The sequence below is a fragment of the Oncorhynchus keta genome, chromosome 15, assembly GCF_023373465.1.
Source record: "Oncorhynchus keta strain PuntledgeMale-10-30-2019 chromosome 15, Oket_V2, whole genome shotgun sequence".
NCBI lineage: Eukaryota > Metazoa > Chordata > Actinopteri > Salmoniformes > Salmonidae > Oncorhynchus > Oncorhynchus keta.
Genome location: NC_068435.1, coordinates 34,693,159 through 34,837,337, shown reverse-complemented (window position 1 = coordinate 34,837,337; position 144,179 = coordinate 34,693,159). Strand labels below are relative to the sequence as shown.

Here is a 144,179-nt window from a genome sequence, read left to right as displayed (position 1 = left end):
AGCGACAGGATAAAAGAGCAGGCCGGGCCAGGCCTGAAAGGGAGGTTCCAAGCAAACACTTCTGCTCCCTGTACTGAGATGTTCCCACTGAATAACACACACTTGTGTGTGGAGGATGCACCGATGTCATGCCGCAAAGGTCGGCAAGAGTCTCAACAACAAGAGGTGTCAATCAGTAACGTGGTTATATGGGCTGCGTTAATACTTAGTAACATGCGCCCAGATCCGGTGCCAGGATAAAGTGACTGAGGGGGCAGTTGAAATCAACAAGGGGGAGCAAAGTTTTGCATTTGACTTATATTCAATTCTGCTTGTATAATCACACTATACCACAACAAACATAAAGTTCAAATGCTGAGATTGCGAGATCATTGAGTGCTTTTGAAATCTGTAGCCTATCTCTGCCGCTCTGTATCAGCACAATGGACAGCGCCCTACAGCTAGGCCGTTTTGGTAAAGAATATAGGCTACAACACAGGTGTCAAACTCGTTCTACGGAGGGCCGAATGTCTGTGGCTTTTCGCTCCTCCCTTGTACTTGATTGATGGATTAAGGTCACTAATTGGTAAGGAACTCTGCACACCTGGTTGTCTAGGGCTTAAATGAAAGAAAAAACTCAAACCTGCAGACACTAGGCCTTCCATGGAATGAGTTTGACACGCCTGGGCTACAAGATAGACAGGGCAATTCACCGGTTACAAACAGCCTATGTGAATGCAGCCATGCACACAGCTGTCTCACCAAGATAATGCAAACTAAATGCTGAACATAATACCTTAGTTATTCATGCATGCAAACAAAAATACTGAGTAGCAGTTTGGCTTAGAATACCGACAACTGTGAATGTAAATGAATGCGAACGGAACACAACAGTGGTACCAGGTCGTAGACCTAGTAAACTAAATATTAGATTGATAAAGGCATGACACAATCTATATTCAGGCTAGTGACATTAACAGCAAACAAACACAGTAAACAAAAGGCAAATAGAGATCCAAATAACCAACACATAGCCTGTTACAGTGAGATGCAGCCATACACAGCTGTCTTGCCAAACTTGCAGGCCAAAACAGGCCCGCTTCAAACATTGAAAAATCATGCTGCTCACTCATGAGTTCAGCAACACATTGTGATACGGCACAATATCCAGGTCCTGTTGGCCTACTGTACTGTCCACCACGTATTGCCGAAAAGGTGTATATGCATAGCGTTGCTGTTGTCTTGGAGCTGGTGGTGTTGTGTCAGTGCTGCCACTGGCACTGCACTGTGCCCAAATGTCTTCGAACTCGCTGTCGCCTCTCAACTTCTCGACGCACTCCAACGCACTGGGGCCCACTTTGACTCCAGTGCAAAGCTCTGTTGCTTTGGCCTGGAGTAATTTGTTTGGAGCATCGAGAAGACTGAATATTCTGTGCCCCATGCTGGCTGTAAACTCTAGTTTTGCGCATACCGGTCACTCAATCATTTTACCGTTTTTGCTGTTAGAATATAGGGACATGAAACGAAACCTGAGGGGGCTAAAGTTTGAACTGAGGGGGCGAAGCGACCTTTAGCCCCCTTGGGGCCCGGGCCTGCATGTGCCCCTGGCCCAAGCACCTACAGACCATTTTAACATTTTAACGGTACTCAGCTCCGATGAGCTCCTACCCAAGTCAAGCACTGTGCACCATCTTGTTTCAGTTTTTACCACACTCCACTGGCCTCTAAACATGTGGCTGAGGAGTTAGATGTTACAAAAGACAAGAAAATGTGTCCTTGAGAAATACAATTTTGGGAGTTCTACTAGTGCTTACCTCTACAGGATCGGTGGGTCCCCCGCGGGACAGTTGAGCTAATGTAGGCTAATGCGATTAACATGAGTTTGTAAGTAACAAGAATATTTCCCAGGACATGGACATATCTGATATTGGCAAAAAGCTTAAATTCGTGTTAATCTAACTGTACAGTCCAATTTACATTAGGTATAACAGTGAAATAATACCATGTTATTATTTGAGGAGAGTGCACAGTTATGAACTTGAAAAGTAATTAATAAACCAATTAGGCACATTTGGGCAGTCTTGATACAAAATGTTGAACAGAAATTCAATGGTTCATTGGATTAGTCTAAAATTTTGCGCGCACACTGCTGCCATCAATTGGCCAAAATCGAAATTGCGCCTGGGCTGGAATAATACATAATGGACTTTCTCTTGCATTTCAAAGATGCTGGAAAAAAAAAAAAAAAAAAGAATGTTTTTTTCTTTGTATTATATTTTACCAGATCATTCATTCATTTCACATTTCCACAAACGTCAAAGTGTTTCCATTCAAATGGTATCAGGAATATGCATATCCTTGCTTCAGGTCCTGAGCTACAGGCAGTTAGATTTGGGTATGTTATTATAGGCGAAAATTTAAAAAAGTTAAATTGAGTGAGTATTCACAAAGCTCGAGTAGTGCTTTACGATATTGTCATATAACGCCTGTATAAAGTTGTGTCTGTGTCAGCCAGACATGCCAGTAGCCTTCCAGGGTTAGAGGCACAGGAGTGTGGGCTATCCATCTCCCCCCCAGCCCCACTCCCACAGACGGCCTTGTGGCTCCACACAGAAAGAGCCTCCATCCTTGACAGACACCTTCGCTAGATCCTGGAGCAGCATGGAACTGGAGCTGCTTTCCCTTATCTTACTACACCCTCACACAGAAACAAACACTTGCACATTCGCATGCACGCACACACACACATACACACACACATCCCAGCTTGCTTTGCTTGATAAATACAGCCTGCAGAATCCAAACTCAGGTCAGGGTAACCTCATGGTGACCCACACAGGCTCCATCTCCTGTTGTGACCTCCCTCACCCCCATTACCCCCTCGCCCCCTGCCAAGCCTGGCCAACGCTCTCAGCCAATCTCCACCCCCCATCTCCAACTAGGAGCCAGCCCCCAGCCATACACAGGACACATTAAGGGAGATAAATTACAACATTTCTATTTGTCTACTTCAAATCTGGTTCTGTTTCATTTTTAAATGCTGTTCACTAAGGTTATTATAGTTTTGTGTTTTTTAGGTTGGTATTAGCTTTAAGATTTCTCTTTTAAATTCAGTTTAGTTTCAGTTCTTTTTCAGATCTATTTCGTTTTTATATTATTAAGTTTCAGTTTTAGTGTTAGGGAAAGAAAGTATGTGTGGGAGGCTAGGAGCCATGTATGTGTTGTACAGTTTTTGGGGATATCACTTCTTGCCACTGGAGGCAGTAGTGCATAAGGTGATAGGTCAAGTCATAGGTTAGGTTAGGTTAGGTTAGGTTTACAGGTAGACTCAGCAAGATGAGGTACATAGATTCACCAAGTAAACAGTAGTAGTGGATACATTTCTGCAACAACCAGGAGCGTTGAAGCTCGAGGCTCAACTTCACCATTGTTTTGGTCCGGTAGCTACCACATTGTAGAAGTGTGAAGTGCACCCATGCACATACTCTATGTGACCGTGTGAGAGCAACGTCTTGCATCATGTTCGTCTAAATGGGCACGCTCATCTGTTCAGACATTGCTGACGCCTGCCAGATCTTACAACACCTGGATAGGTATTTTGCACATCTGCTTACCACATCATGGTCGCATTCCCTTGCTCAGATGCTGCATGCATCAACCAAAGGTTGCATGCCACGTCATCGATTGTGCAGTCGGACAACAGACTGCTACAGTGCCTTCAGGAAGTATTCCCACTCCTTGACTTTGTCAACATTTTGTTGTGTTAAATGGATTAAATATAGTTTTTATCCACTGGCCTACACACAATACACCATAATGTCAAAGTGGAATGATGTTTTTCGAAATGTTTACAAATGAATTACAAATGAAAAGCTGAAATGTCTTGAGTCAACAAGTATTCAACCCCTTTGTTCCATGGACTCATATTATGTGAAATAAATTGTGTTTAACATGATTTTTGAAGGACTACCTCATATTTGTACCCCACACATACAATTATCTGTAAGGTTGCTCAGTCGAGCAGTGAATTTCAAACACAGATTTAATCAAAAAGACTAGAGATTTTTCAATGACTCGCAAAGAAGGGCACCTATTGGTAGATGGGTAGAAATGAAAAAGGAGACACTGAATTTCCCTTTGAGCATGGTGAAGTTATTAATTACAGTTTGGATGGTGTATCAATACCCTCAGTCACTACAAAGATACAGGAGTCCTTCGTAACTCAGTTGCCAGAAAGGAAGGACCCCACTCGCAGATTTCACAATCAGGCCAATGGTGACTTTAAAACAGTTAAAGAGTGTAATGGCTGTGATAGAAGAAAACTGAGGTACAACATTGTACTTACTCCACAAGACTAACCTGTCACGCCTGCTCCTGCTTTCCCTCTCTGGTGCTCGAGGGCTACCCTTCATTACTCACACCTGTCACCATCATTACACTTAGCTGGCCAATATTGGACTCACCTGGACTCCATTACTTTGTTGATTGCCCTTCTATATCTGTCTGTTCCTCAGTTGGTTCCCCGTGTCAGCATTATTGCCGTTATGTCGTTTTGTTCCCCCTGTCCAGATGCTGTTCTTGTTTTGATGTCATTTTCCAGTTAATGTTTACTCCTGTACTTGCTTCTGGTCTCTAGCGTCGATCCTTACAGAATACTGACACCACTAAAGGAAGCATCATGGAGTTTTTGGTTTTGATGATGAAACCTGGGGTGCCTCAGCTTGCTCGTCGGGCTTCCACGCATTAGCTGGCTCGAGAAGTCTTCTTGCCTCTGATGTCTCGGCAGGTGCACAACCCCACGTCATGCTTCAGCCACCCCATCAGGCTCCCAAGCCTCAACCGTCTTGCCAGGCCCCCACGCCTCTGCTGGCTCGTCCGGCTTCTACGCCTCAGCCAGATTGTCCAGCACCCATGCCTCGGCCGGCACGTCAGGCTCACCCACGTGGGACGCGGGGTGGCGCCACTGGTGGTGGTGGGGGGGGCTACTGTCACGCCTGCTCTGCTCCCACTCTCCCTCTCTGGTACCCGAGGGCATTACGCACACCTCAAATCAAATCAAATCAAATTTTATTTGTCACATACACATGGTTAGCAGATGTTAATGCGAGTGTAGCGAAATGCTTGTGCTTCTAGTTCCGACAATGCAGTGATAACCAACAAGTAATCTAACTAACAATTCCAAAACTACTGTCTTATACACAGTGTAAGGGGATAAAGAATATGTACATAAGGATATATGAATGAGTGATGGTACAGAGCAGCAGTAGTACAGAGCAGCATAGATGGTATCGAGTACAGTATATACATATGAGATGAGTATGTAGACAAAGTAAACAAAGTGGCATAGTTAAAGTGGCTAGTGATACATGTATTACATAAGGATGCAGTCGATGATGTAGAGTACAGTATATACGTATGCATATGAGATGAATAATGTAGGGTAAGTAACATTATATAAGGTAGCATTGTTTAAAGTGGCTAGTGATATATTTACATCATTTCCCATCAATTCCCATTATTAAAGTGGCTGGAGTTGGGTCAGTGTCAATGACAGTGTGTTGGCAGCAGCCACTCAATGTTAGTGGTGGCTGTTTAACAGTCTGATGGCCTTGAGATAGAAGCTGTTTTTCAGTCTCTCGGTCCCAGCTTTGATGCACCTGTACTGACCTCGCCTAACGGATGATAGCGGGGTGAACAGGCAGTGGTTTGGGTGGTTGATGTCCTTGATGATCTTTATGGCCTTCCTGTAACATCGGGTGGTGTAGGTGTCCTGGAGGGCAGGTAGTTTGCCCCCGGTGATGCGTTGTGCAGACCTCACTACCCTCTGGAGAGCCTTACGGTTGAGGGCGGAGCAGTTGACGTACCAGGCGGTGATACAGTCCGCCAGGATGCTCTCGATTGTGCATCTGTAGAAGTTTGTGAGTGCTTTTGGTGACAAGCCGAATTTCTTCAGCCTCCTGAGGTTGAAGAGGCGCTGCTGCGCCTTCTTCACGACGCTGTCAGTGTGAGTGGACCAATTCAGTTTGTCTGTGATGTGTATGCCGAGGAACTTAAAACTTGCTACCCTCTCCACTACTGTTCCATCGATGTGGATAGGGGGGTGTTCCCTCTGCTGTTTCCTGAAGTGCACAATCATCTCCTTAGTTTTGTTGACGTTGAGTGTGAGGTTATTTTCCTGACACCACACTCCGAGGGCCCTCACCTCCTCCCTGTAGGCCACCTGTCACAATCATTACGCGCAGCTGCGAAATATTGGACTCACCTGGACTCCATTACTTTGTTGATTGCCCTTCTATATCTGTCTGTTCCTCAGTTGGTTCCCCGTGTCAGCATTATTGTCATTATGTCGATTTGTTCCCCCTGTCCAGACGCTGTTCTTGTTTTGACGTCTGTTTTCCAGTGAATGTTTACTTCCTGTACTTGCTTCTCATCTCCAGCTTTGATCCTTACATAAGCTAATTGACAGAGTGAAAAGAAGGAAGCTTGTAGGGAATAAAAATATTCCAAAACATGCATCCTGTTTTCAACAAGGCACTAAAGTAATACTGCAAAGAAATGTGCCAAAGCAATTCACTTTTTGTCCTGAATACAAAGTTTTATGTTTGAGGCAAATCCAACATCAATCAATCAAATGTATTTATAAAACCCTTTTTATATCAGCCGATGTCACAAAGTGCTATACAGGGACCCAGCCTAAAACCCCAAACAGTCAGCAATGCAGATGTAGAAGCACGGTGGCTAGGAAAAACTCCCAAGAAAGGCCAAAACCTAGGAATTAACCTAGAGAGGAACCAGGCTCTGAGGGTTGGCTAGTCCTCTTCTGGTTGTGCCGGTTGGAGATTATAACAGTACTTGGCCAAGATGTTCAAATGTTCATAGATGAACAGCAGGGTCAAATAATAATAATCACAGTGGTTGTAGAGGGTGCAACAGGTCAGAACCTCAGGAGTAAAAGTCAGTTGGCTTTTCATAGCCGAGCATTCATTGTTAGAGACAGCAGGTGTGGTAGAGAGAGAGAGTTGAAAACTGCAGGTCCGGGACAAGGCAGCACGCCTGGTGAACAGGTCAGGGTTCCACAGCCGCAGGCAGAACAGTTGAAACCGGAGCAGCAGCACCTCCGGGCAGACTGGGGACAGCAAGGAGTCATCAAACTATTGCAGCATAAATACTGGAGGCTGAGCCTGGAAGGGTCGGGAGACACTGTGGCCCTATCTGACGATACCCCCGGACAGGGCCAACCAGGCAGGATATAACCCCATCCACTTTGCCAAAGCATAGCCCCCACACCACTAGAGGGATGTCTTAATATCACCAACTTACTACCCCGAGGCAAGGCTGAGTATAGCCCATGAAGATCTCCCCCGTAGCACAAATCCAGGTGTGGAAAGCTCATAGAGACTTACCCCAAAAAGACTCACAGCTGTAATCGCTGCCAAAGGTGATTCTAAAATGTATTGACTCAGGGGGTTGAATATTTATCTAATCAAGGTATTTGTGTTTTATTTTCCATATATTATTTTCAAATGTTAGAATTTTTCTTCCACTTTGACATTAGAGTATTTTGTGTAGATCGTTGACACAAAAAAAGACAATTAAATCCATTTTAAACCCACTTTGTAACAACAAAATGTGGAAAAAGTCAAGGGGTGTGAATACTTTCTCAATGCACTGTATAAGAACACAAGGGGTTTCTGTTTGATTTAGTTATGGAGTCAAAGATAATAGTTTCAGTATAGTTTTAGTCTTTCAGACGGGTTTGTTGATTACTTCATTTCAATTGACTAAATATTATTTTCATTATTATTTTGTTTTAGTTTCAGTTTTCGTCTATTATAATAACCTTGCTGTTCACACACTCTGCCCTCCTCACTGATTGAATTGATACATTTCCTCCAAGTTTTCTGAAGCCAGAAAGAATAGATTTAGATGTCAAAGCAATATTGAAGTAATGTGAATGTCTTCATGCAGCCAGCCAGGCAGATGGAGATGTGTGCTCAGTGCAAACAGACCCTTGTACCGAGGAGGGTAAAGCCAAAGCACTCAGCACAGCAAAAACCTGTGCTAATGTCTGTTTCTCCTGCTAAATTGTTTTTTGATAAGGGAATATCTAGAGATAAGTGTTTTCACTGTCCCGTCTGCAATGCGGAAGCCATCTTGATAAATACTCTGTAATCTGTAATCCACTACCGCCTGTTTAGGAATCTGACAGACTTGATTTTTGTCAAATAAAAGAACAGGCTGTTATTTATGACATTATAAGAGCTCGTAGTATGAAGCGTACATTACCTTTCACTATATTAGCAGAGTAACTGTCATCTATACTTTATAGTCAGCATTGGGTTAAGGTTGGATTTGTTCGCTTTCTAGTTGCTTGAGGTTGTGTCGGTGAGCCATTGGGAATAATTAAAAAAGATATAATTTTTTTACATAGTGTTGAAACAGTTAACGCAGCACAGCGTGACCGAAAGAAGCGCTGGACCTAAGGTGAGACTGTACAGTGACTAACACAACACCATGGAGAACCTTCTCAAGGAGAACGTTCTCAAGGATGGATCTGTAGTACAAGGCCTTGTAGTACCAGACACACACACACACACACACACACACACACACACACACACACACACACACACACACACACACACACACACACACACACACACACAGAGAGAGAGAGAGACGTCATTAGAGGACCACCTGGCAAAGAGCTGGAAGCCCAGTCTACAGAATGTAAAACACAGACAGTGTATTAAAAAATACTTTATTTAACTAGGCAAGTCAGCTAAGAACCCATCTTTATTTACCATGACGGCCTACCAAAAGGCAAAAGGCCCCCTGCGGGGACGGGGGCTGGGATTAAAAATAAAATAAATATATAGGACAAAACACACATCGTGACAAGAGAGACACCACAACACTACATAAAGAGAGACCTAAGACGACAACAACATGGTAGTAACACAACATAACAGCAGCACAACACATTAGATGCACAAAACATGGCACAAACATTATTGGGCACAGACAACAGCACAAAGGGAAAAAAGGTAGATACAACAATACATCACGCGAAGCAGCCACAACGAACAGTAAGAGTGTCCATGAGTCTTTGAATGAAGAGATGGAGATAAAACTGTCCAGTTTGAGTGTTTTTTGCAGCTCATTCCAGTCGCTAGCTGCAGCGAACTGAAAAGAGGAGCGGCCCAGGGATGTCTGTGCTTTGGGGACCTTTAACAGAATGTGACTGTCAGAATGGGTGTTGTATGTGGTGGATGAGGGCTGCAGTAGGTATCTCAAATAGGGGGGAGTGAGGCCTAAGAGGATTTTATAAATAAGCATCAACCAGTGGGTCTTGCGACGGGTATACAGAGATGACCAGTTTACGGGGGAATATAGAGTGCAGTGATGTGTCGTATAAGGAGCATTGGTGGCAAATCTGATGGCCGAATGGTAAAAAACATCTAGTCGCTTGAGAGCACCCTTACCTGCCGATCTATAAATTACATCTCCGTAATCTAGCATGGGTTGGATGGTCATCTGAATCAGGGTTAGTTTGGCAGCTGGGGTGAAAGAGGAGCGATTACGATAGAGGAAACCAAGTCTAGATTTAACTTTAGCCTGCAGCTTTGATATGTGCTGAGAGAAGGACAGTGTACCATCTAGCCATACTCCCAAGTACTTGTATGAGGTGACTACCTCAAGCTCTAAACCCCCAGAGTTAGTAATCACACCGGTGAGGAGAGGAGCATTCTTCTTACCAAACCACATTACCTTTGTTTTGGAGGTGTTCAGAACAAGGTTAAGGGCAGAGAAAGCTTGTTGGACACTAAGAAAACTTTGTTTTAGAGCGTTTAACACAAAATCTGGGAAGGGGCCAGCTGAGTTTAAGACTGAATCCTTTGCATATAAATGGTTGAGAGCACTTCCTACTGCCTGAGCTATGTTGATGATGTAAATTGAGAAGAGCTTGGGCAGTGGCTGAGACAGCAGATGTTCTGACTTCATACACTGCACTTTTTGAGAGAGGTAGTTAGCAAACCAGGCCAAAGACCCCTCAATGACACCAATACTCCTTAGCCGGCCCACAAGAATGGAATGGTCTACCGTAGCAAAAGCTTTGGCCAAGTCAATAAAAATAGCAGCACAACATTGCTTAGAATGAAGACAATGGTGACATCATTTGGGACCTTTAAGGTTGCAGTGACACAGATTGCATACCTGAGAGAATACTACAGACATCAAGAAAGGCAGTCTGTTGATTATCGACTATTTCAACACTTTTGATTAACAGGGCAAAATAGAAATTGGCCTATAACAGTTAATCAGCTTGATTTCCCCATTTAAATAAAATACGCACTGTGGCTGCCTTCCAAGCAATGGGAATCTCCCAGGGTGGAGAGACAGGTCAAAAAGGTCAGAGATAGGCCTGGCGATGATAGGGGCTTTGTGTACAGCAAACTGTCTGCCATAGTGACCTCCAGCAGAGAGAGAGCTGCCTGTCTGTCTGTCTGTCTGTCTGTGGTCACCCCCCATACAGGATTCAATAAAGGGCAGAGGCCCCCTCCACCAGTCAGCTAGTCAGCCATCCAGTTAAGTGGATATTCTCTCTCTCTCTCTATATATATATATATATATATGAAAAATAGAAATACAGTTTGACAGACTATGACTAGTATCTTGGGTTAGCTACAATCTGAGAAGCCAGTTCAGTTACCGAGAGAAAGGGGAGAAAGTAAGAGCCACCTAGCTTTATTTTGGGGGGCCATTCCCCCCAAATATCCAGTTAACTATATGGCACCAAGTGTGAGAAATTCCACCAATGGAAATGTGTAGAGTTCACCTGTGCTGCTGTCCAAACCAGGTGCAGTATTCTCAGGCTAAGGGGTAAGCCAGCCTTCAGCACTGGAAAATAGAGTTGTGGTTGCTACGTTTCACACAGAAATGAGAAGACGCTAAGATTCGCTGCCACTAAAGTCGAAATATTAAAACAATTGTTGACAACCTGATTCATATTTATTCATTTGAATTAACACAACAATCCTATTATCACCAGGTTCCTTTTGATGTTCTCTTTTCTCTGCGATAATGACATCTAAGCTTGGGACAAACTGCATAAAAACCACTATAGTTATCTCTTTAGGTGTCCTTTTAAGTTATTCAGAACTGGAAAAGGATAAGTGGATCAGTGGAATAAGCAGTGCTACAGTTCAGTTAAGGGTGGAACAAAACAACGGTTCCTCTCTCAGGCAGCAAGGCAGCAGGTGCTCCGATCTCTCCCCTCCACCACACTGTAACCTTGAAGGGAGTAGACAGGAATGCTGCCTGCCAGCCACACTATCTATCTGAGAGGAGAAATACTGACTGCAAAGGCTATTTTCTGTGGATGTGTGAGAGAGCAAGTGTGTGTGTGAGAGAGAGAGGACGAGAGGGGTAAAAAAGAGAGAGAGGGTGAGAGGGATAAAATCAATATTCCAGAGTCCATCAGAGGAACCAGTTTTTTTTTGTGTGGTCGGAAGGTGTATGTAAAACCACACTATGACCCCTGGAAAAATAAAGTTAATGTCTAACTTCTTTATCTCTCTTTTACAGCCAAGGGTTGTACCCCGAATCAATACACAATGCACAAATATCCCAGAGCTCAGTGTTCTGGACAGAGCGAGAGAGAGAGAGAGAGAGAGAGAGAGAGCGAGAGAGAGCGAGAGAGAGAGAGAGAGAGAGAGAGAGAGAGAGAGAGAGAGAGAGAGAGAGAGAGAGTGAGAGCGAGAGAGAGAGCTGAGTGACGAAGAGGGCCTGAGATTTCCCCAGCCTTAGACCACCTGGGAAAAAAGCTATTTTAGAGCAGGCCTGGTTCCTGCTGAACTGATAAAGGGTAAATGTAAACTGAGGTCAGAAAGTTGAACTCGCATTCAAAAAGAGGCTCTGAAAGACAGAAACCTCTGAAAGACAAAGCATTCAGTAGCTCCGGGTCGTGATTCCAGCATGTGAAGGCTGCGTTTGAGTGGTATAATGTTTCCAGCCGAAAGATTATTCATTGAGATAGACTTATTCATTGTGAAAATTAATGCTAAAGGAAGGAACAATGGATTTAAGTTTGTTGAAATATTCAAAGTCCACAGAGCTTTACTCTATAGACAAAAATGAAATACTGTAAGAGCGTCTATTTGGTTATTAATGATAGCCACTCCCATAGCAGACTGTACAGGCTCCCTGATACCCTGGAAGTGAATGCAGGGACCCAGTACAGACCAGTGCCAGGATGGTTAAAGGGGAACTGCCTCCTAGAACCAACTTCTCTGGTTATAAACAGCCTATGTGGCATTGATATGAGTCAAAAACATTCATTATCGTGTCAATATTTTCTACAAAGTGTACATAGGATAATTTTAGTCATAAAGTCAGTCTCGCCCAAAACGAGATTTGGAAGTGAGCTCGTCACGACGGGTATGGATAGGCTGTGTATGGATTCCTTACATGCTCCCTTATGATGTCCAGTTGCCCAGAGACACAATGTGTGGTCTACCGCCAGCTGCCATGTGTTGTGGACGTATTGTCAAGTCTACAACGCATGCACACTAGCTTGGCATAGGATGGAAAATAGGCTTCCATTTTCTGTCTTCCCGTAAACACGCGCTGTAACATAGAGAAGTGGCCGTGTGGGAACACTAACCCTAATCCTATAATCCTTCCAAAACCATACCGCAAGCCATGTGTGTTAATGTTCAGACAAAACTTCACAAAACTCCCCTGTACAGAAGACGCCTTCGTTCAATGGACTCTCATGTGTGACGTAATGAACTGAGAGTCGTGATCAAGTGCTAGTGTGTGGTGAGTTGTGATACTGTGATGTACCTAGCTAAATACATAGCCTGTCCCTAATGTGTAATGTGATGTAATGTTATAGAGAGGGATATTTGCACAGCTAACATTGCACCTGACAATAAAGTTTGATCGGGTGTAACTGTAGCTTGCTATCGATAATTAAACTCAAACTGGCTAGCCAAGAAGATCCCTGTGCTAGCTGATGTTAGAAAGCTAGCCAATTCATTTAAACTCTGACAAAGATTTTGATAACTAACCCGGATTTGCAAGATAGGTAGCGAAGTTACTTTTATGAGAACGATTATGTTGCTTGGGTAAGCACTTGCTCTCAATAACTGGTGGCCTTATGCTTTTGCAGTAATGGAATTGGGAGTCCTGCTCAAGGGCTAGGTTAGTTAGGGCTAGCTAGCTAGCATTCGGGGGCTTTGTCTGCTACTAGTGCTAAAACAACATGCCTGTTCTCATAAAGTCTATTGTGTATGTTCTAGTGCAAAAATAAATGAAGGATGGTACTTGTCTAGCCTGAGTACATTTAATAAGGGGTCCTTATTACAGTGTAATGACATGTATAATGACATTGTAACAAGTATTGTAGTTAACTGTAAGAACTCATAGTTACAGTGTAATGACAACATGTACAGTGCATTCAGAAAGTATTCAGACCCCTTCACCTTTTCCTCATTGTGTTATTCTAAAGTTGATGAAATATTTTTTTCCCTCATCAATCTACACACAATACCCCATAATGACAGACTGAAAACAGGTTTTTAGACATTTTTGCACATTCATAAAAAGAAACGGAACTACCTTATTTACATAAATATTCAGACCCTTTGCTATGAGTCTCAAAATTGAGCTCAGGTGCGTCCTGTTTCCATTGGTCATCCTTGAGATGTTTCTTGATTGGAGACCACCTATGATAAATTCAATTGATTGGACATGATTTGGAAAGGCAAACACCTGTTTTATATAAGGTCCCACAGTTGACCGTGCATGTCAGAGCAAAAACCGAGCCTAGTAAAAATTCCCTGTCTTAAGTCAGTTAGGATCACCACTTTATTTTAAGAATGTGAAATGTCAGAATAATAGTAGAGAGAATAATTGTTTCAGCTTTTGTTTCTTTCATCACATTCCCAGTGGGGCAGAAGTTTACATACACTAAATTAGTATTTGGTAGCATTGCCTTTAAATTGTTTAAATTAGGTCAAACGTTTCAGGTTGCCTTCCGCAAGCTTCCCACAATACGTTGGGTGAATTTTGGCCCATTCCTCCAGACAGAGCTGGTGTAAATGAGTCAGGTTTGTAAGCCTCCTTGCTCACACCGGCTTTTTCAGTTCTGCCCACAAACTTTCTATAGGATTGAGGTCAGGGCTTTGTGATGGCCACTCTAATACCTTGACTTTGTTGTCTTTAAGCCATTTTGCCACAACTTTGGCAGTTTGCTTGGGGTCATTGTCCATATGGAAGACCCATTTGCGACCAAGTTGACTGATGTCTTGAGATGTTGCTTCAATATATTCACATAATTTTCCATCCTCATGATTCAATCTATTTTGTGAAGTGCATCAGCCATTCCTGCTGCAAAGCACCCCCACAACATGATGCTGCCATCCCCACAACATGATGCTGCCATCCCCACAACATGATGCTGCCATCCCCACAACATAATGCTGCCACCCCCGTGCTTCACGGTTGGGATGGTGTTCTTCGGCTTGCAAGCCTCCCTCTTTTTCCTCCAAACATAACAATGGTCATTATGGCCAAACAGTTATATTTTTGTTTCATCAGACCAGAGGACATTTCTCCAAAAAGTATGATATTTGTCCCCATATGCAGTTGCAAATCGTAGTCAGACTTTTTTATGGCGGTTTTGGAGCAGTGGCATCTTCCTTGCTGAGCGGCTTTTCAGCTTATGTCGATATAGGATATATAGATATAGATACTTTTGTCCTGTTTCCTCCAGCATCTTCACAAGGTCCTGCTGTTGTTCTGGGATTGATTTTCACTTTTCGCACCAAAGTACGTTCATCTCTAGGAGACAGAACGCATCTCCTTCCTGAGCGGTATGACAGCTGCGTGGTCCCATGGTGTTTATACGTACTATTGTTTAATAGTTGAACGTGGTACTTTCAGGTGTTTGGAAATGGCTCGCAAGGATGAACCAGATTTGTGGAGGTCTACAATTTATTTTCTGAGATCTTGGCTGATTTCTTTTGACTTCCTCATGATGTCAAGCAAAGAGGCACTGAGTTTGAAGGTAGGCCTTGAAATACATCCACAGGTACACCTCCAATTGACTCAAATGATGTCAATTAGCCTTTCAGAAGCTTCTAAAGCCATGACATCATTTTCTGCCAACCTATAACAAACAATTGGTGGAGTGGTTGAAAAACAAGATTTAATGACTCCAACCTAAGTGTATGTAAACTTCCGACTTGATCACGCTCTCCGTAGCCGACGTGAGTAAGACCTTTAAACAGGTCAAGATTCACAAGGCTGCGGGGCCAGACAGATTACCAGGACGTGTGCTCCGGGCATGTGCTGACCAACTGGCAGGTGTCTTCACTGACATTTTCAACATGTCCCTGATTGAGTCTGTAATACCAACATTTTTCAAGCAGACCACCATAGTCCCTGTGCCCAAGAACACGAAGGCAAACTGCCTAAATACTACAGACCCGTTGCACTCATGTCCGTAGCCATAAAGTGCTTTGAAAGGTTGGTAATGGCTCACATCAACACCATTTTCCCAGAAACCCTAGAACCACTCAATTTGCATAACGCCAAAACAGATCCACAGATGATGCAATCGCCATTGCACTCCACACTGCCCTTTCCCACCTGTACTAAAGGAACCCCAATGTGAGAATGCTATTCATTGACTACAGCTCAGCGTTCAACACCATAGTACTTTCAAAGCTCATCACTAAGCTAAGGATCCTGTGACTAAACACCTCCCTCTGCAACTGGATCCTGGACTTCCTGACGGGCCTCCCCCAGGTGGTGAGGGAAGATAGCAACACATCTGCCATGCTGATCATCAACACTGGAACCCCCCAGGGGTGTGTGCTCAGTCCCCTCCTGTACTCCTTGTTCACACACGACTGCATGGCCAGCCATGACTCCAACACCATCATTAAGTTTGCAGATGACACAACAGTGGTAGGTCTGATCACAGACAACAACAAGACAGCCTATAGGGAGGAGGTCAGAGACCTGGCCGAGTGGTGCCAGAACCTATCCCTCAACGTAACCAAGAATAAGGAGATTAGTGTGGACTACAGGAAAAGGAGGACTGAGCACGCCCCCATTCTCATCGATGGGGCTGTAGTGAAGCAGGTTGAGAGCTTCAAGTTCCTTGGTATCCACATCAACAACAAACTAGAATGGTCAAAACACAGTCGTGAAGAGGGCACAACAAAGCCTATTCCCCCTCAGGAAACTAAAACGATTTGGCATGGGTCCTGAGATCCACTAAAGGTTCTACAGCTGCAACATCGAGAGCATCCAGTCAAAACTGTTCGCTGCTCTGGCCCCCCAATGGTGGAACAAACTCCCTCACGACGCCAGGACAGCGGAGTCAATCACCACCTTCCGGAGACACCTGAAACCCCACCTCTTTAAGGAATACCTAGGATAGGATAAAGTAATCCTTCTCACCCCCCTTAAAAGATTTAGATGCACTATTGTAAAGTGGCTGTTCCACTGGATGTCATAAGGTGTATGCACCAATTTGTAAGTCGCTCTGGATAAGAGCGTCTGCTAAATGACTTAAATGTAAATGTAATCCTGACCGGTTGCATCACTGCCTGGTACGGCAATTACTCGGCCTCTGACTGCAAGGCACTACAGAGGGTAGTGCGTACGGCCCAGTACATCACTGTGGCAAAGCTGCCTGCCATCCAGGACCTCTACACCAGGCAGTATCAGAGGAAGGTCCTAAAAATTGTCAAAGACCACAGCCACCCCCAGTCGTAGACTGTTCTCTCTACTACCACATGTCAAGTGGTACCGGAGTGCCAAGTCTAGGACAAAAAGGCTTCTCAACAGTTTTTACCCCCAAGCCATAAGACTCCTGAACAGGTAATCAAATGGCTACACGGACTATTTGCACTGTGTTCCCCCCCAACCCGTCTTTTATGCTGCTGCTACTCTCTGTTTATCATATATGCATAGTCACTTTAACTATACATTCATGTACATAGTACCTCAGTTGGGCCGACCAACCAGTGCTCCCGCACATTGGCTAACCGGGCTATCTGAATTGTGTCCCGCCACCCACCACCCACCACCCGCCAACCCCTCTTTTATGCTATTGCTACTCTCTGTTCATCATATATGCATAGTCACTTTAACCATATCTACATGTACATACTACCTCAATCAGCCTGACTAACCGTTATCTGTATGTAGCCTCGCTACTTTTATAGCCTCGCTATTGTATATTCCCTCGATACATGTTGTATTCGGCGCATGTAACAAATAAACTTTGATTTGATTTGACTTCAACTGTATCTACACTAAGCTGACCAAGTTTGTGCAATGTCCACATGTAGCCTACACCTGTAGGGATATTAGTTATGGGATTTGTCCCCCTGGAAAGAGCTAACAGCGAACATATGGAGAGACGAGGCAAAACTGCTGGCTGTGAAGCACCAATAGACCGCCACCTGTGCTAATTGGCTATCTAGGTTTTAGTGTTGGGGCGCTCAAACTCAACTCTGGACCTCATAGCCAGTTCCGCTGCATTTGTTCATTGTTCTCATCTAATCAGGGAATGATTTAGACCTGGGACACCAGGTGTGTGCAATGAATTACCAGATAGAACATGGACGGGATGAGTCATGTGTGAGTTGGCGTCAGGTCAGTCGGTGTTGAGCGACGGGGAAAAGGCTACAGAAGCAAGCAAGAACCACAGGAACTTCTGTTATGGGTGTGGGGAAGCACTGCCTCTACCTAAGCTGGAGGACACATCTTTATGTTTCGACTGTGTGGAATGAAAGAGGAAAAAGAAAGCAATTGAAGTTGAAGATTCCCGGTGTGTGTGACGCCCACCGTTTGGTGCGACGCAGACCTGGTGGTGAGCGTGGTGAAACAGAAGAGTCGCTGTCAGTCCTTTTGAGGTTTGAGCCTGAGTCTTTAACCGAAAAAATCATTAAATAAATCAAATGTATGTATAAAGCCCTTTTTACATCAGCAGATGTCCCAATGTGCTTATACAGAAACCCAGCCTACAGCCCCAGCCATCAAGCAATGCAGATGTAGAAGCATGGTGGCTAGGAAAACCTCCCTAAAAAGGCAGGAACCTAGGCAGAAACCTAGAGAGGAACCAGGCTCTGAGGGGTGGCCAGTCCTCTTCTGGCTGTGCCAGGTGGAGAGGAACCAGGCTCTGAGGGGTGGCCAGTCCTCTTCTGGCTGTGCCAGGTGGAGAGGAACCAGGCTCTGAGGGGTGGCCAGTCCTCTTCTGGCTGTGCCAAGTAGAGAGAAACCAGGCTCTGAGGGGTGGCCAGTCCTCTTCTGGCTGTGCCAGGTAGAGAGAAACCAGGCTCTGAGGGTGGCCAGTCCTCTTCTGGCTGTGCTGAGTAGAGAGAAACCAGGCTCTGAGAGAAAGAGAGAAACCAGGCCAGGGGTGGCCAGTCCTCTTCTGGCTGTGCCAGGTAGAGAGAAACCAGGCTCTGAGGGGTGGCCAGTCCTCTTCTGGCTGTGCTGAGTAGAGAGGAACCAAGCTCTGAGGGGTGGCCAGTTCTCTTCTGCAAGTGCTGGGTGGAGATTAAAAGAGTGCATGTCCATTAAGACCAAATCGTTCTTCAAGATGTTCAAATGTTCATAGATGACCAGCAGGGTCAAATAATAATCACAGTGGTTGTAAAGGGTGCAACACGTCACCACCTTAGCATTCAGAGGTCGAGACAGCAGGTGTGGGAGAGAGAGAGGGAGGGGGAGAGGGAGAGGGAGAGAGATGGTCGAAAACAGCATCTCCGGGACAAGGTAGCACGTCCGGTGGACAGGTCAGGGTTCTATAGTCGCAGACAGAACAGTTTAAACTGGAGCAGCAGCATGACCAGGTGGACTGGGGACGGGGACAGCAAGGAGTCATCAGGCCTGGTCCAAGGGATGAGGCATGGTCCAAGGGATCAGATCCTCTGGGAGGGGGGAGAGAGAGAAAGAGAGAGAGATATGTGAGAATTAGAGGGAGCATACTTAAGTTCACACAGGACACCAGATAAGAAGAAGGAGAATTTCACCAGATAGGGCAGACTGCCCCTAGCCCCCAGGCACATAGACTATTGCAGCATAGATAATGGAGGAGGAGACAGGATGTTAGGATATGTGCAGGAGGGCATGGGACAGAGGACTGTCTAGTGTTGGTCAGTACAGAAGGTGTCGGTATGCTGAGGCAGTGAAGAAAGTAGAGAACGATGGGTCTATGGTGAAGGATCCTGAGAGGATCCTTGTGAGTAGTAGGTCTGTGCCAGAACAGAGGGAGAGGCCAACAATGCTTCAGTAAGGTTGGATTCTTAGTGTTCATAGCTATGGTTATCAATTGTACAGCAGGGATGGAACCTAAGTCCCAGAAAATAGATGTGGTGGCAGTGGCAGAGAAGTACTTGGGGGTATGAGATTTAACTTCAGAAGAGTTACAGGGTGTGTCGAGTGGTGGTGTCCTGTCCCGTTGGCCTGGGATAGTATCAGGTAGGGTTAAATAGTGGAATAGGTGGTGGGTTTTTAATGAATGTAGGGTTAGTTGGCATGGTAGTTTTTCCTTTTCAGTATCAAAGTATAAAGGATATATACCCCAGTTGTTGGCGGTAATGAAACATATATTGGATGCCAACCACCGTTAAACCTCACCAAAGAAGAAGATCTGCTGGCTGTAGCAAGTTATAGAATATTGTGTTGACAGCGGAGCTGACTGAAGATCGGGGATTCAACTTGCAGTTGTTGATATTGTTTCCATGATCACGTCTTTACGTGATGTGATAAAACTTCAAGTTGCACGCTACTTTCATATCAAGGTGTTGTAGTACGAGTGTCTCATGAAACATATTCCAGACACTCTACTTTTTGCTATCTTGCCATAACTGTGATTTGATCGAGAAATATCAGCTAGCTAGATAGGCTAGCCAGCTGTAGCTATCCCCAAGCTATGCTAGCTAGCTACTGTCAGGTTGGCTAAGCACAAGGTCAGCACAGGCTTTAGCCTACACATAGTCTGAATAGATGGTGAGTCAGTCAGGTGGGGAGAAGTCCTCAACTTCCTCAACTTCAAAACTGCTCTTCATGGCAAAGCTAGCTTAGCTTACCTCTTACCTCTGTCAAACAAAACATGCAAGAATTAACTATCGCCATTGAATTCTACCATGCATCTATACCGTGCATTATAGGGAAATACTGCATGCTCTAGAATGTCCTTCAAGCCAATCAAAATCGAGTATTCTGCAATGCCATGGTATAATTAAGGAATAAGGCCTGAGGGGTGTGGTATATGTCCAATATACCACGGCTAAGGGCTGTTCTTATGCACGACGCAACGCAGAGTATACCAATCAGAATTTATTTTTTCTTCCCCATAAAAGGGCTTTATTACAGACAGAAAAAGAGAGAAATTATCATTCAATTATTTGGCAACAGCTCTGATGGACATTCCTCCAGTCAGGCTGCCAATTGCACGCTCCCTCATCTGTGACATTCTGTTAGAGTAGCCTTTTATTGTCCCCAGCACAAGGTGCACCTGTGTTATGATCATGCTGTTTAATCAGCTTCTTGACATGCCACACCTGTCAGGTGGATGTATTATCTTGGCAAATGAGAATATTCTCACTAACAGGGATGTCAACAAACTTGGGAACAACATTTGAGAGAACATTTCTGGGATCTTTGGCTTGGAAAGGTTTTATCGCCAAGTCACAGAAATCTGTTGTATTGTGCATTAAAGTCCAAAAGCAAAGGGAAAAGGTGAGAGGAGGAGACCCGCTGTCACGACTTCCGCCGACGTCACCGGCCTTCTAGCCATCGCCGATCCACTTTTCATTTTCCATTTGTTTTGTCTTACACACTTGGTTTCAATTCCCCAATTACTTGTTCATTATTTAAGTCTGTTTGTGAGTAATTGTTTGTATGTAGTACGGTCCGGTAATGTGGGTTCTCCTTTTGTATTGCATTTGTATATTTTGAGTAAGGTACGTTTATTTACTCATATCTGCTGTCCTGCGCCTGACTCCTTTACACTAGCTTCACACAGACCTCATTACACCCGCGTAGATGTGAAACAGAATTATACAACAAGCAAATGATCATGTTGTTTGTATGTGGCTGCTATTAAAGTGAACTGTCTTTGTAATGATAAGGAATGTATTCATTCCGCCGATTCTGTTGAAAACGCTTCTTAAATATAAGCAAACGGAACAAAACCGGGATAAATATACCTGAATTTGTCCAATGGAAACTCTTGTTTGCAACTGTTGGACTAATGACTACTTGAACTCTGTAAAGCATTTATTTGGGCTGCAATCTGATGTGCAGTTAATTGCCGATTTCTGAGGATGGTAACTCTAATGAACTTATCCTCTGCAGCAGAGGTAACTCTGGGCCTTCCTTTCCAGTGGCGGTTCTCATGAGAGCCAGTTTCATCATAGCGCTTGAGGGTTTTTGCAACTGCACTTGAAGAAAATGTCAACGTTTTTAAAATGTTCCGTATTGACTGACTTTCATGTCTTAAAGTAATGATGGACTGTCGTTTCCCTTTGCTTATTTGAGCTGTTCTTGCCAAAATATGGACTTGGTCTTTCACCAAAAGGGCTATCTTCTGTACACCAACCCTATCTTGTCACAACACAACCAATTGGCTAAAATGGATTAAGGAAATCAATTCCACAAATGAACTTTTAACAAGGCACACCTTGGGGCGGCAGGGTAGCCTTGTGGTTAGACCGTTGGACTAGTAACCGGAAGGTTGCAAGTTCAAATCCCCGAGCTGACAAGGTACAAATCTGTCGTTCTGCCCCTGAACAGGCAGTTAACCCACTGTTCCAATACCGTCATTGAAAATAATAATTTGTTCTTAACTGACTTGCCTAGTTAAATAAAGGTAAAATAAAATATAAAAAATCAAACCTGTTAATTGAAAGGCATTCCAGGTGACTACCTCATGAAGCTGGTTGAGAGAATGCCAAGAGTGTGTAAATCTGTCATCAAGGCAATGGGTGGCTATATTGAAAAATCTCAAATCTAAAATATATTTTGATTTGTTTAACACTTTTTGGTTACTACATGAATCCATGTGTTATTTCATAGTTTTGATGCCTTCGCTATTATTCTACAATGTAGAAAATAGTTTTAAAAATTAAGAACAACCCTGGAATGAGTAAGTGTGTCCAAACTTTTGACTGGCACTGGATATTTTTCAATATTAAAAAGTAAAAAAAAACATGTTTAAGAAAGTGTTTCGCTTTGGTTTTGTACCTGGAACGGTTCTCTATCTGTGTCATATCCTGGTGACCCCTTGTCTCTAACTATGTCATAAGGTGAATGCACCAATTTGTAAGTCGCTCTGGATAAGAGCGTCTGCTAAATGACTTAAATGTAAATGTAAATGTGTTCTCTGCTCTGTTACTACTCTTTCATGACATTACTGAATCAGTGAAAGGACAACATTTCTGTCCTACACACACTTCTTTAAATATTAGTTACTACATTCCATTTCCTAACAGATGATCATTCCTATAATGGCTACATTACATATATTTGTTACAGCTGAAACGTGGTGTTACAGGATTTACAGCCTCTCTGTTTTCTCAGAAGTCTGTCTATTCAATTCTCTCTGTATCAAAAGCACTTGAGTTTGGTTTACTGCCCAGCCAAAGGTTGCACTTACATAGCTTTATATAATTATTAAGTAAGCAATTATGTTAACCCACTGTTTTAAAGATAATACAATGATAAGGTTCTGCCAGTCACACTGTGGTGTAGTTTGTTCTATAACGCTGTTCTCCCTCCCTATAAGAAAATAAATCGCTTCTCTACAGAGGCCATAATGTCCTCTCCTCTTTCAGGTTGAGTGTTTGTTTAAATTTCTGAAATTTACCTGAGAGAGGCACTGTAAGAAACCTTAGTCAGCAACACTTTGTCATGACCCCGCTTAGCTAGTGGCATTTTATCAAAGCTCATAAACCTTGAATGACTATATATTGATAAAGACTGTTTAAAGTGTCATCTGAACGATAACATTTGTACTGTAAATGTGGCCCTACAGGCTCTAACCCTTGGCTTGCAGAACTCCAATCAGGTTGTGGTGGTGATAAGCATGGTGCCTATTGGGCCACAGCCCTACACACATTAATATAGTGACACAACCTTTGTGGGGACATCAAATCAAATCAAATTTGATTTGTCACATGCACCGAATACAACAGGTGTAGTAGACCTTACCGTGAAATGCTTACTTACAAGCCCTTAACCAACAAGGCAGTTCAAGAAATAGAGTTAAGAAAATATTAAATAAATAAACTAAGGTAAAAAAGAAAGAAAAGAAAGTTACACAAAATAACAATAATGAGGCTATATACAGGGGGTACCGGTACCGAGTCAATGTGTGGGGGCACAGGTTAGTTGAGGTAATATTTACATGTAGGTAGGGTTAAAGTGACTATTGCCCCATAGCACTCACCTCTGTCTTCATGAAGTACTTTGAGGGGACTAGTCAAAGATCGTATCACCTCTACCTTACCTGACACTCTAGACCCACTTCAATTTGCTTACCGCCCCAATAGATCCACATACGACGCAATCGCGTCACTCTGCTTTATCCCATCTGGACAAGAGCAATACCTATGTAAGAATGCTGTTAATGACTATAGCTCAGCATTCAACACCACAGTACCCTCCAAGCTCATCATTACACTCAAGGCCATGAGTCAGAACCTTGCCCTGTGCAACTGGGTCCTGGACTTCCTGACAGGCCGCCCTCAGGTGGTGAAGGTAGGAAACATCACCTCCACTCCACTGATCCTCATCACGGGGGCCCCACAAGGGTGCGTGCTCAGCCCTCTCCTGTACTCCCTGTTCACCCATGACTGCGTGGCCAAGCACGCCTCCAACTCAATCATCAAGTTTGCAGACAGCACAACAGTAGTGGGATTGATTAACAACGATGACGAGACAGCCTACAGGAAGGAGGTGAGGGCTCTGGGCGTGTAGTGCCTGGAAAAACAACCTCTCACTCATTGTCAACAAAACAAAATAGATGATCGTGGACTTCAGGAAACAGAGGGTGCACCCCTCTATCTACATCAACGGAACCCCAGTGGAGAAGGTGGAAAGCTTCAAGTTTCTTGGCGTACACATCACAGACAAACTGAAATGGTCCATCCACACAGACAGTGTGGTGAAGAAGGCGCAACAGAGCCTCTTCAACCTCAGGAGGCTAAAGATTTTTGGCTTGTCATCTAAAACCCTCACAAACTTTTACAGATGCACAATTGAAAGCATCCTGTTGGGCTGTATCACAGCCTGGGACGGCAACTGCACCGCCCGCAACCGCAAGGCTCTCCAGAGGGTGGTGCGGTCTGCCCAATGCATTACCGGGGGCAAACTACTAGACCTCCAGGACACCTACAGCACCCAATGTCACAGGAAGGCCAAAAAGATCATCAAGAACATCAACCACCCGAGCCACTGCCTGTTCACCCTGCTTTTATCCAGAAGGCGAGGTCAGTACAGGTGCATCAAAGCTGGGACCAAGAGACTGAAAAACAGCTTCCATCTCAAGGCCATCAGACTGTTAAAAAGCCATCACTTGCACATTAGAGGCTGCTGCCTATAGGCATAGACTAGAAATCACTGGCCACTTCTTCAGGCTAGTGTCCTTTTTTCTGAATTTTCTGCCTGACTGACGTGCCCAAAGTAAACTGCCTGTACTCAGGCCCAGAAGCCAGGATATGCATATAATTGGTACCATTGGAAAGAAAACACTTTGAAGTTTGTAGAAATGTTAAAATAATGTATGAGACTATAACACAATAGATAAGGTAGGAGAAAATCCAAAGAAAAACCAACCGGAATCTTTTTTTTTGGGAGCCCATGCTCTTCCAATGGAACACACCTGCTAATTTTGCTTTCCTATTGAACAAACTTCTTTCCGTATTAAATATTTTAGTTTAATGACATTTTAGGGTATCTGAGGCTTGATTTGAAACGTATTTTGACTTGTTTTAACAAAGTTTAGCATTAGCTTTTTGGATTCCTTTCTCTGCATGTTGAACGAGTGGATTACTCAAATCGATGGCGCCGACTAAACAGACTTTTTGGGAAATAAAGAAGGATTTTATCTAACAAAACGACCATGCATGTTGTAGCTGGGACCCTTTGGATTGCAAATCAGAGGAAGATTTTCAAAACATAAGTGAAAATTTAATCGCTATTTGATGAAGCCTGTACTAATTGAAAAATATTTTGATGCCGGGTGCCGTTCTCAAACAATCTCATGGCATGCTTTCGCTGTAAAGCCTATTGTAAATCAGACAATGCAGTGAGATGAATAAGACTTCAGGTACATACAAGTGTCTTATATTGGTTAAGTCACGTGTATGTGATTTGATTTGACTGAACAGCATTCTCACATAGGTGTTTCTATCCAGGTAGGAAAGGGCAGTGTGGAGTGCAATTGAGACTGCGTCACCTGTGGATCTGTGGAGTGCAATTGAGACTGCGTCATCTGTGGATCTGACGGGGCGTTATGCGAATTAGGGTCTCAGGTTTCCGGGATGATGGTGTTGATGTGAGCCATGACCAACTTTTCAAAGCACTTCATGGCTACCGACGTGAGTGCTACAGGGTGGTAGTAATTTAGGCAGATTACCTTCGCTTATGTTGGTCTGCTTGAAACATGTAGTTATAACAGACTCGGTCAGGGAGAGGTTGAAAATGTCAGTGAAGACACTTACCAGTTGGTCTGCACATGCTCTGAGTACGTGTCCTGGTAATCTATCTGGCCTCGCGGCCTTGTAAATGTTAACCTGTTTAAAGGTCTTGCTCACATCGGCTACGGAGAACGCGATCACACAGTCGTCCGGTCATCGGCATTTAGCTCATCTGGTAGGCTCGCGTCACGCTTTGCCTGTTTGATGGTTCGTCTGAGGGCATAGCGAGATTTCTCATAAGCGTCCGGATTAGTTTCCTGCTCCTTGAAAGCGGCAGCACGTGGATTCTGGTTGGGATATGCACGTACGGCCATTGTGGAGACAACATTGTTGATGCACTTATTGATGAAGCCAGTGACTGTGGTGGTATACTCCTCAATGCCATTGGATGAATCCCAGAACATATTCCAGTCTGTGCAAGCAAAACAGTCCTGTAGCTTAGCATCCGATTCATCTAAACGCTTCACAGTATTTATTGAGTGAGTCACTGGTACTTCCTGCTTTAGTTTGTGCTTGTAAGCAGGAATCAGGAGGATAAAATTATGGTCAGATTTACCAAATGGAGGGCGAGGGTGCGCTTTGTATGCGTCTCTGTGTGTGGAGTAAATGTGGTCTAGAGTTTTTTTCCCCCTCTGGTTGCACATGTGACATGCTGGTAGAAATAAGGTAAAACAGATTTTAGTTTGCCTGCATTAAAGTCCCCGGCCACTAGGAGCGCTGCTTCTGGATGAGCATTTTCTTATTTGCTTATGGCATTATACAGCTCGTTGAGTGCGGCATTAGTGCCAGCATCGGTTTGTGGCGGTAAATAGACAGCTACAAAAAAAATAGATAAACTCTCTCGGTAAATAGTGTGGTCTACAGCTTATTATGAGGTACTCTACCTCAGGTGAGCAATACCTTGAGACTTACTTAATATTAGACATTGCGCACCAGCTGTTATTGACAAATAGACACACACCACCACCCTTCACCACCCTGTTCTGTCCTGCCGATGCATGGAAAATCCAGCAAACTGTATATTATCCGTGTCGTCGTTCAGCCACGATTCTGTGAAATATAAGATATTACAGTTTTTAATGTCCCATTGGTTGGATAGTCTCGAACGGAGATCATCCAGTTTATTCTCCAGTGATTGCACATTGGCCAATTGAACGGATAAGAGGCGGGTTACCCACTTGCTGACGACTTCTCAAAAGGCACCCCGATCTCCGCCCCCAGTATTTCCGTCTTTTCTTCACGCAAATTACGTGGACCTCGGCCTGGTCTCGGAGAAAATAGTATATCCATTACATCGGACTCATTAATGAAAATCTTTGTCCAGTTCGAGGTGAGTAATTGCTGTTCTGATGTCCATAAGCTCTTTTTGGTCATAAGAGACAGTAACAGCAACATTATTAACAATATAAGTTACAAAAATGCAAAAAACAACACACAAAATAGCACAGTTGGTAAGGAGCCATTCATAAAGCTACACCAATTTGAAAAAGAAAAGTGAGAAAGGTAACCCTTTATTTTAAAGCCTGATATTTCCCAGGTAGTTACTTATAAATTGCTTGTTAAAATGGTAACTATCTAATAAGTGCATAGTAATTACACTTTGGTTTCTTTGAGATTCATTGACACAAACATCACTACGGTATGTACCATTTGGTATCAATTATATTGACACCTTCTCTGAAAGATAATAACGAGCATTTTTTGAGGGTACGATGATCGTCCAATGTCCTCCGTCAATGGTGGACTTACCATTAGGCAGAAGAGACAATTGCCTCAGGCCTCACATCATAAAGGGAGCTCGTGAGCTGGGCATAAGAAAATTAAAGCCCCCCCATGCTCCGCTGGAGGCATAATAAATAAATAATAAAAAATCACCATCAAAATATGACTATTTAAGCTAGAGATATCAGTTTCTTTACATGGGCTGCATCTCAATCCACTACATCCTCCAATGTCGGCCTTCCGCATCTGCGGTGGAATGGGTCGACACTAGTTACCACAGCCGCAAAGTTATAATTATGGCTAAACCCGGCCTATTTCTAAAATGTATCTTCTTAAAATCTGATTTTAAACCTAACCTTAACCACACTGCTAACCCTACCCTTAAATTAAGACCAAAAAAAGCTAATTTCTGTTTTGTAATTGATAATAATGTGGGTTAGAGATGTCTTCTTGATTGTTGCTAGTCACCTGAAAAAGATGAGAAACATGTGATAAGAGTTTGAGTTAGGAGCACGGCAATTGGTTTGGCGCCGAAACATTTTGTTGAATATACAGTAGCTCTTTCTGGTCATACATGTAGTAATCAAAAGTTACAAGTACAATATGATGTTGCTTGCTAATTGAAATGTCAAGGTGAATCTTCAGAAATGTAAATGAAAACATTGTTTTCCGTTGTGATTGAAGAGGTTTTGTTAATTTCCAGAGCATTGAAGGGCAAATGGGGCACGTTCAAGCGCATAGTTAATTAATGGTACGGGTGAAGGGTCTATCAGAGTCGGCTACGAAACGTGTACACATAACCACAGCAGTGTTCTAGAACAGTGGTTCCCAACATTTTTATAGTCCTGTACCCCTTCAAACATTCAACCTCCAGCTGCGTACCCCCTCTAGCACCAGGGTCAGCTGTACCCCCTCTAGCACCAGGGCCAGCGCACTCTCAAATGTTGTTTTTTGCCATCATTGTAAGAAAATGATGGCACCCCGGAGTTGCCTCTTCACTGTTGACGTTGAGACTGGTGTTTTGCGGGAACTATTTAACCTGTTGTGACGAGCAATCCCGTATCCGGGAGCGTAATTATAGCCTCAAGCTCATTACCATAACGCAACGTTAACTATTAATGAACATCGCAAATGAAATGAAATAAATATATTGGCTCACAAGCTTAGCCTTTTGTTAACAACACTATCATCTCAGATTTTCAAAAAATGCTTTTCAACCATAGCTACACAAGCATTTGTGTACGAGTATTGATAGCTAGCATAGCATTAAGCCTAGCATTCAGCAGGTAACATTTTCACAAAAACAAGAAAAGCATTCAAATAAAATAATTTACCTTTGAAGAACTTCGGATGTTTTCAATGAGGAGACTCTCAGTTAGATAACAAATGTTCAGTTTTTCCAAAAATATTACTTGTGTAGGAGAAATCGCTCCGTTTTGTTCATCACGTTTGGCTAAGAAAACCCCCCGAAAATTCAGCAAACTTTTTTCCAAATTAACTCCATAATATCGACAGAAACATGACAAACATTGTTTAGAATCAATCCTCAAGGTGTTTTTCACATAAATATTCGATGATAAATCACTCGTTGCAGTTTGGTTTCTCCTCTGTTCAAAATGGAAAAATGCACGCACCTGGAGATTACGCAATAGTTTCGACAGAGGACACTGAGCGGACACATTTACATTACATTTAAGTCATTTAGCAGACGCTCTTATCCAGAGCGACTTACAAATTGGTGCATACACCTTATGACATCCAGTGGAACAGCCACTTACAATAGTGCATCTAAATCTTTTAGGGGGGGTGAGAAGGATTACTTACCCTATCCTAGGTATTCCTTGAAGAGGTGGGGTTTCAGGTGTCTCCGGAAGGTGGTGATTGACTCCGCTGTCCTGGCGTCGTGAGGGAGTTTGTTCCACCATTGGGGGGCCAGAGCAGCGAACAGTTTTGACTGGGCTGAGCGGGAACTGGTAAATGTAGTCTCTTATGGTCAATTTTCCAATGATATGCCTACAAATACGTCACAATGCTGCAAACACCTTGGGGAAACGACAGAAAGTGTAGGCTCATTCCTTGCGCATTCACAGCCATATAAGGAGACATTGGAACACAGCGCCTCCAAAATCTGGCTCACTTCCTGTATGAAATTTCATCTTGGTTTCGCCTGTAGCATTAGTTCTGTGGCACTCACAGACAATATCTTTGCAGTTTTGGAAACGTCAGAGTGTTTTCTTTCCAAAGCTGTCAATTAAATGCATAGTCGAGCATCTTTTCGTGACAAAATATCTTGTTTAAAACGGGAACGTTTTTCATCCAAAAGTGAACTACTGCCCCCAGAGGTTCAAGAGGTTAATGAAGATGCCAGTTGAGGACTTGTGAGGCGTCTGTTTCTCAAACTAGACACTCTACCTCTTTCTATTCTGGTTAGTGACAGTTTGCGCTGTTCGGTGATGGGAGAAGTACACAGCGTTGTATGAGATCTTCAGTTTCTTGGCAATTTCTCGCATGGAATAGCCTTCATTTCTCAAAACAAGAATAGACTAACGAGTTTCAGAAGAAAGTTAATTGTTCCTGGCCATTTTGAACCTGTAATCGAACCCACAAATGCTGATACTCCAGATACTCAACTAGTCTAAAGAAGGCCAGTTGTATTGCTTCTTTAATCAGAACAACATTTTTCAGCTGTGCTAACATAATTGCAAAAGGGTTTTCTAATGATCAATTAGCCTTTTAAAATGATACACTTGGATTAGCCACCATAACCTGTCATTGGAACACTGGAGTGATAATGGGCCTCTGTACGCCTCTGTAGATATTCCATAATCTGGCTTTTCCAGCTAAAATAGTCAGTTACAACATTAACATTCTTCCGATGGCATTGAGGAGTACACCACATCAGTCACTGGCTTTATCAATAAGTGCATCGAGGACACCCCCCCCCAGTGACTGTATGTACATACCCCAACCAGAAGCCATGGATTACAGGCAACATTTCCACTGAGCTAAAGGGTAGAGCTGCCGCTTTCAAGGTGCGGGACTCTAACCCGGAAGCTTACAAGAAATCCTGCTATGCCCTGCGACGAACCATCAAATAGGCAAAGCGTAAATACAGGGCTAAGATTAAATCACACTACACCGGCTCCGACGCTCGTCTTATGTGGCAGGGCTTGCAAACTATTACAGACTACAAAGGGAAGCACAGCTGCGAGCTGCCCAGTGACTCGAGCTGACCAGACGAGTTAAATCACTTCTACGCTCGTTTCGAGGTAAGCAACACTGAGGCATGCATGAGAGCATCAGCAGTTCCGGACGACTGTGTGATCACGCTCTCCGTAGCCGACGTGAATAGGACCTTTAAACAGGTCAACATACACAAGGCTGCGGGGCCAGACGGATTACCAGGATGTGTGCTCCGGGCATGTACTGACCAACTGGCAGGTGTCTTCACTGACATTTTCAACATGTCCCTGATTGAGTCTGTAATACCAACATGTTTCAAGCAGACCACCATAGTCTCTGTGCCCAAGAACACAAAGGCAACCTGCTTAAATGACTACAGACCCGTGGCACTCACATCCGTAAACATGAAGTGCTTTGAAAGGTTGGTAATGGCTCACATCAACACCATTTTTCCAGAAATCCTAGAACCACTCCAATTTCCATAACGCCCAAACAGATCCACAGATGATGCAATCGCCATTGCACTCCACACTGCCCTATCCCACCTGGACAAAAGGAACCCCTATGTGAGAATACTATTCATTGACTACAGCTCAGCGTTCAAGATCATAGTACCCTCAAAGCTCATCACTAAGCTAAGGATCCTGTGACTAAACACCTCCCTCTGCAACTGGATCCTGGACTTCCTGACGGGCCGCCCCCAGGTGGTGAGGGTAGGTAGCAACACATATGCCACGCTGATCCTCAAAACTGGAGCTCCACAGGGTGCGTGCTCAGTCCCCTCCTGTACTCCCTGTTCACCCACCACCCATTCTCATCGACGGGGCTGTAGTGGATCAGGTTGAGAGCTTCAAGTTCCTCTCTGTCCATATCAACAACAAACTAGAATGGTCCAAACAAGACAGACCAAGACCGTTGTGAAGAGGGCACGACAAAGCCTATTCCCCCTCAGGAAACTAAAAAGATTTGGCATGGGTCCTGAGATCCTCAAAAGATTCTACAGCTACATCGAGAGCATCACTGCCTGGTACGGAAATTGCTCTGCCTCTGACCGCAAGGCACTACAGAGGGTAGTGTGTACGGCCCAGTACATCACTGGGGCTAAGCTGCCTGCCATCCAGGACCTCTACACCAGGCGGTGTCAGAGGAAGGCCCTAAAAATAGTCAAAGACCCCAGCCACCCCAGTCATAGACTGTTCTCTCTACTACCGCATGGCAAGTGGTACCGGAATGCCAAGTCTAGGACAAAGAGGCTTCAGTACAGATACCAAAATGAGCAGCGACTACATACGGATCGTTAGTGGAATTCCCACGAGAGAGTAACAGTTAATGTGATTGGATGTTAATTATTTCACTAGGCTACCTGTATTTGACATTGCGTCGTTATTTTGCTGAACACACTTTTTGGCAGTGAAACGAGGCTACCCAGGCGAGAAAAAAACCTCACCCAAAAATATAAATGGACGGTTTGAAAATGTGAAGAACAAAACATTTAAACCATAAAAAAAAAAAAGTGAATCACATTTTTATTTGGCGTACCCCCAACGGCATTGCGCATACCCCTGGGGTGGTGGTCCACAGATGGTGGTCTCAGAGCCATGTACCTACGTCCCAATGGGATTCTGGAGTATCGCGTCTTAACGTCTATGGAATATGCTTCATGCGATAGTAGTTTATCACAGGGGTTTATGTCCCAGGTTGTATTTACACTTAAAAGCATGTGTGGCACCTCTATGGATATGTGTGCTTACAGTAATGAAATGTATGTTTATGATATGGAAATGTACAAATTGAAATTCATGCATGGTGAAAGGTTATTGGTCATTGAATGATACAGTATGGCATGATGGTTAGGCCTATTGCTATTTAAACTGTGGCATTTATTTGTTTGGGAGAGAGGACAAGGAACAGGTCCGCATGCTGCCAGGTTACAGGTTATAGTTGAAGCCCGGGTTTTGTTTGAAAATCTCTATTTGGTTCAGTGTTTCCTTTTGTTGCAACAATTCATTTGTTATTTTGTTTTTGTAAATACTTGTAGAGTTCTCCAGACATCTACACATTTGCCAATAAAAGCTTAACTCTAGGCAGATAGGCAGAGAAAAACGATCTTCATTGTCAGCCTCCTCAATTTTCAAATCCTACCACTGGGTCAACCTTCACAGAGGGTTACTGGGATGTCATTATTAAATATCAAACTTGTTAAAAAGATTCTGATAGGACAATTTTCACACTCCCACCATATGACAACAACACAGGCTACCTGCCATCGATGAGAAAGCACAAATGAATATGATGTCATTCAATGATATCAGTCCCCACAACAGATAAGAGCTTAATAATACTGTAGTAGGATATCTACTGTACAACAGACATTGCAGTATTCCATACTGTGGTGCATTTAATTGCTCTGCACATGCAACCGTAGGTGTAGGCTATCTTAGTGTAACTTGAGTGTTCAAACAACGAATTGGGTAACATGTGAGCATCACATCAAGTCATGAGTTGTTTACTCATTTGTTCCCCCCACCATGTTACATATGTGGTAAGTTTCTCACATAAGAGGGCCAGGACACTTTGCCCTGATCAATAGCAATAAAGCAATCCATTTGTCAGTCTGGGGCTGTATGTATGGAGGTGGGGTTGGTGAGGAGGAAAATAATATAGCTCATTTACAACTACTGTGGCGGTGGGGAGGGCGGTGGTTTCAGGCTGAACTCCATGAGCAAACACACACACACACGAGCGTGCACGCAAACACGAGCGCGCACACACACACAGCCCCCACCCTCTACCCCCAGTATAAGGCCCCCTCTGGTCCAAGAAGTGCATGTCAGAGTGCACTTTGCCCAGGCCAACCATAAAGCCTGACCATAAATATAGCTCTGGTTCTGAACTGGGTGACATGTGAGAGGACCTTCAGACGAAGAGCAATCAATGCCTCCAACACAGCACTCAGACCTAAGACAGGCACATATACGGCCAATTGCCAAACAGTTATGAAAATACATGACTCTTATCTGGAACTGGGATGACATGTCAACATCCCAAATAAAGAGGAAGGAATCAACTCCTTCCAACATGGCAGATTTGAATCGAAACTAACAAATACATTATTCTGAACATATCTAGGGGAAATGCTATTTTCAAAGAGGGTGGCAAATTGATTTCTCTTCAGAATGTTCTGGCAGGACTACATGCATGTAGCCTCTCTTGAGTTATGTTCAATAGGCCAGTAAACTGACTGGGAATTGGATATATTGCCACCTTGTGGTATGCTCTACAACCTGCACTTCAACTATATTGTTCCTCATCCTTCTTTAGTTTAGAAAAATATAATTCAACGTTTTGAAGTGATGGCATACTGAAACCTTAAGTAGAATGTGTTCCTGCATCAAACATTATTTTAGCCAGGTATGCCTTCGTCGTGGAGCTTACACAATGACAAAAAATAGAAAGTTCAACTCAACATCTCCATTTTGTAATTTTTTTATTGAATATCAGAAACATACAATTATACTTGCAGTGAAGTCGCTCAACAACTACACCACACCAGTCAACCAACAGATTCCCATTCAGAGTGACACAGAGAAGCGTCCAGGGTCAATGCCCTGCATAAGGGCATATTGACAGATCTCCCAACAGGCCAAAAAGTGTGAGCCCGAACCCGCCAAGATCCCTCCACAGTTCCCCAATAGCTGTCCCTCAACCATTCGAGACCCCTCCCAAGAATAAAACATACAATTAATTCCATTCCCCACCCCCAAGAATCCCCCAATGCGCCAACAACCAAGAAAATGAACTAAAAATATATATTTTTTTAAAAGACAAGAAACAGCAAACACTGCAAAAACAACAACAAAAAAAGGACATCAAGGACAAATAAAATCTTAACAGAAACTATTCAGACCACCTTGACTTTTTCCACATTTTGTTATGTTACATCCTTATTCTAAAATTGATTAAATTGTCCCTCCCTCCCATGAATCTACACACAAAACCCCATAATGACAAAGCAAAACAGGTTTATAAAAATGTAATAATCGCAAGTATTCAGACCCTTTACTCAGTACTTTGTTGAAGCACCTTTGGCAGCGATTTCAGCCTCGAGTCTTCTTGGGTATGACACTACAAGCTTGGCTAGTCTCCCAGTCCCTACCGCTGAAAAACATTCCCCACAGTATGATGCTGCCACCACCATGCTTCACCGTAGGGATGGTGCCATGTTTCCTCCAGGCGTCACACTTGGCATTCAGGCCAAAGAGTTCAATCTTGGTTTCATAAGACCAGATATGTTGTTTCTCATGGTCTGAGAGTTCTTTAAGTGCCTTTTGACAAACTCCAAGCTCGCTGTCATGTGCCTTTTACTGAGGAGTTGCTTCTGTCTGGCCACTCTACCATAAAGGCCTGATTGGTGGAGTGCTGCAGAGATGGTTGTCCTTCAGGAAGGTTCAACTCCCATCTCCACAGAGGACCTCTGTCGGAGCGTCAGTGACCATTGGGTTCTTGGTCACCTCCCTGACCAAGGCCTTTCTCCCTCGATTGCTCAGTTAGTCCAGGCAGCCAGCTCCATGAAGAGTCTTGGTGGTTCCAAACTTCTTCCATGTAAGAATGATGGAGGCCACTGTGTTCTTGGGGACCTTCAATGCTGCAGACCCTTTTTTGTACCCTTCCCCAGATCTGTGCCTCGACACAATCCTACCACAGAGCTCTACAGACATTCCTTCAACCTCATGGCTTGGTTTTTGCTCTGGCATGCACAGTCAACTGTGGGATCTTATATAGACAGGTATGCACCTTTCCAAATAATTTTATTTACCACAGGTGGACTCCAATCAAGTTGTAGAAACATCAAGCATGATCAATGGAAACAGGATGCACCACTCAATTTCAAGATTATAGCAAAGTGTCTGAATACTTACGGAAATAAGGTATTCCTGTTCATTTGTAATACATTTAGAACATCTTCAAAAAAACTTTTCGCTTTGTCATTATGGGGTAGTGTGTTGATTGATGAGGGACATTTAAAATAAAATATATATTTTAGAATAACACAATGTGGAAAAGTTGATACTTTCCAAATGCACTGTAAATATAGACCATCGGAGGGAAAAGGTACCACTTACCATCTGTGTGCTGGGTGAAAAAAAGACCACTGTGAGGTTAAGGGGAGACAGTTGGGTGAACAGCTGGATGAATTATCCCTTTAAAACATAGCTTTGCTGTTTCTGTTGTGTTGCACAGTATGTTATGTGGCCGGCCCTAGAGGGTCTGGTCCTTGTCCTGAGCAGTGGGTGTGTGATCAGCAGCAGATAGGCAAGGCAGGGAGTCTGCTGGGGGGATCCAATCATGGCTCAGACCCAGCCAGGCCCAGTCGTCCATTCAATCATCCATCACCCTGACTGACTGACTGCAGCACTGCCACCCCGTCAGGGTGCTGGAGACAGCACTATCTTCCCTGGCCTGAGGATTGGGGAGAATAGCTGTGCTGCATGAGGGGAGGGCTGTTTGCTGACTGGGTCATGAGGGGTCGGGGGTCGTTATTCCCCCACCAGGCAGTCAGTTTGTCAGTTAACCCCTGCTGGGTGTGAGTGACAGGAGCCCATTAGTCCTGCCCGTGTAAGAGAGGGATGGAAATGACAGTCACACCAGGACACTGACTGTCTTTGACCCCCCTCCCCCCAGCAGTGGATTTAGGTACAGGCGACATGGGCAAGCCAGTGCAGCAAGGGACACCCGCACAATTATTCTTTTTTTAAATATTCCAAATGGTGACTTTTGCACGATGGGTTTTCTATCGCTCATTTACACGTCACGTTAATGATATCATGTCACCGTGTAAGACTGTGGGTCAATTAACCTGGTCGGAGCGGGCACCCTGATTCCAGTTTGTGAGCTAGGCAGGCTACTGCCTGGGAAGGTCTCCCACTCAGAAGTACGAGATGGGGAGGGAGGTGGGGGTAGGTTGACCTCAGACCTCCCCACTGGAAGCCAGAGGTAGGGGGAGCGGGGGAATCTATCAAATAGCGCACCTCTTACTTTGTACAGTACTAATGCAATTAGTTGTGCAATTTAGTTTGTGTGTTTCTTGTTTGAAGTGCAATAGTGTAATAATCAGGCTCTCTTCTTTATACGTGTGTTATTCCATTTGTGTATTTGAGTGATATAGGATTTGTGAAATGTAGTTGTTTTTTTGTTAGAAATAGTGTACCCCAATGTGTTTCAGTAAGTATTTTTCTTTTTGTATACATTTTTATATGGTTTTAAATGTTTTGATTATTATTTATTTATTTGTGTAAAATTAGTTCGTGCAGAATGGTGATTTATTTGGGGGGGGGATCACCCAGGGAGCCATACAAGCTAGAACCACCACTGCCCCCCCAGGACTGTGCTGTGATCAGTGAGGGAGATCATAGAACCATTCCTAGTGTCTGCTGATTTACCTTAGCTTGCAGCCCTTCAATTTTGTTTAGTCAATTATTGTTTTGTATATTGATGATTTGTCAAAAACAAAGACAGTGAGACACCAGCCTACACAGCAGGGGAAAGGCAACCTGGTAATTAATTGTCGATCAAACATTTATAAATAAACAAGTTGACACTGTCATCCTTCAGTCAATTTACGTTCACAAGAAACAAATAAAAAAAGTACCTGTGGTTAGGATATCCCAAGGTTCATTTTGAACTTTATTTCAGCTATATGTTTGTTTTTTAAAGCACTTTTAAGCAATACAGTGACCAGCTTTCATGATACATGTTGTACTGCATACATCAAACATTCATGCCAAAAGCCAAAAAAAAATGGAGAGAGAATACTACCGAAACCTTTTTAAAATCTGAACAGATATAAGTATGGAAAATAAGGTACAAAATAGGACTTTATAACAACTGCATCAAGACAATACTACGATAAAGCAATATGAGTGCTTCAAGCTTTTAAAATGTTAACGTGATCAGTGAAAGGAATAAAAACATTATTTCCTATTAAAAAAAAGAGCTTGTTTGCACTGGTAAACCCATTCTCGAGGGAGCTGGTCACCTTATACAGAAGTGATCTGCTTTTCCCTCCAGAGAGGGATGTGCTGTATTAGTGTCAACATTGCCAGGGGAACCATGTTCTCCATTAGCCAAAAAAAAAAAAGAAACACTGGTAGAAGGACACTTGATGAAGCTGACAAAAATATATCCCTTTCCTTATCAATCTTACTATTGACTCTGAACAGGTTAGACTTGCAGAGACAAAACAAGATATAAAATAATACTTTGATAATTTTTGTTGTTGCTGGAAGTCTATCAAAATAAAAGACCAATTTCAACATTGATATTGAAGCAGGATGTGTGGGAGAGGCTACATATAAATCCTATTTATGGGCAGCAATACAAAATAATTTACTCTATATTATCGTTTTGGCTTTCCATTAGATTGTACACTACCTCAATACATTATTATATATATATTTTTAAAGAAAATACATTTAAATAAAATACAAGGTAAAGAGCACCTCATCCCCAAACAACTTCTTTAACAGGTACATCATTTTTGGAAGCAATGGCACAGGAATAATCAATGGTTATTAGCGGTGCTTATAAGAATCATAGGATGGATGAATATCAGACAGACAATACCACCTATAGTCTCGGGAAACAGCTCCACAGCAACTTGTGACATACGTGTTGACATACATGCTCAATAATGTGCGAATTCATCCATCCAGCGAGTACATGACGGACACTATTCACTTAGAGAAGGAGGCTGAATGAGACGTGTCTTGACTTGCACCTCCACTGGGCGTACAGTATTTAACCGCTGCAGCCCAAAGGTGACGCAATGCTAAACATGTGCTGTCTGCCTGCAATTCTCCACAGAAAGAGAGCGCGCGAGAGGAGAGGTTGGTAAACAAGGTACAGCTGATGAGGTGTTGCCTGGCGATTGGACGGCCGCCGTATCACTACGTTACCAGAGTTACGGTGGCGGTGGACCTCCAAAAGAACAGCACTTTTGCTTTTACGTTCAATCAGACGTTTTTTCTTCTACCTAGAGAGCATGCCAACTAGTGCAAACCGGTCCTGTTGATTGTTATTAAACACGCCGTAGAGGAGCATGTCACAACAATAACCCAACCTCAAATATGCACGTGTAGCAGGAGACCGGCTGAACTTTTTAAAAACGGACATTGCATTTGTACAAACATGCCATCATACTGTAATTATCATTGATTAACGTTGAGTAAACTCCAAAAGAACGGAATATCCCAGTCAGTAGCTTCCATTATGAATACGCTTGCATAAGAAACACAATTCCAATAGAACCAATGATGAATGGGCTTTAGATTTAGCATCAGAGGCAGTCTTCCAGGCTATTTCGCAAGGCCAAGAGTCCAACATGACAGGGCTGCGTGCCAAGGACCCCACCACAGATATCATTATAAGAGGACGAGTTTCTCTCCCGAGAGAGAGAGAGAGAGAGAGAGAATTTTTGTAGAATCAATGATAAATGGGCTTTAGATTTGGCTTGAGGCAGTCCTTCAACAGAAGAAGAGTTGACGTGTCTTCCGGGCCTGTACATTTCCCAAGGCCAAGAGTCCAACACAACAGGGCTGCGTGCCAAGGACCCCACCACAGATATCATAACAGAAATGGTAAGAGAGAGAGATAGAAAGGAAGGTGAAAGGGCATTCTGAGGAGCAAAGCACTTTTTCCTGACACAGGGGGATCAAGACACTAGTCTGCTGCAGGCTTTTAACTGAGATACAACACCAAGGTTCTCTGAAGACAATGTCAGCTTTTTTTTTTGTAACAAGGTTTCCATTTTTAAAAAGAAGCCACAATTGTATGTTTTGTTTTTCTGGTTGTAAGACGTCCTACGCTGGGCAGGGCTAGCAGACACAGAGGGGAGAGCAGTGAAGTTCAGAAAGATGAGAGAGCAGCAGCTGGTGTGGTTGGTTGTTGATGGGGGGGGGGCGGTATGGGTGGTATAGTAGGCCGAGACTGAAGCCTGGGACTCTAGTAGAGGAGGATGCGTCTCTCGATGGCCTTGCGGCAGATGGGGCACTCGCTCATGCGGTCGCCACACAGCTGGCAGGTGCCGTGGCCACACATGAAGATCATGTTCTTCAGCCGGTCCAGGCACACTGGACACATGGTCTGGAGAGATACGCACAGTAACACTTAGTACTCATCCCAGTTCTGATATAAACATACTGTATTTGGAAAATGGTTGCTGTAAGACATGGCTACAGATGCCAAGAGAGTCTAAAGCCATGTCTAAGGGCAAGGAAAAGGTGTTTAATATCCCCACGCTACTGTGCCATCAGAAAGTATTCACAACCCTTGACTTACACATTTTGTTGTGTTACAGCCTGAATTCAACATGTCTCACACATCGACACACAGTACCCAATAACGACAAAGTGAAAACATGTTTAGACATTTTTGCAAATTCAGTGAAACAAAACAGAAATCTAATTTACACAAGTATTCACACCTGAGTCAATACATGTTAGAATCACCTTTGGCAGCAATTACAGCTGTGAGTATTTCTGGGTAAGTCCAAGAGCTTTGCGCACCTGGATTGCACAATATTTGCATTATTTTTTATTTTTTATTCTTCAAGCTCTGTCAAGATTGCCATAGATTTTCAAACCGATTTAAGTCAAAACCGTAACTAGGCCACGCAGACCTTGGCAAGCAACTCCAGTGTATTAGGTTAGTGTCATGCTGAAAGGTGAATGTGTCCCAGTGTCTGTTGGAAAGCAGACTGAACCAGGTTTTCCTCTGGGATTTGTTGGATTTGCACCAAACGCTTGTAAACTCACCTTTTTCAGGACCCTTCCTTTCAAAGATAATTCATAATAATCCAAATAACTTCACAGATCTTCATTGTAAATGGTTTAAACATGGTTTTCAATTAATCTTAAACAATTAATGAACATGCACCTATAGAACGGTCATTAAGACACTAACAGCTTAGACGGTACGGAATTAAGGTCACAGCTATGAAAACTTAGGACACTAAAGAGACCTTTCGTCTGACTCTGAAAAATCACCAAAAGAAAGATGCCCAGGGTCTCTGCTCATCTGCGTGAACGTGCCTTTGGCATCCTGCAAGGAGGCATGAGGACTGCAGGTGTGGCCAGGGCAATAAATTGCAACGTCCGTACTGTGAGACGCCTAAGACAGCGCCTACAGGGAAACAGGATGGACAGCTGATCGTCCTCACAGTGGCAGACCACGTGTAACAACACCTGCACAGGATCGGTATATCTGATCATCACACCTGCGGGACAGGTACAGGATGGCAACAACAACTGCCAGAGTTACAACAGGAACGCACAATCCCTCCATCAGTGCTCAGACTGTCCGCAATAGGCTGAGAGAGGCTGGACAGAGGGCTTGTAGGCTTGTTGTAAGGCAGGTCCTCACCAGACATCACCGGCAACAACGTCACCTATGGGCACAAGCCCACTGTCGCTGGACCAGACAGGACTGGCAAAAAGTGCTCTTCACTGACGAGTTGCAGTTTTGTCTCAGCAGGGATGATGGTCGGATTCGCATTTATTTTCGAAGGAATGAGCGTAACACCGAGGCCTGTACTCTGGAGCGGGATCGACTTGGAGGTGGAGGGTCAGTCATGGTCTGGGCAGTGTATCACAGCATCATCAGACTGAGCTTGTTGTCATTGCAGGCAATCTCAACGCTGTGCGTTACAGGGAAGACATCCTCCTACCTCATGTGGTACCCTTCCTGCCAGTTCATCCTGACATGACCCTCCAGCATGACAATGCAACCAGCCATACTGCTCGTGATTTCCTGCAAGAGAGGAATGTCAGTGTTCTGCCATGGCCAGCGAAGAGCCCGGATCTCAATCCCATTGAGCACATCTGGGGCCTGTTGGATCGGAGGGCTAGGGTTATTCCCCCCTGAAATGTCCGGGAACTTGCAGGTGCCTTGGTGGAAGAGTGGTAACATCTCACAGCAAGAACTGGCAAATATGGTGCAGCCCATGAGGTGGAGATGCACTGCAGTACTTAATGCAGCTGGTGGCCACATCAGATACTGACTGTTACTTTTGATTTTGACAACCCCCCTTTGTTCAGGGACACATTATTCAATTTCTGTTAGTCATATGTTTGTGGAACTTGTTCAGTTTATGTCTCAGTTGTTGAATCTTGTCATGTTCATACAAATACTTGCACATGTTAAGTTTGCTGAAAATAAATGCAGTTGACAGTGAGATGACGTTTTTTTTTGCTGAGTTTATTTACGAAATGAAGTTGTATTTTTGCAGTTTTACTTTAGTGCCTTACTGCAAACAGGATGCATGTTTTGGATTATTTCATTTTGTACAGGCATCCATCTTTTCACTCTGTCATTTAGGTTCGTACTGTGGAGTAACTACAATGTTGATCCATTCTCAGTTCTCTCCTGACACAGCCATTAAACTGTTTTAAAGTCACTATTGGCCTCATGTTGAAATGCCTGAGCGGTTTCCTTCCTCTCTGGCAACTGAGTTAGGAAGGATGCCTGTATCTTTGTAGGGACTGGTGCATTAATACACAATCTAAAGAGTAATTAATAACATCACCACGCTCAAAGGGATATTCAATGTATTTTTATTTGTTAAAAGTACCGTCTACCAATAGGTGCCTTTCTTTGCGAGGCATTGGAAAACCTCCCTGGTATTTGGGCTTGAATCTTTGTTTGAAATTCATTGCTCAACTGAGGGACCTTACAGATCATTTTGTGTGTGGGGTGCAGAGATGAGGTAGTCATTAAACAAATTATGTTAAACACTATTATTGCACACAGAGTGAGTCCATGCAACCTAATATGTGACTTGTAAAGCACATTTTTACTCCTGCACTTATTTAGGCTTGCCATAACAAAGAGGTTGAATACTTAAGACTCAAGACATTTCAGCATTTCATTTGTAATAAAAAAAATCCTAAAAAAACACGCTTTCCCTTTGACATTATGGGGCATTGTGTGTAGGCCAGTGACACAAAATCACAATCGAATCCATAGTAAATTCAGACTGTTACAACAGAACGTGGAATAAGTTCAAGGGTGTGGATACGTTCTGAAGGCATTGTAAGTGAATGGTTATTGGATGTGCCGAGCATACACAAAGTGTACTGTTCAACATTTGTTTATTACAATTAAACCATATCTGAACCAAGTACAGTGGGGCAAAAAAGTATTTAGTCAGCCACCATTTGTGGGTACACTTCAACTATGACAGACATAATTAGGGAAAAAAATCCAGAAAAGGAAAATAAGTATTTGGTCACCTACAAACAAGCAAGATTTCTGGCTCTCACAGACCTGTAACTTCTTCTTTAAGAGGCTACTCTGTCCTCCACTCGTTACCTGTATTAATGGCACCCGTTTGAACTTGTTATCAGTATAAAAGACACCTATACACAACCTCAAACAGTCACACTCCAAACTCCACTATGGCCAAGACCAAAGAGAACCAGGCTGGGAAGACAATCTGCAATAGGTAAGCAGCTTGGTTTGAAGAAATCAACTTTGGGAGCAATTATTAGGAAATGGAAGACATATAAGACCACTGATAATCTCCCTCAATCTGGGGCTCCACGCAAGATCTCACCCCGTGGGGTCAAAATGATCACAAGAATGGTGAGCAAAAATCCCAGAACCACACGGGGGGACCTAGTGAATGACCTGCAGAGAGCTGGGACCAAAGTAACAAAGCCTACCATCAGTAACACACTACACCGCCAGGGACTCAAATCCTGCAGTGCCAGACGTGTTTCCCTGCTTAAGCCAGTACATGTCCAGGCCCGTCTGAAGTTTGCTAGAGAGCATTTGGATGATCCAGAAGAAGATTGGGAGAATGTCATATTGTCAGATGAAACCAAAATAGAACTTATTGGTAAAAACTCAACTCATCATGTTTGGAGGACAAAGAATGCTGAGTTGCATCCAAAGCACACCATACCATCTGTGAAGCATGGGGGAGGAAACATCATGCTTTGGGGCTGTTTTTCTGCAAAGGAACCAGGACGACTGATCCGTGTAAAGGAAAGAATGAATGGAGCCATGTATCGTGAGATTTTGAGTGAAAACCTTCCATCAGCAAGGGCATTGAAGATGAAACGTGGCTGGGTCTTTCAGCATGACAATGATCCCAAACACACCGCCCGGGCAACGAAGGAGTGGCTTCGTAAGAAGCATTTCAAGGTCCTGGAGTGGCCTAGCCAGTCTCCAGATCTCAACCCCATAGAAAATCTTTGGAGGGAGTTGAAAGTCCATGTTGCCCAGCAACAGCCCCAAAACATCCCTGCTCTAGAGGAGATCTGCATGGAGGAATGGGCCAAAATACCAGCAACAGTGTGTGAAAACCTTGTGAAGACTTACAGAAAACGTTTGACCTCTGTCATTGCCAACAAAGGGTATATAACAAAGTATTGAGATAAACTTTTGTTATTGACCAAATACTTATTTTCCACCATCATTTGCAAATAAATACATTAAAAATCCTACAATGTGATTTTCTGATTTTTCCCCCCTCATTTTGTCTGTCATAGTTGAAGTGTACCTATGATGAAAATTACAGGCCTCTCATCTTTTTAAGTGGGAGAACTTGCACAATTGGTGGCTGACCAAATACTTTTTTGCCCCACTGTATATAAACTCAAATGATGCATGGCGTTTAACGAGGTCTTTAGTACATACCACCATGTCGTCTTTCGTACATACCATCAGTCTTTCGTACATACCACCATGTTGTCTTTCGTACATACCACCATGTTGTCTTTCGTACATACCACCATGTCGTCTTTCGTACATACCACCACGCTTACCTGCTCCTTGATGTCCTGCAGTTGCTGCTGCAGCTTCTGAACGTCAGCGTTGACATTGGTGTTGTCTTTGTCTCTCTGCATGGCCGGGATGTTACCGCTGGCTGTAGGAGGGAAACAAGGATAGAACGCACACAAAGTTGAGAAAGTAACCAACAACCAACATATGCAGGCTCTCAAACTAGTGGCCCCCGGAGCCGTTTCAATGCAGCCTAGAGAGACCGCAAGCGGGAGAGATTGAGAGAGAGAAGGGGAGATGCCTTTCATTCTGTTGGTGGCAATGTCAACGCAAACCTCCCTTATATTGACATGCTGCTCTAAAGGCCAAACGAATCAAGCAATCATACAGCCCTGTCTATGTGGGCCAGTTATACACTTGAATCCAGGCCTTTTTTAACAAGCAGGGATTTCAGAGTTCGACACATGCACTTCCCCAGACAGTGTTCGCCCGAAAGTGGTCCGAGGCCACGTGCTTGAGGGCACAACCTGTCTGAATGGTGGAAATCAGTGTAATTGTGGGTGTGTGTGATTCTGTGTGTGATGTGGAGCGGCGAGTGAAGGACCGCTGCAAAGGAAAAGGGGGTTTAGGCAGCAGGGCCTAGGCCAGGCACGGCAGACAGCAGAGGGGAGTTTTGAACCAGGGCAGAGGATGAAATACTTACACCAACTTAGCGCCAGATTGTTGGGCTGGAGCAGATCCTGCTGCGACCCCCCTGCCATTAGAGCTGAGTTAGAGCTACCTGCTGAGAATAACCAGTCACAGTGTTATAGCAGGAGCCCCAGATTACAACTCCACAAGACAAGGCCTGAGGAGGAGCAGTCTACTCTCTATTAAAAGGCCTCGAGAGAGACAGAGAGAGAGAGAGAGAGAGAGAGAGAGAGAGAGAGAGAGAGAGAGAGGGAGAGGGAGAGAGGGCAAGGAAAATGAGGTTATTAAATCAGAAATAGATGTTAGGTGGGAGGTGGGGGGGTGGAGTCTTCTCTAGATCGAGTAAGGCAGCTGGCTGCAACCGCTTCCTCCCAAGTCGAAAAACAAAAACACACTAAATAGTGTTATTAGGACCAGGAACAAAAGCTGTCTGTGTTAGCAGTACCCAGCAGGTAACCTGACAACTCTTTAGTGCTCCCCATTAAACACTAACTAACACTACGGCTAGGAGAGTCCCGTCTAGGTTGGCATCCCTCTTCGAATGTCAAGGGACATACGGGAATGTGCATGTGCGCATCCGTGTGTGATAGACGATGTACTGTGTATTTGAAGAGATCGGTGTGTGTGTGTGTGTGTGTGTGTGTGTGAGTATGTGTGTGTTTGTGCGGTATGTGAGTTTGTGGCAACACACAGAAAGATCTTTCGACAAGCGAATCTTCGGCAAATCAATAGAAAAATCAGTGAACTTACAACAGTTTCCCCTTTAACTCAACATAAAATAATAAGGACAACAAAATAAAGGGAACTGCGTGTGAGGTGCAGTCATAAAAGAGGGACAATAATGTGATCGAAGACCGTGGGCAACTTAAAGACAACACTAGGGGATGGTGAACGTAACCCAAAATACACACATTAAAAGAAATGACCAACATTGTACCGTCACTGCTTAGCTAACAGATTGATTTGGATGGAGAAATGGACTGATGGACTGATATTGGAAGCAGTTTGACAAATATACTTCTAGGGGCCATTTAAGGGAGAATTAATAGCCAGTTATGGAGGCCAATTTCTGTTAATCACATGAGTGCATGCTGCTAAAATGTTATAAAACTGACGTGACTGAATTACATGTTATGGTTAAACACATTCCATAAAAATTGGTCAGCCAGTTCTCGTCTGATTAAGTTGACGATCATAGATGACGCATTAAATGACCTCAACTAGGGAGGTGGTGTCCTAGTCTGAGAAAATAACACGCTCGACTAAAAACACAAAACAATGACAACGCTTGAATAATGAGTGAGCAAGACGGCTGTGAATCAGAAAACCAAAGCTAACAGCAACAGAACATGTTCATCGTGGGGGGTGGGTGGGGGGGGGACAAAGGGAAGGTGAGTCGTGACAAGAAAGGAAGGAGGATAAAAAGGGAATTAAAAGGGAACGTGTGGAAGATTCACTCACTAAGGTCCTCATCATCCTCATCATCATCATCATCATCATCAGCTGCATCATCCTCCATACCTTTCCCTCCACAACACAGGACGAAGGGCGTGCGGCGTTCTACAACAGCCCGGCATTGTACGCACTTCTTCATGAGGCTGGCACAGTCTGCAGCGAGGGAGGGAACAAACACGGACAGAGTCACAGGTCAGTAAGGCCCGCTGGAACAGGCGCCAGGGCCCCATTCCACAGGGCACACCGGACGCAACCTAGGCTGGTTCACTTAATGTACTTACTCTCACAAGCGCACATGTGACCGCAGGGCTCGAAGAGCACGGCAGCCTTCTTGTCGGAACACACGACGCACTCCTCAATCTATACGGAGACAACAACAAAAAACAACATCCGATGTCAATGAAAGGAAGGAGAAGAAAAGGTCGTACCTCTGATTGGAGGATGTTTTTACCTCCCCCCCACCCCCACCCAAACAGATTGAAAACAGCTATCAATTGATTGTCTCATTAGAAACTTATTCAGCTTGATACTTACCGAAGCGCAACAACGGTTAGCGTAAATCATTCAGGTACATCAATGGGAGACTAAAGATCCTAAGTCAGAACACCTCCCTAAAATGCTCCAATACAGACATGATCACTTTATTGAGGCTGGGTGGGTGTGCAACAGTACCTTGGTTCTGGACTGGACCTGGTCCTTGCAGATGAGACACTTCTTGACGCGGGGGGAGCAGAGAGAGCAGGTGGCGATGTGTCCGCACGGTCCGAACAGGGTGTCTCTCTTCATGTCAGAACACACCATACACTCCTCCAGGGTCTCACCGTTACTGTTCAGAGATGGGCTGCGAGAGCCCACCTGGCCACTGGAGGGGAGACACGGGGAGAGAAGAGGGCGTTGGTGAGAAAGAGGAGACCGGACACAACGGAAGGTAGGGGAGACAACTACTTGAAGCGCAACAACAGCGTTATAGTGTGGGTTATAAGGTCTGGGCTGGGAGCTGGGTAAAGGAGCTGGGGTTTCTTACCTGGTCTTCTCCTTGTGGCACTTGGCCAAGGCCTTACAGAGGCTGGGGTCGGGGCAGAGGTCCAGAGGGGATTGGCCCTTCTTGTTGCGGATGGTCAGGTCTGCTCCGTTAGCCGCCAGGAAGCAGGCGATGGACGCTGCACTCTTCTTCTCTGCTCCCTGGGTGCCCAGGCCCATGATCAGCTGTGGAGGACCAACACACAGGAGTCAGTAACGCGGCCTTTTTCTGTCTCCCTTATTCTGTCACCCATTCTCGGTCTTTGTCCCATTCCACCCCCCCTCCCAGCTTCACCAGACAGAGGAGAGGAGAGCAGAGCAGACAATGTCTAATTAGAATGTGTGAACTAGCGTGTAGGGCTGTACAGGTCGAGGCTGGGTCACTCTCCCATAGCATCACTTTACAAGATGGCAGTTGAATTAGCCACCCAAATGGCTCCATCAGTACAGATGTTAGCCACTGGTTAGAAAAAGTCAGACATGTTGAGGACAAATGGCTTGGGAGACGGGGGCTTTGAAAAGGCCCAGCCAGCCGAGTGAGGAGCTGTCTCGGCATAGTAATCAGTCGAAACGGTGCTTGAAATCACAATGAAGCATGCCCCCTTATGTATATCTCTCAATGGGACTTTCTTGTTTAACCCATCTAGATAGTCAATTGATGCGCCAGCGAGTCAAAATCCCCGTCAAAATCAGTCAGTATAAGCTAGATATCTGTTTTTTTGTTGTTGCTTTGGATGTGTCTCAATCCACCACATCCGCCAGTGTTGCACTTCTGCACCTGCGGTGAAAGGCGGCAGAGCTAGAGCGCGGTCTGTTAGACCATGAGACATCCTGAAAACGGTTTGGCCTAAAACCTATAATGACCACTCTATGGAAAGGGGAGACTCCCCACGAACGCGATGGTGTTCTCCGTTTGGCTCTACGACCCCACAAGTGTCACGGGATTCATCTCAAGGTAACCGGTACCGGTTTAAAAGAAACGAATTAAGGTATGAAGGTAGTTTACCCAAAAAAGGCATTAAATATGTATTAAATAAATATATTTCATCAGTTTTTTTAATATCTCCAAGATTTAGGGCAGACACTTCAAAACCGTGTTTCTTATGATTCCTTTTTGGACTGTCCTTTTTGCCATTTATGAATGTATTGCTCAAAGAGCGGCCTAAAATCCCAAATCAAACAGCTAAATGATCCATTGTTTGACCATCTTAAAACAACTCCATATGTTAGCTTAGCACCCCCCCTCCCCTCCCTCAACGTCTTAGACTAAATAATTCAGTAAATAAATAATCCCGTACTGTGTTTTTGGATGGTTCCCAGGGCTCCACCTTGCTGACGTCCTGCATGTCCTGCAGCTGGCGGAGCTGGGACAGCGTGTGGTGACGCAGCGCTTCGTGGAGAGGAGTGTCCCCATCCTTGTCCTGCACGTCCAGCTTGGCTTCCGCTCGCACCAGCAGCTGGAGAGAGACACAGAGCGTTCCAAATGAACATGGTGCTAATTTACAATGAGCATTTATTTATATAACAGTTCAGTACCAATTTTTCAAAGCGATCATCATCCAAATGGTTATAGCACCATATCGTAGCAAGACGTCCAGAACATGACTATGGTCGTGCTGTACCAGTCTGAGGCTGCACTTCCCAACCACTCCACAAGATGGCGATGTAACAGCTTTACCCAGACAGGAGCCCCATTACTCCCCTCTCACGTTCCCTCCCAGAAAGCTTTCTCCTTTCTTTGGCACTACGTCAGCTTGGACCGAGCGGGCTAATTCTACTGCAGGAGATCCTCCATTTTAAATGAAACGTGGGTAACTGTCTTTGATGTTCTCAACAGCCTTTAGTGCACCGTCAGGGGGACAGATGGCGAGATAACTACAGATAGCATCTTCAATTAGTGGTAGGAGAGAGGGAGTGAGAGGAGAGGAGCGAGGGAGTGAGAAGAGGAGCGAGGGAGTAAGGAAAGTAGAAAAGAGGGAGGGAGTGAGGAGAGACTGACCCTGACTATCTGTGTGTGCTGTCTCTCCACAGCCAGGTGCAGGGCCGTCTGTTGGTTGACATTCTGGATGTCCAGGCTGGCACTGCCCTGAGAGGAGGAAACAGAGTGTACACACAGAGAGATATGGGGGAGAGCAATCGTTCAAATAGTCCTGTATAAACTCCCCAGTATAACATGCTGGTTCTGCAGTGTACCTCTTAATGTACACTACTGTACATTGGTGCATGACTGCATGGTTTAAGCTAGGGCTGAGCAATATAGCAAATTCATTCAAATTCATACACATTTATATAAAAGGAATTGGCGACTAGTTCTCATTCTGAGAAACAAGCGTCTTCTTATCCAGGTAGGCGACTTGATTTCAACATCTAAAAAAGTGGACAGGCTAGCATGTTGTTCAAACAGACGGAGATGGACAGAAGGGTGTGTTCAGAACAGTTCAACTCTTCTACCTTGTTAGCAAGCAAATACATCTAAGTTGGCTAGACTTTACATATAAAGATTAGCTGGTTACTCACTAGCACGTGGGCTTGTGCTTCAGGGATTGTTTGAGACGTTTTCTATAATGCCTGCTACAAGAACTTGGTTATTCTTAGTGGGGATGTGCATTGTACATGGTTCTGGTTCAATTTGTAACCAAAAGGGCATTTTCATAGCCAGATCAGTAACTATTTCGATAAAATAAAAATGATAAATCGTATGGTTGTGGAAGGCTTATATTTGGCCTAGGTATAATTTTACAAGCCCAAAATTCATTTGGCTATTCCAGACTGTTTGAAATGCAGTGGTGTGTTATTGTGTGTCCTACCTGGTGAACCAGCAGCTCGGCCACCTCCACGTGGTTGTTGAGTGCGGCCAGATGCAGGGCGGTGTAACCATCGTCCTTCTTCTCGTCTACGATCCAGGGCCGCGGCAGCTTGGACAGCAACACACGCATGGCACTGCAACGAGAGAGAGGAGAGAGGAGAGAGAGTGAAACAGAGAGGGAGGGAGAGAGAGGGATGAGCAGGAAGATGACAGTTTGGTGCATGACAACAGAATCCTAGGAAGGAAGGAAGGTCATGGGGGCGCAATCAATGATCAGTGCTGAATGACTCGGGATGAGTCCCAAATGGTGCACTGCCTTTGACTAGATTCCAGCTGGATTTTTTGGGGGGAAATATGATAACATTCCTCAACATATCTATAGATTCGATTCCATATCTCAAAGTCCAATATGTCTATTGAAAGGCATCACTCCACTGAGGACCAACACACACTACAGAGAAAGGTGCCGAAACACATAGTAGTGCACCCCCCCAAAAAAACACACAAGTTAGATTTTTTTCAACAGTACATTCATTCTTACATGGAAACTACTAGAATGCTAAGGATGGGCATGGCTAGTGGCACAACCACAGCTTCTATATAGGCTAACCTTTGTGGAGTAGTGTACGAGTGCCTGACGGAATTTGAGAAACCCACGTCCTCAAGTCAAACCCAGTTGAAAGAAGAGAGAAAGTCTTTCCCTGGTGAAGCAGCACAAAAGCCCCCGTTGATTGAGAGGCAAACTGGTCATTACACCACAGTTAGCTGCTTTCAGTCAGCTCTCCTTATGGGACGGGGGACGGGGGGTCTATTGTTTCAACAGGGTTGTTTAAGAGGGTGCGTTGCGAGGCAGCAGCGAGTGGCTATGCTCCTGTTTGAAGGTCATTTGGAGGTTACATGCCTTATAGAGAGATGGCTGCTGCACGGGGAAACGACATGACGAGAAGGCAGGTAGTAGTGTGTCCAGACTGGAATAAGGCCTATTGACAATCTGCAGAGCACTTGGAAAAGAGAGCCAACTATGCAATGACGCCACACCAAAACAGAGAGGGGATAGAACATTGGACTGGAGAGAGCAACATTACAATGGAAAACTGGCCTATATGGGCAGACCCTATTTAAACGTGGGAGAGAGGCGGAGCGGTAGGAGGACAGAGACAGGCATGCGACAAACCCCACTGCTGAGCAGACTGGGTCTTCCATCAAACCTCCTCAGCTAGCCAACACACACATCCAAGTATCTCTCTATCCATCTCTCCATCCCCTCTTGCAGGGGCCCAGCCCAGCGTAAGCAGCCTGGGCTAGAAGTGACCAGCCCACAGACCAGTCAAGTGGCTCTCATCCCAACACACACTGCATGCAGTGAGGCAATATTGTAACCTCCCTAATACAGTCAACCAGGCCAATAGTCAAAGACTAAACCTGGCTATATATACTGACTTTGTTGGGGGACTTCTCACCTCGGCCCGCCCTAGCCGTGGAACGGCGTAGGTTGCATCTTTGAACTGCGACAAAAACAAAAAAAAACTGCCAAGTTCAAAAGGGTTTTGCCTTGCCAGGACTTTACAGCCGTGTCATGTACTAGAGAACCAGTAGTGGAAGGAAGAGGGAGCGCAGTAGTTGCTAGGTAGATATTAGGTCCTTATACACATGTAGTAGTGAAACAAAAAGAACGAGAGAGCAAGAAAGAAAGTAGAGAAGCAGGCACACGCTGGGAATAGAGTAGGCTTTGGGGCTCGGAGCTCTCTGGAGTACCGGTTAGCTGCAGGGTGGATTCTGCTAAACCCACACTCTCTCTCTCTTTCTTTCGAGTAATAAATAGCATCGGCATAGTAACCCTCCAAGCTGCAGCAGAAGTTCAGTATACATCTGTACAGAGCAGAGCTGGCTGCTGTATTACTGCAGTGCTGCAGAATACCCTGATCCCCAGTCTCTCTCTCTCCGCACAGCGCCTGTCTTAAGCACACCTGCATTGCTTGCAGCCATCTTAAAATGCTTAATGCATGAGAGTGTGGCTTAAACGTGTTGCCAACAAGCCGCAGCTCTACTGCTACCAATTCTCTAAACGGTCAAGACGTGTCACTGCGAAATAGTGCAGTTGTTCATAAGATAAGATTTAATGATCACGTGGAACACTTTCGAGAAATTTCCCTCAAAAATATTTAAACGACTGTATAAACTAATAAATATTTGACGCTGTATTCTTTCTTATTCTCTATTCTACAGCACTGTTGAGTTGAGAGAGAAGATAATGTTGTCATCCCAAGAACTCTCTACAGCGTGACATTGAGAGTCAACCTTCCTGAGTTTGCACTCTCCTTGACGACAAGAGTTTATGAGATCCACAGGCAACCACCCCATGCAAAAGCTTTTGTTCTCTGGTCCTTGCTATCTGGTATCCTTGGGATGTCCCTACCCCCATTGAAGATGAAAGGTAAAATGGTTAATGCTGCAATGTGTAACTTTTTGGGCGACCCGACCAAATTCACATACAAATGTGAGTTATAGATCTGTCATTCTCATCGAAAGCAGTGGTATCTGTTCTATGTGCACTACTTCTATGCTTCCCGTCAAATTTGTTTTTTGCATCTTTTACCTTCAGTTTTGTATACCTGCTTCAAATAACTTTTAAAAAATGTGAAAATATATTTCACAGCGGTTTAGACAGTACAACGATTCTCTACCTTATACATCGTTTTGTCAAACTTAAATTAGCAGATACCCATAGACTTCCAGTCATTGCCCTAAAGCTAGCTAGCATTGGCTTGCAAAACTACCCCTCTAACTTCCTTCATACTGGACACAGAGACATAAGAAAGGTAACCATGAGCTCGTCTGACTCTGTGGAAACAAATAAAGAGGCTATTTTGCAATGAGGCCATCTTGACTTTCTGTCTGTGAAAACTCGTGACAACCGGAAAATGGCGCAATTATTCCGAAATTGGAGCTCATTGTTGGAACACATTTTAGGTTGTGTCCCGCAAATTCGCATGTAAAAATGGAACAGAAAAAGCAAATGAACATAGTCTTCAAGAGTCAGTCAGACCTACAGATGTTTTCGTGGGAAGACTGATTTTCGTAATGTCTCATGGTCTCACAAACACCGCTGTAGCTCGGCCACCTTTCAACGCAGATGCGGAAGGCCGACAGAGACAGATGGGGGTGGATAGAGACGCAGCCAGAGCAACAACAAAAAAACATCACTAGCTTAAATTAACGGATTTTGATGTCCATTTTTGAAATTTTACTTAGAAGATTTAAGGATTAAAATTTAAGGATTAAGGTAAATTTAAAGTTACAGTAAGGATAAGGGTTAAGCTTAGAGTTTAGGGTAGGGACATCCCAAGGGTCCCTTAGCACTAACCTTAGTTCTCCCCCCTCAGGATTGGTTCGAAAAATCTCCTCAACAGACAACTTAACCAATGACTAACCACCTTGCCTCCCCAGTCCCAGGTCCCCCACCAAAGTGACTAAGGGCCTGGCAGCAGACTGGTGGCCTCTGGTGTTTGCTAGGTGGTACTGCAGCACTGTGCTGCACTGGTCAATTAGTGCTGGTTGGGGTGGAGAGAGACAGAAAGGAGAGTCTCTCCAGTAAAGAAGAAGCTTGACCATAGAGATGGATAGAAGTCGCACTTGCACACTGCATGGACAGTGCCACCGAGGACTTTTACATTAGCTATCATGGCAAAGATAGGTACTCTCTCTTTCCAGCTCTATGAGGTTGAATAGATTGACAGGCTCCCTGCCACGCTGGGTGAAATGGGCAGACATTAATATTAATGCACCTGCCATGCTGCCTGGCTGGCATTGCTGCAATGCAGTTAGCTATTTGCCGAAGAGGCAAGATTTTTAAAAATTTTTGAAGGGAGGATGGATGAAGAAATAACATACTAAATATCTCAAACTAAAAGCATAATTTTTGGGACAAATCACTCGCTCAACGCTAAACCTCATTTAGATCTATTACTAAATAATGTGAGCATTGAGCAAGTTAAGGAGACTAAACTGCTGGGTGTAACCGTAGATGGCAAGCTTTCAAGGTCAAAACAGACTCAAATGGTTGCTAAATGGGAAGAGGTCTGTCCACGATAGGGCTTTGGTCTGCCTTCTTCACATCAATGCACAGTATTAAATAGAGCTATGACTACAAGTAACTTATCCACCCCAGGTAACTCAAACCAGCATTAAATCCAGTTTCAAAAAACAGATAGTTTGACATTTTTGCAAATGTATATATTTTTTTTTAAATAGAACATTTACATAAGTATTCAGACCATTTACTCAGCACTTTGTTGAAGCACTTTTGGCAGCGATTACAGCCTCGAGTCTTCTTGGGTATGACGTTACAAGCTTGTCACACCTGTATTTGGGGTGTTTCTCCCATTCTTCTCTGCAGATCCTCTCAAGCTCCGTCAGGTTGGATGGGGAGCATCGCTGAACAGCTATTTTCAGGTCTCTCCAGAGATGTTTGAGCATGACTGGGCCACAAGGACATTCAGAGACCTGTCCTGAAGCCACTCCTGTGTTGTCTTGGCTGTGTGCTCAAGCTCGTTGTTGTCCTGTTGAAAGGTGAACATTCGCCAGTCTGAAGTCCTGAACGCTCTGGAGCAGGTTTTCATCAAGGATCTCTCTGTACTTTGCTCTGTTCATCATTCCCTCGATCCTGACTAGTCTCCCAGTCCCCGCTGTTAAAAAACATACCCACAGTTTGCTGCTGCCACCACCATGCTTCACCGTAGGGATGGTGCCAGGTTTCTTCCAGACGTGATGCTTGGCATAAATGCCAAAGAGTTCAGTCTGTTTCATCAGACCAGAAAATCTTGTTGAAAAAGTCAAGGGGTCTGAATACTTTCCGAATGCACTGTAGATCTTGTATTGTAATTTGCACTGTACCACGTATTAGACATATATACTCTTTGTATGTACTGATATGTAGGTCGTGTGTATTTCAGTCCCTTATTCATCATTTTCTATACTATGTATTATGTCATGTTTCCTGTAGACCCCAGGAAGAGTAGATGATGCTTGTGCAGTGGCTAATGTGGATCCTAATAAATACCAAATACTTGATGTTTTATCTTGGTGTTGTGCGAGTGTGTTTTCACTGTGAGAATGGGGGTATGTGGGAAAGAGGGGGAGATAGAGAGAGAGAGCACATTGGAGATGGGAGGCAGAGGCTGTGGACAAGAGGTCGACCAAATAATCGGAAAGGCCGATTAATTAGGGCCGATTTCAAGTTTTCATAATAATCGGAAATCGGTCATTTTGGAAGCCGATTTTTTTTTTTTTTACACCTTTATTTAACCTTTATTTAACTAGGCAAGTCAGTTAAAAACAACATTCTAATTTTCAATGAAGGCCTAGGAACAGTGGTTTAACTGCCTTGTTCAGGGGCAGAACGACAGATTTTTACCTTGTCAGCTCAGGGATTCAATCTTGCAACCTTACGGTTAACTAGTCCAACGCTCTAATCACCTGCCTCACGAGGAGCCCGCCTGTTACGCGAATGCAGTAAGAAGCCACGTTAAGTTGCTAGCTAGCATTAAACTTAATCAATCATAATCACTAGATATAACTACACATGGTTGATGATATTACTAGTTTATCTAGCGTGTCCTGCGTTGCATATAATCGATGCAGTGCGCATTCGCAAAAAAGGACTATCGTTGCTCCAATGTGTACCTAACCATAAACATCAATGCCTGGCTCATTGCGAACTAATTTGCCAGAATTCTACGTAATTATGACATAACATTGAAGGTTGTACAACGTAACAGGAATATTTAGACTGATGGACCATATTAATGACCTACGGCTCATATTTCTGTGTGTTATGTTATAATTAAGTCTATGATTTGATAGAGCAGTCTGACTGAGCGATGGTAGGCACCAGCAGGCTCATAAGCATTCATTCAAACAGCACTTTTGTGCGTTTTGCCAGCAGCTCTGCTGTTTATGAATTCAAGCCTATCAACTCCAGAGATTAGGCAGGTGTAACCGATGTGATGTGAAATGGCTAGCTAGTTAGCGGGGTGCGCGCTAATAGCGTTTCAAACGTCACTCGCTCTGAGACTTGGAGTGGTTGTTCCCCTTGCTCTGCATGGGGGTGGCTTCGAGGGTGGCTGTTGTCGTTGTGTTCCTGGTTCGAGCCCAGGTAGGAGCGAGGAGAGGGACGGAAGCTATACTGTTACACTGGCAATACTAAAGTGCCTATAAGAACATCCAATAGTAAAAGGTATATGAAATACAAATGGTATAGAGAGAAATAGTCCTATAATTCCTATAATAACTACAACCTAAAACCTCTTACCTGGGAATATTGAAGACTCATGTTAAAAGGAACCACCAGCTTTCATATGTTCTCATGTTCTGAGCAAGGAACTTAAACAATAGCTTTTTTACATGGCACATATTGCCCTTTTACTTTCTTCTCCAACACTTTGTTTTTGCATGATTTAAACCAAATTGAACAGGTTTCATTATTTATTTGAGGATAGATTGATGTTATTGATGTATTATATTAAGTTAAAATATATTATATATCATTATATAATATAGCATTATTACAAATACATTTTAAAAAATCGGCCGATTATTCGGTATCGGATTTTTGTGTGTGTCTTCCAATAATCGGTATCGGCGTTGAAAAATCATAATCGGTCGACCTCTACTGTGGACCTCTAGTAGTAGCAGGGCATATAGACTTGACCAGGGCGTTAACACCAAGGAGGCTTGGGGAGTGATTCCGGAGCACATGGAGGGAGGCAGGGGAGAGAGGCCAAGTGTTAAAGGATGATGGAGTCTCGAGCTGAAGAAATAAAAAGGCGAGCTCCTTTTGTTAGGATCTGTGTTAAAGCTTGGAGGCAGCGAGAGAGAGAGAGAGAGAGGCAGCGAGAGAGAGAGAGGCAGCGAGAGAGAGAGAGGCAGCGAGAGAGAGAGGCAGCGAGAGAGAGAGGCAGCGAGAGAGAGAGGCAGCGAGCGAGAGAGAGAGAGAGGCAGCGAGAGAGAGGCAGCGAGAGAGAGGCAGCGAGAGAGAGGCAGCGAGAGAGAGAGAGAGAGAGAGAGAGAGAGAGAGAGAGAGAGAGAGAGAGAGAGAGAGAGAGAGAGAGAGACATGGACCAATACACATGGGGAGAGATGGATAGAAAAAGAGACGGAGGAAGAGAGAGCAGAAGTGAAGGCGTTGATGGAACTGGGTCACGCTGCGGGAGATCTCAGAAGTCCCTCAGGAGCACTCTACCAGGGCCTGTTGTCTTGGGCTGCAATTTGTCATTGACTGGGAGCCTGTATAGCGAGGGTGTGTGTGTGCATGGGTGGGTGGAATGGTCGACAGGGCCATTCTGCTACCCTTGCCTAGCTGACAGCCATCTGTGTGGTGGTCAGTACCTGGTACCCACAATGCAACAGGTGAGAGGGAAAATAAGAAATATAGGATAGAGCTAAATAAGAACAGTGTGTTCCATAATGTTTCGCAAAAAAAATTAAAATCCAGAATTAATATATTTGGTGTTGTCAATATTTTAAATTAACAGATAATGCTCTGTTTTCATCATGCAGGTATTTCATTGCATAAATATGGCTAGATGGAAACCTGTCTACTGCCAACGCCTTAAGGAATTTCATGCCAAACAAATTGAAACAGACTGGCATTCAGGCTACCATCCTCTAGCCGGTGCCCTCTCTCTGGTGTGAGTCTGGGGAGTGACAGTCTTCAGTGAGAGCTCGGCTAGATGATGTAAATATATGATGATGTAGCCTAAATAAGTAAATCGAGCCCCACAGGATGGTCTTAGCTATTAAAATGGGTATGGATGCCCCCCTGAGATGGACTCCACCCTCTAGTCTCTCTCAATGTAGACTGAAAGGCTAAATAAACCAGTGCAGGCCAAAGCAGCACATCACAGAGGAACCAGGCTCCAGCTCAATAGAAAAGCCTTTGATTAGGCTGGCGTGGCTGGAATAATTCTCCCTGCAAAGTGACCTTCGCTGTCTACCTGTCGTAGGCCCTGCGTGTGTGTGCTTATGTTAACCACTATTTATTTGCATATAACGGGATGGGAAGAAAGTTAATTGACTTGTGCATTTCTATGTTTTGGTTTGAATTGCTAAGCAATATATTGAATTTTGTGGTGACTGAGGTGAAAAAATTTAAAATGTTAAAAAACAGTAGCATTTTTTAAAGCAACCGACCCAGGTGCGGTTTTGTCCATCTGTGAAGTAGGCAATGATCATGCTTCATTTTTTAAATTATCATTAAATCACTTTGCATTGTGGAACATTCTGATTCATAGCGATTTAAGAAAACAGAGGTAGACAGTGAGGGGGACCTGAATGGCACATTAATGTCCCATTGGTTCTATATGACCCAATTATTTTCCCTTAATGCTCCTCTGCCCCTTGCACTTCATTCCCTTCAGCACCTTAAAAAAGCGTCACTCATCTCTGCACCAGCCATAATTTACGCCCTGCCATAATATACTCTTCATCTACGTCCTGCCATAATACTCATCATCTACGTCCTGCCATAATACTCATAATCTACTTCCTGCCATAATACTCATCATCTACGTCCTGCCATAATACTCATAACACACGTCCTGCCATAATACTCATAATCTACGTCCTGCCATAACACACATCCTGCCATAATACTCACAACACACATACTGCCATAATTCTCTCAATACACACCCTGCCATAATACACCTCCTGCCATAATACACACCCTGCCATAATACACATCATGCCATAAAACTCAATCTACGTCCTGCCATAATACTCACAATACACTTTCTGCCACAATACACACCCTTCCATAATACTCACAATACACGTCTTGCCATAATACTCCTAATCTAGGTCCTGCCATAACACACGTCCTGCCATAATACTCATCATCTACGTCCTGCCATAATACTCATAATCTACTTCCTGCCATAATACTCATCATCTACGTCCTGCCATAATACTCATCATCTACGTCCTGCCATAATACTCATAACACACGTCCTGCCATAATACTCATAATCTACGTCCTGCCATAACACACATCCTGCCATAATACTCACAACACACATACTGCCATAATTCTCTCAATACACACCCTGCCATAATACACCTCCTGCCATAATACACACCCTGCCATAATACACATCATGCCATAAAACTCAATCTACGTCCTGCCATAATACTCACAATACACTTTCTGCCACAATACACACCCTTCCATAATACTCACAATACACGTCTTGCCATAATACTCCTAATCTAGGTCCTGCCATAACACACGTCCTGCCATAATACTCATAATCTACGTCCTGACATAATATACGTCCTGCCATAATACTCACAATACACATCCTGCCATAATACTCATAATCTACGTCCTGCCATAATATAAGTCCTGCCATAATACTCACAATACACACCCTGCCATAATACTCACAATACACACCCTGCCATAATACTCACAATACACACCCTGCCATAATACTCACAATACACGTCCTGCCACAATACACACCCTGCCATAATACTCACAATACACGTCCTGCCATAATACACCTCCTGCCATAATACACACAATACACGTCCTGCCATAATACTCATAATCTACGTCCTGCCATAATACACGTCCTGTCATAACTCATAATATACGTTCTGCCATAATACTCAATCTACGTCCTGCCAAAATACACGTCCTGCCATAATAGTCATAATCTACGTCCTGCCACAATTCACATCCTGCCATAATAGTCATAATCTACATCCTGCCACAATTCACATCCTGCCACAATTCACATCCTGCCACGATACACGTTCTGCCATGATTCACGTCCTGCCATGATTCACGTCCTGCCATAATTCACATCCTGCCATGATACTCATAATCTACGTCCGGCCACAATACACATCCTACCCCAACACACGTCCTGCCACAACACACGTATAATTAACGTCCTGACATAATATTCATAATTCACGTCCTCTAGCAGGGGAATGGATCCAGAAAAATTAAAAGAGGAAACACAAGTGTGTGTACGTAGATCAAATCACGTTTTATTTGTCAAATACACGTGTTTAGCAGATGTTATTGCGGGCGTAGCGAAATGCTGTAATATCTTTCTTTAATCCCCCCTTCTCCCCAATTTTGTGGTATCCAATTGTTAGTAGTTACAATCATGTCTCATCGCCCCATGGACCACCCGGTCCCCACCGGCTGCAACAGCGCCTGGGCTCGAACACAGAGTCTCTGGTGGCATAGCTAGCAGTGCAGTGCCCTTGACCGCTGCGCCACCCGGGAGTCTAACAGTAATATCTAACAATTTCACAACAATACACACAAATCTAAAGAAAAGGAATTAAGAATATATAAATATTTGGACTAGCAATGACAACACAACAACGTTCCAAGTCATATGGACTAATGGACAAAATAGCTGGTAAACTATTACAGAACATACTTTCGGTACTCCGACCCTGCCAATTTCATTCACTACAACCCTTACCCTCATGATTGATTTCCTGACCATTTTTTCACCACAACTCCCATGACTCGGACCATCAAAAATGGCACAAACAACACACAGTATAACAAAAAATATTCTTGCCCCTGGGGATTTTTCATGCTGTTTCACACTGAGGTTAAGAAGCCATGCTTAGAGGGATTGACTAGGGGGTTTGCAGAGCAAAACAGTGGTGGAGAATTAAGCTGCTCGAAGCGAGGGCCTTCGATCGACGGCCAGCCTCCTGCCTGTCAAAATATGGTCGACCGTCTGAGAGGCACCAAGGATCTACAGCATGCTCGTAAATCTAGCACTCTAAATCACTGGCTGCCTCGGCCCCCGGCCACACACACACGTTTACACTCCAACGGATGGCTGAGTTCACTCTGTAGTAGATGAGCTGCAAGGGTACCCAGCCACACTAGAATATAATAAACCAACACCTTTAAACCAAACCACCTTTTATTTCACCTTTATTTAACCAGGTAGGCTAGTTGAGAACAAGTTCTCATTTGCAACTGCGACCTGGCCAAGATAAAGCATAGCAGTGTGAACAGACAACAGAGTTACACATGGAGTAAACAATTAACAAGTCAATAACACAGTAGAAAAAAAGGAGAGTCTATATACATTATGTGCAAAAGGCATGAGGAGGTAGGGGAATAATTACAATATTGCAGATTAACACTGGAGTGATAAATGATCAGATGATCATGTACAGGTGGAGATATTGGTGTGCAAAAGAGCAGAAAAGTAAATAAATAAAAACTGTGGGGATGAGGTAGGTGAAAATGGGTGGGCTATTTACCAATAGATTATGTACAGCTGCAGCGATCGGTTAGCTGCTCAGATAGCTGATGTTTGAAGTTGGTGAGGGAGATAAAAGTATTTTTAGATCTTTTAAAAATCTTTTAAAAAGATTTTTGCAATTCGTTCCAGTCTCAGGCAGCAGAGTACTGGAACGAAAGGCGGCGGAATGAGGTGTTGGCTTTAGGGATGATCAGTGAGATACACCTGCTGGAGCGCGTGCTACGGATGAGTGTTGCCATCGTGACCAGTGAACTGAGATAAGGCGGAGCTTTACCTAGCATGGCCTTGTAGATGACCTGGAGCCAGTGGGTCTGGCGACGAATATGTAGCGAGGGCCAGCCGACTAGAGCATACAAGTCGCAGTGGTGGGTAGTATAAGGTGCTTTAGTGACAAAACGGATGGCACTGTGATAAACTGCATCCAGTTTGCTGAGTAGAGTGTTGGAAGCGATTTTGTAGATAACATCGCCGAAGTCGAGGATCGGTAGGATAGTCAGTTTTACTAGGGTAAGCTTGGCAGCGTGAGTGAAGGAGGCTTTGTTGCGGAATAGAAAGCCGACTCTTGATTTGATTTTCGATTGGAGATGTTTGATATGGGTCTGGAAGGAGAGTTTGCAGTCTAGCCAGACACCTAGGTACTTATAGGTGTCCACATATTCAAGATCGGAACCATCCAGTGTGGTGATGCTAGTCGGGCATGCGGGTGCAGGCAGCGATCGGTTGAAAAGCATGCATTTGGTTTTACTAGCGTTTAAGAGCAGTTGGAGGCCACGGAAGGAGTGTTGTATGGCATTGAAGCTCGTTTGGAGGTTAGATAGCACAGTGTCCAATGACGGGCCGAAAGTATATAGAATGGTGTCGTCTGCGTAGAGGTGGATCAGGGAATCACCAACATCATTGATATATACAGAGAAAAGAGTCGGCCCGAGAATTGAACCCTGTGGCACCCCCATAGAGACTGCCAGAGGACCGGACAGCATGCCCTCCGATTTGACACACTGAACTCTGTCTGCAAAGTAATTGGTGAACCAGGCAAGGCAGTCATCCGAAAAACCGAGGCTACTGAGTCTGCCGATAAGAATCTGGTGATTGACAGAGTCGAAAGCCTTGGCAAGGTCGATGAAGACGGCTGCACAGTACTGTCTTTTATCGATGGCGGTTATGATGTCGTTTAGTACCTTGAGTGTGGCTGAGGTGCACCCGTGACCGGCTCGGAAACCAGATTGCACAGCGGAGAAGGTACGGTGGGATTCGAGATGGTCAGTGACCTGTTTGTTGACTTGGCTTTCGAAGACCTTAGATAGGCAGGGCAGAATGGATATAGGTCTGTAACAGTTTGGGTCCAGGGTGTCTCCCCCTTTGAAGAGGGGGATGACTGCAGCAGCTTTCCAATCCTTGGGGATCTCAGGCGATATGAAAGAGAGGTTGAACAGGCTGGTAATAGGGGTTGCGACAATGGCGGCGGATAGTTTCAGAAATAGAGGGTCCAGATTGTCAAGCCCAGCTGATTTATACGGGTGCAGGTTTTGCAGCTCTTTCAGAACATCTGTTATCTGGATTTGGGTGAAGGAGGAACAACCCTTTACCAGATTCTGTACATACAGTGCCTTGCGAAAGTATTCGGCCCCCTTGAACTTTGCGACCTTTTGCCACATTTCAGGCTTCAAACATAAAGATATAAAACTGTATTTTTTTGTGAAGAATCAACAACAAGTGGGACACAATCATGAAGTGGAACGACATTTATTGGATATTTCAAACTTTTTTAACAAATCAAAAACTGAAAAATTGGGCGTGCAAAATTATTCAGCCCCTTTACTTTCAGTGCAGCAAACTCTCTCCAGAAGTTCAGTGAGGATCTCTGAATGATCCAATGTTGACCTAAATGACTAATGATGATAAATACAATCCACCTGTGTGTAATCAAGTCTCCGTATAAATGCACCTGCACTGTGATAGTCTCAGAGGTCCGTTAAAAGCGCAGAGAGCATCATGAAGAACAAGGAACACACCAGGCAGCTCCGAGTTACTGTTGTGAAGAAGTTTAAAGCCTGATTTGGATACAAAAAGATTTCCCAAGCTTTAAACATCCCAAGGAGCACTGTGCAAGTGATAATATTGAAATGGAAGGAGTATCAGACCACTGCAAATCTACCAAGACCTGGCCGTCCCTCTAAACTTTCAGCTCATACAAGGAGAAGACTGATCAGAGATGCAGCCAAGAGGCCCATGATCACTCTGGATGAACTGCAGAGATCTACAGCTGAGGTGGGAGACTCTGTCCATAGGACAACAATCAGTTGTATATTGCACAAATCTGGCCTTTATGGAAGAGTGGCAAGAAGAAAGCCATTTCTTAAAGATATCCATAAAAAGTGTCGTTTAAAGTTTGCCACAAGCCACCTGGGAGACACACCAAACATGTGGAAGAAGGTGCTCTGGTCAGATGAAACCAAAATTGAACTTTTTGGCAACAATGCAAAACGTTATGTTTGGCGTAAAAGCAACACAGCTCATCACCCTGAACACACAATCCCCACTGTCAAACATGGTGGTGGCAGCATCATGGTTTGGGCCTTCTTTTCTTCAGCAGGGACAGGGAAGATGGTTAAAATTGATGGGAAGATGGATGGAGCCAAATACAGGACCATTCTGGAAGAAAACCTGATGGAGTCTGCAAAAGACCTGAGACTGGGACAGAGATTTGTCTTCCAACAAGACAATGATCCAAAACATAAAGCAACATCTACAATGGAATGGTTCAAAAATAAACATATCCAGGTGTTAGAATGGCCAAGTCTAAGTCCAGACCTGAATCCAATCGAGAATCTGTGGAAAGAACTGAAAACTGCTGTTCACAAATGCTCTCCATCCAACCTCACTGAGCTCGAGCTGTTTTGCAAGGAGGAATGGGAAAACATTTCAGTCTCTCTATGTGCAAAACTGATAGAGACATACCCCAAGCGACTTACAGCTGTAATCGCAGCAAAAGGTTGCGCAACAAAGTATTAACTTAAGGGGGCTGAATAATTTTGCACGCCCAATTTTTCAGTTTTTGATTCGTTAAAAAAGTTTGAAATATCCAATAAATGTCGTTCCACTTCATGATTGTGTCCCACTTGTTGTTGATTCTTCACAAAAAAATACAGTTTTATATCTTTATGTTTGATGCCTGAAATGTGGCAAAAGGTCGCAAAGTTCAAGGGGGCCGAATACTTTCGCAAGGCACTATAAGTAAAGTGCATTAATTGTAGAACATCCAAACAGAGATTAAGAGGCTGCTGCAGTGTTGCGGGGATGGATGGGAGTCCTGTGGTGAATTCTAACTTCTCACCCTCTTCCCAACTACAAATTACTTCGGGGATTGAAGATACACGGGCAGAAAGGAGTCCATATAGCTAATTCAAATGTATCCATTGTTTGCAGAGGACAAATTGCGAGTAAAGCGCTTTGTATCCAATACCCCCCGAAGCACTGAAACAACAGGGCCATATGCCCCAGTGCAATACAGAGGATATGTATTATGTGGCTCACGAGGGAACTGGGCTGTTTAAATGTACATTGTTGTACAGATAAGAACGAGCCCATAAAAACATGAATAAAATCCAACTGTAGTCCACCAGATCCGTGGGGGTGCAAAGACAAAGAGTACCATACAGTTCTCAAGTTCTTGCTTTTCGTGTCCAAGCTACAGGCTAAATAATGGACTTGATAACTTCTGTATGGTTTTCCTTATTCAATGGTGTGCTGGGGTGTCAATTATTTTTTGCCCCAGGTTGCTGCAGGGTAGCCTAGTGTTTAGAGCGTTGGACTAGTAACCGAAAGGTTGCAAGTTCATATCCCCAAGCTGACAAGGTACAAATCTGTCGTTCTGCCCCTGAACAGGTTCCTAGGCCATCATTGAAAATAAGAATTTGTTCTTAACTGACTTGCCCAGTTAAATAAAGGTAAAAATAAATTTGGTCTTCAACTGAAAACGGATTACACATTTTGCCTTTAAATTGTTTAACTTGGGTCAAATGTTTCAGGTAGCCTTCCACACGCTTCCCACAATATGTTGGGTGAATTTTGTCCCATTCCACCTGACAGAGCTGGTGTAACTGAGTCAGGTTTGTAGGCCTCCTTGCTCGCACACGCGTCTTTGGTTCTGCCCACAAATTGTCTATAGAATTGAGGTCAGGGCTTTGTGATGGCCACTCCAATACCTTGACTTTGTTGTGCTTAAGCCATTTTGCCACAACTTTGGAAATATACTTGAGGTCATTGTCCATTTGGAAGACCCATTTTACGACCAAGCTTTAACTTCCTGACTAATGTCTTGAGATGTTGCTTCAATATATCCACATAATTTTCCTGCCCCATGATGTCATCAATATTGTGAAGTGGACCAGTCACTCCTGTAGCAAAGCACCCCCACAACATGATGCTGCCACCCCCGATTATAAGTGAAATAATCTGACTTTAAACAATTGTTGGAACAATTACTTGTGTCATGCACAAAGTAGATGTCCTAACCGACGTGCCAAATTTATAGTGTTAACAAGAAGTTTGGGAGTGGTTGAAGAACGAGTTAATGACTCCAACCTAAGTGTATGTAAACTTCCGACTTCAACTGTGTGTGTGTGTGTGTGTATATATGTATGTATATACATATACATATATACACATATACATATACACATATATACACATATATATACACATATACATATATATATACACATATACACACACACACACACACACATATATATATATATATATATATATATATATATATACACACACACACCAGTCAAAAGAAAAGTTTGTACACCTACTCATTCAAGGATTATTATTATTTTTTTTATATAAAAAATATATATTTTCTACATTGTAGAATAATAGTGAAGACATCAAAACTATGAAATAACACATATGGAATCATGTAGTAACCAAAAAAAGTGTTAAACAAATCCAAAAATATGTTATATTTGAGATTCTTCAAAGTAGCCACCATTTGCCTTGATGACAGCTTAGCACACTCTTGGCATTATCTCAACCAGCTTCATGAGGTAGTCACCTGGAATGCATTTGAATTAACTGGTGTGCCTTGTTAAAAGTTCATTTGTGAAATGTCTTTCCTTAACACATTTGAGCCAATCACAAGTGTTGTGACAAGGTAGGGGTGAAATACAGAAGATGGTCTTTTACCAAATAGGACTAAGTCCATATCATACCAAGAAAAGCTCAAATAAGCAAAGAGAAACAACAGTCCATCATTACTGTAAGACATGAAGGACAGTCAATATGGAAAATAAAACCCCTTGAATGAGTAGGTGTCCAAAATTTTGACTGGTACTGTGTAATGTAATGTATATAATGAGATGGGCTTTCTTTGAGGGGGGGAAGCAGCGTCTTACTTGCGCGCAATGCATCACATAGACTTTTCACTTCATTCTCCTGTCACACTGCATTTATATGAGCGGTCCAACTTAACCAGGTAACTCACTGTGAATTATTCAGCAGATGTCAGATTATGAACATCGTAGAACCAGATCTTTCCGAGATCAGAGTGTGTACCATGCATGCAGTAACATGGTGGCTAAGAACACACTATATTTGAATGTGTACCATGCAGTAGCAGGCTGCAGTATTGTAGTCCTTGGGGGTGACTCATCCATCAAGATATAATATGTTCTGCATTAATCTAACATGGACTACTAAACCGGTGTGGTTCATTGAGTTCATGTGCACAACATGATGTAGGCTAGATCCCATTATGAAGGTTTGCACACTCAGAATTCGGGTTTCATTACATCTACAGTAATCATGCATAAAACACAAATGATAACATAGTCAACAGTGTCCAAAAGGTGTCCTCCACAACACAACACGCCGAAACACTATCATTGACTATAAAGAACTATCAAGTTGTGCCCGAATAGAAATTACGGCCGCCGTTCCAATACATCAAATGAATATAAACGTTCGTTTTTAAAAATGGAGTGAGAAAATATTCATAGACCCCTGTCAGCCGTGTAGTAAGGAGTATATCACCTTCATATCCTATATTTATCACCTGCATTGCTGAAGCACTTAAAGGGAAACACAAATAAATCCTGCTCTTTCTAGGTTTGCTCTTTCTAGAAGCGCAGGGCACAGTATACACACAGTACCACTGCTTCATATACAGTACGGAGTTTTTTATTGATCAAAATGGGACTGGGCTGTGGGCAGGGTGGTGGGCGTGGCAATGGGTGCAGTCAGCCCGTCGACGCAGCTGAATTTTAGAACAATTTTTATTTTATTTTTTGTTTAACCTTATTTTACCGGCTAAGTTAACTAAGAACACATTCTCATTTATACAATCAGCTCCTTTGTTTTGTTGACGTTGAGTGAGAGGTTATTTTCCTGGTACCACACTCCCAGGGCCCTCACCTCCTCCCTGTAGGCTGTCTCATCATTGTTGCTAATCAGGCCTACTACTGTTGGGTCGTCAGCAAACTTGATGATTGAGTTGGAGGCGTGCTTGGCCACGCAGTCATAAGTGAACAGGGAGTACAAGTATTCCCAGTCACCTTGTCATGGTTTAACGCGGTGGTTTGCACTTTCAGTTTTGTGCGAATGCTGCCATCTATCCACGGTTTCTGGATAGGTTTTGATAGTCACAGTGGGTATAACATCTCTAAAACACTTCCTGATAAACTCAGACACCGTATCAGTGTATTCGTCAAAGTATTTCTCGGTGGGAACCCAGAACATATCCCTGTCAGCGTGATCAAAACAATCTTGAAGTGTGGATTCCAAATTGGTCAGACCAGCATTGAACAGTCCTTAGCACGAGTACTTCCTGTTTGAGTTTCTGCCAATAGGAAGGGAGGAGCAAAATGTAGTTGTGATCAGATTTTCCGAAGGGAGGGCGGGGGAAGGCCTTGTAGGCATCCCGGAAGTTGGAGTAGCAGTGGTTGAGTGTTTTAGCAGAGAGAGTACTACAGTCAATGTGTTGATAGAACTTGGGTAGCGTTTTCCTCAAATTTGTTTTGTTAGAATCCCGAGCTACAATAAATGCACCCTCAGGATATGTGGCTTCCAGTTTGCATGAAGTCCAGTGAACTTCTTTGAGGGCCGTTGTGGTATCGGCTTCAGGGGGAATATACACGGCTGTGACTATAACCAAAGAATTATATTGGGAGGTTAATCATGAAACATACACCCCCACCCTTCTTCCCGTATGCGCAATGAACTTAGAACCCAGCTGGCTGTATGGACAAAGGCAGTATATCCCGAGAGAGTTATGTTTCCCTGAAACAGAGTATGTTACAAGGAAATCCTCGCCCTGAGATCAACTTTATTATCTAGAAAACTGAACATTAGCGAGTAATATACTCGGAAATGGTAGGTGGTGTGCTCGCCTCCTGAGTCGGACTAGAAGTCCACTCGGAATACATCTTCTCCGCTGGCTGTGTTTTGGATCAGCCTCTGGAATCAGTTCAATTGCCCTGGGGGGTACAAACAAAGGATCCGATCAAGGAAAGTCAAATTCTTGGTCGTAACGCTGGCGAGTTACCGCAACTCTGATAACCAAAAGTTCTCACCGGCTGTATGTAATCAAACCTAAAAAATGTATGGGCTAATGACGTAAGAAATAAAAAAAATAAAAAATGGAAAGTTGTCAAGGGGCACGATCTATCGGCACCATTTTCCTTATGATAAATGCCATGGGATCTTTTGTGACCAGAGAGTAAGGACAACAGTTTAACCTCTTGCTCCTACCTGGCACGCAGGCGTCCCATCTAGAGATCTGGAAATGCAAATGCGCTACGCTAAATGCTAATAGTATTAGTTAAAACTCAAGCGTTCATTAAAATACACATGCAGGGTATTGAATTAAAGCTACACTCGTTGTGAATCCAGGCAACAAGTCAGATTTTTAAAATGCTTTTCGGCGAAAGCACGAGAAGCTATTATCTGATAGCATGTAACACCCCAAAAGACCCGCAGGGGACGTAAACAAAATAATTAGCATAGTCGTCGCTACACAAACCGCACAAATAAAATATAAAACATTCATTACCTTTGACCATCTTCTTTGTTGGCACTCCTAGATGTCCCATAATCACAATTGGGTCTTTTTTTTGATTAAATCGGTCCATATATAGCCTAGATATCGATCTATGAAGACTGTGTGATAAACGAAAAAAAAAAAAATAGCGTTTCATAACGTAACATCATTTTTTTAAATTAAAAAAGTTGACGATAAACTTTCACAAAACACTTCGAAATACTTTTGTAATGCAACTTTAGGTATTAGTACATGTTAATAAGCGATAAAATTCATCAGGAGGCGATGTAAATTCTATAGGTGTCCGTCTAGAAAAAATGTCCGGATATTTCTCAACCAAAACATCAGGTCGGAGACCGGAGGGAATCGGTTCCCTTGATTCGGTTTGACCAAGAATCAAAGCCGAATCAAATGACAAGACTCTAGACATCGTGTGGAAGCTGTAGGCACTGCAAGCTCGGCCTCGTTTAATTCGGTTCTTCTTGAACAATTCCTGGAAGTGGTGCATGGATATTTATTTCCATTTTCAGTGATCAGATTTTCCTGCACTTTTCGATGAAACGCACGTTCTGTTATAGTCACAGCAGTGATTTAACCAGTTTTATAAACGTCTGAGTGTTTTCTATCCACACATACTAATCATATGCATATACTATATTCCTGGCATGAGCAGCAGGGCGCTGAAATGTTGAGCGATTTTTAACAGAATGTTCGAAAAAGTAGGGGGTAGGAGTAAGAGGTTAATGTCCTGAAAGACAGCACTTTATATAGGACAATTTCCCCAATCAATGCCCTGGGGTAATGGGATATTTTTTAATGGCCAGGGGAAAGAGTGCCTCCTACTGACCCTCCAACACCACTTCCAGCAGCATCTGGTCTACCATTCAGGTACCATCCAGGACCAACACTGCTTCGGTTCAGAGACAAATCAGCAGTGGAATGCAGGGTGGTATGCTGCTGGCAGTGTACAGACATTCTTGCATTTTTAAGCATATTTCCTGCAATTATTCAAAATTCTTCATGGAACAGAGCATTTCTGGTCGTTTTAAAGCGAATTTCCTACGATTCTACATATTTTGCCATGGAGCTGAGAGAAAATGTTGTACTTTTAAAGCAAATTTCCTGCAATTCTATGAATTTTGCCATGGTAATGGTGTGTTTGCTTAAACGTAACAAAATCAATACAGCTAAATTAATGTAATTTTCAAATCTCCCTGACAGTCTAGCTTTTATTTAGGTGATTATTAGTTGTCAGATTATATTATTTAAAAATACACTGAGTTTACCAAACAATAGGAACACCTAATATTGAGTTGCACACCTAGGGCTATTACGGTGCTTGGACTACCGCCACATCGGAGGTGTGACTTCGTCAACCATTTTGAAAAGAAGGTCGACGACATCCGATCCTCGTTTGCTAAGTCAAACGACACCGCTGGTTCTGCTCACACTGCCCTACCCGGTGCTCTGACCTCTTTCTCCCCTCTCTCTCCAGATGAAATCTCGCGTCTTGTGACGGCCGGCCGCCCAACAACCTGCCCGCTCGACCCTATCCCCTCCTCTCTTCTCCAGACTATTTCCGGAGACCTTCTCCCTTACCTCACCTCGCTCATCAACTCATCCCTGACCGCTGGCTACGTCCCTTCCGTCTTCAAGAGAGCGAGAGTTGCACCCCTTCTGAAAAAACCTACACTCGATCCCTCCGATGTCAACAACTACAGACCAGTATCCCTTCTTTCTTTTCTCTCCAAAACTCTTGAACGTGCCGTCCTTGGCCAGCTCTCCCGCTAGCTCTCTCAGAATGACCTTCTTGATCCAAATCAGTCAGGTTTCGAGACTGCTCTTCTCTGTATCACGGAGGCGCTCCGCACCGCTAAAGCTAACTTTCTCTCCTCTGCTCTCATCCTTCTAGACCTATCGGCTGCCTTCGATACTGTGAACCATCAGATCCTCCTCTCCACCCTCTCCGAGTTGGGCATCTCCGGCGCGGCCCACGCTTGGATTGCGTCCTACCTGACAGGTCGCTCCTACCAGGTGGCGTGGCGAGAATCTGTCTCCTCACCACGCGCTCTCACCACTGGTGTCCCCCAGGGCTCTGTTCTAGGCCCTCTCCTATTCTCGCTATACACCAAGTCACTCGGCTCTGTCATAACCTCACATGGTCTCTCCTATCATTGCTATGCAGACGACACACAATTAATCTTCTCCTTTCCTCCTTCTGATGACCAGGTGGTGAATCGCATCTCTGCATGTCTGGCAGACATATCAGTGTGGATGACGGATCACCACCTCAAGCTGAACCTCGGCAAGACGGAGCTGCTCTTCCTCCCGGGAAGGACTGCCCGTTCCATGATCTCGCCATCACGGTTGACAACTCCATTGTGTCCTCCTCCCAGAGCGCTAAGAACCTTGGCGTGATCCTGGACAACACCCTGTCGTTCTCAACTAACATCAAGGCGGTGGCCCGTTCCTGTAGGTTCATGCTCTACAACATCCGCAGAGTACGACCCTGCCTCACACAGGAAGCGGCGCAGGTCCTAATCCAGGCACTTGTCATCTCCCGTCTGGATTACTGCAACTCGCTGTTGGCTGGGCTCCCTGCCTGTGCCATTAAACCCCTACAACTCATCCAGAACGCCGCAGCCCGTCTGGTGTTCAACCTTCCCAAGTTCTCTCACGTCACCCCGCTCCTCCGCTCTCTCCACTGGCTTCCAGTTGAAGCTCGCATCCGCTACAAGACCATGGTGCTTGCCTACGGAGCTGTGAGGGGAACGGCACCTCAGTACCTCCAGGCTCTGATCAGGCCCTACACCCAAACAAGGGCACTGCGTTCATCCACCTCTGGCCTGCTCGCCTCCCTACCACTGAGGAAGTACAGTTCCCGCTCAGCCCAGTCAAAACTGTTCGCTGCTCTGGCTCCCCAATGGTGGAACACACTCCCTCACGACGCCAGGACAGCGGAGTCAATCACCACCTTCCGGAGACACCTGAAACCCCACCTCTTTAAGGAATACCTAGGATAGGATAAAGTAATCCTTCTCACCCCCCTTAAAAGATTTAGATGCACTATTGTAAAGTGGCTGTTCCACTGGATGTCATAAGGTGAATGCACCAATTTGTAAGTCGCTCTGGATAAGAGCGTCTGCTAAATGACTTAAATGTAATGTAATGTAATGTAATGGAGGTCACGAGTCATGAAGGCAGTCAAATTCCACGTGGCTGTTTAGTCATGGTATATAGGCTTCTCCAAGCCTGACGCTGCTGATGGTCATTAGTAGCCTACCAAATTTACTAACTGCCTTGTACTCTGCACGCTTATTTTCCCTCTAATCACTCTTATGCAAATGTCATCGAAAATCAAAATCTGGCACTTAATGAGAGCCCATGAGCTCATGTTGTGCAACATGTCATATCCTTTGGAGAAAATATTTACATTTTATTCAGCTTTGTTCAATTGTATTCTTCATACTATAAAATAAAGCCATGTAATTCTAATCTAATATTGTCTGCTAAATTACCTCGTGTAGCCCACAGCAATATCAGGAGCTAACGGAAGGACAACCCAGAGTATGCTATTCTGTTCTTCCGAAATAGACATTTTCTTCATATCATCTTTCTTTAGACCTGTAAAATAAATAATGGATTCATTGCGAAGGTGTAGGGTATATTACATTCCTTTAGACTTTAAAAAAATGTATATGTTCCAAAAGGTCTGCGTTTGTTTATGTTAATTAACAGTCAATTACTGTGAGATTACAGGAAGTTATTTGCTTGACATTCACCGGCTGACAATATTTTGTGACTGCCACAACCCTAGGTTGCACCTGCCCTCAGAACAGTCTACAACAACTTGTTGAAAACATTCCACAGGGATGCTGGCCCATGATGGCTCTAATGCTTCCCACAGTTGTGTAAAAGTTGGCTGGATGTCCTTTGGGTGGTGGACCATTCTTGATACACACGAGAAACTGTTGAGTGTGACAGACTCAGCAGTGGATTTAGCAAGTGACGTCAAAAAGAAATCATAGCTTTCACCTGGTCAGTCTATGTCATGGAAAGAGCAGGTGTTCTTAATGTTTTGTATACTCAGTAGGTCCATTATCCTTTCTACATAATTTAGATCTGGCTTCAGTCATTTAAGTTTAGATTGAAAGTACCCCCCCCATGGGCATTAATATGGAATTGCCCCCCCCCCCCTGTAATAACAGCCTCCACTCTTCTGGGAAGGCCTTCCACTAGATGACGGAACATTGCTGAAGGGACTAGCATCCATTCAGCCACAAGAGCATTCGTGAGGTCAGGCAGTCCGCGTTAAAATTCATCCCAAAGGGTGTTTGAGGTCAGGGCTCTGTGCAGGCCAGTCAAATTCTTCCACACCAATTGACAAACCATTTCTGTATGGGCTCCCGAGAGGCTCTGCGGTCTAAGGCACTGCATCTCAGTGCTAGAGGTGCCATACAGACCCTAGTCGAGCCTGGCCTGTATCACACCCGGCCGTGATCGGGAGTCCCATCGGGCGGCGCACAATTGGCCCAGCGTCATCCGGGTAAGGGGAGGGTTTGGCTGAGTTAGGCAGTCATTGTAAAATAATAATTTGTTCTTAACCGACTTGCCTAGTTAAAATGGACCTCGCTTTGTGCACAGGGGTATTGTCATGCTGAAACAGGAAAGGGCCTTCCCCCAACTCTTGCCACAAAGTTGGAAACACAGAATTATCTAGAATGCAATTGTATGCTGTAGTGTTATGATTTCCCTTCACTGGAACTAAGTGGCCTAGACGAAATCATAAAAAACAGCCCCAGAACATTATTTCTCCTCCACCAAACTTTACAGTTGGCACTATGTATTCGGGCAAGTAGCGTTCTCCTGGCATCCGCCAATCCCAGATTTGTCCGTCGGTCTGCCAGATGGTGAAGCGTGATTCATCACTCCAGAAAACACGTTTCCAATGTTCCAGTGTCCAATGGCTGTGAGCTCTACAACACTCCAGCCAACGCTTGGCATTGTGCATGGTGATCGTAGGCTTATGTGCGCTTGCTCGGCCATGGAAACCCTTTTCATTAAGCTCTGACGAGCAGTTATTGTGCTGACGTTGCTTCCAATGGCAGTTTGGAACTCTGTAGTGAGTGTTGCAACAGAGGACAAATTATTTTTACACTCGGCGGTCCCATTCTGTGAGCTTATGTAGCCTACCACTTCGCGGCTGAGCTGTTGTTGCTCCAAACGTTTCCACTTCACACTAATAGCACTTACAGTTGACCCGGGCAGCTCTAGCGGGGCAGAAATTTGACAAACTGAATTGTTGGAAAGGTGCCACATTGAAAGTCACTGAGCTCTTCAGTAAGGCCATTCTACTGCCAATGTTTGTCTATACACATGTCAGCAACGGATATGGCTTTAATATACGAATGCACAAATTTGAACGGGTGGATTCGGAAAGTATTCAGACCCCTCGAACTTTTCCACAATTTGTTACGTTACAACCTTATACTAAAAAGTATTAAATTGTTTTCATCCCTTAGCAATCGATACACAATACCTCATTATGACAAAGCAAAAACAGGTAAAAATGCCAAGAGTGTTCAAAGCTGTCTAAGGCAAAGGGTGGCGATTTGAAGAATCTCAAATATAAAATCTATTTGGTTTGTTTGACTTTTTTGGTTACGACATGATTCCATGTGTTATTTCATAGTTTTGATGTCTTCACTATTATTCTACAATGTAGAAAATTGCAAAAATAAAGAAAAACGTTGGAATGAGTAGGTGTTCTAAAACTTTTGACCGGTAGTGTAAAATATCACTGTTTGGATTTAAATGGCAGAAAAATCCCAGCAGTAGGTAGGTAGTCTACAATACAAAGGCTTTTTCCTGTTACATTTGAGTGAGTGTGTACATGCACTTGTGTATGTTGGTGGACTGAGTGGACACTGGCTGGGTTGGGGATGTTGGAATTAAAGTCCCTCTCTGCGTGTCACTTGGGTTACAACAGGTTGGAAGGCGGTGTCATTTAGGTGTATGGTAAAACTGGCTCTTGGCAGGGCTCTACGCTTGACTTATTTTTTTTTTTTTTTACACGTAACATGCGGTCACCTAAGATAAAAGGTAGAAATAAAACTGACTTTTTCTAGGTGCACTGTGTGCTACTAAATCAAAATTCAAGGTCACACAGCAAAATATTCAGGCTCATATAAGAGTCAAATGGTCCTATTAGGTTCTAGACACACACAGCGAAAATGTGGTCTACGAGTGCAGCTCATCTCGTCTGCCTTCCAAAGGTTACCTGGAGTAACGCATCTCGGTGAGATCACATATCTTTTAATGAATTACAGAGCCTTCATCGCCATTCTCCAGCCACCCAATCTGGAATTAGGCCAGATCAACTGGGGAAAGGACCGATCACACACGCACTGCAGGTCAACAACAAAAAACGTATCGTAATACAAATACAAAAACAGGCCTCAATGTAACTGGGTGTCCCCTCTTGGTTTTATCCTGCAAAGAGGAAAACTCTCCTATGTTCAATGTGGCTCAGGAGAATTGTTACTGTGTGTGCGAGTGAACATACGGCAACGGGGTGGTAGTACTGCATTATCCTCGTCAAACACCTTCCCAGTCAGCTCCCTTTACTGACACTGTGCAAACACCGGTCTTGGTCTTCTCCCATAATACCATATGAATATGAAAAACCATCAGTTCAAAATGCCAATGGCACACATACACAATCCATGTCTCAATTGTCTCAAGGCTTAAAAATCCTTCTTAACCTGTCTGTGTGTGTGTGTAGCTTCACTGCAGTGTGGCTTGATGGAACAATGGCAAGAGGATCAGAGGCTGAGGTTGGCTGCAGCCACAGGCTACCCCCCCACCCCCACCGACCCCCTGGTAAGGTTAGCCATTCATAAATCACTTTTATTCCGTCTGGTGCTCAAGAGCCTTACCCTCCCGCAGCGGTCTTCGGCACTGCATCTCAGTGCAAGAGGCATCACTACAGTCCCTGGTTCGATTCCAGGCTGTATCACATCCGGCCGTGATTGGGAGTCCCATAGGGCGCCGCACAATTGGCTCGGCTTCGTTTGGGTTTGGCCAGGGTAGGCCGTCATTGTAAATATGAATTTGTTCTTAACTGACTTGCCTAGTTAAATTATGTAAAATAAAACATTCTGGGGAAAAAAATGGTTGGGGGAGGAGGGAGAGATAAAGTAAAAAATATATATATATTTATTAAATGTAACCTTATTTAACTAGGCAAGTCAGTTAAGAACAAATTCTTATTTACAATGACTGCCTACATCGGCAAAAGCTGGACAACGCTGGGCCAATTGTGCGCTGCCCTATGGGTCTCCCAATTACCGTCTGGTTGTGATACAGCCAGGATTCGAACCAGGGTGTCTGTAGTGACGCCACAAGCACTGAGATGCAGTATCTTAGACCGCTGCGCCACTCGGGAGCCACAAGAAGGGAGGAAGGGAAGAAGATTCTTGCCGATGGAAGGAAGAGTGAGAAGGATTTACCTCAAAAGTATGGTAACAGATCTGTGTGTGCGGTCTTGCCAACTTCTATGGTCATCATTGTCATCGATGATCACAGGAGTTGGCAAAATAGCACAAAGAGATCTGGGACCAGGCTACAAACTAGACTCAATCGAAAAAAAATAGGTTATAATCCCGCAATGGTGTTGGTGTGATACACAGAGCTGAGCCAGGATCACAAAGTCAAAGACCTTGAAAATGCTTCAAGATGATCTGAAGGATCGTCAACAAACTCCTGCAGACCATCAATTTCGAGGGGATCACTTTCAAGTCCAGAGACTTGTGACAGAAGCTGTGTCAATCACATGGGAGAGTATCAATTGAATAGCCCCCCCCCCAAAAAAAAGTACTTTCAAAAAAGCTGTCCAACCTGAGAGCACCGTGTGAATGTCGAGAACACGTTGCTCAAACTCATCCACTCATTCTGGCACATGGAAAGTCCAAAAACAAGTTCCTGACGAGTTTTCAAACGCTTTCATGGTTTTTGCACACCGAAATGTTCGGTTCTAGAAAGGAACCGCATTGAGGCCTACCAAAACACTACGTCGCCAATCAATCTCTTATAAATGGCTTGTCTTAGGGGAACTCTTGGTTGAATGGAGGAGTCGTCTTAAGACAGAGTGAAAACAGCTACCCCACCCCTTTATCCAACTGAAACCATCCAATCAATTAGTGTTGTGGCCCCTTCCTTCTCATATTGACTGATTACCTGCTCAGCTTAACATCCAGCCCGTATTATTTATCACCCAGGCAGGGAGGACGCATGTGAGGCCGCTGGGGCTGGTTGAGTGATGCTGCTTCAGAGAAAGATGCTTGCCTGTCTTGAGGTAATTCTAATTAAACTGCTGGGCTTGGTTCAGGTTGGGCGAAACGGGACCAGTCAGACAAACCACTGAGGGTTTAGCATTATGGACTGGAGTTTTTCCCCCTGACTTACCAGGTCACCTGACCAGGCTAACTCCAAGCTCTCGCCATTGCCTCTAATGTGGGCCTGACTTTGTTCGGTCAAAGTCCATGGTTTTGCGAATCAGTACCTCAGTGGGAAATTTTTGAGCGACCGCTTCAGGCGAAGCAAACTCAACGGCAGCACACTCTTAAACCACACATTGGCGGGAAAATGGCTGCTGGCTAGGGTGTTTTTACTAGAGGTCGACCGATCAATCGGAATGGCCATTTAATTAGGGCTGATTTCAAGTTTTCATAACAAATCGGTATTTTTGGACACCGATTTGCCGTTTTTTTTTTACACCGTTAAGAACTAAGTCAGTTAAGAACACATTCTTATTTTCAATGACAGCCTAGGAACGGTGGGTTAACTGCCTTGTTCAGGGGCATAATGACAGATTTTTCCCTTGTCAGCTCAGGGATTCGTTTTTGCAATCTTCCTGTTACTAGTCCAACGCTCTAACCACCTGCCTTACATTTCCACGAGGAGCCTGAGTGGCAGGCTGACTACCTGTTAAACGAGGGCAGCAAGAAGCCAAGGTAAGTTGCTAGCTAGCATTAAACTTATCTTATAAAAAACAATCAATCTTAACAATCACAAGTTAACTACACATGGTTGATGATATTACTAAATTATCTAGCGTGTCCTGCGTGGCATATAATCGATGCGGTGCCTGTTAATTTATCATCGAATCACAGCCTACTTCGACAAACAGCTGATGATTTAACAAGCGCATTTGCGAAAAAAGCACTGTCGTTGCACCAATGTACCTAACCATAAACATCAATGCCTTTCTTTAAAATCAATACACAAGAATATATTTTTAAACCTGCATATTTAGTTAATATTGCCTGCTAACATGAATTTCTTATAATTAGGGAAATTGTGTGACTTTTCTTGTGTTCCGTACAAGCAGTCAGGGTATATGCAGCAGTTTGGGCCGCCTGGCTCATTGCGAACTGTGTGAAGTCCATTTATTCCTAACAAAGGCCGTAATTAATTTGGCAGAATTGTACATAATTATGACATAACATTGAAGGTTGTACCATGTAACACCAATATTTAGACTTAAGCCATCCGTTAGATAAAATACGTAACGGTTCCGTATTTCACTGAAAGAATAAACATTTTGTTTTCTAAATTATAGTTTCCGAATTCGACCATATTAATGACCTAAGGCTCATATTTCTGTGTAATTCTGTTTTTAATTAAGTCTACGATTTGATAGAGCAGTCTGAGCGGTGGTGGGCAGCAGCAGGCTCGTAAGCATTCATTCAAACAAGCACTTCCGTGCGTTTGCCAGGAGCTATTGCGCTGTTTATGATTTCAAGCCCATTTCAACTCCCAAAATTAGGCTGGTGTAATGGCCAGCTAGTTAGCAGGGTGCGCGCTAATAACGTTTCAAACGTCACTCGCTCTGAGACTTGGAGTAGTTGTTCCCCTTGCTCTGCATGGGTAACGCTGCTTCAAGGGTGGCTGTTGTCGATGTGTTCCTGGTTCGAGCCCAGGTAGGAGCGAGGAGAGGGACGGAAGCTATACTGTTACACTGGCAATACTAAAGTGCCTATAAGAACATCCAATAGTAAAAGGTATATGAAATACAAATGGTATAGAGAGAAATAGTCCTATAATAACCACAACCTAAAACCTCTTACCTGGGAATATTGAAGACTCATGTTAAAAGGAACCACCAGCGTTCATATGTTCTGAGCATATATTGCACTTTTACTTTCTTCTCCAACACTTTGTTTTTGCATTATTTAAACCAAATTGAATGTGTTTCATTATTTATTTAAGGCTAAATTGATTTTATTGATGTATTATATTAAGTTAAAAATAAGTGTTCATTCAGTATCGTTGTAATTGTCATTATTACAAATAAATAAAAATCATCCGATTAAATCGGTATCGGCGTTGAAAAATCATAAATCGGTCGACCTCTAGATTTTACACTTGGTCTCTGTCAGACAATTTATGTGAACTCAAGGCAATCGACTTAAATTGTTTGTGCAGTGTGAACAATCCAAAAGGAACTCTGACACCAGAGCCCCGAAAGCGAACTGAGACCATCTCGAGAGGTGGTCCGTGTTCGGTTCGCTTGAATTCCGCTGTCTGGTTCCCTTTTTAGGGCAAGGTGAACACAAAGCTCCCCAGGTTCACTTGTCATTATTCCCACACCACACACACTAGACTATTGCAACCCCTCACACTGATGCCACAAAAGAGAGACGATGAGCAGACTGGCAGAAAGAAACGTGTTTTCGGCTAATGATTAGTGATTGTCAAGGGCATGCAGAAGTTTTTGGTTCAGATTATTTGTCTGTAATATGTTATCTGCAGGCTAAGAGAGCTTCATAAACTGTTTATTCGAATGTGGGGGTTAAATACTGGGAGAAGACAACAACGTATTTGGTCACAATCAACATAGGGTACAAAATCTATTCAAGCTTTTAAAGGGGTGGTAGCGCGACATTGAGTGTGAAATTTTCAATTACAGCGTCATTTAATCTGCAGTTATTCTTCTGCTATTTATTTTGATACCAATAATATTTCCATGTTAACAGTATCTTCTGATTGCATTTAGTTAAAAGATGAGACAATAATAATTGCAATCCATTAGCTTCCAAAATAGGTTTGTCTAGCTTTGCGACAATACTTTCTGATGGAATTGCTTATCCTGCGCACTTTGTGAAAATCCAAGTGAATGTTTAAAAAAGGTCTTGCTTCCTTTCTAAACATAGCAATGTGAACGCAAAGGGGACTCAGACCACAAAAAAAGGTGAATTGAACTGACAAAAGATTTGAGTCCTCTTTTAAGGCAAGGGCAGCGCGAATACAACGCGAACACATATTTTATTTTTATTTATTTTTACCCCAGAGTTCACTTTAGAGGACTGAGATCGGTGACAACCTGAAAACATCCTAATAAAAGTGTGTCAAGCAAGAGTTAGCGGGACCTAAAGTGGTAAACAGCAAGCATCACATCCTAGTCAATAAGTTATGAAAGAATAATGTTGATGTACAATATTTAATGAGAAAGAAAAGAGCTGGCTAATAAATTAACTTAAAAACAGCAGAGAGCGCAACCATTTGTGCGACTGGTGGAGCCCTGCATGAAGCCTCCCTTCCAGGCAGTGGGACGGCCAGCCTCCGCTTTCCTGCTTCTTACTGCATAGTAGACCTACCTCACACACAGGGCTGGGCAGTATACCGTATTTTACGATATACTGGCATTGATGCACGGGACCAGTTTGGGTTTTTCCTTTACCCTCTATAACGGTATTTGAATGTTTGGTTTGTTGAAATGTGATATGCCGTGTGTAACTTCCATTTTTATAGTTTACTCCGCTACTTCCGTTCTCTCCGCTCGCGCCATGCTGCTTTCCACACAGACCAAGCCCCACCCCGTCACTCAAGCAGCGCATTTGTTACTTGACAACGAGACACTTACATTCAGTCTGTATGGTCAATGCAGCACATGCAACAATGTTGATGACAACGATGCGGATTCCACTTTGTTTCTTAATAGAAATCCACAATTACACAGCTATTGTGTTTTCTTAGCAAGTTGTGGCTAAGTCGTATTTGCCCCTATTGCTAATCGCTAGTTAGCTGGCTAGATGTACCGAGTCAGAGCAAATGTAGCTAGCTATGCAAGCCTGATACCAGTGATGGTGTAACATAAATCAGCATGTTGTTTGTTCAACAGTATCTTTTAAATCAGAGTAATAGTAGAAGCATGAATATATTAGCTACATAGAGTGGCTAAGAGAAAACATTGAATGTGTTCAAAGATTATTATGTCCCCTAGGAAACACTGACCAACACTTTGGTTCTTACCCTGGTATTTTCATTTGTTGTCATGTCAAACAGTGTATTCTAAATGCCCACTATAATTTTCCAAATATAGATTTAGAATAATAATTTTCCCCCAGTTCACCCAAGTGTGTTGATCTAAATCGCAAGTCAAATAGCCACATTTGATAAAAAAATAAGGCCTAGATTTTTTGCCCATATCTTCCCACCCTAACGTGGCAGTGTGGAAATTCTCTCAAATGAGTGCAAGGAAATGCAGAAATCGATGAAAATGCAAAAAAAAGTATTTGGGTTTAAGTTTAATTGAACAGTATAAAACAATCAGAGTGGAGAATGACCCATTGAAATCTCAGACTGTACACCCCTTCAAATTAGTGGATTCGGCTATTTCAGCCACACCCATTGCTGACGGGTGTATAAAATCGAGCAAACAGCCACACAATCTCCATCGACAAACATTGGCACTAGAATGGTCTTACTGAAGAGCTCAGTGACTTTCAAAATGGCAGAGTCATAGGATGCCGCCTTTCCAACAAGTCAGTTCGTCAAACTTCTGCCCTGCTAGAACTGCCTCGGTCAAATCAAATGTATTTATAAAGCCCTTCTTACATCAGCTGATGTCACAAAGTGCTGCACAGAAATCCAGCCTAAAACCCCAAACAGCAAGCAATGCAGGTGTAGAAGCACGGTCATTATTGTGAAGTGAAAACGTCTAGATACAAAAACAGCTCAGCCGCGAAGTGGTAGGCCACGCAAGAGCTCAGGACCGCCGAGTGCTGAATCGTGTAGCATGTAAAAACAGTTGCAACACTCACTACCGAGTAACAAACTGCCTCTGGAAGCAGTGCCCGCACTGTTCGACGGGAACTTCCTGAAATGGGTTTCTATGGTTTCTATAGGAGAACGCTACCTGCCCCAATGCCTAGTGTCAACTGCAAAGTTTGGTGGAGGAGGAATAATGTTCTGATGCCGCTTCTCATTGTTTGGGCTAGGCCCCTTAGTTCCAGTGAAGGGAAATCATACAATGACATTCTAGATTATTCAATAGTTCCAACTTTGTAGCACCAGTTTGGGGAAGGCCCTGTTTCAGCATGACAATGCCACCGTGCACAAAGCAAGATCCATGCAAAAATGGTTTGTCGAGATCAATGTGGAAGAACTTGACTGGCCTGCAAAGCGCCCTGACCTCAACTCCATCAAAAAGCTTTGGGATGAATTGGAACGACGATTGCGAGCCAGACCTATTCGCCTAACATCAGTGCCCAACCTCACGAATGATCTTGTGGCTGAATGGAAGCAAGACAACACAGCAATGTTCCAACATCTAGTGGAAAGCCTTCCCAGAAGAGTGAAGGCTGTTATAGAAGCAAAGGGGGAACCAACTCCATATTAATGATTTTGGAATGAGATGTTCGATAAAAAGGTGTCCAAATACTTTGTCATGTAGTGTACGTGTTGCCACCCTAGGGTCAGACACTACTCATATAGAACATTTTTACCTTTTATTATTTAAAACCATAAAAATGCCATAATTAAAAAATAAATAAATACTGTGATACTGGCCATATCACACACATACATAAAGTAGCGGCTGGACAACGCAGCAGTGCCTGACAGGAGGAGTGCGGAAATTACGAGCTGTTGAGTGTGTCGCGTTAGATAATAGCGGGGGGATGTAAGCACGATGGTTGAGTGGAGATGGTCAAGTAAGGAATACAGTTATGTAGTGTAATAAAAAAAGGGCTATGGTCAGAAGTAGTGCACTACACAGGGAATAGGGTACCATTTAGGACAAAGACCTAATAAACATAGGACTTCCAGAGACGGGGATTTGAGCCGAAACCAGTTGAGGGGAAAACAAAAAGACCAATAACTTAAGCACAAACCCACACCACCAAACACAGCCCTCCTCCCTCTCTGATCTCATGACACAAAGTGAAATTATGTCTGTTAGCAGTGGAGTTATGACTGGTTTGATTTAAAGAGGGCCCTGCCTATCTGCTAAAGGAAAGTGGAGAGACTGTGGGACTCCTTTTTAGAGCCCAATAACAGGTGGACGTTCCAGGCCTGCCATTTATACAGTTGCAATTCTGCACTTTCATTGGCCATGTAAGGTCAAGCTTTGAGCAGACACATTAGCCTGGAATGAATCCATTCCAACCTGGCAAATGGTCAATTCTTGTAATAGCCATAAAGATAACTTAATCGAAAAGCTATAAATTTGACTGACAATATATTAATTGAGTTGCATACTTAAATCTATGCAAGGATTTCTTACACTCGCCCCATAAAAAAAGCCAGGGATATAGTTTTGCTATGGTGGAGATGAGGAAGTGTTGCCAGTGAGCTTGTTAGCAACGATATATAAATCAAATCAGCAGATATACTTTGGAATTTAGAGCATTGGGCTAACACAAGACGCTAGGATACTCTTTTTGATGACAACACACTTTCCTCACAACATGAGCCCCTCTCCATCTCAGCTACTGTGTCTCTGAGCGGTTTTCGTTCTCTTTTATAATGACACAAATACCTCAGAGACATTTCCATATGATTACTTCTTGCAGGGGACATGACAGTAAATGGTGTGAAAAAACATCGGCCTGGAATAATGAAATACACATCCTCGGGCGATGCAGTTAAATGCAGGGTAGGGGGTGTGGGGCTGGTGCCACTACAGGTAGCAGGAATAGTCAAGACAAGTGCTGCGAGAGAGAGAGCGAGAGAGAGAGAGAGAGAGAGAGAGGGAAGAGGACACAGAGGACATTCCAGGCAGTGCAGTAGATATGCCCTGTGACGAGACCAACCGATTCTTCGTGCCTCGGCAAAGCTAGAAAAAGCCACTTGAAAATGATTTCAGAAGCTCAAAAGGAGAAATGACAAAGCCTTTGGGTAACACGCGCGCACTAAGCTTCGAGGTGAGGCTGACACATGCACAACTAGATCAGCTGCTCTCCAGTACCCTTTCCACTTCTCACCAGCACAATCTCTTTCCCTCCCTCCTCCTCCTCCTCCCTTTCTCAAATGCGCAGTGTTTCTAAGTATAGAGCTTGAGCAGACGCGAGCTCGACCATAAGCAGTGTGCTCCAGCGCTATTTAAAAAGCGGATAGGGAGAGAGTGAAGGGGGGTTCAAAAGGAGGGAGAGAAGGGGGGTTGAAGTAAAACAGGGGAGGGGGAAAGAAAGACTCAGGAATATACAAGAGGAACCATAAGAGGGAGACCACTTTATTTTAGCGGTACTAAAAATAGCGCAGCAAATGGCAGAAGCAGCAGACAGTGTGGGGTTTGCCTGCTCGGCCGGGCCAAACCAACCGACACTACTCGCCTCGCAGGACGGATGGACGAGAGGTGCAATCGATGGGCGGGGGAACTGGACGGAGGCTCCGCGGAGCCTGTGGCCAACAGTTGCTGAAAGGGGTTTACGGAAGGGGAGTGACGCGGAGACTCACTGCTTGACTAAATATGGCCAGGGAGGTGGTGGTGGAAAGAGTGAGACACCGGAGCAGCCCAGCAACCTGGGGCCAATTCTGAATGCGTGTTTCAAATGCTTGGCTAGCCATAAAGAGAGTCAAGTAACGAACGGTAGCTCTGCTTTCTGTACTGTGCGGAAGGGACAACAGAAATAGACTCATAGAAATTCCCTTTCTAGTCATTGTATTTCTATGGGGGACACCACCAGTTAAGTTTGTCTCTTATTCGCTGTGTGCTTTTTAAGTGTGCGTGAGTTAGCTGCCCTACCTCCCACTACCACCCTCTCTAGGCCGTGACCTTCTCCCCCTGAAGAGGTGACCCCTGCTGGGTTGGTTTGGCCTAATGAGGGTGTCACGTCTACTGTGAAGACTTCAGCTGTGAACTATGAACGGCCTCATAATAGCTCCAGTTCACCCTAGCAAGAGGCTTGTTTTTTTTACCCCACCCCCAAAAAAACAAAAAAACATACATTTTATTTCTTAATGGAACTCAACTCTTGACAGTTGTAATAGTTCACAGGGTGCATTATCGAAATTGGGTAGTGCATCATCAGTGCATCTTGTCACGTCAGTCATTGCATACCTAAGAGAGCTATTTATAACTTTGTCTTAATTTTGGTGTCACTCAAATATGACATGAATACACATTAGACATAGCAAAATGTATACAATTGCAAGAAAATTTGCTTTAAATGTGTACAATTTTATCTCGCAACCCTTGATAAAAAGGTGTAGAATTGCAGGAAACAAGTTTTAAACCTGCAAAATGATCTAGACCAACAAGAGGGGTGTGAACAGTTTGTGTAGAAATAGACGTGGTACTGGAATTGTATTTTCAACTGTTTGAAGCTGGTGTACAAAACCGAAAGTAAAAGATGCAAAAACAAAACTTAAGAACAGCAAGCACAGAAACAGCGTTACATAGAACAGATCTACCGCTTCTTAGACTTGCTTTCAAAGACAATGACAGATCAATAACACACATTTCTACATGAATTTGGTTGGGATTGCCCAAAAAGTGACACATTGCAGATTTAAATAAAGGTTAGTAAAATAGGCTACCCTTTTCCTCCCTTAACTGTGTTTGCTAACTGTAACATGAACAAATTGCTATCAATACCTTTTTTTTATGCCAAATATTTTCAAAACTACTCAGCTGACTCCCTCACTCTTCTCTTGTGAAGTAGTTGCACTGAATAATAAAAGTGTTGCGTTTTAGAAATCCCCAGCACAGAAAGCGCAAAGGCTGTATGTGTGTCATATGAATAAGAAGAAAGAGGGAGCGGGAAGAAAGGAGAGGGAGAATACGTGCTACACTTTCTGCCCGTCTCCTACAGACCAAGGAATCCTCCCTTCCGTCTCTCCCTCAGAATGCACATGGTACAGAGGAATACTGCAGTTTTTTCATTCCTCCAACACCTTTTTCATACGGCAGCTAGCACCTCATGTCAGACCGATGTCTTTCCCCTCCTAAAGGTATGGCTTGAGTGTGAGAGAGAGAGAGAGAGAGAGAGAGAGAGAGAGAGAGAGAGAGCCTCCCCCCCCCTCCCTGACTCTGATGCTCTCCCCCAACCAGAGAGCTGATTCAGCGAGTCAGGCATGCACCCAGCACACGATGGCTGCAGCAGCTGGAGCGCAAGCTCTCTAGGTCATTATGGTTCTCCTCACTACGGAAGAAGAGAGGAGGATGAGGAGGAGGAGGAGAAGAGGAGGAGCAGCACCAGTTAACAAACTGACCTGACAGGTAACATATGCGCCCCCCTTTTCATTCAAAAGGGGGAATTTGCCCGACGGGCCCCTGACGTCTCTTCCCTCTCCTCCGTCCTCTTCTATCTCTTTCAGGGGAGGGACGCAATCCATTATTAAGCGCATGGCTTGGCTGTGAGTAGCGTAGTCAGTCGGAAGGGGGGAGTGGAATTTACTGTTCTGCAGTAGCAGCAGTCAGCAGCACACAGTAGCAGCCAGCCAGTAGGACAGAAAATAACTTAACCAACCAACACCTTGGGGCTTCTCTCTTCTGGGGTCTCTTACTGGCTGCCTGGGTAGACCCACAGGAAGAAAAAGGGAACATCGTCCGGGAAGGAAGGAATGTGGAACGAAAAAATGAGAAAGAAGAAGCAGGTGAAGGTGAAATGAATGAGGAGGGAAAGTTGCTGTCTGTTCAGTTGACGTCCACATGGATATTTTTGTTGTTTCCCCATCTCCCTCCCCCAATCACCCGGTTGTGCTGTGGCCGGACATGCTGCTGCAGCATCAGAGCTCCCGCTCTGCCTGGCTCATTAGGTGTCACGGTTGCAGCCCCTCTGATATCTAATGACGGACTCGTTAGCTCAAACCCACACTGACGTGGAGACGGAGGCAGCCAAAGACAGAACCATTCGCTCTTCCGTCTTCACACTTTGTCCTCTATCTACCTGACGGGGAACTCATCCATTTTCTTGCGTCCACTTGCTAAAGGAGATAACTTGATGGCGATAGAACATTTCTGGGTATTTGATTACCCTCGTGCCTTTTCATTCACTAGCCGAGATGAGACCTAAGACCTCATTTTTGGAACGGGGTCATCGTCGTCGCTTTTTCTTTCAATTGTAGGGGTACGTTTTGAAGACATGATAGTCCCGAGGATGACGGCCGGATGTTCGGAAAGTGGATGATATCGTCGGTGTGGATGACGACGAGGTGTCAGCTGCCATAACGAACGGCGTCGGTTGCCATGGCGAACAAACGGCACTTGAGTTTTAAACAGAACAGGGGAGGATGAAATGGCCCGGATTGACGGTACAAAGCTGGGTCAGTGAATTAACACAGATGTGGAGGTAGAGGGGTGGGGACAGGGGGAAGGAGGGCTGATGGGGGTTACGCTGACTGAGTGGATGTGTGTCACTGGCTGGCTGAACCCATGCAGTGGTGGTAGTAACCCAGTTTCTCTCACTCTTCCCCCCCTCCATCCCTCTCGCTTTCTCAAAATGCTAGGGGCAGGCAGGCAGGGCACAATACTGCAGTGCTACTGTATGTCTCAGACCACACCAGAGCAGGCCGGGGCAGGGCCAGACAGCAAGGGAGCAACTCTGCTCATTCACTCCTTCTCTTTACGTCAGTCGCTAGTTAGCTAGTCCTCCAGGAGGAATCCCCCCCCTCACTCATTCTCTCAGGTGGCTGTGACTTTTCCCAAACGGGACGTCACACCAACATAGCAGAGCTGCCTCATCCATCCATCTATCCACCCACCCACCCACCCAGCCAGCCCTGCCCCATCTTTAAGCTGAGAACAACTGGACAGGACACCTCTAATTCTCAACGGCCAACTCTTCATTTATTCCTATTTCCAGAACCAGAACTCAAATACTTTTCACTATATATGGCATTAACACATCCACACTCGTCATCCACATTCACAAACACAAGTGTTTAGAGGTAACATGTAAACTAACTCTCCCCCCACACAGCCATAGCCTCAGTCAGCCAGTCAGCACCTAAGCTAGACTGCTAGTGGTTGAGAGAGGGGGGTTGGGAGTACAAGCTGCCACCAGGCAGTGTTGACTTGTGGAATGTGTTGAGCTGGGTTAAAGATTCATTAGAGATTCGCTGAACTTTTCACACCGTCGCGGAAAATCGTTATTGATCTATCGTCTCCTATCCGTCATATTCTCCCCCTCCCGTAAACACGGGACGGGCAGGTGAGGAGGAAGAAAGAGTGACAAGAAGAAAGGGAGCGAAACGCCCACAGAACCAAGGAACAGAGAGCAAGAGGTGGAGAAAAGAGTGAGGGGAAGAAAAAAAAAAAAAAAAAAGAGCAGCGCCACCAAAGGCCAATCAACATACAAGTGCTGAGTGGGCAGGCCAGCAGTATTAGCGCATGCATGTGACCTCTGCTCTGGCCTGCCTGTTTTGTGCCGCCTGCCTGTTCTGCACTGCCTGCCTGTGTATGAGCCTAAAACCCAAATCCTGCTCACAATAGCTTCCTGTTCCACTTGGATAGATCGCCACCCTCGTTTTCATACATCAGCAGGAGGCAATGGGCCAGCAGGGAGCTGGGTGGACACACCGCTCGCTGGGGGGCAGACAGTGACACCAGAGACATGTATGGGACAAGAACGAGGAGGGAGGTGCATAACTGGTTAGGGATATGGGGAAGAGGGTGGGAGTGAGAGAGTGAGAGAGAAGAGAGAGGAGAGAGAGGAGAGAGAGGAGAGAGAGGAGAGAGAGGAGAGAGAGAGAGAGCACGGGGGGAGGATCGGGAGGTGTAAAAGTATACCATGTAGCCTGCGTAACTTGAAAGTGCTCCCCTATTTCCAGGACAGTAGGATCAAGCCTCATACAAGACAAGGTGCACAGAGGCTAACCACCTACCAAGGACGCATAACCAGCAACGAACAAGTCCACTACCCTTAGTCTCTACCGCTTTTGAATTTTTGACCCACCCCTCTACACTCGTCCTCCTCTTTATTTTTTATTTGCTGGAAGAAGACCAGGACAACCTTCTCTTTCTGTAAAATGAGAGAGAGAAGAAAAAACCTCCCTGTTCCCAATGGTTTGTCCCAGTTCTCCGGAGGACTGATGGGATCACTGGGACCAACAGCACCGACTGGCCTAGAACACTTCTGAAAATAAGGAGGGGGGGGCTGGTTCAACTTTACTGGGTGGCTAAAGAAAAGCAGCCTCGAGTGTTGATCTGAAATCACGCTCAAAGTCACCTTACGGTGCAGACTCACACTGCATTCTTAGGAGGGGGAAAACGGTGAGAGAGAACATCTATGCTGCCACTACTAGCTGCTCCGTGCGACCTTGTGAATTCCCTGTGATTGCCTACTTGGTGTACATACTTCTTTATGTACCCATATGAATATATGACAGCTATGGAATGTAAAGAAGTATGTATTCTTGGTGAGGTGTGGACCCTCGACTGACGGAGCGAAGGGGAATGTTTCTTGATTGATGAGTCGCTGTTTGTTTTTTTGTTGACAATCTATATCGCTGTGTGTGGAGATGATTGTGAACCTGACTGCGATTTCGGGGTGGGGGGTGTAAATTAGAATAGTGGGCGGAGTGGAGAGAGGGGCGAAGACATTAGCTATACTGTTTTGGGGAAGTGTTCCTGCAGCAGTATAACCGCTGTAGGGACATAGTTAATGCTGGTTTCTCTAACTGGCAATATGATCCACACCATTAACCAAGCAATCAGAATATTTCCCAAAACGATGGTTTAGCCTACATGTGTCGACCAGAGTGGAGATACAGGGTTAGTGTGTTTGGCTGGAATTATTCTCCTGTGTGGCGGAATTAATTGGTTCTGTCAGTTAGTTCCAGTCAGTAAGGAACGACTTGGTTGGAGCGAGTAAGGAACGACTTGGTTGGAGCGAGTAAGGAACGACTTGGTTGGAGCGAGTAAGGAACGACTTGGTTGGAGCGAGTAAGGAACGACTTGGTTGGAGCGAGTAAGGAACGACTTGGTTGGAGCGAGTAAGGAACGACTTGGTTGGAGCGAGTAAGGAACGACTTGGTTGGAGCGAGTAAGGAACGACTTGGTTGGAGCGAGTAAGGAACGACTTGGTTGGAGCGAGTAAGGAACGACTTGGTTGAGAGAACGACTTGGTTGGAGCTAGTAAGGAACGACTTGGTTGGAGCTAGTAAGGAACGACTTGGTTGGAGCGAGTAAGGAACGACTTGGTTGGAGCTAGTAAGGAACGACTTGGTTGGAGCGAGTGGAAGACTTGGTTGGAGCGAGTACTTGGTTGGGAGCGAGTAAGGAACGACTTGGTTGGAGTAAGTAAGACTTGGTTGGAGCGACTTGGTTGGAGCGAGTAAGGAACGACTTGGTTGGAGCGAGTAAGGAACGACTTGGTTGGAGCGAGTACTTGGTTGGAACGACTTGGTTGGAGCGAGTAAGGAACGACTTGGTTGGAGCGAGTAAGGAACGACTTGGTTGGAGCGAGTAAGGAACGACTTGGTTGGAGCTAGTAAGGAACGACTTGGTTGGAGCGAGTAAGGAACGACTTGGTTGGAGCTAGTAAGGAACGACTTGGTTGGAGCTAGTAAGGAACGACTTAGTTGCGTCACCGACAAACTTAGAAGTAATAATGACCCCGTGACATCACCATAGGAACAGGTCCTCCATTCAACCATGGTGGGTTTTACTGCATTATGGCCTTTTGAATCACAGCCAGCTGCAACTTAGCTTGTGACCAGTACAGGGGGAGGGAGAGAGAGAGAGAAATAGGTATGCCAGAGAGCCAGGCCAGAGCTCCACTATTAATACTATAATCCTTTCCAAAGGTCCCTCGGGACGGGAAAATAAGGAAGGTGAATTATGGCAAAATGTTGCCATCTTTGTTTAATAAAAGCGCGGCGATGGGATGAAAACGCAGGAGAGAGGAGAGTTGCTGAGGAGGCAGATCAGAGAGAAAGAGGCAGGAAGGCAGTTGCTGCCGTTTAAAAAGCTACTGGCTCTGCCACAGTGCTGGATCATACAGCAGGCATGGTGTGTGGCGTTAGCCCTACTGTGTGTCCAGTCCAGCTATAGCATTAGCCATGTCTCTCCCAACATACCCCCCCGACCCCTCTGAAAACCCCTCTGCACCCCTCCCCTTCGCTGATTCCTAGCCTCATTGTTCAGTTTGCTATGCTTGCCAAATGCTTTGCTGCGCCGCACGGCTGTTGGCAGTGCAGCTTAGGACCGTCGAAAAGTGACAATGCAGGATCAGGGCCAGCTTCGGCCCTGTCAGACGATTCCAATTGTATCACCGCTTCAAACAAATAAAGGCCCACAGGAGAGAGAGGAGGGGGAAGAGGGCTGTGGCAGCTGAAAAAGGTATAACAAAACTAAGAAAGCGTTTCCATTGCGTTTTTTTGTCTGCAGCGTAAAACAAAAGCTTGCGGAAGTTGTTGTAGTGAGCTGAGCTGAGCGGTGCACTAACACAAAATCTGCTAAAAGCAGCACAGTGCAAACCAGACCATGCTAGCGCAGAGCAGTCAAGCAATGGAAAAGCCTAGTGCTTCGTCTGGGACACCTTTGTGCTATGGGACTCGTTTAATGAAATACAACACAATGGCACTCCGTTGTGGTTTGGTTAACATGCTGAGGATGGCGCTGCGAAGACGTATTCCATTTGCCATCCATGACAGAAAGTGAAAGGCGGTAGGGAAGAAGCAAGACTCTTTTAATTCAGTCTTTGACAATGTGCACCAGTGCCATTCCATCGACATCAAGACAGGAACAAAAAAAAAAAATCAAATAAGTCACATTTTTAGACTTCAGAAAGAGAGAGGTGGAATTTGTAACCTACTTGTCCCCTCTTAATACATTCTGGTTTTTCTTTTTACCTCAGTGCAGTCATATTTGATTCATGGAGATAAAACAGGCACTCAAGATTCTCTGTGGTGTAAACTAAAATGCTTGAAGACTGAGACAGACCTGCGTTTGCCTTTTCTATGAAGTGTAGGCTAGCTCAGAGTGCAGCTACGCTTTAGGGTAAGCTAAGCCGTTACTGTTTGAAGGAGGGGGTTTGGAACTCGGAAATGAGAAAACATAGAGAATAGTATAAGAGACCCTCCAATGAGGGTAGGTTGAAATGGTTACGTCAAGCTGAAATGTAATTTCAAGAGACTATCCGCACAGAAGATTAAGGCTACTAAATGTATTTCTCTTTCGTTAACCCCCCCAGTCTAACCTTTCTCAGTCCTTCTGTCAATAACCATCTGCGTATGTCTCATCCCTCAATCTCTCCCTCCCTTTCTGTAAAACCATAGCAGCTATTCTACCAACTGTCTACGGGGTCTCTCTCTCTGGCCACAACCTGCTGCCTGACTGACACCACACAGCAGATGCTGACATTATCAAATGCTCAGTGCCTGCCTGTCGGTCTGTCCACCCCTTTGCTTTTGCCCTGTTATGGACAGTGGACGAAATGGTGCAGCCGGCCCCCACCCATCTGACTCATCTAGTGTGTGTGTGTGTTGCAAATAGCCTCTCTCCTGTGCCATACCGAGCTGATCTCTCTATCGCTCTCCCGATCTGTCCCTCAGCTGCTGCTCTGCTCTTAGAAAGTGGCTCTTAGGTGCACTCAGAGTAACCTATTCGCAACAAAACTGTTCCGAAAATTGGAACAACAAAAAAGGTATAATAACTAAATGACAGTTAAAAAGCACAGTTAACCAGCAGGCCTATGACATTCATTGAAAGGACCACCATGGAAGACATGAGAACGCTCATAATTTAAATACATACTATTTTAAAATCAGTCTACGACTGATATGAATGACTGGGCCAAAGTAATGGCCCCTTGAGCGCTGCATTAGGAGTGTGTGAGGCTGACTGCGGAGGTATGGGTGTCGGCCTCTGTTTCAGTGACCTGGAGCGCGCGCACACACACACACACGCAGCAGGTCCCATCCGTCACAGGCTGTAATTGCTACATGACTCCGGGACATTTGACTCAAGTGCATCACGACAGATTATTATCCTTTTCTTAGGGAACCATTTTTCCTCCTTCTCTCAGATAGAGGTTGGAAAGGCAACAAGGATAAAACATGGCAACAAGGATAAATAGACTGGCTGGGAGGGCAGAGCGTGAGGGAGATATGGCTGTGGTGTGGGAAAGGGGTGGTAGAGTAGCGATTTTAGTTAATGGAGCAGACAGACATAATACTTGATGGCTAATGTCCTAATTGCAGTATTAGTACACTACACACTTCCCTGTACTGTATTATACTGTATGTTCATGTTTCCAGCTTGTTCCATCTGGGCTGTCTACACTCCAGTTCGTGACCCAGTGAATGACGAACACCTAATGCCTTGCTAAAGCTGGTAAAAAGGAACCAAATCACCTCTTGAATGGATTTGGTCCCCTTCAACCAGCTGTAGCTATGCTTTGATGACTACATACCGTCCCTACCGGAGCGCCTCTCTCTTCAAATGCTCTGACTGACTGGATGATAGTGTCAATGTTCAGGTGTAGCGACATGCCTGGACTCACCCACGTCGGCTCTCATCTTCACTAAGCGATTATTGATCAAGTGTCATGTTTCCCTGTTGAATCTGTCTGCCTTTCTTCTATCTTGACTAATAAAAAGAAGCCAACAGAGATTCAACAAACCACTGTAGCGTCCCTTACTCTTCGACTCGACCGTAGAATGCATATACAAGATACACAACTCAACGGCTGTTTAATTTTTTTTTTTTTTTTTAAAGCTAGCGGGGGACGTACAGGTAACAAAACAATGGAAATACTTGAGGGGTATACAAAGTATATTGAAAGCAGGTGCTTCCACACAGGTGTGGTTCCTGAGTGGATAAAACAATTAACATCCCATCATCCATCTATAAAAATCCTGGGTAGGCCATTATTTTTGCCTAATATAGCTATTCCCCCATAGGATGGCAATGCTCCCATCAACAGGGCACAGGTGGTCACTGAATGGTTTGATGAGCATGAAAACAATGTAAACCCTATGCCATGGCCGTCTTAGTCACCAAATCGCAACACAATTGAAGACTTACAGGAAATGCTGGAACGGAGCCTGAGACGGTGCTTTCCACACCATCTACAAAACTCCAAACTATGGAATTTCCCGTGGAAGAATTGTGTCGCATCCCTCCAATAGAGTTCAACGCCCTGTTAAGACACTTTATATCGGTGTTTCTTGTATTTTTGCAGTTACCTGTACGCAGTGCGCGTTAGAAACGTACAGCAATCCGCACGGAGTTAACTCACACGCATGGAGTTAACTCACACGGCTGTGTAAAGAACGCAGCAGCAGCCCAGGGGCCATGCCAGAACTAGCTCCTCCAACTGACTACCACAGGATGATTTATTAACATACAATTGGTGTTGAGACGTGGGGAGGCAAGCCAACGCAGCACAGTGGGGCCCACATAAAACGGTTTGAAAGTGCAGATCTAAGGGAACGTTTTATAGAAAACGAAGGGGAGTGGGGAATAGTAGACCAGCTCCGGACCCCCTCCTTGGAGAAGCCTCCTTTGTGTGTGTGAGGGAGAAGAGGGGGAGATAAGAGCCAGATGCTCCAGAGGACGGGAGCTAAACGCACAAATCATAAAAGGAGCAGACCCCTCGCAGACTGACATACACAGCCGCAGTACATGCAAGCAGATCAAACCATTCCTCTGCACCCGCCCTCCCCCCCACCACCACCTTTCTGCCTCTTTCCGTTACTCGCTCTCTCACATACAGAATTGCATCACACTTGGCTTTCATGTTGAATGTCAATCTGACCTGACCTAGCTGTGACATCACACACCCTAAAGCCATGGATATAAGTGACTCAAATGGGCCAACATCTGGTTGTATTTTGTGATCTAAAAAAGGGATATGTTAAATTAACAAAACAAAATATATGCCTATGAAGAACCTGAAGGGTTGCACTTGTAATTGAGTGGTTATTGCAACTGTGCCATTATACTATTTATAACCACAAAGTAGCCTAAAATGTTTGATTAGCTTGTATAAAAAAACAAATTACAACTTTTTCAGCTGCAGCCGCTCAAGAACAATAAAGATTTATTGAATTGAAAGTTAGAATTAGAAATGTTGTCTTTGGCTTCACCACATAAAAACAGACATAAAACTCCATCATGAGCACGCCGTTTCTTGAGATCGTTTAATAAACTGGACGCAGTAATAAAAAGTGCTAGACAGCGCTGTTGCAAGTTGATATATTTTCATTGTCGGTCTAAAGGAATAATCATAGTGTTCATCAACACGTCAGTGGTTAAAAGACCACCATCATCAAGATTGAAGGGCACCTGGTCATCTCCATGACTCTGATCATCTTATGCATGTCACGGTCCGAGACCACCGTTTACAGAAAAACGTTATACTTTATCCTTGAACTACGAGTAGCCTTGTACAACTTCAAGTCAGGGATTGTTCTGCAATTGTAATCCTTGCGTCTAGGTGTTTTTCGGGTTGCCTAAATCCATTGTTAAGTTAATACATTTTAGAGATGGAAAAAGACATTCAGTGTAAAGTTAAATGACTAAAACGGATATAAAGTACGTAGAAAAGATAATGGGCCTATATATTTTTTAGGGCTGACCCCAATTAGTCGACTTGTCGTTAGGCTGTTGGTCGACAGAGATTGTTTTAGTCTTTAATTTTTTGCCTTTAAACTTGACACTATTGGCATTCTCTCAACCAGCTTCACCTGGAATGCTTTTCCAACAGTCTTATAGTTTCCACATATGCTGAGCACTTGTTGGCTGCTCTTCCTTCACTCTGCAGTCCAACTCATCCCAAACCATTTCAATTGGGTTGAGGTCGGGTTATTGTGGAGGCCAGGTAATCTGATGTAGCACTCCATTGCTGTCCTTTGTCAAATAGCCCTTACACAGCCTGGAGGTGTGTTGGGTCATTATTCTGTTGAAAAACAAATGATAGTGGGACTAAGCGCAAACCAGATGAGATGGCGTATCGCTGCAGAATGCTGTGGTAGCCATGCTGGTTAAGTATAACTTGAATTCTAAATAAAATCCCTGACAGCGTCACCAGCAAAGCACCTCCACACCTCCTCCTCCATGCTTCACAGTGGGAACCACATATGCAGAGATCATCCGTTCACCTACTCTACATCTCACAAAAAATCAGCAGTTAGAACCAAAAATCTCAAGGACTCAGACCAAAATGACAGATTTCCACCGGTCTAATGTCAATTGTCTGTGTTTCTTAGCCCAAGCAAGTCTCTTCTTATTATTGGTGTCCTTTAGTAGTGGTTTCTTTGCAGCAATTCGACCATGAAGGCCTGATTCACGCAATCTCCTCTGAACAGTTGATTTTGAGATGTGTCTGTTACTTGAACTGTGAAGCATGTATTTGGTCTGACATTTCTGAGGCTGGTAGCTCTAATGAACTTATCCTCTGCAGCAGATGTAACTCTGGGCTATTCTTCCCTGCCGCGGTCCTCATGAGAGGCAGTTTCATCATAGTGCTTGATGGTTTATGTGACTGCACTTGAAGAAACTCTTAAAGTTCTTGAAATATTCCCGGATTGACTGACCTTCATGTCTTAAAAGTAATGATGGACTGTTGTTTCTCTTCGCTTATTTGAGCTGCTCTTGGCATAATATGGTCTTTTACCAAATAGGGCTATCCTCTCTATACCACTCCAACCTTGTCACAACACAACTGATTGGCTCAAACGCATTAAAGGAAAGAAGTTCCATAAATGAACTTTTAACAAGGCACACCTGTTACTTGAAATGCATTCCAGGTGACTACCTCATGAAGCTGGTTGAGACAATGCCAATAGTGTGCAAAGCTGTCATCAAGGCAAAGGGTGGGTACTTAGAAAGTCAAATATAAAATATATTATTATTTGTTAAACACTTTTTTGGTCACTGCATGATTCCATGTGTGTTATTTCATAGTTTTGATGTATTCACTATTATTCTACAATGTAGAAAATAGTCAAAATAAAGAAAACCCTGGAATGAGTAGTTAACTAATCCATCGTGGAAGCCTCGACTAATAGCCAATTTATTTTTTATCTGAAAATATTGTCGGAGGCTCCATAGACATGCAGATGCAAAATTGAGCTCCGTACCGCATCACCATGGCCCTCTCAAATTTTGTAACAATGCGGAAGGCTCTGTATAGCTTCGCATTGACATGATTGGTTGACGGTAGCTCTGCACTGCTCCGTGAAGTGCAAGAAGTATGAATGACCTTGACATCTGCTGAGGCCATATCACCGTAAATGCTGCATGGTCAATGCAGAAGTCAAATTGACCATTCACCCAGATGCACAATGTCCTCTCTCCCGCCAATTTGTGCACATTCATTGTTTCATAACTTCATTGTGTGAATAGTTTGCATTTGATTGTTAGTGTATATCAAATCCCCATTACATATATCACCTGTAGTACATTTACCATTCATTCCTAATCTACAATGTTTGTTGCTTTGGTTACAGTAATTATTTGAATGCATTCAATATTATTATTCCAGTCTTCCCGTTCTCATTGTCTGAGTGGACACATTGTTTGCAGAGTGCCCAACCTATGCTATACTTGTGAGAAACAAGTTTTGGTTCATTTCATTCAATTTAGTCATCGTCTTTTGTTTGGAGTGCTCCTGTCAATGTTGAGTGAGGATGCACACACGTAGAAGTAGGCCTCTTCCTTTCAATAACCCAGTGTGAAAGCGAAAAAATGTCATGCTCTGATCCAGTAGAAACGTCATAAAATACTAATAAAACCTGATAACTTATCAGTGCTCGATTTGGACTGAAATAGGTTCCGATACTCATTTTGGATGCTGGTACTGTTTATATTTAGGTGCAGGAGCTCCATAATACTTTTGAGCTAATATTCTATAAGAGGAACAGGAGCTCAAGCAGTAGAACATTTGAGGTGCGCCGGTACTCGGCTCCGGTGAGCTCCTGCCCAAGTCAAGCACCGCTTCTTATCCTTGACGCAAATGCTCACTGCAGGGTAAGTGAGGGCCCAGAATATTTTGTACAATGTTGCAAGTTCGCTACCACACGCTTCAGGTTTGGACTCAACTTAATAGTTGATACAATGTTTCAAGTTCATTGAAGACAGGACTTACGTAGCCAGTGTGATTTATAGGATTTTTATTTTTATCAGGATATTTTCTACCTGCAGGCTGCAATTTTTTATTCCTTGGCTTTCTGTAGCCAGTATTCATTTGATTATTATGTTTGAGCAAAAGAACGCAGCATTATAATTGCAGGAAACGAGAAACCTCTAGGGTATGTGGGACGCTAGCATCCCACCTGGCCAACATCCAGTAAGATTGCAGAGCGCCAAATTCAAATACAGAAAAACTCATTATAGAAATTCAGAAAAGATACTATTTTACATAGGTTTAAATATTAACTTCTTGTGAATCCAACCACGGTGTCAGATTTTAAAAATGCTTTACGGCGAAAGCATACCGTACAATTATTTGAGAACATAGCCCAGCAGACAAATCATTACAAATCATTACAAACAGTAACCAGCCAAGTAGATCAAATTAATCACTTACCTTTGATGATCTTCATATGTTTGCACTCAGAAGACATTCATTTATTCAATAAATGTTCCTTTTGTTCGATAAAGTCTCTTTATATCCGAAAACCTCAGTTTTGTTAGTGCCTTTTCTTCAGTAATCCACAGGCTCAAACACAGTCACAACAAGCAGACAAAAAAAATCCAAATTGTATCCGTAAAGTTCATAGAAACATATCAAACAATGTCTATATTCAATCCTCAGGTTGTTTTCAGCCTAAATAATCGATAATATTTCAACCGGACAATAACATTGTCAATATAAAAGGTAAACAAGAAAGGCACTCTCTCGGTCACGCGCATGAAAAAGCTCTGACACGGCATTGTCCACTCTTTCAGGCTGCTCTTACTCCCTAATTTTTCAGAATACAAGCCTGAAACAATTTCTAAAGACTGTTGACAACAAGTTCAAGGCATAGGAACTGGAATTTAAGTCAATGGATACTGTAATGGCATTGAATAGAAAACTACAACAACAAAAAAATCCTACTTCCTGAATGGATTTTTCTCAGGCTTTCACCTGCCAAATCAGTTCTGTTATACTCACAGACATTATTTTAACAGTTTTGAAAACTTTAGAGTGTTTTCTATCCTGAGTAGAAGGCAGTTTAATGTAGAAATGTAGTAAATTAGCTTCAAAAACAGCAAAAATGTCTCAGCTCCATGGAGATTTGTTTTGAATTGCAGGAAATTGTCTCAAAATTGCTACCTTAATCTACACTGCCAAGACGCGTGCCTATAAAATGTTCAAAAGTTGGGCGCTCCGATAGTCCGACCACGTGCACCACCTAAGCCCCCTTTCGATAAAAAAACAGCAGCCCTGGAGGTGAACCTAGCCTGGTAATAATAGCATAACAGTCTCAATCCCAATTGTCTCCCAGTCAGATTAAGCTAATCTCAAAGTACCTACTTCAGGTGATAAAAGCCTCATTGTCATTCCAGAAATGTCTGCCCTGCAGCAACAGCAACGATCCCAGAAACCAAACAAACATCCAACACAACCATTTCACAGCAGTCTTCACTACAGGCCTCTGTAAAATATATTTTTGATGTAATTATGACCCGTTACTATGACCAACAGTAGAAGCGATCTCCTCTCTCTAGTCTCCATTAGTTCTGGCAGAGTGAACCGGTGAGTGCGCCTGGTAACCCAGCAGGTCAGGTAATTAGTACTATATGGGGTGTCCTATCCGTTTGTTGGTGCGTTAAAACTACATTATGCAACTTGGAGAAGGAGAAAAAAAGGGGATTGGGGATTGTCCCGTCTACTTGACCATTGAACAGATTCCCAGATCCCAGACTTTAGCGTTAAAGGAGATGTTGAGAGCTGTATTAAAAAAGGGTGAGAGGCATGTAAAAAAGGTGGCGGAGCGGTCTGATCTGCCACTGCAGGGCCTGCTCTGTTTGGAGCCCCATACCGTTTATGACTCACGGGCTATTAATCGTATTGTTTACAGTGCTGTAGAAGCTAGCGCCTTCCAGCCAGACAGTGCCAGAGCTGCTGAGAGGAACCAGTCCCCCCGCGTCAGGGGCAGAAGCAGCAGTAAACACACACACACACACACGCACACGCACACGCACACACACGCAAGCTTAACCCTCCATACCCAATTTAAAAAGGTATCAGCTCAACTCCTCCTATTTAAGTAGCCTAAATTACACACTAATTGTAAAAGACACAATAACTGTCTCACAAAACCTGTTGCTTTATATGAAAACACGGCCGTTTCAATCTGCTTTCAATCTCTCTCCCTCGCTATTCATCCGTCTTCCTCCCTCTCTCCCCATTTCCATCTCTCCAGACAAGCACATACAAAACGTGACACGGTATGTGTGAGTAATGACAGCGGTGATATATAGTTCAGCTCCCGCATTAGCAGGCGCCCCTGCTGGTAGAGTTTATTTGTCTCCGCGTTTGGGCCTCCACTCCACCCACACTGCCAGATGCCAAACTCATCAGTCACCTCAACCCCCCGCCCCTTCATCCTCAACAACATTTACCCACACCTGGAGGGCACTACCACACACGCACACACACACACACTGGCTGCCCGCCATTACTGTCTGATGTTTGAACATATGGCTGATGGGTGGCCTATTTAGTGTACATGGAGGGATTGTCAGATTTGTTTCTCTGGTCCCATATGATGCACAAGACATGCAACTTGGATTATAAGTACAATCAATACAAGAACATCCCGTGACAGGAAGTATTCATCCATAACGGAACATAAATAGCCTGAACAGAAGCTTGAGTGATGTACCACTGAACAATAATCATTTCAACTGAACAAACACCACCCGCAGATAGTTAGAGGGAAAGGATTTCCTTTCCCGACCTATTTTCAAGGGTTTGGCATCGACACTTGCGGCCACTAAACCACCTAGGGTGCTTTTGAAGAACACGACACTACTACCTGCAGTAAAAACCTACTCTCAGGCCCAAGCACTCTATCAGGACTCAAACGCCACTGCACTACAGCACTGCTAAAATAAATACATTCACTTCAACCAAGGGAGACGTCCTTTTCAAGGGGTTTAAGACGTACTCCAGTCCAGGCGGCCATTTTTCTCTCTCTCTGCAATATTGTGGAGGAGCTTGAGTGTGAAATCAATGTAAACGACATACACATCTTGGTTTCTCTGAAGGCGAGGGGGACAGAGGCTGGGTGGAAAGCAAGGCAGCACGTCACGACAACAACACGGGCCCTGGTCTGTAACAAATACGGACTCCAGCACTTTTCACCTTTACTGTACAGTTGATATAAGACTGACAACTCCCGCACACTGGAGGGAATCAGGGTATGAAATGAACACCCGCCAAATGCGGGTAGATTAAGATATTGGCGGGTAGGAATGCCTATTTCACCAGCCACGTAGGCGGGTGGTCAATTTGCATGGCTCTACAGCGCGAGTATTACATTCACATTTGCAAATAACAGTCAAAAGTCAAGTATGAGAACGTGCTAATTTCTGCCATTTTGTTTCATAGCTGCTAATCGTACGAAGAAATACGAATCCTGTATCCCACCTCACGCAGCAACAATACCTGGCTGGGGAGCTTTGCGCACTAAGTTAAGTGCTGACAATAGCGTGCAACTGAAACCTGCAATTAGGGGCATTCTTGCATGTGGGCGTTCCTGCAACCCCCCACCCGACTGAAACACACTCAGAGTTCAAGATTCATATGAAACAAACAAAAAAGAAGAAAAGCTGAAACATTTGTCTCCCATCTTTTGATGCCATTAACTGGTTAAATCACCGCATTATGACAAATGACTTCAATGCGCCTGACTGAGGCCACAAGGCTTGTACAGTAATTGGCAGGCCGGCACAGCGAGGCAAGCCGATTGCAATCCAGATTATTGTTTTAACTGGCTATCTATCAGTGGCAGGCAGTGCCATAGGAGGACTCAGAGGGGCTTAATGTATTCCAGTGTTATACCACTATTACTCCACTGTCTGTCTGTGCCACTCCCAGTGGACTACACCATACCAGCACACTGTATTCCAGTGTGCTCCTGTTGTCTGTGCCACTCCCAGTGGACTACACCATACCAGCACACTGTATTCCAGTGTGCTCCTGCTGTCTGTGCCACTCCCAGTGGACTACACCATACCAGACTGTGTCAGGCAGGGCTGAAACAGCAGGTTCGCCAGAGCCCTCTGACCCCAATTCCCTCTGTCCTCGTGCCAATGGAATGTTTGTCAGCTAAGGGGAATGATAATGTCCCCTAGCTAGCCCTGACCATACACCACGAGCCAGACCGACAGCCCAGCCACAAGGACAGCGGCTAGTGTGTGTGTGTGTACTCTCCACCAGTCTAGAGAGAACATGTTTATGTCCAAAAAAAAACAGGATTCTCAAGCTGACCGGTATATTGTAGTCTCTCTTAGCTACCTGCCTTAATGTGTGTCTCATGCATGAGAATAGCCCATAGCTACAGAGTGGAGCAGAAGAAACCAGGTGGAACTAGAAATAGACGTGGCCAAGGACGAGGCGGCTACTGACAGAGGCCGTAGACTTGCCTAGTCTAACAGAAACAAACACATCAACCTCAAGTAATTTGCGGTTCAGTGTGTCCATAAGCCATTTTCTAGCAGTACCATTCAATTTGTTCATTTGCAATCAATAAAAGTAAAACGTGTTTGAAACACTTCAACTTGGCAAGCCACAAACTCAACTGTATAGACGCCAGGGCCTCCCATTCACTTGGTTTCCTGTGTAGCCAAAAGGCAGATTTCCACAATGAATTTTTTCATCACCAGCTCTGGCTTGGCGGTTAAGGCCAGGTAAGTATCCGGGTCGTACCTGGGGTTCCCTCGGAGGGCAGCGTGGTGCAGGGCGTTGAAACCGTTGTTGTTGGTGATGGTGACATCTGCACCCGCCTCCAGCAGCACAGACAGCATGTCATCTCTCTTCTTACTGATGGCATCATGTAGGGGCGTGTCTCCCTCCGAGTCCTGTTAGGGGGCGACATTATACCAACGTCACTTTGACCACCTGCACCAGACCCATTATCACTAACAACACCCATATAGAGTTCACCAAAACCCTTGAGTGCAGCGAGATCTACCCAAATATTTGGTTCGAGGTTGGATACATGACAGCGCTCCAAAGCAGGTATCTGCAAACTCCCATCTCCTGAATAGTACATTAATTCATTCAGCGACAGCCAAACTGACTCATTTCTAAACATCGGGGACAATTCGTTTAGAAATATCCAATGCCCTATAGAGCATTTATCATCTTAGGGTCAAGCATAAAATATCACAGACCAAAAGAAAACAAGAAGTACAATTTATGGGTGAATCAAAATCAAAGAAAACGTACCTGCCACCACTCCACCGGCATGACATTCACTTCTGAGTACACGCTTTACAGCTGAAGACTCAAAACACTGTCTACTCATGTATACATTTACTCACTCATCTGTGTGTGTGTGTGTGTGTGTGTGTGTGTGTGTGTGTGTGTGTGTGTGTGTGTGTGTGTGTGTGTTCTGAGTGATTACCTGGAGGCTGGGGTGGCAGCCAAAGTCCAGCAGGGTCTTGACCACCTGCAGATGGCCCTTGTTGACAGCGATGTGCAGGGGGGTCTGTCGGCGCTTGTTCCTGGCGTTCAGGTCGGCCCCGCCCCTCTGCAGCACCTCGATCACGGAGCCCTCGTCTCCGAAGGACGCGTGGTGCACCGCCCGGTCTCCATCCTTGTCCTGGGAAGGATATTATACACAGACTGACACACTGACCCGATGTCTCCACTGTTTACATCACTGTGTAACTATGACTGACCAGGCCAGCTTTTTAGAGTACAACGCGAGACCTGTCTAGGTAGACTGGGTATGGAAGAAGAGAGCGTTTGGTTTCTCTAAAGTGGTTTCTCTGTTCATTTTGGTGTTGAGAAAAGAGTTTAAGTACATGAGCATTGAGAGGGGACTATAGTATTGATTTTCAGCATTGAGGAGGGACTGTTGGATGTACAAACCTCGGCCTCCAGGTCCACGTTGTGTTTCAGCAGCAGCTTGAGGACGTCCACGTGTCCGTTCTGACTGGCCGCCTGCATGGCTGTGTGTCCAGCACACTGCCCGTTCACCTTCAAAACACACAATATAACACTGTTTGTGTGTTTTTGTATTTTGAGTTTATCCAGTGCACTGCCTCGTCACTTGCAAACAAAAGAAAGAATATGCGTGTGTATTTTATTGCCAACTGCGGTACTGCAATACTTGGGGCATAAATATTAATGCAGGCTCCTTTGGGAGTCACAGAACGTGTCTTGTCCTGGCGGGCAGATCACTTGGCACAGCTCACCGAGCTTTAAGCAATAATTTCACTGAAAGGCACTGGGGCACCTGGCCAGCCCTCACAGCACTGACACACACACAGCCGCTGAGACTGCTGCAGAACGCTAAGATGATCTACTCTAAGCAGCTCTCGAAAGGCAATAGGAAATAGGAGAGTGCAGACAGCTCTCCTTAGGGGAAGGTTGTTGGCCTGGTTGATGTAAGGATGCAAAAAGGGACAGGACTTTTTCCTGACTGTGGCCCCCTGACAAGGAAAAACTCTGTGCCCCACCTATAGCGTATAACTAGGCCCCAGAGTTGTCCTAGTAACGTGGACAATTGGCCCTAGACCATAACATGGTGTATGTTCACCATGTCGAGGAGGTGAACGAAGCAAGCACTGCAGTGCACGCCAATGACCTGGATGCTTGCACTGGGCCGGAGTGGAATGTTTTTAAGATGAGGCGCGAAGTAAATGGCTGTGACGGACTGCAGTAAGCGGTGCTGTACCGAAGGCACATCAGAATGTTTACCTGTGCCCTGGAGAAATGTCTTTCTTTATAGCATTGTTTTGCAATCTCAATTTGCAATAAATAGATCTTAAGGAGAAAAAAAATGGGGACCAAATTAAACCCTGAAGCTGTGTTGAATGCAGGGATCACTTACGTCCACGTCAGGTCTCTTGAGGATGTCCTCCACCTTGGCCAGGTCGCCATTGGCTGCTGCTTTGACCAGCTCCTCGTTGATGTCACCAGACTCTTGGGTCTCAAACAGCTTCTTCAGCAGCTGAGACAGACGCTCTACACACACAGAGAGACACATGGAGAAAAAACATTCTAAGTTCATCCTCTAGATCCAAGGAGTGAAGAATGTGTTTGGTGTGTACGAGTGGTCAGTGTACGTGCATGCCCACTTATAAACGGGCTAGAAGCATATTTGTTTATGGTCTGTGTATCTCTGTGTGCACGCACATCCACTACGTGTCTGTTCTGACTGTGTGTGTGTGTCCTGCCTACCTCCGGATGCATTGGTGACAGCGGAACCAGCGGGGGCCACTTTGGTGACGGCAGCAGGGTTGTAGGTCCATGACGTTCCACACACCTCCACCTTCAGGTCGCTGTCTGAGTAGATCTGCTGCACGCGGCCCACCTTGCCCAGGGTCTGAGGGAAACAATACATTATTACATTGCTACAGCGTTTCATTACAATCACAAAAGAGCATAAACACATCGTATTGTTAGAGATACGTTGTTAGTTTGTCTTTGACGACAAACCAGTGCTGCGATGAAAGAGCTTTCTCATAAATAAGTACTGAAGATTAGTGAATTCTGAACCTCCTTTGAGCATTCTGGTGTCTAACACAGGGAGGGTAAATGATCTAAGACATAACAAAGATATAGAAAACAAAAAGCAAAACCCCCCCATCGCCAAATAAATGTCACAAAAAAAGAGATGGCGTGTGTCTGTGCACCCAATTTCTACAAAACCCTTTGTTCCTCTTTCAGGAAGAAAGACTTGTCCCTTTCTTTCCAAAAACATGACAGAAAAAAATAATCAGATGACAAAAAGCACTGTTCTGATTATTCATTCAAAGGAAAGGGCAGTTGAACGGCTGAGTGAACGCCAGACTTATTTCTCATCTATATAGCCAATTACCTGGGACCTTGTTGATGTCCGTCAAGGGACACACACACCAGAAAATAGTTCCACTGAAACGCCGTACGAGTTGAGTAATGGAAGGCATTTGCTGGCTGTCTCGCCGGTTCGTTTCAATATCCACAGTCTTCAGCATACTAGATAAACGCAGTGTGTCGGGCATGCATTCTTTCTACACAGTATGCTAATGTCAATATTAAAACAGACAAAACACTAGGTTGCAATATTCACTCGGTGGCCAGTGTATTAGGTACACCAACCCATTCACGGAAATGGTTCGCGCCAACAGATAGTGAGTACCATGGCCGTGGCATGCTATATACAGCAGGCAGACGGGCATCGAGGCATTTAGTTACAGTTCAATTGAAATGTAGGATGGGCAAAACGAGTGACCTTTGAGCGTGGTATGATCGTCGGTGCCAGGTCGCGCCGGTTCCAGTATATCAGAATCGACCGGCCTCCTGGTCTTTTCACACAGTGTCTACGGTTTACCGAGAATGGTGCGGCAGACACACACAAAAAAACAGCTGTTCAGCAGCAGTCCTGTGGGCCAAAACATCTCGTTGAGAGGTGGAGGGAGAATGGCATGAGTCATGCAAGCTAATAGGCGACCCACAAAGAATCAAATAACGGCGCAATACATCAGTGGTGTGGAGAACGGCATCTCAGAACACACACCTCGTCGGTCCTGGTCACGGATGGGCTATTGCAGCTGACGACCACACATGCTAAAAACAAGAAGCGATCACCAACACCAGACAATTGAGTAGAAAAACAACTTGTTATTTTAGGTTCTGGGCATTTGTTTTTCAGCCCAACAAAAAACTTAAGTGCCTATACAAAGTCCTCAATGTCACTCAAACTAATTCCAGTGTCAGCCTGCCAGTTTAAAATCTTTAACCGTGTGTACACGTGTAGGCTACCTGCCCCCCTTCCAAAGTATAGGATACTGCAGCCTACTGACGTTATGCGTGATTCGGAAATTATGGAGACTTATTTTTTTACTAGAGAAGAATGGATTCACCTTTTCAATGACAGTTGAGGATACTATAGATATTTGTGAAATCTTTTTATTTTAATTATGGTCCGCTCTGCAAACACAAGCTTGTTAGCAAATGCCGGTCCAACGTTAAGCCAACTCTCGGAAGTTCAAAGACATTCAAAGTTCCTCCATAGAAGCCGCTCCTCCGTTGGTGTAATTCTGTGGGCCTAATTCAGATCATGTAAATCACATAAGATGCGCTTCAAGCCAAGCCTCCACCTTCTCTTGCTCTCTCCCCACACGCATCATTTCAGTCGCCCTACACTTGTCTGTCCAGTGCATGTGAACAACTATTGCACTTGATTTGGTGAAGTAATTTAATGTTGAGCGAAAGGAAGAAAAAAAAATGATTTCAGATGTATCAAAAGGAACAATATCAACCAGTACTTTTTGGGGTTTGAACCGGTTCAGAATTTTATTTTGCTGGTCAGAAAATTGGAACGGAACAAAATAATAGTTATATTGGGGAACAAAACGATTGCGTGCGCAACTATGGGGCAAAACAAAGGGGGTTGGCTTAGATTGTTTACAACTTGTCAACTATATTTTGTCTCCAATGTTTACTGAAAACATAAAAGTTGCACAATGAGCGCTCATCTCTCAAATACATTGTTACATTGGTTGGTTAGCTAGCAAGAAAATGTTTGCCATATTAGCATTGGAGTGACAGTCAAAACAAGACATGGTATCAAGAACAAGATCCAACGAGCTACTTACGATTTCCCACATAGTAGTTTCTTGTCATTGTAGCTAGCTATCTGCCCATCCAGAATCATAACACACAGCCTTCTGCCCCTTTGAAGAGCGTGCGTCCTTTTTGTGACGGCTAACCCGTCTATAGGGGGCTGTAGCAGGCAGGCAGAGAGCAGCACCATCAGTGGGTAGTGATCAAAGTAAGTACCTATCACTGGGTTTTAAAGCTCGTTAGCTGCCGAGGGGGTTGGTTTTAGTGGAGTGTTGGACGATTGTAGTGTGATGTAACATACAGTTTGATGGGACGAAGCAATGACCATCCACAATTATGCCAGTTTACAGACTTTCAGCCTAAAATCACAATAGCCTAGTTTCTGTCATAGTCATCACAAAACGTTACACCCCAGTGATACGGTCATTGTTACGTGGGAGGTGAAAAGAAAGAAAAATGCCTTTATGCTGACGAAGGAAACACTTCCGTTTGACCACTGATGCTGCGAGTTCTGGCTTTTATTGCTTATACAAAACCCTAGTCAGAAAACACAAGATGTTAGTTTAAGGGTTTTAAAAAGGTGTGTTTGTCTGTTACAGGCACCATGGCATAGGCCCTCCAATTATAAGGTTTAATGGTGTGTGTGTGTGTGTGTGTGTGTGTGTGTGTGTGTGTGTGTGTGTGTGTGTGTGTGTGTGTGTGTGTGTGTGTGTGTCTTACAGGCAGCATGGCCTCGGCCCACTCCCCGTGTCCTCTCTGCAGCAGTTTAATGCGGTCGATGTCGTAGCAGATCTGGACCAGGTCTCCCACCAGGAACTGGGAGCTGCCGCCCTCTGCCCCCGCCGCAACACCTTCCCCACTACGCACCACGTTGGCTTTGGTCAGCACCGCAGGGTTGAACGTCCACCTGGAAACACACGTTGGTCACGCTTTATTTCAGATGTGACATGGAAATTAGTGTCGTAAATATTTTTTCATTAGGCCAAATACGTTTGAAGTCCATGTCATGCTCTTGTTATGACACAGAGGGTGCCGCTGGTCATGACTGGATTGACCTGACACCCCTATACTTGTGCACTGGTCTGAATCCTGAACTGGTAGAGCTCACCTGTTCCCGCTGGGGTACTGCACCACAATGTCGTGGTCCTCGTCAATTCCACACACGGTACCGGTGGTGGTGAGGGTCTCGAACATGCCATCTGTCCAGCCTCCGTGGCCGTGCTGCAGGGACTGGACTATCTCCAGGTCCAGGTCGATGTTGACCAGGTCTCCAATCTGCAGACCGCCTGGGTTCCTGTTGCCATTCTGTTCGCCTGTGGAGAGAGTGCAGATGGAATACATACTGGTTACACAGTAAAGGGGGGTACATTCCTTACACTATGTAACCTTTATTTATCTAGGTTGGTCTCATTAAGAAAATAAGGTGGACAAATCAGGTCCTGGAGAGCCTTGTGTGATTATCTAATTTGGTTTCTGCAGTGCTGCATCAGGTGCCTAACATGACCCAGGTATCCCTGGACAGGAAAATCTGAGAGAAGAGAATCATTTTCCCAGCCAAGGAGCTGGGATTGTGGGAATGCTGTGCCAGTGTGACCTGTGACTGCACCCAGGCTCTCTCCATACAGCCTGGTCCTGTCTGTATCTGTGTGGTGCTGCCACCTAGTGGACGCTACCAGTAACTGCAGCCTGGCATGGATGCCCTTGGACTCCACTGCAGAACACTGTGCTGAGGAGAAATTGGTGCAATATTGACGGTAGGTGTAGTGCAACGGATTACTAATACAGTACTCACCTAGAACAGGGCAGTGGTCTCTGTAGAAAGAGCCTCCTTTGGCATCCTGGACACATTTCAAATCCGACTGAAAAGGAGAGACGGGGGGAACAAAGTGTCAGCTAATTATCGACTTGATTCAATCTATTAGAACTGCAGCAGAAAAATGCGACAGAGTAAAATCACACTGTCTTAATACTGCGGCTACATTCTGTTAAAGTTACTGCAGGGTAGCGTGGCAACAACGGCATTACCCTCAGGGCTCTGAAGGATGTGGAAACATTGCATTACAAGGCTCTGGCTCAGCAGGGCAAAGACGCCACTGCATCATGTCATTTGTGATGACTCAAATGTGGATGTGTATCCACTGTGACACAGTTAGAGGGCAGCCGTGCTGATTACAAGGCAGTGCAGACATCTATCCAGAGATGAAGGAACACAGCAGGGTTCACTAACAGTTCTGTCCCAAATGGCACCCTAGTCCCTATATAGTGCAACACTTTTGGTCTAAGGTAGTGCACTTTAAGGGAATAGGGTGCCATTTGGGATGCTAGCCATGTTCATAGATGTGTGATATCAACCGACTTGACTCTTTTTGGTGCCCTTTTGCCCAAAACAAATGTGTAAAAAGATAAGGGAAAGGAAAGTACGCTGAGGAAATGCAGTCTTTGGTAAATGTGTGAACCCAAGAGACTTGACTGTGGCTTTTTGATGCTATTTGAACGAAACTACTTTGTCAAAGTGCAGTTTCTTTGACCTTGTGAACAGTGCTCTTTTTCAGTCTAACTACCAATAACGTCAAAGCGTGTTACAAAAAGTGTTAGAGTAACAGATCATTTAAACACAAACAGCAAGGTTGACCAATGACCAGGATATCAAATAATATCTCATTTTTATTATTTTGGGGGGAGCAGCACAAATAATCCGTGCCGTAGTTCAGTCTTTCTTAAATTCTGGGTCGAGACCCAGTCTGAGTAAAAAGATTAAATAATGTTTTCTCTTATAATTTTAGGACTGTTTCAGCTTACTGTTGAGACGAAGAATAGTAGAAAACACAAGGTGCAAGTTTGAAATGTTGAAAATGTTTTATTTTGTTATATCAGTCACTGAGAGTCACTCAATTAGCCGGGCATGAAGGGCACCCAAACCTCCAGGGGGCCCACATTGATTTTATTATTTAGTCTCACTCAGATAACATAAGTCATGATAAAATGTGTAGAATTTCAGAAAACTTGCTTCAAAACAGCAACATTTTCTCTATGCCCCATCACATAATGGTAGAATTGGAATTGCTGGGGGTAAAAAACATACATTTCTCTCCGCCGTCAAGGGGTTTGGGGGGGCACTAAAATGTTTTGCCTGCAAGGTGGGGGGCTCCCAACCAAATCTTGTTTAGGGTACCTAAAAGGGGGCATGTTTTCATGAGCTTCAATCTCAGGAAAACATAGAATTTCTCATTTGGGTCCCAGAATGAAAAAGCTTAAGAACTCTTGTTTTATTCAATCAGATGCCGTATACCCGAACCCCTCAAACCTACCAGACCTATTAGAATAACAAAAGACAAATCTGTTACGCAACCCAGCGCTCTGATTGGCCGTGTTCATAAAGAGCAGGAGTGTTCCGCACCAATCAGCATGCTGCCTGCCTGTCATTTGTGGCTTGTGTGGGACCCCTCCTCCTTTTCTCTCCACCCACTGAAGCTGACCTCCATGTTTGCTCTCTTCCTCATAAAGAAAGAAGGGAACAGATTGCCTTTCTCATGTAGATCCTCCCCCCTCCTTCCAGCTGCCTGCCACAATAGGGCCCCGGCTGCTGGCTGGCTCTCCACCACAAAGGCTTGGCAGCACAAAAAAGACCCCAGGCTCTGTGGTCAAACACAAAGACCAACTGACAGCTGATCTTTTGTGAGTGAGTGAGTGAGTGGTGCTTTACTCACCATCCCCTCGAAGCCCACCCTGTAGAGGTTCTTGGCCCCGTTGTCCCAGAGTACGTAGGCTGCACTGTGGGGGCTGGCTGCACTCCAGTCCTGGATCTCTGTCACCTGGGGAGGAATAATGAGAGAGGGAAATATGAAAAGAGTGAGGAACTAGCAGACATTCCCATCTAAGAATCATGCTAAAGGCATGCCTTGGGGTTTTCATACACTCTGTTGGATATGTCAAATGTATTCCGTGGATTTGGGCAAATAAACAAATAATGGCACCTAAATATATATCATAATATATAATTTAACATGGAACCTCAGATAGGGCCTAAAGAGTAGAAATGATGGAGGAGGTATACACAGTGCATTCGGAAAGTATTCAGCCTTGACTTGTTCCTCCTTTTCCTACGTTACAGCGTTATTCTAAAATGGATTAAATTAACTTTTTCCTCATCCACCAACACTCAATACCCCCTAATGAATGAGTGAAAACAGGTTTTTGGAAATTTGGAAAAATATATTAAAAATACAAAACTGACATAAGTGTTCAGAACTTTTGCTATGGCACCCGAAATTGAGCACAGGTGCATCCTGTTGCCATTGATCATCCTTGAGACATTTCTTCAACTTGATTGGAGTCCACCTGTGGTAAGTTGAATTGATTGGACATGATTTGGAAAGGCACACACCTGTCTTTATAAGGTCCCACAGTTCACAGTGCATGTCTTTGCAAAAACCAAGCCATGGTGTCGAAGGAATGGTAGAGCTCTGAGACAAGATTGTGTCGAGGAACAGATCTGGGGAATGGTACCAAAAAATGTCTGCAGCATTGCAGGTCCCCAAGAACACAGTGGCCTCCATTCTTAAATGGAAGAAGTTTGGAACCACCAAGACTCTTCCTAGGGCTGACCGCCTGACCATTCTGAGAAATCGGGGGAGAAGGGCTTAGGTCAGGGAAGTGCCCAAGAACCGAGAGAATCTGGAAGTTATATTTTACTTAGTGGATTAATTGTTTATTAAAAAAGCTTTTAAAAAATGTTTTAAATAAAAAATAAATAAAAACAAAATCAGGTCCTATTCATTTCAGCATACTTTTAACTCGTACCTGTGTACATGGACAGAAAATTGAGTAGTTGGCAGGTCTGATCTCTGGAGAGACCTGAAAATAACTGTGCAGGGACGTTCCCCATCAAACCTGACAGAACTTGAGAGGATCTGCAGAGAAGAATGGGAGAAACTCCCCAAATACTAGTGTGCCAAGCTGGCAGCATCATATCAAAGAAGACCCGAGGCTGTAATCGTTGCCAAAGGTGCAACAAAGTACTGATTTCTGCTCTCGTAAAAGCCTGGGTTTTCTGCACGTTAACACCAGATGCTAATTATCTTAAATGGATCAATTTAAAGTGTGGGTTCACAGCTCCAACCAGACGTGTAGGTCATTACTAAGACGTGGTTAATAAAGAGAGTTTTGAATACTGATGTGAAAATTTCTGGTTATAACCTTTTCGGGAAGACAGATCTTCCAAAGGTGGTGGGTGGAGTGGCAATCTTTACCAATGAACACCTTCAGTGCTCGGTTATCTCCACCAAGTCTGTCCCCAAACTATTCTATTAGTTGGTTTACGCATTTAACTTTCAAATAACTCCGTTGACTGTTGCTGGGTGTTATCCGCCACCATCAGCACCGGTCTGTACCCTAACTGCCCGAAGCTCTCTCCTGCCCCCTTACACTAAGTCTGAATTTGTCCTGCTAGGTGACCTAAACTGGGACATGCTTAAACCACCTGACCATGACCTAAAGCAATGGGACTCCCTGAATCATTCTCAGATTATAACCAATCCCACAAGAAGACTCCAAACACCCAGAAAAGGCTACTCTACTTGATGTTATCCTTACAAATAATCCTGATTGATAGGTATCAGTCTGGTGATTTCAGTAATGACCTTAGTGATCACTATTTTACAGCCTGTGTTTGTCGTGGCTGCTCAGTGAAACGAGCTGTCCTGATTTGTCACAGATGCTTGCTAAAAAACTTGAATGAGCAAGCCTTCCTTCATGACTTGCCCTCTGTATATTGGTATAGAATCAGCTTGATCACCTTTGTCGAAGACGCATGGACCTTCTTTTTTATATTTTCAGTGGTATTGTTAAATAACCCGAGGACAAACCATCCAGGGGGGAAAAAAATTGGGGTCATAGGATTTTCCAATTGTTTAGGATTTTCCTTATTATTAGGAACCTGGTTGCGGTTCCTATGGCTTCCACTAGATGTCAACAGTCTTTAGAAAACTTAATGTTTTTCTTTTGAGAAATGAAGAAGTAGTCCTATTAATTCAAGTGTCACTCCAGGTGGACTCTACTGTTTTGGTGTGGGTAAACACGAGCGCGCTCCACGTTGTTTTTATCCGGTATTAGAAACAGTTGATTCCGTCTTAAATTTGATCGATTATTTACTGTTAGGGTACCCGAGGTTGGATTAGAAACCTTGTCTGAAATGTTTGGACCAAGTTAACAGGTAACTCATTAGATACTATGTAGGCATTTTGGCCGAGTTGAAACCAGTGTATTTCTGAATCAGACATTTTTTGGGACATAAAGAAGGACATTGTCGAACAAAAGGACCATTTGTGATGTTTCTGGGAAATATTGGAGTGCCAACAGAAGAAGATCTTCAAAGGTAAGGCATTCATTATTTGGCTATTTCTGACTTTTGTGGCACACCTGCCTGGTTGAAATATGTTTTGCATGCTTTTGTATGCGGGGCGCTGTCCTCAGATAATCGCATGGTGTGCTTTTGCTGTAAAGCCTTTTTGAAATCTGACACAGCAGCTGGATTAATAAGAAGTTAAGCTTTATTTTGATGTATAACACCTATTTTCAAAAACGTTAAATATTTGAATTGAGTATTTTTGAATTTCGCGCTCCGCAATTTCACCGGATATTGGCGTCTCACCTGCCCGTAAGAAGTTAAGAAGAATGCCCCTCTCCCCAACGGTGTGATTACTACCACTGAGAGTTTCGAGCTTGAGGCATGGTTAGATGGTACATTGTCCTTCTCACATATCAAAGCTGCAGGTTACGGTTAAATCTAGACTTTGTTTCCTCTATCGTAATCGCTCCTCTTTCACCCCAGCTAAACTAACCCCGATTCATATGACATTCCAACCCATGCTAGACTATGGGGACGGAATTTATCGATTGGCAGGGTGCGACTAGATGTTCTTTACCATTGCCGAGTTAAATAAAATAACCAGAGTAAAGTGTCTGAGTACACGCGATTTCCTTTGTTTTCCTTTAATAAATCTGAAGAAATTCTACAAACCTGTGTTTGATTGATGAGGGGGGGAAAAAAACTATTAATCTATTTTAGAATAAGGCACAACAAACGTAACAAAATGTGGAAAAAGTCAAGGTGTCCGAAAATATACAGTGCATTTGGAAAATAAGACATTTTTTGAAGTACAGCTATGAGGTTACGGCAAGATTGGAAAATTAACAGTCTGACCAACTTCCCACTTTTACGTTCAGTTGAAGTCGGAAGTTTAGCCAAATAGATTCCAACTCAGTTTTTTACAATTCCTGACATTTAATCCTAGTAAAAATTCCCTGTCTTAGGTCATCACTTTATTTTAAGAATGTGAAATGTCAGAATAATAGTAGAGAATTATTTCTTTCAGCTGTAATATCTTTCATCACATTCCCAGTGGGTCAGAAGAGGACATTTCTCCAAAAAGTACAAGCTTTGTCCCCATGTGCAGTTGCAAACCGTAGTCTGGCTTTTTTTATGGTTGTTTTGGAGCAGTGGCTTCTTCCTTGCTGAGCGGCCTTTCAGGTTATGTCAATATAGGACTCGTTTTACTGTGTATATAGATACTTTTGTACCTGCTTCCTCCAGCATCTTCAAAAAGGTTCTTTGCTGTTGTTCTGGGATTGACTTGCACTTTTCGCAACCAAAGTACGTTCATGTCTAGGAGACAGAACGCGTCTCCTTCCTGAGCAGTATGATGACTGCGTGGTCCCATGGAGTTTATACTTGCGCACTATTGTTTGTACAGATGAACATGGTACCCTCAGGCATTTGGAAATTGCTCCCAAGGATGAATCAGACTAGGAGGTCCACAATTCTTTCTGAGGTCATCATTGATTTCTTTTGATTTTCCCATGATGTCAAGCAGAGGCACTGAGTTTGAAGGTAGGCCTTGAAATACATCCACAGGTACACCTCAAATGATGTCAATTCGCCTATCAGAAGCTTCTAAAGCCATGACATAATTTTCTGGAATTTTCCACGCTGTTTAAAAGGCACAGTCACAGTAAACAGTAAACTTCTAACCCACTGTAATTGTGATAAAATGAATTATAAGTGAAATATATTTGTCTGTAAACAATTGTTGGAAAAATGACTTGTGTCATGCACAAAGTAGATGTCCTAACCAATTTGCCAAAACTATAGTTTGTTAACAAGGAATGTGTGGAGTGGTTGAAAAACGAGTTTTCATGGCTCCAACCGAAGTGTATGTAAACTTCCGACTTCAACCGTATATACTTAAAGATGAATTATATTCTTATTCAGGCCCAAGTTCTATTTCTCACTTTGTGGCTAAATAATATTCATTATAAACTAACAGTATATCTGCTGCTGGGCTGGGGAACATGAAATAGCAGTTAGATTTGTGGAGGCGGGAGTTGCCTGAGCATATTGCTTTCAGCATCGTAAAACAAATGATACTATTAAACAATACAGCAAAATGAATCCTTTAAAATTGACTGTGGGGAATCTTATATTGAATACAACTGGAGTCTAGACCGGAGCAGGATCCAGCGACAGAGCAAATCAGTTGGACGGGCATTTGATTTCCATAGGGGAGCAAGTTCTCTCGCCAATGGACCTCCTATTTTTTATGGGCTTTTAAGACATGTAGCCTAATTTAACTGTAAAATGAGGCTACATGTACTACATTGTAATAGAGTGTATGGGTCAAAATGAAACTTTGGTTGTGGTGTTATACTTTGTATTCCATGTTGCAGAGCAGCTTCTCAGGAACACAGAAGACTATTTCAAGAGGATAGGACTTAACATTACTGAGATATCTTACTCAAGTAATTGGTGGTGGGGGGGAAAGTAACCTCGCCAAGAAGGCACCAAATCACCTGTCTGGATTCTTCATTTCATTTTGGTCATATTGTTATGACATTTTCAGGGCTGATGTAGAACAGAAACGATTCAAATCATTTTGTATTTTAGGAAAATATGCACTAATATGCAAATGAGTCTGTATGGAATACATAATTACAGGAACGTAAGCCCAATAATTTAAGGTAGGGTGCTACTATTTACAAATCATAAAGCTTTATGCAAAACAGAGTTTGTAACAATGTTAAACTTTATGAAATTCGAAAATAACTTTATATGTTATGCAAATGAGTTACATACTAACATGCTAATTAGTCTGCACGGAATTAAACAATACAGCATGTTAAACCTGTTAATTTAAAGTCAGGTAGTCACGTCTGACATATATTGATGTTTTATGCAGAACTGGAAGTCTACACTGAGGAGTAAGATGCTGCCCATGGTGTGCACACACACAGCTGTTGGATTCAGTAGCCCAACTTACTAGGCCTAGAGCGCCAAATAATTTGCCTATCCCCGCACACAGAGCCTGGCACACAGAGCCTGGCACACAGAGCCTGGCACACAGAGCCTGGCACACAGACACACACCTTTCACCAAGTATGTACTGTAACAAAGGCTAATAACATAGCTTACTTTTAAGGTAGGCCTACACCTGAGTTGGGTTACATTGAAATGTTATTTTTGGTGTTAATGAGTTAACTGCATCGTTTCAAGTAAATAATTAGCCTAGGCTCAGAAGAGTGAGTGGGATGCCTGCTAGCCAACAGCACAGCAAGATAGATGGAACACGTTTTCAAATTCACTGGTATTTAGCTGCTATTTTAATTGATTGTAGTGCTGCAGCCACATAATACTGGAAGTTTCCCCTTGAAAGAATAAAACAATCAATCACAAAATTCGCCGCTGGTACAAAACAGCCAATGCTGCACAGCGCTGCCTCGCAACAATTGCCTCAGCGAACGGCGTCCAGCACTCCCACACAGCTAGCAAGCTAACACCAGTCAAGGAAATCGGGGTGGCGGACGTGAATTTGGTCATGTCCCTGACAACACATACATCAAAGCGTAGCTACGAAACTCTGCTTTGCAACCTGCTACATTTATTGTGTCTCTGATGAACAAAATAAGTTTCACCTTATACTTCAGTCCAAGGATGTCCAACGACCGTGAAAGAACCTCAAGATTTTCCAATACTTCTAAGCATTACAATGTCACATCGATCTTACTCTGGTAGGTTGAGGAATGAATACCTTCCACCAAAAGCAAATATGTACACACCGATTTCACAGGTTTCACAAAAAGGGCTTCCTCCACAGAGTAGAACGTTCTTAGCACGGCACTTGCTTTACATTTCGGGTTCATATCTCGTAAATGTCATAAATTACACTTTGGGGATTTTTAGACATGAGTAACAACAGCCATATTCATGTTGTTTTTAAAGGATTTATTATATTTTGATGACCACAATATTGACATTTAGTAAAGATGGATTTTATAGAATTCTTGCATAGTGTCCATGGTTTGTTGCATCACCCAACACCCTACTTTTAACATGGCATGAAGACAACCAGTCATGCTTTCATCATTGTCAAACAAATCACTTCAAAAGTATGTTACCGTAGCACGTTATTCCAAAATAATTCTGGTATTTAAACAATGCAATGTGCACCCACTAACTTTCCTTCAATTGGTAAGTGGTTGAAGCTGTCTCACTAGAGCAGGGCCTAAAATGAACACCCACCACCTGCAGGTAGATTGTGGCATTGGCGGGAAAAATGTCTATTTCACCAGCCACATTGGCGGATGGTCAGGGCTCCACAGTGCGAGCATTTCACTCGCATTTGTAAGTAAGAAGTCAAGTATAAATGCTGCAGTAGCTGTTTTCAGAGTACTTCCGCAGTGTTGTTTCATAGATGGTAAATTAAATCGCACAAAGTCAAAGAACTATGAATCCTATATAGCCTATTCCACCTAGTGCTGCAACACTGCCTGGCTGGGGGCTGTGCGCATGTGAAGAGCTGAGTGAGATTCATTTTTAGACACGCTAAGCGTAGGCATAAAAGTTAGTCTAATTTACTTGAAACAAAAGTCTACTGAAGTGAGACTGTCATTATGTATCTTGGCTATTTATTTACATCATGCTATTTGTCACATACACATGGTTAGCAGATGTTAATGCGAGTGTAGCAAAATGCTTGTGCTTCTAGTTCCGATAATGCAGTAATAACCAACGAGTAATCTAGAGCTCTATGGAGCTGTTCTCTTCATAAATCTACAATGTGAATGTTGAAGCTGGAATGGTGAAACTGCAATGGCCATTTGCAATACCACAACAAATTTAGGGCAAACAACCAACACTTTTTATCCCTCTGACATCATTGCACGAGCAATACAACAGCATCATATGTACTACATTGTTTTTTGCGACGATCCACAACACTCCCCAGCTCTGCTCCGTCAACAAAACAAAGTGTATTGAAGTGTATTCTGTGGCGATGAAGTATGCACGTCTTTTCACAATTATACTTATGTAGGGGACTGACTGGGATGGAACTAGTCAGTCCAAAGGAACTAGGCTGGTCCCCACAGTCTTCACACTCCTCCGATCACCTTCTGGAACCTAATGGAGGAAATCACACCGTAGCAAGACATTTTTTCATGGTACATTTTTTTGCAACAGAATGAGTACCTTTCCTCTCCTGCCGTTGCCTCCGTCCTGGTCCTCCCACTGCCAGTCCACTCCCCTCACCACCCGGCCACCTGTGTAGATGCCTCGGGCTGTGATCTTCTTCGACTTGCGCCGAGACTCCAACAGGACTCTGTCAAAATAAACAAGAAAATGTATGTTCAATTTACTGACAGTGGGTAGGTGTATAACAATAGTTGTAATTTGATGGGTGTTGAAGATGGAAATATTCAATCAATGTTGGATAAAGCTGGACGTTTATTTATGGTGGCATTGAAAGACCTATTATTGGGGACATCATGAAGTTGATGTATTAGTCCATCTATGATTTAGGTCTACTAGCTATATAAGTTTTTACAATGTTCATTCAATGTTATTAGCCAAAAACTAACTTTGTTAATATGCCAATTTAGACCTTTTCAAGAACTGAGCATCTTTGGTCACTAACGTTAGAAGGGTAGAATATTTCAAGATGTCCGTCAAAAACATATCAAGACTCCTCAACTCCATCTCTTTTGATGAAGACTTAGAGCTGCTAACTGGATTCGAGGGGAGACTAATCGAGGATGTTTAACTGCGCAGTGTACTAAAAACGGTCCCAGTTTTGATTATGGGGATGAAAAGCCATGCTTAGCTAGCCATGAAAAAAGACTGAACCATTACCACAACAGTGAGCAGTGCAATTGGCTTGCCAGATGGGCCTGCCTGATCGTCAGAGCAACAATACCAACATATCTAGGCTATACACTTAGTTTAACCACTGCCAGTGAAAAATTAACTCTACAGCCCATTGCCAGCACAACAATGGATTAGGCTACCCCAAAGTAGCCTCATCCATAGTGTCTAACGACATGTTAAACCTATTATGGCTGGGGGGGGCAGTATTGAGTAGCTTGGATGAGTAAGGTGCCCAGAGTAAACTGCCTGCTCCTCAATCCCAGTTGCTAATATATGCATATTATTAGTTTATTTGGATAGAAAACACTCTGAAGTTTCTAAAACTGTTTGAATGAAGTATGTGAGTATCACAGAACTCATATGGCAGGCAAAAACGTGAGAAAAACCCAACCAGGAAGTGGGAAATCTGAGGTTGGTCGATTTTCAACACAGCCACTATTGAAGTTAGTGGGATATTGGTCATGTTGCACTTCCTAAGGCTTTCACTAGATGTCAACCGTCTTTAGAAACTTGTTTGAGGCTTCTACTATGAAGGGGGGCTGAATGAGAGGGGAATGAGTCAGAGGTATGCCAGCAGTCACGCACTGGTCACGCGCATTTCACATGAGGTATCTCCCGTTCCTTTGCTTTTCTGAAGACAAAGAAATTCTCCGGTTGGAATATTATTGAAGATATGTTAAAAACATCCTAAAGATTGATTCCATACATCGTTTGATCTGTTTCTACGGACTGTAACGGAACTTTTTGACATTCGGTCTGCAACTAGTGAACGCACTTCGTGAGTTTTGATTTGTTTACCAAAACGCGCTAACAAAAGAAGCTATTTGGACATTATCGAACAAATCAAACATGTATTGTGGAACTGGAATTCCTGGGAGTGCATTCTGATGAAGATCATCAAAGGTAAGTGAATACTTATGTTATTTCTGACTTTTGTTGACTCCAACATGGCGCATATATGTATGTGTTTGTCTGAGCGCCGTACTCAGATTATTGCATGGTTAGCTTTTTCCGTAAAGCTTTTTTTTTTAAAATCTGACACAGAGGTTGCATTAAGGAGAAGTGTATCTAAAGTTCCATGCATAACACTTGTATTTTCATCAACATTTATATTGAGTATTTCTGTAAATTGATGTGGCTCTCTGCAAAATCACCAGATGTTTTTGGAACTACTGAACATAACTCACCATTTCTGCTTTTTGTGACACCTCTCTTTGGCTGGAAAAATGGCTGTGTTTCCGTGGCTTGGCTCTGACCTAACATAATTGTTTGTGGTGCTTTCGCTGTAAAGCACTGTGGTGGGATTAACAACAAGATTACCTTTAAAATGGTATAAGATACTTGTAGGTTTGAGGAATTTTAATTACTAGATTTGTTGTTTTGAATTTGGCGTCCTGCACTTTCACTGGCTGTTGTCATATCGATCCCGTTAATGGGATTTCAGCCCTAAGAAGTTAAAAAGATTGAGGGCATCTGGTTCAAAAACATTGCGCAATTACTTGTGTCAAACCTCTATTTGGGTATCAGCAAATAATCACATTTCAAGAAACCTTGTCTTGGACCTGGATATTCCAGCGCTTCAAAATAACAAATAGGATTTGGCTTGTTTTATTTACTAGTTGCTGGCATGCATCTTTCAGACTCTGGGTCATCCTGGGTTAAGCCTTGCACACTGTCTATTGAGAGTAAACAAACATAATGAATAGCCTATAACAGTGCCTAGACTAGACACATTGATTTATTCCACATTTTGTTATGTTCCAGCATTATTCTAAAATGGATTATATAAAAGCAAATCCTCAGCAATCTACACACAATACCCCATAATGACAAAGTGAAAACAGTTTTTTAGAAATGTTTGCATATATACACATATATATATACACACACACACACACACACACACACACATATACATACATATAAAAAAACAATACCTTATTTACTATTTACATAAGTATTCAGACCCATTGGTATGAGACTCAAAATTTAGTTAATGTCCCACAGTTGACAGTGTACATCAGAGCAAAAACCAAGCCATATGGTTGAAGGAATTGTCTGTAGAGCTCCGATACAGGATTGTGTCAAGGCACAGACCTGGGCAAGGCTGCCAAAAGATCTCTGCAGCATTGAAGATTCCCAAGAACACAATGGCCTACATCATTCTTAAATGGAACAGGTTTGGAACAACCAAGACTCTTCCTAGAGCTGGCCGCCCAGTCTAACTGAGCAATCAGGGGAGAAGGGTCTTGGTCAGGGAGGTGACCAAGAACCCGACGGTCAAGCGTCATGTCTGGAGGAAACCTGGCTCCATCCCTACGGTGAAGCATGGTGGTGGCAGCATCATGCTGTGGGTATGTTTTTCAGCAGCAGGGACTGGGAGACTAGTCAGGATCGAGGCAAAGACGAACAGAGCAAAGTACAGAGAGATCCTTGATAGAAACCTGCTCCAGAGCGCTCAGGACCTGAGGCGAAGGTTCACATTCCAACAGGACAATGGCCCTAATCACACAGCCAAGACAACGCAGGATTGGCTTCGGGACAAGTCTCTGAATGCCTTGAGTGGCCCAGCCAGGCCCGGACTTGAACCCGATCGAACATCTCTGGAGAGACCTGAAAATAACTGTGAAGCAACACTCCCCATCTAACCTGACAGAGCATGAGAGGATCTGCAGAGAAGAATGGGAGAAACTCCATAAATACAGGTGTGCCAAGCTTGGAGCGACATGCCCAAGAAGACTCAATGCTGTAATCGCTAGTAATTCAACAAAGTACTGAGTAAAGGGTCTGAATACTTATGTACATGTTTTATTTCAGTTTTATATTATTAATAAATTAGCAAAAAAAAAAACATTTTGGGCACTGTGTGTAGATTGATGAGAAAAAACAACAATTTAAAAATTTAGAATAAGGCTGTGAAGTAACAAAACATGGAAAAAGTCAAGGGGTGTGAATAGTTTCACAGGTATATATTTGGGAAAGTATGCATCATGAAATTGTCTGCTCCGTAGCATTGGTATTACTTGACCGATGAGGCACGCATCCATTTATGCTTCAAACCCAACTTTATAATAGATTATATTTTACTCAAAATTCCATGACTTAGTGTAAGGCATTGTTGGCAGAATAGATGGATGCAGTTCAATGCATGACTCATAATTTACCAATACATTTCTTGGTAGCTATCAAGTTGTAAATCACAGCTGGCCTGGTACATTGTTTGCTGACTCCACCCATTCGGGATGCACTGTTCAAGTTTCAAATACTCAATATGAAAATGTAAAATAAAAACTGACAACTGTAACTAAGGATGTCAGCACAATCCATCTAGCAAGGGCAATGATGACAAGTCCGTCATAACGTGGCAATTAGACTAGCGCACATGTCAAACAAGGCCCACGGGGCGAATAGGACACAAAAGTATAAATGAGTGAACAGTTGAGTCATCTACTTTATGAAATTACAGTCTGATGCACTTGCATCTGTGAATTGAACTTCAATTGCGTTGCTTTTGTGTGTCCCGTTTACAGTGCGCAGCGGTACAGACACATGCCAGAGTCCTAACTAGCCTACTAAACTGTTGCAGTCTGGCTTCGGTTTTTAAAGCTTGACAATGAATAACCAAAAAACAAAACCTGCAAACCATCCAAAGAACCATGTGTATCCAGAAAAATTTAGGCCTATTACAGGAACATTTGAGCAGTAGCCTAGGCTGGCTACTCAACTACAAGACATTTTGAGCGCACCATACACCAGTGCTGCATTAACCGCACCGGTGATCCATGTAGTGCAACAAAAATGAAAAACATGTTTTAAGTTACAACATATTGCTTCGTTTTTGTTCTTTGGAGTTATTAGGGTCACGGCATATTATGCAGATCTGCAAGCGTAGCAGCAAAGACAAAGAGTTTATGGCTTAACAAAAAGTATTTATCCCTTTTGTTTTAATATGTTCAAATGCTATATACAGCACCCATATGTACATAAGTACACACTATAAAGTAGCAATTTTTTGGTCAAATCAAATAGGCTATATTTGGCCCGCAAATTAGTTGTGGTTTTTCCCAATATGGCCCGCTAGCTGTTGGGAGGATGTCATGAAACTGGAGTTGTTGAGTGACCAACTTTTTCACTCATATAGTTTTTTTGGTGGCTACAGCTAGAGATGCAGGTGTCATTTGGTTAGCTAGCAAGAAATGCGAATTGCTATGCTAGCGAGCTATTGTGAATTTGAACGACTTATCCACAGTTAGCGTCTCTCTTAGTTGCCAATCAAATGCATTTGGCATCGATAAAATGGGCGGGCAGGGAAGTACACATTCAGTTGTCAAAACGTGGGTTTAGACAAGCATGCATTGGCAAGCAAGCAGCAGGAGGATGAGCAGGCTAGAGGTCGACCGATTAAATCGGAATGGCCGATTTCAAGTTTTCATAACAGGATTTTTTTTTTTTTTTACACCTTTATTTAACTAGGCAAGTCAGTTAAGAACACATTCTTATTTTCAATGACGGCCTAGGAACGGTGGGTTAACTGCCTTGTTCAGGGGCAGAACGACAGATTTTTTTACCTCAGTCAGCTAAAGGATTCAATCTTGCAACCTTACGGTTAACTAGTCCCCGCCTGTTACGCGAATGCAGTAAGAAGTCAAGGTAAGTTGCTAGCTAGCATTAAACTTAATCAATCATAATCACTAGTTATAACTACACATGGTTGATGATATTACTAGTTTATCTAGCGTGTCCTGCGTTGCATATAATAGATGCAGTGCGCATTCGCAAAAAAGGACTGTCGTTGCTCCAACGTGTACCTAACAGTAAACACCAATGCCTTTCTTAAAATCAATACAAAGAAGTATATATTTTTAAACATGCATATTTAGCTAAAAGAAATCCAGGTTAGCAGGCAATATTAACCAGGTGAAATTGTGTCACTTCTCTTGCGTTCATTGCACGCAGAGTCAGGGTATATGCAACAGTTTGGGCCGCCTGGCTCATTGCGAACTAATTTGCCAGAATTCTACGTAATTATGACATAACATTGAAGGTTGTACAACGTAACAGGAATATTTAGACTGATGGATGCCACCCGTTAGATAAAATACAGAACGGATCCGTATTTCACTGAAAGAATAAACGTCTTGTTTTCGAGATGATTGTTTCCAGATTCGACCATATCAATGACCTACGGGTCGCATTTCTGTGTGTTATTATGTTATAATTAAGTCTATGATTTGATATAGCAGTCTGACTGAGCGATGGTAGGCACCAGCAGGCTCATAAGCATTCATTCAAACAGCACTTTTGTGCATTTTGCCAGCCGCTCTGATGTTTATGACTTCAAGCCTATCAACTCCCGAGATTAGGCTGGTGTAACCGATGTGATGTGAAATGGCTAGGTAGTTAGCACTAATAGCGTTTCAAACGTCACTCGCTCTGAGACTTGGAGTAGTTCTTCCCCTTGCTCTGCATGGGTAACGCTGCTTTGAGGGTGGCTGTTGTCGTTGTGTTCCTGGTTCGAGCCCAGGTAGGAGCGAGGAGAGGAACGGAAGCTATACTGTTACACTGGCAATACTAAAGTGCCTATAAGAACATCCAATAGTCAAAGGTTAATGAAATACAAATGGTATAGAGAGAAATAGTCCTATAATTCCTATAATAACTACAACCTAAAACTTCTCACCTGGGAATATTGAAGACTCATGTTAAAAGGAACCACCAGCTTTCATATGTTCTCATGTTCTGAGCATATATTGCACCTTTACTTTCTTTCTCCAACACTTTGTTTTTGCATTATTTAAACCAAATTGAAGAGGTTCCATTATTTATTTGAGGCTAAATTGATGTTATTGATGTATTATATTAAGTTAAAATAAGTGTTCATTCAGTATTGTTGTAATTGTCATTATTTCAAAAAATTTTGTCCGATTAATCGGTATCAGCTTTTTTTGTCCTCCAATAATCTGTATCGGTGTTGAAAAATCATAATCGGTCGACCTCTAGAGCAGGCTACTTCTCCCCAACGTCTATCAGTTCAATTTTGACGGCCAACGAGCTGAAAAGGTTTGAAAGGGTTTATCTAATGTTCCCTTGATAGATTTTAGCTCATCTGGCTAGCATTAGTTGTCGATCTTAATGCTGTTTATGTGCATAACTGAGGGAGCGATAGCCTACCTTTTCATGGTTGTTTGATCAATAGGACTTTTGATTTCCCAAACGTAAGAGGACTCCTGTGGTATTTACATATTGGAAGAAATCCAGTCAGGTATGTTTTGTGGATTTTGGCGAATGCGTTCTAATGGTGGACAGCTTGAAGCATGAGGGTCTGCTGTCCCCACTTGCTTCAAGATGTCTACCATTGTTCCTGTAATCAAGAAAGCAAAGGTAACAAAACTGACTATCGCCCCGTAGCACTCACCTCTGTTATCATGACATGCTTTGAGAGGCTAGTTAAGGATCATGTGTACCTTACTTGACACGCTAGACCCACTTAAATTTGGTTACCACCTCAATAGATCAACAGATCAATGCAATCGCCATCGCACTGCACACTGCCCTATCCCATCTGGACAAGAGGAATACCTATGTCAGAATGCTGTTCATTGACTATGAAACAACACCTTCACTTCGCTGACCCTCAACACTGGGGCCCCACAAGGGTTTGTGCTCAGCCCCCTCCTGTACTGCCTGTTCACCCATGACTCCAACTCAATCATCAAGTCTGCTGACAACACAACTGTAGTAGGCCTGATTACAAACAATGACAAGACATCCTACAGGGAGTAGGCGAGGGCTCTGGGAGTGTGGTACCAGGAAAATAACCTCTCACTCAACGTCAACAAAACAAAGGAGCTGATCGTGGACTTCAGGAAACAGCAGAGGGAGCACCCCTTATTCACATCGACGGGACTGCAGTGGAGAAGGTGGAAAGTTTAAAGTTCCTCAGTGTACACATCCCTGACAAACTGAAATGGTCCACCCCATAGACAGTGTGGTGAAGGCGGCGCAACAGCGGCTCTTCAACCTCATGATGCTGAAGACATTTGGCTTGACACCTAAAACCCTCACTAACTTTTACAGATGCACAATTGAGAGCATCCTGTCGGGCTGTATCACCACCTGGTACTGCAACTGCACCACCCGCAAACGCAGGGCTCTCCAGAGGGTGGTGCGGTCTGCACAATGCATTACCGGGGGCACACTACCTACCCTGTCCTTCAGCACCCGATGTCACAGGAAAGCCAAAAAGATAATTATGGACAAGAACCCCCCGAGCCACTGCCTGTTCACTCAGCCATCATCCAGAAGGCAAACTCAGTAATGGTGCATCAAAGCCGGGACAGAGAGACTGAAAAACAGCTTCTACCTCCAGGCTATCAGACTGTTAAATAGCCAGCACTAGCACAGAGGCTGCTGCCTATATACATAGACTTGAAATCAATGGCTACTTTTAATATGGAAAACTTGTCACTAATGTTTACATATTTTGCATTACTCATCTCATAAATATATACTGTATTCTATTCTAATGTATCTTAGTCTATGCCACTGACATTGTTCGTCCAAATATGAATATATTCTTAATTCCATTCCATTAGATGTGTGTATTGTTGTGAAATTGTTAGATATTACTTGTTAGCTCTTACTGCACTGTTGGAGCTAGAAACACAAGCATTTCACTACACCCACAATAACATATGCTAAACATGTGTATGTGACCAACAAAATATGATTTGATTGCTACTGCCTGTAAAGAAACAGTCCAGTTCAAAGTGAATGATGGCAGACCCGTGTGGCAAATGGCTTATTTGCAAATAGGCCTACTTTAGCCCTGGTCGGCTATGGCGTCCCAGTCTGCGTAAGTTCCGATCCTGAACAAGACAAACTTTTTTATTAGGTATTATTTGCCGCAGTGTCTATTAATTGTCCAATCGCACTGCCGCTTTCCTACTCCATATAGCTATAGGATTTTTACAAATGCCTTACCATGTTATTCCCAAAAGTTCTATGAATTTATGAAAATTACCTCATCTAAGTACTCGCTTGTCAGAAAACATTTTTAAAAATTCAAACAAAAACAAATAAGTGTCTTTCTTCCTTGGGGTGTATACAAACAGATTTTTATAAATGTTCATGTTGACAAAATGCTGTCAGTTCCACTTTAAATGGAAATTGGTCAAGAGAGAACCCACAGACTCATAAATAGCCAGACTGCCGACAGTCAGTGTGGCATAACAAAAAAAAGTCCATCGTGTCTTCAGTTCAGAGCCGTGTCTGTGGGGGGGATGGGGACAATTAACAGTCTCAGGGGAACCCGAAGTCACAGGTCGTTGAAAGGGTGCCAGCGGTCTCACCATGCGTTTGGTTTGTCCCTTTGGATCTAATAAAGGGCTTGAAGCAGTTGGAAGGACTGCTATAGCAAGAAAATATCTCCACTGTATGTAATAATGCAGTAACATGTCCTGGTTGCATTCTCTGCACATTACGTTTCAGTCAGTTCATTTTGAAAACCGCAAAAATACAATAATTGTTGTTTTCATAAACTAACTTTTCAGCTCCTTTTATTATCGGGGGAGGCAGGTAGCCTAGTGGTTAGAGCGTTGGGCCAGTAACCGAAAGGTTGCTCGATCATATCCCTGAGCTGACAAGCTAAAAATCTGTTGTTCTGCCCCTGAACAAGGCAGTTAACCCACTGTTCCTAGGACGTCATTGTAAATAAGAATTTCTTCTTAACTGACTTGCCTAGTTAAATAAATGTCAAATAAATAAATTCTGACTTTTACATTTCTGTCCTATCATAACCATTGAGGTTCAATAAGAACTGGAGACTGAGTCCAAGATGTCAGACCATTGTTTTCAAGGTAATCTACTCATCTTCGATTCATACGGGTTCAATCCGGTTTATACGGACCAACATCGACAGGTGGTACTTGCACGACTTCATAACATCATCCAAAAACATGGCAGACATTAGATGAATATGAATATAAAAATGTTAATATTGTCAGCTGTGAGTAATGGGGGAATAATTAGACTCAGCAACAATTATTTGAATAATTCCATTCATGTTTTGCGCACAAAAGGTGATGACAAAAGTGTCTTATTAGGAATTTTCAAATCTGACTTCTCTATGTAGCAGAACTGTAGGAGCAGTCGAAACAGTGCTTCTTGACCGGAACCCTGGCCCCTTGACCATAACATTCTCAAAACAGGTTTGTTGTTATGATTTGGCATTTTATGCAGTTATGCTTTGTCTTTCATTTGTAAATCATGGACAGTAACATGGGATTGATTGGCTGAGGCTCCAACAACATCGCTGCTTCTGAAATAGAGTCTGAGCAGTCGCCTGGCAACAGAGAGCCATGATCGGTGGCCACATGTTGAGTCTGCCTAGAAGGCTGGGCTCAGGCACCACTTCACAAATGTCAGCGACAGACAGACAGCCAGGGAGAAACAGAAAGCCGCAAAACAGAGAGTAAAATGGGTGGGTCCCTCAATATAAATCAACCAAAGGATGTAGATTAGAATTATTATAATTTAAATCATTACTAAACCATAAAGTTTGGCATAGATGTGGGGCTGAGTTGACAAAGCATCCCTACACATTGGTTCCACGTTGTCTTCATTGCGGTCACACTGCATAGATAATTCCGGAGACACCTGAAACCCCACCTCTTTAAGGAATACCTAGGATAGGATAAGTAATCCTTCTCACCCCCCCCCCCCTTTAAGATTTAGATGCACTATTGTAAAGTGACTATTCTACTGGATGTCATAAGGTGAATGCACCAATTTGTAAGTCGCTCTGGATAAGAGCGTCTGCTAAATGACTTAAATGTAAAATGTAAATGTAATAATCAGATCTCACACTGAGTAACAAGACTGCATTGAAGATGACCTGGAACGTAATCATTAGCTTCAGAGGGCAGCTGACAGTACTCACCTCTCGCTGCCAGGGGTGGTGATCCTGTAGAAGCGGTGTCGCAGGTGGTGCTTGTCTCCGTGGTAACAGGTGGTACAGAGGTCATAGTTGGTACACTCCGCACACTTCCAGCGGATACCGATGATAGGCTGCTGACGGCAGGTGTCGCACATAGTACCGTCATGCTTGATACCTGAGAGGAAGTAGTAACAAGGCAGTCAGGAACATTTCTGCTGGGCAGCAGGTTGCCTAGCGAGTGGCGCAGGTGTCTAAGGCACTGCGTCGCAGTGTTGCGGCGTCACTACAGCCTGTGTGTCTGCTAAATGACTCAAATGTAAATGTTGGAGGTGTCAAGTGTGAAGCAATGATGCCTCTGCCCGCAACTCTGGAGCCTGTTGAATTGCCATCTTCGTGCTGTACCATCCTTCATCAACACAAATAAAAGGAAGCATACAGTACTCTAGGTCTAAACACTCAGAGGGAGAAGTTAATCACAATGCTTGCTTTGATGAAGATATCTTAAGTAGTCATCCTCACGTCTAACTCTCTAGATGTCAATCTAACTCAACGTGCTCCATGTAGCAGGCTTGATGCATTGCAATAACTTGTGACGTGGCGGTATGCCAAACAACCGTGTACACATCAACACCCAAATGCATAGGCTAATATAAACAAATTATTAACAGAAACCAGCAGGGCAACATTACCTGTGGGAGCACTGTCAAATATCCTCACGTCGTATGCACCAGAGCACCGGTAGTTGGCCGCAGTCCCGTTATCCCAGACAACAACCACTTCTTCCGGACTTTCGAAACTCCTGACCGTGCCGACATGTCCCTCTCCACCATCCTGTTTTCCCCATTTCCAATCCGGTCCACGGATCACTCTCGCACCAACTCCTTCCATCATCACACGGTTATTCCTGCCAGTAGTCATTTACGAAAAGGTCTCGCAAATAACGTAACACAAAAAATATATAGCCAACTAGCAGGGTATGCTAACTAGCTAACTACCTGTGTTTGGCAGGATAATTTTGAGAAGCAAAACCGTTCTGTTGTCCAGAAAAACACAATTTAGCAATATATTGTTAGCTTGCACGTTACGTTAACTAGGCTAGCCTGCTTGCGGTAAAGTTCCAGAACAATATAGCAGACACAAGCTAACAGTTAGTTGCAAAGGCAAATATACATTGCTAGTCAAATGTATCGTAGTGTAAATGTAACAAAGGTTTAGTTAGCTTGCTTGATAAAACAACGCGTTGTACTGGAAATCAAAGCCAAGCTAACTCACTAACGTTAACTGTTAGCTAGCTAGCTTTGCCAACAAGCAACTGCCAAACATTAGCTACCAAAGTAAGCTGTTGAGTGGCACGCACTTTCCACTCCACGAGCTGTTCGTCTGCAATGTTATGTAAATAACTGGTATGTCTCAGTATCCCCTTTCATGTGCTTTTCGTCCCAAGAGCACAAGACATTGTCACCCCAAGAGCGTGTAAAGTAGCAACATCGTCACGAAATGGTATACCGTTATTAGCTAGCTATTTAGTTAGCTAGCTTGTGCCTCTGCAAGAATGCCACCTCCACAACTTAACGTTAGACCACTAGTGTAGATTCGTCCTTTTTGTTGGATAAATAATTTCATTCGTAGGTACGTTTAGCCTATGTATTGGATGTATGTCTCAAATGTATTTATTTTGTCAAATGGCTCGCAGAAGTAAACTCAGTATAAACGCGTCGCCATTATTGTCAATCACCAAGCAGACGGAAGTTTACCACAGATAAACAATGAGACAGACATTTCACTGGATGTATAAATGTGAAGCTTCCGCTTAGTGTTTTCTCTCACTACCAAATTTGGTAGTGAGAGGAAGCCCACTGGCGAGTGCAGTGGGAGAACATGGAACGAGATGGCTTTTGGCCGATATTCTGCACATTTTATCATCATGAAACCTTTGATCTCAGTACAGTTTTATGTTCCCAAAATTATAATATGTTATGAAGAGTGGACTAAGTTTTGTAGACTTTGCCATTGGGGGAAAACATCGCTGTTTTAGAAGGAGTGCAAAGGCGAATTAAGTTACTGCACACAAACACTTCAGAATAGGCGTTCCCCAACGGAAATATGCAGATAAAGCTAGAACACGCCAATAGGATCTCTCTGGCTCTGCCCACCTCCTGGCTTGTTCTGCACACTATGACTCATTTGTTTCCATTGGAAACGACAGGCATATGTGTATCTTGGTTTAGTTGTAAAAAATCTTTGGGGTTTACGACGAAGATGTTTTGGTTTGGAAAGCGAGGGGTTTGCCGCGTTCAAACACTAGTAGGAACTAGGAAACTCGGAAATATCCGACATACCGATTCGTTGTACGCGGCACGTGCATAACTACAAAATATCAAGTCTGATGTTTCTGCTTTGTTCAGTTCCGAATAGCACATGAACCCAGCAATAGACAAGCTCAAGGGGGTAATTATACAAAGCGCAAGGTGGGGCAATTTGTTTTGTCGAAAATGCAACATGCAAATGTTCTCAAAATGCAAAACGAGGGGTTTTATTACTTATTTTATTGAATGCATTTCCTCTGTTTTAGCCTGATGTAGTTGCACTCTTTGTAGGACTATGATAATGAAGCAGCCGAGGCATATGATATACACTGCCCAGTATATCAGATAAACCGCTCTGTTCACGAAAATAGTATGCTCCTACAGACAGTGAGTCACGTGGCCGTGGCTTGCTATATAAATCAGGCAGACAGGCATTGAGGCATTCAGTTCCTGTTCCATTGAACATTAGAATGGGCAAAAAGAGTGACCAAAGCGACTTTGATCATGGTATGATCATAGGTGCCAGGCGTGCCAGTTCCAGTATCTCATGCACGACAGTGTCTAGTGTTTACCGAGAATGGTGCTACAAACAAAAAACATCCAGTGAGCGGCAGTCCTGTTGGCGAAAACAGCTCGTTGATGAGAGGTCGAAGGAGAATGGCAAGAATTGTGCAAGCTACCAGGCAGGCCACAAACAGGCAAATAACAGTGCAGTACAACAGTGGTATCTCGGAACGGCATCTCGGAACGCACAAATCGTCAGTCCTTTTCACAGATGAGCTATTGCAGCAGACGACCAAACCGGGTTCCACTCCTCTATCAGCTAAAAACAAGAAGAAGGGTCTCCAGTGGGAACGCAATCACCAACACTGGACAATTGAGAAGAGGAAAAACATTGCCTGGTCCGACGAATCCTGGTTCCAGTTGTGTCATGCTAATGGCAGAGTCAGGGTTTGGCATGTGCAGCATGAGTTCTGGTGGCGGTGTGTGGGCAATGTTTTCCTGGCAAACGTTAGGTCCCTTAATACCAAATGAGCAACGTTTCCATGCTCTGAAGAATTCAGGCTGTTCTGGAGGCAAATGGGGGTCCGACCCGGTACTAGATGGGTGTACCTAATATTCTGGCCACTGTGTGTGTGTGTATATATATGATTTTATATATAAAATCATGTTTTAACCAAAAAAGTGCTCAACAAATAAAAATATATTTTATATTTCAGATTCTTTAAAGTAGCCACCCTTTGCCTTGACGACAGCTTTGCACGTTCTTGGTGCCAACATCATGTGGGGATTTTTTTCAGCGGCAAGGACTGGGAGACGAGTCAGGATCGAGGAAAAATGAACGAAGCAATGTACAGAGATCCTTGATGAAAACCTGCTCACCATCAATTTCTCCCCCGATTGCTCAGGTTAGCTTGACGGCCAGCTCTAGGAAGATTCTTGTTTTTTTACATTTGGAAAAAGTCAAAGGGTCTGAATACTTTCTGAAGGCACTGTGTGTGTATATATATATATATATATATATATATATATTAAACACTGTTCAAATGTTTGGAGTCGCTTAGAAATTTCCTTGTTTTTTTGTCCATTAAAATAACATAAAATTGATCAGAACTACAGTGTAGACATTGTTCATGTTTTAAATGACTATTGTAGCTTGAAACTGCTGATTTCTAAAGGAATATCTACATCGGCACACAGAGGCCCATTATCAGCAACCATCACTCCTGTGTTCCAATGGCACATTGTGTTAGCTAATCCAAGTTTATAATTTTAGAAGGCTAATTGATCATTAGAAAACCCTTTTGCAATTATGTTAGCACAGCTGAAAACTGTTGTTCTGATTAAAGAAGCAATACAACTGTCCTCCCTTAGACTATCTGGGGCATCAGCCTTTGTGGGTTCGATTACAGGTTAAAAATGTCCAAGAACAAATAACTTTCTTCTGAAACTCGGCAGTCTATTCTTGTTCTGAGAAATGAAGGCTATTCCATGCGAGAAATTGCCAAGAAACTGAAGATCTCGTACACCGCTATGTACTACCCCCTTCATAGAACAGCACAAACTGCCTCTAACCAGAATAGAAAGAGGAGTGGGAGGCCCCGGTGCACAACTGAGCAAGAGGACAAGTACATTAGTGTCTAGTTTGGTTACATATTTTTGGTTATGTAGTGTATGTGGACACCTGCTCATAGAACATCACATTACAAAATCATGGGCATCAATATGGAGTTGGTCCCCCGTTTGCTGCTATAACAGCCTCCTCTTTTCTGGGAAGGCTTTCCACTAGATGTTGGAACATTGCTGCAGGGACTTGCTTCCATTCAGCCACAAGATCATTAGTGAGGTCAGCACTGATGTTGAGCAATTAGGCCTGGCTCGCAGTCAGCGTTCAAATTCATCCCAAAGGTGTTCGATGGGGTTGAGGTCAGGGCTCTGTGCAGGCCAGTCAAGTTCTTCCCTGCCGTTCTTGACAAACCATTTATGTATGGACCTCGCTTTGTGCACGGGGGCATTGTCATACTGAAAAGTTGAAAGCACAGAATCGTCTAGATTGCCACCGTATTCTGTAGCGTTAAGATTTCCCTTCACTGAAACCAAGGAGCCTAGCCCGAACAATGAGAAACAGCCAGAGACCACTATTCCTTCTCTACTAAACTTTATAGTTGGCTGCCATCCGCCAAACCCAGATTCTTCCCTCGGACTGCCAGATGGTGAAGCGTGATTCATCACTCCAGAGAATGCGTTTCCACTATTCAAGAGTCCAATGGAGGTGAGTTTTACACCACTCCAGCCAATGCTTGGCACTGTGCATGGTGATCTTAGGCTTGTGTGCAGCTGCTTGGCCATGGAAACCCATTTCATGAAGCTCCTGATGAACAGTTCAGAAGATGTTGCTTCCAGAAGCAGTTTGGAACTCAGTTGTGAGTATTGCAACTGGAGGACAGAAGATTTTTATTAGACAACTTTGGCAATAGCAACTTTTCAACTACTTACTACTTTTTTAGCTACTTTGCAACTACTTAGCATGTTAGCTAACCTGTCCCTTAACCTTAACCCTTCTCCTAACCATAACCTTAAACGTTTTAGCTAACCCTTCTCCTAAACCTAAGCTTAACCTTTTTAGCTAACCCTCCCCCTAACCTTAACCCTTTAACCTAACTCCTAAACTTAACCCTAACCCCTAGCTAACATTAGCGAGCTAGCTAACGTTATCCACCTAGCTTGAATTCGTAACATTTCATACATTTTGTAAATTTGTAACATGTACTTTTTGCAAATTCGTGACCTAACATGTTAAGCAAATTAGTAACATATTGTACTTATTGCAAATTCATGACATAATACGAATTGTAATTCGTAGCATATCATATGTAATGGGTGAAGGACAAATTAATGAATACATATATAACTCTAAATGTGCGCAATTGTTTTGCATGGAATAATCGGAAATGTGTAGTTCTGACTATGCTCAATAGGTGATGATATTAAAACCAAATACTTATAACATTTAACAATCCCTTGAAAATGGCACGTAGTTGTCAATGGTCTTAGCGGAGCTGGGGGTCTCCTTGTCCCCCAGCAGTCAAATCGATCGTATTGTGGCGTTTTATTGAAAACGACCTATTCCTGTGACCTGTAGCCTGTATTATACATTTGAAAATACAGTATTTGCTTCCCTGGAACAATGTATTTACCACCTATTCCGTGAACCCAGTCACTGGTTTTCATTGAGGGGCTGTGGCTCTTATGTAATGTATCCTTCCTTTCTTTCTCTCTCGAAGATATCTCTGATCTAATTTATTGTGATAAGATCAGTGATTTAGACTGGATGTAAAGGTGCATTAGGCAGGCTAAGGGAACACCGATTAGATCTAATTCATTGACCGTAAAAAAATTACTGGACTTAAAGATCTCCTACATTTTAATGGATTCCGAAGAATCGTCCAAGTGACAGACCATTATGACAACAGACACAAAAGTCTGTTCAGGCCAATAGATGGCACATGCAGTGGTGTAAAGTACTTATGTAAAAATACTTTAAAGTGCTAATTAAGTCGTTTTTGGGGTGTCGGTACTATATTTTTTGGCATCTTTTACTTTTACTTCACTACATTCCTAAATAAAATGATGTACGTTTTACTCCATACATTTTCCACGACACCCAAAAGTACTTATTACATTTCGGATGCTTAACAGGACAGGAAAATAGTCAAATTCACGCAGTTATCAAGAGAACATGCCTGGTCATCCCTACTGCCTCTGATCTGTCAGGCTTACTAAACACAAACACATCTTTTATAAATTATGTCTGAGTGTTGGAGTGTGCCCCTGACTCTCTGTACATGTTTAAAACAAGAAAATGGTGCTGTCTTTGCTTAATATAAGGAATTTGAAATAATTTATAGTTTTAATTTTGATACTTAAGTATATTTAGAACCAAATACTTTAAGACTTTTACTCAAGTAGTATTTTACTGGGTGACTTCCACTTTTACTTGAGTAACTTTCTATTAATGTATCTATCTATACTTTTACTCAAGTATGACAATTGGATACTTTTTCCACCACTGGGCACATGCAACATGGCCCTTGCGTAATTCCAGTCGCGGCGATGTGACACAGCCTTGACTGTCCCCACACTCTGGGTCATGGCTAGAAAGGTACAACTTTTATTGTTGCATTTTAGCTAACCCTAACCTTCACCCTTTCCTGACCTTAACCTAATTATCCTAACCTTCTACTTTAATCATCCTAACCTGCTGCGTAAATTATCCTAACCTGCTACGAAAAAGATACATCGGACAAAATGTGTATTATTTCTTATCAAAACCCGCTCCCGCTGTCTCGGATGCAATGTTGGCTGCTTCCACTGCAGGTGTTATATAGCCTAATATTGCGTCTGCTACAGCTCAGCGCAGTCCGGGCAAATAGCGCCATCGTCTGCCTCTATATATATCGCTCCCCTTGACTTTCCCCTTCACATTAGTGCATCCATCCAGAGGAGCAGAGGTTTCACTCGAACCTGGCCGCTATACCTGAAAGCGCGAGATAACAGGGACCTGGCAATGATCTCACTGGACTTCAATTTGAATGTTTTGACAAGGGACCTGTCACTTTATCTGGAAAACCAAGTGAAAGTTGGACTTTTTGGATCTGGAGTATTGTCACTGGTGCTTGGCTTCAGCGCAGCTTATGTCTACTATTACTTGATCTCTGTCGCGAAGGTAGGGAGGTCACATAGACAGACTGCTTTGAAGAATCATTATTTGGGATACATTGTAACCTGCAACTTGTCTATTATTTAATAGAATGTGGCATACCGGTTATTATGAGGGACATTGCTCGCGCTTTTGCGCATCAAACCGGCTCAGCTGCTGCATGGTTTGCTGAGGGGGCTGATTTATTACAGTAGCATACGAGCATCTGCGGTACTGCCCATGCGATATAATCTCTCAATAAAATGCTATCGTATGATTTTTCTCCGGTCTAAATGTGAAAATTCCAAATTTGTACAATTAGGCCAAGGCTACATATTTACAAAAGTTGAATTGCTATTTAGGCCGCATATATTTTATAGTGAGTCCTTTGTTGGTCTTGTAATCTGAAATGTCGATCATGTCGGCTCGGTTTAGGCTATTGTCATACAAGCTGTCAGAAATATTCATGCAGTGATTGTTCCTTACCTACTGTAGGTCTACTGAATATTCCGAAATTAATGAATTTTGTCCAATATTCGATTTCCCCAATAATGAAAAGCATAGGCATATATAACATTAGGCGATCGTTTGATAATAATAACACATACATATACAGGTTCAGAGATGTGCTGCACATGTATAAGGACCGATATGCTCTGATAGGACAGATGTGTTTGATATTGTGGTGACCTCATATAATCCCATTTACAACACTGCCTACTGTATTCTCATTACCAGTCTCCTTAGTGACTGCAGAATGTCCTTAAAACTCACCAACACATTTAATATTTTCTGACACTTTATACAGTCCTCTAGACCAAAATTAGAGCAACATAAAATATTGAGTTTCCAGCCTTGATGTTGCATTACAATTACACTATAGTTGTTGAGATCCTTCCTTTGGAATCAATATTCAAAATCATGTGATTTCAGTGAAGAGGGGCTTCACAATGTTTTTTAAGGGTATTGTAAGGGAGGAGTGGTGTAGATTGTGAATGATGAAGCATAATGAACTGTATTCAGGAGATTGTTTTTGTCGTCTGTAGTATACACTGTGTAAATTCAATGTAGGAAAGGCAGAACAATGTATCTTTGACTTGCATGGTCAGACATTCCTCCTCCACTTCCCCTCAATAACGTGAACGCCACATCACTCACACACTTCATATCTTGTATTCCAGAAGCCCCAACTGATTTCCGGTGGTAAGAAGTTCTACCAGTTCCTGCGGGACCAATGTCCCGTGGTGTCAGAGACCTACTACCCCACCTTCTGGTGCTGGGAGAGCCGGATCCAGACGGTGCTTAGGCCATTCGTCACGGCTAAACCGGGGGTCAGCTACAGAAAGTAAGACTTGTACAGGATCAAAAGTGATGGTAGTGGTGTTATTGTTGAAAGAACTATCTCAAAATGAACATATTGCGAGAGGATCTTTAGCATGTGAAGGGAAGAGTTTCCCTGGTCTGATGATGAAATGTACTCAGAAAGTACTCAGACCCCTTGACTTTTTCCACATTTTATTACGTTACAGCCTTATTCTAAAATGAATTTAAAAAATAAAATCCTTAGCAATCTACACACAGTACCCCATAATGACAAAGCAAAAACAGGTTTTTAGAAATGTTTACATGTAATAAATAAAAAATTCTGCATCATTGACGGTCCCCAAGAACACAGTGGCCTCCATCATTCTTAATTGGAAGAAGTGTGGAACCACCAAGACTTCCTAGAGCTGCCCGGCCAAACTGAGCAATCGGGGGAGAAGGGTCTTGGTCAGGGAGGTGACCAAGAACCCGATGGTCACTGTGACAGAGCTCTCGAGTTCCTTTGTGGAGATGGGAGAAACTTCCAGAAGGACAACCATCTCTGCAGCACTCCACCAATCATACCTTTAAGGTACAGCCTGATGGAAGACACTCCTCAGTAAAAGGCACATGACAGTCAGCTTGGAGTTTACCAAAAGGCACCTAAAGACTCTCAGACCATGAGTAACAAGATTCTCTAGTCAAGAATAAACTCTTTGGCCTGAATGCCAAGCATCACTTCTGGATGAAACCTGGCACCATCCCTACGATGGATGTTTTTCAACAGCAGGGACTGGGAGACTAGTCAGGATCGAGGATGAACAGAGCAAAGTACAGAGAGATCCTTAATGAAAACCTGCTCCAGAGCGCTCAGGACATGAGGCGAAGGTTCACATTCCAACAGGACAAAGACCCTAATCACACAGCCAAGACAACGCAGGAGTGGCTTCGGGACAAGTCTCTGAATGTCCTTGAGTGGCCCAGCCAGAGCCCGGATTTGAACCCGATCGAACATCTCTGGAGAGTCCTGAAAATAGCTGTTCAGCAACACTCCATCAAACCTGACAGAGCTTGAGAGGACCTGCAGAGAAGAATGGGAGATACGCCCCAAATACAGGTGTGCCAAGCTTGTAGTGGCATATCCAAGAAGACCCAAGGCTGTAATCAATGCCGAAGGTGCTTCAACAAAGTACTGAGTAAATGGTCTGAATACTTATATATATATATATATATATATATATATATATATTATTTATTTTATTATTATTATTTTGTAAATTAGAATACTTTTCTTAAAACCTGTTTTTGCTTTGTCATTATGGGGTGTTATGTGTAGATTGATTGACACATTTTTATTTTATTTTATCAATTTTAGAATGAAGCTGTAATCTAACAAAATGTGGAAAAAGTCAAGGGGTCTGAATACTTTCCGAAGGCTCTGTATATAACATATATAATATAGTATATTCCACAGAGCTAGAATCAAAATAGTGATTTGATCTGATTTACTGACCGGAAATACCAAATTATTTGATCGTCGTAATTAGTTACTGTATTTATGTACGCTGTCCACTAAGGAGCAATATCATCAACTTCAATAGCCAATCAAGATAGAGTAGACCTGAAATTTTTACTACTATTGCTGAAAGTGGCACTACAGGTAACTAACCACAGAATGGGACTTTTGGCCATCTATTACTATTGTCCTGGCCTTGATAGCGGTCAGACAGACTTGCTCTAATCTGACCCAGTGACTCAGAATGATGCCCTAGTGCCAAGGGCATTCCACTTCCATTGGCCTTTGTTTGACCATTGTCCAATCAAGCAGCGACATGTTTCCCACTTCCCACAATGCACCATGGCAGCATGTGGGTCTCACCCACCACCTGTCTCAGATCAAAGTGTGTGTGTGTGTGTGTGTGTGTTTAGCCAATGATATTTGCTGGAGGTTATTAGTCATGAGGGAAGAGAAGACCTCTACTAACCATAATCAAATCTACACAAGGACTGAGCATAGAAATTGCATTACTAGAATTGGAAAAGTGACTCAGACCATGGCAATTTGACTACCCACCATGGAATGTTGAACTGAATGGGAAAGAGATCCTTGAAAGCTGACCATGTTTTTCTCGACTATTGCTGGCTGTCGGAGTGAAAGTTCTCTCTCTCCCTCCACTCATCCGCATCTGGGATTAGCATGACTATAAAAGAGGTGTCCTCCTGTTTCTGCTTGTGGGTCGTGCTCGCTCTCGATTGGTACACGGCCCAACCAGCTGGCTCCAGATTGGTGCACGGCCCACGACCCCAGTGGCTGCTCTAGTCTCGCCTTTAAGTGCATATTTAATGCTGGTGTGGTTCTGTAATTTCATTCCTCCTCCAGTCATACAGACATTGACAACCAATGTTGTCGTCTGGTCGCTAAGGTTGGTTGGTTGGCGTGAGATGGATTGCACTGGGACTCATTGACCCCAGCTAACGGGGTCGGCTTGGGGAAGCTATACATTTATTCTCCATAAGAATCCACTGCAGCTGCAGACAACAAAAAAGTCTGATCTGAGCCACCAGACGGAGGTCGCAAATGGAGCATCAGAATTGTATCAGGATTGAGATCCACATATGGATGTGATTTAAATTGGAAGTCAAATCAGATTACATGTTTTTTTCAGTTTTCACTTTAGGGAAAAGATCAGATATTCTAAATCATTGTCAAAAGATCTGAATTGGGCTGCCTGTATCTTGTGAGGCTGATCACTAGTGAAATAAAGTGGTTGTCAAGAAAATGGTGCAGGTGGTACTGCACTGATGCAATTGCACAGGCAGCCCAATTCTGATCTTTTGCCCAATTAGAGGCAAAAGATCTGCTTTGATTGGTCAAAATACCAATTAGGTGGCAAAAATCATCTGCATACTAGGTTCAGTTTGGTCCAGCAAAACTCAGCCAGGTGAAGGGAACGTCCGTGCCTCGCATACTCTTTTACAAAACCCTTTGCTTAAAAAACACAATATTACTTTGTCCCTCTTGAGACGCCATAGCAACAACATAGTCAGTATACAATTCCTCAAAATAGTTAGAATGAATCTAAGATAAATCGGTAATTAATTTTGCAGAGGAGGTCTGGTCGCACAATTTTACATCTAAGTAAGATGCTTGGTGCAGTATTTCTCAAGTGAAAATATAGATCCATATAAGTTCCAACAAGAGAATAAACATTACAATAAGAGCACAAGGCAGATGGTTAGAGTCTTGGTAGTTGATTTATAATCCAAAAGGAGAAGGCAAGAGAATGGTCGTGGACAAGCAGAAGGTCAAAACCAGATTCTGAGTCCAAGAGGTGAAAAGAGTTGCGGACAGGCTCGATGTCAGGGCAGACAGAAGGGTCAGGCAGGTGGGTACGGAGTCCAGAAAAAAACCTGCAAAGGTCAAAACAGGGAAGACGAGGAAAAAGATCATAGAAAACAGGCACATGGGAAAACACGCTGGTTGACTTGAAAACATACAGGACGAACTGGCACAGAGAGACAGGAAACACAGGGATAAATACACTGGGGAGAATAAGTCACACCTGGAGGAGGTGGAGACAATCACAAGAACAGGTAAAACAGATCAGGGCGTGACAATTACAGTTGTTAATAATTCTATACTTTAAAGTATTCGATTTCAGATCTCTCTCTCTCTATATATATATATATATATAGACTTCATGACAAAGATGCCTACGTAGTGAATTGTGCATAGGCCTATCAAATGTGTGACAGTCTGAAGACTTACAATGACAGCTCAAAAAGACACACGTTCTTTAATGGACTACACTGTAGGGGGTTTCCTTTAGGGTTTACTAACTGAATTCAGGTTGCGAATGCAGTCCGGCAAGACCGGAAGTGTCAATTTTGCATGCGCTTTGAATTTATGGCCACTTGGTGTGAAGTAAATATGCTAGGCTTCCATGCTACAACCTGTTTGGATAATGTGCTACTGCGTTTTTTTGCTGATCTGATGCCGTGGAATTGTATTAGTGCAGACATTGGGGAAGAAATGAGTCATCATTTTTCTTTTCGAGAAACGTGAAGTGTTCTCGGGACAGTCCCGGGATCCCGGTTACCCGTGATAATCCCTACTGCTGTCTTTTTCTACCCGACCTGTCCCGCTTCTCTTCTGACTGTTATGTCTGACCTCCTCCTCTCTGCAGTGAGCTCATTGGAGCAGCAGATGGAGGGCAGATCTCTCTGGATTGGTTCGACAACGATGACAGCGCCTCCCACCCCAACTCGGCCACGCGCCCCACCGTCCTGCTGCTTCCAGGCCTGACCGGCACCAGCAGAGAGTCCTACATCCTCCACATGGTCCAGCAGAGCAGGGAGCTGGGATATAGGTGTGTGTTCTTGGCTAAAAGTACTAGACAGTACTGCACCGTTTTCATTAGTTCAAACAGTTGTTCCATTCAATACTGTGGATAAGGCCAATATCATCGCCCATCTAAACACTGTGTACAGTCAACTTTTGATAACACACTCATCTGTTTCAGTGCATTGCAGTTCAGTGGTCCAAATTGAAACA

The 144,179-nt window shown here is 43.6% G+C and overlaps 2 protein-coding genes and 1 long non-coding RNA gene across 9 annotated transcripts in view; 2 read left to right on the top strand and 1 right to left on the bottom strand.

Annotated features, from left to right (window-relative positions):
- Positions 1–37,275: 37,275 nt before the first annotated feature.
- On the bottom strand, positions 37,276–132,566 carry LOC118395229 (E3 ubiquitin-protein ligase mib1). Of its 6 annotated transcripts, none has more exons than XM_052463922.1 (23): positions 132,174–132,566; positions 131,506–131,720; positions 130,820–130,991; positions 120,205–120,334; positions 112,391–112,495; positions 110,476–110,542; positions 109,792–109,996; positions 109,404–109,590; positions 106,317–106,461; positions 105,967–106,100; positions 105,003–105,110; positions 104,533–104,730; positions 103,833–103,984; positions 50,375–50,507; positions 49,567–49,653; positions 48,866–49,024; positions 47,572–47,753; positions 47,220–47,409; positions 46,829–46,907; positions 46,554–46,700; positions 45,106–45,186; positions 44,447–44,547; positions 37,276–39,761 (listed from the first exon to the last, which is right to left on the bottom strand). In XM_052463922.1, the coding sequence occupies exons 2-23, from the start codon at positions 131,705–131,707 to the stop codon at positions 39,621–39,623; spliced, it is 3,105 nt and encodes a 1,034-aa protein (XP_052319882.1). In that variant the 5' UTR covers positions 131,708–131,720; positions 132,174–132,566; the 3' UTR covers positions 37,276–39,620. The 6 variants fall into 6 exon arrangements, with proteins under 6 accessions (XP_052319882.1, XP_052319883.1, XP_052319880.1 ...); XM_052463923.1 differs by having other exon boundaries at positions 132,323–132,566; XM_052463920.1 differs by having other exon boundaries at positions 131,506–132,566.
- Positions 52,157–55,450, top strand: LOC127907641 (uncharacterized). The gene is made up of 2 exons (XR_008065253.1): positions 52,157–52,807; positions 54,770–55,450. It is a non-coding gene; the product is annotated as an uncharacterized LOC127907641 (long non-coding RNA).
- Positions 132,567–138,111: 5,545 nt separating the features above from the next.
- The window catches only part of LOC118394830 (phospholipase ABHD3), a 16,220-nt gene continuing 10,152 nt past the window's right edge, over positions 138,112–144,179 (top strand). For both annotated transcript variants that reach the window (XM_035788411.2, XM_035788412.2), the window contains exons 1-3: positions 138,112–138,349; positions 139,504–139,667; positions 143,812–143,994. In XM_035788411.2, the coding sequence (XP_035644304.1) occupies positions 138,191–138,349; positions 139,504–139,667; positions 143,812–143,994 (506 nt within the window). In that variant the 5' untranslated portion in view covers positions 138,112–138,190. The remainder of the gene's footprint in view (positions 138,350–139,503; positions 139,668–143,811; positions 143,995–144,179) is intronic.

Excerpts from the sequence above, each read along its gene's own strand:
- LOC118395229 (XM_052463920.1), bottom strand. The coding sequence starts at position 131,734 with ATGACTACTGGCAGGAATAACCGTGTGATGATGGAAGGAGTTGGTGCG. Across the intron at positions 120,335-130,819 it reads ACCACCCCTGGCAGCGAGAG|AGTCCTGTTGGAGTCTCGGC; the intron begins GTGAGTACTGTC and ends TTATTTTGACAG. Across the intron at positions 109,997-110,475 it reads AGACCACTGCCCTGTTCTAG|GCGAACAGAATGGCAACAGG; the intron begins GTGAGTACTGTA and ends CTCTCTCCACAG.